Source organism: Magnolia sinica, chromosome 4 (genome assembly GCF_029962835.1).
Source record: "Magnolia sinica isolate HGM2019 chromosome 4, MsV1, whole genome shotgun sequence".
In the NCBI taxonomy this organism is placed as follows: domain Eukaryota; kingdom Viridiplantae; phylum Streptophyta; class Magnoliopsida; order Magnoliales; family Magnoliaceae; genus Magnolia; species Magnolia sinica.
In genome coordinates, this window is record NC_080576.1 from 88,003,223 (window position 1) to 88,147,401 (window position 144,179).

At 40.7% G+C, this 144,179-nt stretch overlaps 2 protein-coding genes across 6 annotated transcripts; one reads left to right on the forward strand and one right to left on the reverse strand.

The window, feature by feature from the left end:
• Positions 1–22,044: 22,044 nt before the first annotated feature.
• Positions 22,045–68,966, reverse strand: LOC131243337 (uncharacterized protein At5g43822-like). Of its 5 annotated transcripts, none has more exons than XM_058242630.1 (7): positions 68,783–68,966; positions 47,926–48,044; positions 40,184–40,363; positions 32,843–32,899; positions 32,550–32,606; positions 22,484–22,548; positions 22,045–22,371 (listed from the first exon to the last, which is right to left on the reverse strand). In XM_058242630.1, exons 1-7 carry the CDS (start codon positions 68,912–68,914, stop codon positions 22,346–22,348), a joined length of 636 nt encoding a protein of 211 aa, XP_058098613.1. In that variant the 5' UTR covers positions 68,915–68,966; the 3' UTR covers positions 22,045–22,345. The 5 variants fall into 5 exon arrangements, with proteins under 5 accessions (XP_058098613.1, XP_058098612.1, XP_058098610.1 ...); XM_058242629.1 differs by having other exon boundaries at positions 22,045–22,376; XM_058242627.1 differs by having other exon boundaries at positions 22,045–22,390.
• Positions 68,967–142,428: 73,462 nt separating this feature from the next.
• LOC131243340 (amino acid transporter AVT3B-like) lies at positions 142,429–143,960 on the forward strand. The gene has a single exon (XM_058242632.1). It carries the CDS (start codon positions 142,550–142,552, stop codon positions 143,813–143,815), a length of 1,266 nt encoding a protein of 421 aa, XP_058098615.1. The 5' UTR covers positions 142,429–142,549; the 3' UTR covers positions 143,816–143,960.
• Positions 143,961–144,179: the final 219 nt, after the last annotated feature.

Genomic DNA, 144,179 nt, shown 5'->3' on the forward strand with positions numbered 1-144,179 from the left:
CTCTAATAGAGACGGTCCTTCACCGTCTCTAATAGAGATGGTCTTTGACAGTCTTTAATAGAGACGGTTTTTGACAGGGTTGTGAGACGGCTAAGGACCGTCTCTAATAGAGACGGTCTTTGACAGTCTCGGATTGCAAGTAAAAGACGGCCAATGACTGTCTCTAATGTAGACGGCCAATGACCTTCTCAAATGCCCACATATAAGATGGTCAAGGACCGTCTCTAATGCAGACGGTCAATGACTGTCTCAGATGACCTATATAAGACGGTCAACGACCGTCTTAAATGATTTGTGGACGTTCAATTTTTTAAGACAATATTAAAGACGGTTAGGGGCCATCTAAAATTTTAGAGACGGTTTACGACCGTCTCTAAAGTGTCCTTAAACCAAGCATTTTTAGAGACGGTCTAGAACCGTCTCTAAATTCGTCCTTTTTTTCTATTTTTCACGTAGTGTCTCATTAATTAGAGATGATATTTCTCATAACTTTTAGCAATTAGCACTAACTAGAAGCGAATTTATAAAGGTTTGAGAACATATTTCAGCTCTAAATGGAGCATATTGAGACTAGGATTTTGTATTTTGAATCCCCAAATACATCTCGTTGATCAGAACCAAAATCTCTCATATGTTCCAACAATTAGAAATAGTTAATAGTGAAAATTTAGGTGAAATTTCAACCCTAGACTCTTCCTGTTGAGACTAGCTTTGAAAATTAATGTAAGTTTAACATATTTTAAACCCAAATCCTTATCTAGAAATGTTAGGTTCGTATATTTTTTTTAGAAAGTGTACTAGGCCATGATAGAACTATCCCTTGTTAAAATAGAAGACTATATGGATATTCCATGATAGATAGCGTCGCTGAATTTAACAAGCACCACATGAAATCATTCGTATCTCTAAATTTGTAATCCATATAAGCTCCTTTTTTATTTAAAAAATTTAATGCATTGCTTACTCTTTATTTCCTTAAGCTCTGTATCATCGTTATCTATTTGGAACGTGAGTACTCGGTTCTCTATTATTTAATCGAGTTTTGTCTTATGGCAAGCTTTCATTGCTTAATGATTCACTAATATAATGTCATTGTATTGGTTTGGCCTACTCAATATCTAGTTTGTCCCGCTCAATTTTCAATTTGTTCCACTCAATTTTCAGTTTGTCCCGCTCAATTTTTGGTTTGGCCCGCTCAATTTCTAGTTTGTCCCATTCAATTTCTAGTTTGTCCGGTTCAATTTTCAGTTTGTTTCGCTCAATTTCCAGTTTGGCCCGCTCAATTTTCAGTTTGTCTCGCTCAATTTCCGATTTGGCCCACTCAATTTTCGGTTTGTCCCGCTCAATTTCTAGTTTGGCCCGCCTCAATTTTCAGTTTGGCCTGCTCAATTTCCAGTTTGTCCCGCTCAATTTCATGTTTGCCCCGCTCAAATGGATTTTCCACCATCAACCCGATGGAATCTTGGAAAATACTAGGTTGGTTGGTCTAGTGTCGATAGTTCCAATCGACCAAACAATTCAGGATACTTTACCAGATCCATTAAAATATATAGTAGAATCTCGATCATTAAAGAATTACCATATAATACATTGCATATTGAAGAATATCATGATTATCCCAAGTTAGAGAATGTTGGAATCATTGGCCATTTTCAACCATTTCACGATCAATTCCCTTCACTTCATGGTCATTTTAACGCATTTCATGGTCAATTCGCTTCACTTCATGGTCATTTCCATGCATTTCATGGTCATTCCCGGCCATTCCGTGTTGATTCACGGTCATTTCCAAGCATTTCATGGTCAATTCCCTTCACTTCACGGTCATTTCCACGCATTTCACAATCAATTCGCTTCACTTCACAATCATTTCCATACATTTCACGGTCAATTCGCTTCACTTCACGGTCATTACCATGCATTTCACGGTCAATTCTGGCAATTCTGTTTCATTTCACGGTCATTTCCATGCATTTCACAGTCATTTCCCTTCACTTCATGGTCATTTCCATGCATTTCACGGTCAATTCCGACGATTCCGTTTCATTTCACGGTCAATTCCCTTCACTTCACAATCATTTCCATGCATTTTTTTTCTAAACAAACAAGCTAAAATATAGGACAACTACTCCATTACAAGTCGTATTTTGTATCAAGTAATTTATTTGAGAGAGGGAAATCCGACATATCTTGTTAGCTTGAGGGGAGGCATTGAAATTTCCTTTGCCTTCAACACAAATGATCTGCACTCAATTATAATTAATTTATAAGGAACTTATATCTTAATTGGGTTTGTGTTGGGTCAGGTAACCTGAGCCCAACCTAAGTTTTATTGGGTTGGTGTTTGTATGACCCAACCCCAAGACCAAACTCAATACATCCTTCCCAAGCCCAACCCAATGTCGGGTCGGTCACAGGTTGGTCGGGTTGAGCCCGCCTAACTTTCAGCCCTAAAATCATATATAGTACGTTAAGTAACTAATTTTGGTTTAGAAGATATTCTTGTTATATGAATAAAGAAAGAAATGAAAAAAAGAGATATTTTTTTTTATATGCTTATATATGCATATTTATATAAATATGTGTTAGAGAAAAATGTAGGTAGAATAAAATTCTCCATGTAAAAAAATTCAAAAAATAAAAAAGGATAGGGATACGATTATAGCTACGGTTATAATCCGTAGCCATAGATCGGGGGTGGAATCGCGGAATCTGCGATTGATCGCCAACCGGGACAGCGACTTGCGGTGGAATCGCGGCTCCCGCGATTGATCGCCGAACTACAGTTATCTAAAAAGCAAGGGCTACGGATATAGCTACGGTTATAATCCGTAGCTATAGAAAACCATAGCCATAGGTTCCTGTTTTTTTTTTAAATTTATTTATTTTGCAGTTGTAATCCCCACCGCCTTTTGTGGGTCCCATCATGAGGTCTGTGTTATATCCAAACTGTCCATCTATTTGGCGAGCTCATATCAAGCTTGAGACGTAAAATAAGACAGATCTAACTATCAAGTGGACCACACCGTAAGCAGTGAGGAATTGAACGTCTACCATTGAAACCCTTTTAGGGGTTACAGAAGTTTTGGATCATTATGAAAAAAAAAATTTCTCTTCATCCAGGCCTTTGTAATCTTATGAATAGATTGGATGGAAAATAAATGTTATGGTGGGCCCTACAAATTTTTTAATGGTGAAAATCAGTTTTCCTGCTGCTCTTTGTGGTGTGGTCCAGTTGATCTTTGGATATGATTTTTATTTTTTTGGATAATGCTCCGAAATGATCTCGAAATATGGATGAACGTTGTGGATATAATAAATACATAGCTGTGGGGCCATGTAACTTTGATCTCTTTTGAGCCGTTCGTACCACTCTCGGTTGGAGGAGCGTCAGCGCTCGGCTTCGAAAGGAAGGAAAGGGTATTTTCGTCCTCAAAGTCGCTGCCGCACGTGCTAGTCTAAGTTGGTAACTTAAGTTTGTATTTCTCCATAAAAACCGCTGGGTAAAAGGTTTTGTCTACAGTGGTCATTTTCTCTTAATTTTGTCTAAGAGAAATGATCCAGTGCTCTCTTGAGCATAAAAGTTATAATGCTCCTATTTTTATATGAACAATTATACAATCAATCAACCAATCTGGACTCTACATTAGGTCTATCAGAAATTTCATGGGCTATTGTACGAAAATTAGATCGATTGGATGATCTGATTCATCCAAGCGATGGCCCAAAATTTTCCAGGGAGTGACTTGGTTCGTCGCGTTGATTGTTTGTCCCAATCAGTGAGTCAACTCAACGAGTCTTTCCAAGTCCGGACTGAATCACGATCCTGTAATTTGGCTCGAAAACCGGTTGACTAGAGAAATGGAAAGAGGAGGAAACGAAGGCGAAATATGGCCTACTTGATCCATACCGTCTGTCTTGAAGATCCACCGTGTATGTGCTACAAGGAAAAAAGAAAAAACTTCACTAGAGATCTCCACCATCTATTCAAAGGTGAAGGCATGACCTTTAAAACATAACCATCTGTCCTAGTGCTAGTGGGTGGACCCGACCGATGCTCTAGTGTATCCTTCCACGTGTCCTTTGGAAAATGGCTCCACCGTATTATACAGTTTCTCTGGCTCCACTGTTGCTTTTCAGCGGATGAGATTACCAAATTGTGGGGCCCACATTCTATGCGTATGACATCCAACCCGTCCAACAGATGCATCCCACCATAAATATTAGACGGACAAAAAATCCGGTGGATCAATTCATAATCTGTGACACAAGATATAAAACGATGTACACCGCCCATCTGATATTGGATTAGCCAGATTTTTTATTTGGAGGATTATCAATGGGATTCATGCACTGGACTGATTGTATATCATACACATAACTTTGGGTCCCACTAACCTCAACTACATCACTAAGTGCGCATGTGTAGCTTCATCCTGACCCATCACAAGCCACCACGTGTGCCATCTAAATCAATCCATCCATTGAGTGGGTTCTATTGTTATACCTTCTTCTCATCAGATGGGTGGATGGCCAAGATAAATTAGCAAAGCTTTTCTGGCGTGCAGGTGCACTACCTTATACATCCACGTTGCATTTGCAGAGCTCTCTGTAACATGACTTAGCCAAGGTTCCTGGCACGAGGGATAGTGGATTGGGACGGTCCACCTAGTTACTCTGCTGTGGATGGTCCACTTCAAATACCCAAAATAACCGTAGACTATTCTTTCCCATTTATTTGAAAGACAGTTTATTGCTAGATTTTCATTTCACATTTATTTGAAAGACAGTTTATTGTATTTTATTTTCTTAATAATTATTTCTTCAATAATAAATAAGTTTTTTTTTTTTTTTTCTAAATTCACACACCAATAACAACACAATAGAATAATCTATAAAAATCAGAAATCTAAAATCAAACAATTTAATATATATAAAAAAAAAAAGGAAAAAAAGAGACAGGAGAAAAGAAAAAAATAAAATAGAAGAAAAGAAAAGAAAAGAAAAGAAAAAGTATAGTGCATTCTCGGCGATGATTATTTTCACATGTTGCAGCTCTGGAATTTACATTAACACCCACTATTCCCTTAGAGCCCGTTTGGTTTTTCACTTACAACGGTAAAATGGGTAAGGAGTACTTACTCTAGTCACTGTGTGGCAACATCAATTTTATTTGACTCCAATGATGAACTTAGTATATTGTTTGTTTTACCCACAAATTATATAAAAAATGATAATTTTATAATATGTAAAAAAATAATGATTATAATTTACTTTACCTATTTTCTTTACAAATGTATTTAACTCTCGATTTACAAATTATAATTTTTATTTAAATAAACATCTTTAGAATTAAAGGCTCACTTTAATTGTTAAGGACAGTGATAATGAAGTCTCATTTACTTTGCATTTAATAGAAAATTGGAAAACTGAACAAGCCTTTATTACATGAAGAATGGTGTTCAAATCACAAACATGTTTTAGGAATCATCAACATCAAAGGAAAAATTGTACGTTTCAAATGACATTCAAATGATCAGTTTTTAAAATTGGTTAATACACAGATCAACATTATAAAAAGTACATCAGATCATGCAATTAAAGATGGCATATCATGCAGTTGGAGATAAAAGATGAATCTAGTGCTGGAGGAATCCCTAGTTTATAATCAACAAATTTTCTATTGGATTTGACCTAAAACTATTAAGATGAACACATCTTTAGTACAAACTATGATACATCTTTATTACAAACTATGGATTATCAAACAATCAGGCAACTTTATTTACCAATTAAAACTCCAAGATTGCATGGTAATATCTAAATTAACAAATGTTTCTTTTCTTGTCCTTTGTACACACTTTACAAAGTGGTGAAATATTATAGTATTTATCATTTATTTTTGATATATGCTATTCTTATTAGTTTTAAATCTTATGCCTAGAGAATGCTCCAAGCCTAATTAGTTTTAAATCTTTCTAGCTTTGAAAAAGCCACCGACACTGTAAGATGTAATCCATACAATAACCAAGTAGGCTTCAAATTCAAAATAGAATAGAATTTATAATTAATTATTAACTAGCAGTTAAATTACATAAATATATTAAAAATTAATAAATAAATATCGATAAAAAATGTAAGTTAACTTTTGTGATCATTTTATTATTTACATGATCAACATTTAATGTTAGAATAATTAATTTTTTCTAAACCCATTTTAATTATCGCAATTTATTAATACATATTCCTGCTATAAGAATAGAGTATTTGTAAAAATCTATATAAAAATTTGACTTTGCAAACAACTACATGGTTAATTTGTTGTTATTGCAAATATGCAAATTATGTCAAGGCATGTTTGGTGTTGTTGATTCGTAGGAAGCAATTCTCTATAATAGTCTATTGAGAATTGCTTATGTGAAAAAGTGCATATTTTGTGAACATACATAATAATAACAAAATTTCCCATCATGGTTCCAATGATGAGTGTTAAATCCTTTCATGTGGTGTGGCCCACGTAAGTCTTTGATCTATCTCATTTTTGGAGTCACATCCTAACATGATCTACCTCATTTTGGGAGTCACACCGTAACATGATATGATGAAATAGATGGATGGAGTAGGCATTGCATGGTCATCATGGTGGGTCCCATAGTGCTGGAAGTGGGTGTTATAGGAAAGTTGTGTCCATTCGGCTTCTCTAGAGATGGGATTTTCTTAGCCCACATGCTTATGCAATACAACTCATACATTTCAAATGTCATGTAGGTCCGAAATCTAATCCATGCATTAGAAAGTCACTATTATATTAATGCCCTAGCCCATTAATTCAGTTGATCATTGGTTAGCCTTAGCTCAATAATTAGGTTGATCATTGGTTAGGTAAGTGTGGATATTGGATCACGGGCGAATCATGCTCACGGTTGACTTTTTAGGGCTTTTGCTGATGTGTTTAGGGTGTGGGATATTAGATTTGATTTGTAGTCATCACTAGCCAATTATTCAGATTTCCATAGTGCTAAACCGCCTAAAAATCTTAGGAGAATGAATCAGATGATTCCCTATCCTAAAATGACTCTTGATCTGCGATAAAAAATTCTGAGTAAAAGACCTCGGTTACAAAGAGGGAAGGCGTTAGGCACCCTCTTTGCCCGTACAAGTATACTATCTCTATTTCATAGGACAATGAAATGTCAGGAATTTGGCTGGTTCTTGCGCATTGACCCATTTTAAGAAGCGGTCAAAACCTAGTCAATTCAAGTTTTTTATAGGCAAGATCCAATATACCAGCGTGCCACATAATATACAATTAAACTTATTAGACAAACATGCGGTTTGAAGTGGAAGGAATGATGCACGATGCTTATACAAGCATAAATGAGATTGATCAGAACTGAATGAGTGGGAGGATGTTTGTCATAAGGGTTGACTTGAGTGGCTTGGATCGGAGATTCTGATTGCTTAAGTGGCTAGGGTGTAAAATTGGCTAGATTGATCTAGATTGGATCTCCTCTCCTCCTACTCTTTCATCTCCTTGGTAGATGGGTGGAAGATGAGAGTGGAGGACGTGTATTGAATTTTGTGTATGAATAGGATTTATGGAAGATGAGAGATGGTTTTAGAAAGGGAGAGGGGGCTACTTGTAGTGTTTTGGGCTGATTTTTTTTGTAATTGTTTGGAAAATATAGGATTGAAATGGTTATAAGGGCTTGGATTGTTTGCTACCACATGGGCAAGCCAGATGATGTCATCAACTCACCTACCAGCGTTGCAAAAGGTGGAGCATGTGCACGTGGCAGTCGGTGCTCGATGCTACGTGGATGGGCCCTATTTTTTGTAGGCCCCCCGAGATGGCATCACATCATTGGCTTTGCTTTATTGTGGTCCTAAATACAAATGTGCCTAGGTATGGGCTGACTGGTTTGATTGGGTTGACTAGTTTGAATGAGTTTGACCAGGTTGACTAATCTGATTAACTTATCAACCCTTGGGTGGGGTGTATACAGTATGCTACAGTTTGTAAAACAAATGCATGGTTTAAAATACTATGCTAAAGTTTTTATAACTCATGGCCCCGCTTTTAATATTGTGGCCGATCTTATGGGCAAACTTGGATTAATTTTAGAGAAAGCATGATTGGACCATCCAATGGATGGATTTGATCTCAAACCTACGTGCAATGATGGCACATATTTGTAGATGTATGGCTCGACATTCTCGTGCAATTAACAAACCTTCCAATAAGAGAGATCTTCAAATTTGTAAGTGCTTTTCGCAAGTTTGTAGAAGTTAAAATGTTTGTAAGACAAAAGCGGTTCAAGATTAGTTCTGTAATGCCCTAAAATTCGGGGGTCGACCAGGAGCCCAACTCTCGAGTTCCAACACATCACTTATGCAACATAGAAAATGATGATTAAATGTTGTCTGTATTAGTGCCTTAAACATGAGTGGGATTATACCAAACAACATATCATACTTCAGAGACAGTTAAATTTCGCAAGCGGAAGACTGTGATAATTATATAAAATGTATAAACTGTTGTAAGTCTCCAAAGTGTGAACATGTTACCAGGTTAAATATATATACATGTATACTCCCAAAATGGACAAAATGAATATACATGGGTGCTCCAAAATGTAAAATGACAAGTGTAATGGCATCTAGACAGCATCCCTGCAACCCCGTCGATCAGTACACGGTCTACATAGACCCGCCTGATAGCTGCATATAGGAGAACTCCTCCTCATCATCGTAAAAGACCGGCTCTGCCTCGAAAGCATCGCCATCATCTGCATCTACAACAGGGTCTGGTTGGTGTTTAAAACACCGTCCCAGAACGTGGGAGTGAGTGATCAACTCAGTGGAGCCATAAAGCAAAGGTTAACATGTTATCAATTCAGTCAAGCAATAATGATAAAGCAGTACAACACTCATGTCTTAATCCTTTTGTTAATGCATAGATGATATGCGATAATGATGTATGCCCTCACCTGCACTCCCTCTGCGACATCATCTCACGATTGCGGCATGCAACACTCCCGCTGTGCTCAACTCCAACGCCAAAGGCACATCCAATGCGGTACATGTGCGTGATTAACCAAGTTCTTAATTAAACATATTCATACAGCAGGATTGGGAAGCTAAGACACTTCCCTTTATATCATATACCCAAATATTGATCCATCCAGGGTCGTCAATCCTAGTAGTCACGGTAGTTACTGAGCGACTCTTGGAATATATCAGGATGTCATCAATAAATACGATAACGAATCGGAATAGAAACGGCTGAAACACCCTGTTCATCAAGTCCATGAACACAGCCGGTGCATTCGTAAGGCCAAACGACATAACAAGAAACTCATAGTGTCCAAAACTGGTCCTAAAAGTCATCTTCTGCACGTCCTCATCCCTGACGCTCAACTGGTGGTACCTTGATTGCAAGTCGACCTTCGAAAAATACTATGCCACCTTTAACTGATCGGATAGATCATCTATCCTGGGCAAAGGATATTTGTTCTTTACGTCACCTGATTCAGCCTGCGATAATCAATACACAATCGCAGTGAACCGTCTTTCTTTTTCACAAACAACACAGGTGCTTCCCAAGGAGACACACTGGGTCATATGAAGCCCGCATCCAACAAGTTGTCAATCTGTTTCCTCAATTCCTCCATCTCACATGGAGGCATACGATACGTGGGTAACGAGATGGGTGTCGCACAAGGCACAATATCAATTGTAAAATCAATCTCGCGCTAAGGAGGAATCCAGGGATTGTCCTGAACACGTCCTCAAACTCCTGGACTACTGGCGTATTTCCTAATGTTGGCCCATCAACATGCTCTAGTAAGGTAGCATAACAACCAACACGATAAGGCCAATTGACCTGCACTAAAAAAGTAAAGACCGTGCCCTCAGGTCCATATGTTGTCACTACCCGAGTATCGCAATCAATATCCGCCTTTATCTCGGTGAGCCAATCCATACCGAGGATAACATCGTAGTGTCATAGTGGGGCGACAATCAGGTCAACGTGCACCGTTCTGTTACCCAAATCTATTAAGCAAGCCTCACAAATCTGGGTAACGTCTGAAAAGGTCCCTTTAGCGGTAGTGATTCTCACTCCCTTCGTAGGAGTAGTATCCAATGCCAGTCGCTTGACTGCCGCGTATGAAATAATGGAGATAATGGACCCAGTGTCCACCAATAAGAAAACTGGAGTACTTGGATCTGTGCCCTGACTTCAAAATCCAACGGTGCTACGTCTGCCTCAGGCGCTTCAGCTGCGAGCGCGTGTACCCGAGCCTGCTGTGAACAGTTGGGCTGAGTTACCATAGACCCACGAGTGCAGGATAACCTATCCCCGTCCTGCTCCGCTCGCAGAGACATGCCCACTAGCTCAGCATAGGTAGATATGTTGGCGCAATACATCTTCGAGCGTATCTCGGGTCGCAAGCCCTCAGAAAACCACCTCATCCGCATCAGCTGGTCTGCCAATATCAGGGGAGCATATCTGGAGGGGCATATATATCAGATTCCGAATGAGGGCATAAAAAGTGCGCACAGTGTTTGCACTCGCAAGAGCTTTTCCCTCGAATATGGGAGCCCACCCATTATCTGCGAGAAAGTCGATGACTGGGTACGTCCCAGATAACTTCTCATCGACGTGCGCTTCAAATACGACCTTGCGGTTATGGAACTTACTGAGGCCGATCTTCGGTAGTAGGGATCTCTCCAACGGAATCCGAGGATCGACATCCTGCTTGGACCTCCGATCTCGCCCAACACTAGTACTTGCTTCGGCGTCCGTCCTCCTCGTAGGACGACATGGTCGGCTGGGCCCGACCTCATCTGGGGCCGTTCTTTTCCTCGCCATGAGAGACAAGAGCGTAGAGATGGAGAAGATGGCGGTAACCACCACAAAGAAAGCCATAAAAACAAGATGGGTTGGTGGGTATTAGAGTTTTGAGAAACACAAAGGGGTTTGTGTTCTCAAATGGGAAGGAAGGAGGAAAATGATGAAAAAAAAGGGGGGAAAAGAGGTGTTCTAGAGGTATGGAAGGAGATTTGACAGGAGATTGAAAGAGGTAGTAGGGATTGAAGCACTTGGAATGATAAATGAGAGAGTTGTGATGAAGGAGAAAGAGATTTGAAGCTTGGAAGGTGGGTTGGTGTAATGGATTTGAGCGGAAGAAGGATTTGAGAGGTTTGGGAGAGGATATGGAGTAAGGGGGGGTTAGATTTTTACAAAAACGACCCCAATGAGGGTTGCTAGAGTGCGAGGGGAGGTCCCACACGTGCGTGGGGGCCCACATGATCGGTCGGTTGCGCTGCCTGGCTGGGCGGGGACCCCACCAGGCGTCTGCCTCGTCGGTGGTGGGTCTGCACGGGGGTGGGGTCCACACCCCCGCGGGGTGCTGAAAAATCATGGGACCCACCTCGGATCCCATTTTAAGTAGCGGTATGGCCCCCCCGCATTGGTTCGGTACACATTCGCACTCCCACTTGTGAATATTCACGCTTTGGCGTGTTTTGCACGCAGGATTGACTGAATCGGCATCTAAACTCGTTGATGGACGGACCAAGGAGAGATTTGGATCGTCTTACATGATCCACGAGGTCTACGAAGTGAACTACGAAGGTCAGTTTCGACTGAATCCGACGTCCGACGAAATTGGAAATCTTATAACTGTTTCTACGTTCATATCGTACCCTCCTAAGTTAAAGTAAGTCAGTGGGCGTCATGTGACCATAACCCAGGTCCAGTTTAATCCAAATCATGCTCTGATACCAACTTGTAACGCCTTGAAAATCGGGGGTCGAGCATAGACTCAACTCCCGAGTTCCAACGCATCACTTATGCAACATAGATAATGATGATTAAATGTTGTCCGTATTAGTGCCTTAAACATGAATGAGATTATACCAAAACAGCATATCATACTCCAGGGACAAATTAAATTATGCAAGCGGAAGACTGTGATATGTATATAAACTGTACAAAAGTAATAGCAAGCCCTCAGAGTATGAATGTCACTAGGTTAAATAATTACAAGTTTAGTTCCAAAATGTACAAAATAAGAAAGTGTAAAGTTCTCTATCCCAAAACCTGCAGCCTCGCCAACGCAACTCCAGGTCTACATAGACCCGCCAGAGAGTTGCATATAGGAGAACTCCTCGACATCGTAATAGTCCGGCTCTGCCTCAGAAGCATCGCCATCACTTGCAGCTAAGACAGAGTCTGGTTAGTGTGTACAACACCATCCTAGAACATGAGAGTGAGTGATCAACTCAGTTGAGCTATAAGGTAAAGGTTAATATGTTATCAATTCAATCAAGCAGTAATGAAAAAGCAATACAACAAAGCATACCTAAGTACTTTTGTTAATGCAAAAATGATATGTATTAATGATGCATGCCCTTGCCTGCACTCCCTTTGCGATCTTCCTCTTACAGTCGCGGCATACACCCCTTCCTCTGTGCTCAACACCAACGCCAAAGGCACATGCAATGCAGTGCGTGAACGTGATTACCGAGTTCTTATTAGCCGTTTTCATACAGCAAGATTGGGAAGCTAAGGTACCTCCCTTATATCATTTCTCAAACGATGATCCATTCTAGGGTTGTCAGTCCTAGCTAGTCTCATATGATGTTCCAGTTCTAGGTCACTACAAAGGGCTCGTCACATGATCAGTGTAGGCTTAGTTTATACTCTAGTTGCTACGGAAAGGCTCGTCGCCGCAACGTAGTCTCAGATTATGCTCGAGGTCACTACAAAGGGCTCTTTACCTGATCAGTGTAAGCTGACAACTCGAATACAGTGTCCCATACCACCGTATTCAGCTCATGAGGCAGTGTTGCTCACTGATCACTATAGGGAGGCTTGTCACCCCAGCGTAGGCTGACAGCTCGACCACGGTGTCCCATACCACCATGTCCGGCTCATGAGTCTTAGCAGATCAAGGTACAAAGGTTAAACGGGTTTTCACTGGTGAGTTTGGTACCTTAAATTCAAGCAGTAGAGTCCATACATGGTGAACATACATCAGGTCAATTGGATTACTTAACGAGCCCGATTATTACAAGCGCACATCAAGATGATCAACATGAAGTGCGTAAGCACTCCGTGTGGCCTAACCACTGTCGACAACCGAGGTACGGCTTGGATTCATCGAACACGTCCTGTGTGGCAAAAACAACTTCAGCCACGTGATCAGAACCTGTTACCGATTGCCTGGACTATGTAATAGTTCCAAACACCTTCCAAACAATAGCATTCACAAATAGTAAGCCAAAATAACATGTGACGACTGAAAGCAAATACAGATCTCACCTGAGCATTTCAACAAACACATAGGGTACGTGTTAGCATACATAGACATTTCAACCATAAAGCACGTGGTAGCGATATAGGTTACGTAAAAGAAACTATAGCTATAGTTAAGGGAATTGAGAATCCTATCTCAACACCCTCATTACATGCATTTTAACAAGTATTTTCTCATTGAGGCATTTTATCAGACGCTTAAACTACACATATTACACACATGTAATAACTTAGTTAAAACACATATTATAGTAAACCCTTTCATAAAGGAGATGTCACACATACAACGATCATGCATTTACAATCAATAATCATGGCAAGCACAAATCATAATTCTATATTTATTCAAGCATATCAACAAACGCATGGATTTTACTATATTCAACATATTTCATATATATGTGTAAAGTGTGGGAAACATCGCATCTAAGCATGTGGTAGCATCCAAGTCAGTCATAAATCATTAACTAACATTGAAAGCCTTGAAAACCATAACCTAAACATTTATAGTCTGCACCTTTCACCGGTAGACTCGTAACGAACTCAGTTTAAAAGCTAAGTCTTTGTCTATGGCACCACAACAACTTATAACAGGGAATGGGTTAGCTATTCCACCATTTACACTATTGGAATCCCTAAAAAAAATTAGGGTTAGGTTTTCTTACCTAAGAACGGAATCGGAATCGCCGGAATAGCGACATGAGAAGGGTGGTTAAGCACGTGGAGCGGCGGGATTGAATCCCAGGAACAAACTCCAGCTTTCACTCTCACTTTCTCTCTCTTTCCTTCTCTTTTCTCTCTCTTCTCTCTCTAGGGTTTTGAGAGAGAGAGAGGGGTTTAGGCCCTTATATAGGCCCAAAAGTGATGAGAATGGCCACAGGGCCATGGTATACTTAGGTTATAACCAAATACGGACTGTTCCGATCCAACGGAGCACATCTGGGGGCCCCTTTTTTGCATGCTGTCAAACTTAAGCTTCCTGACATTAGATCTAGGTCAAGCTGAGTTTTTGGTCCAATCGGATTTACAGATCGACCGTGGCGGACTAGTTTCGTATGGTCCGGTCTCGATCGGCCACAAGTGCACGACATGTGTTGAAAATTTATCCTGATCCGAGGGTGTAATTGGGTCGAATTCTGACGGTTTGAATCTTTAGATTTGGCGCAAGTGAAACGACTCAATTCACTTAAGTCCTAGTTCATTTCCTAAAGATATTCGCATTTCTCACACAATTCGCTCCGGGCTCAAGTTGTGCATTTCTGGGTACTATTAGGACTTAATTTTTGAGGTAGTTGTCAAGTCCAATTACGGTCATAACCGCATAGTTTTGTAGTAATCGGACTTTCGACGTGCGATCCAGGTCCGATACGAGTTTCAAGGTGCTCCTAAGAGCAATGGGTTTAGGGATTAATCCTAGATTTCAAGGTAAATGTAGCGTTAACGATTCTACACGTTTTGGGTCATGCGGTTCGTATTTAAAGTGATAAGTACTAATTCTATAGGTAGTCTCGTTTAGCACTTATAATTCCCATCTAATTTCTAAAGGATTTGGTCCTTAGTGATTTCGACTGAGGTGGCACTCGGGTCTCTGTATGGATTTTCCGAGACGTTACGAAAGCCTTGAAAACCATAACCTAAACATTTATAGTCCGCACCTTTTACTGATAAACGAGTATCGAACTCAATTTGTATGCCAAGTCTTTGTCTATGGCACGACGGCCACCTATAGCATAAAATAGGTTAGCTATTTTATCACTTACACTATTTGAAACCCTAAAACAGATTAGGGTTATGTTTTTTTACCTAAGAACGGAATCAGAATCGCCGGAATAACGATATAAAAGTAGTAGTTAAGCACGTGGAGTGGCGGGGTTGAATCCCAAAAACAAACGCCAACTCTCTCTCTCACTTTCTCTCTCTTTCCTTCTCTTTTCTCTCTTCTCTCTCTTAGGGTTTTCCAAATTTGTATAAAATGAGAGAGAGAGGGTTTAAGGGGCTTATATAGGCCCAGAACTGATGGGAATGGCCCCAGGGCCATGGTATACTTGGGTTATAGCCAAATAGTGGCCGTTTCGGTCCAACGAAGCTGTTCTGGAGGCCCCTTTTCTACATGCGGTCGGACTTAAGCTCCCTGACATTGGATCTAAGTCAGGCTAAGTTTTCAGTTCGATCGGATTTGTGGATCGACCGCGGCGGACTAGTTTCAGTTCAACGGTCACCGGTACTCGATCAGGGTCACAAGTGCACTGACATGTGTTGAAAATTTTTCCTGATCCAAGGGTGTATTTGGGTCAGAATCTGATGGTGTAAATCCTTAGATTCAGCCTGCAAGTGAACGACTTAATTCACTTAAATTTCAGTTCATTTCCTAAAGATATTCACGTTTCTCACACACTTCGCTCTGGGCTCATGTTATGCGTTTTTAGATACCTTTAGGACTTGGTTTCTGAGATAGTTGTCAAGTCTAGCAAGGCGGTCATAACCGTATAGATTTGGAAAAATCGGACTTTCGACACGCGGTCCAGGTCTGATACAGAGTTTCGATGTGCTCTCAAGAGCACTGGGTTTTGAGATGGATCCTAAGTTTTTAGGCAATGTAGCGTTAATGATTCTACAAGTTTTGGGTCTTGCAGTTCGTACTTAAAGTGGTTCAAGCTAATTTCACAGCTAATCTAGTTTAGCACTTAGTTAATTTCGTCTAATTTCTAAAGGATTTGGTCCTGAGTGATTTCTGCCTGAGGTGATACTCGAGTCTTTGTACGGATTTTTCTGAGGCTGGTATTGTGGAGCAAAGAGAAAATTTGCAAAAAAAAAAAATTTAAATTGATTACTTAAGTGCTTAGCTAAACACACTTAAAGCTGATTTTATAATAATAAGACTTTTTTACCAATGCCAAATAGTATCTTACATTTCACAATTTCTGTTGATAACAGTTAAGTGATAACAAAAATGTCTACGCTTAATTATAAAATAATGAAAGTGACTAGTACAAACAAATATAAATAATGACAAAACTCATTATCAAATATTGCATGAATAATCATCACAAATAATTCTTTGAAACCTTGAAATATATAAAAACCTTTTATATCTTCTATTATTTTTCTTATTCTATCTTTCATTACAAGGCATTTGAATTTGGTAATTGTGCAATACCAAATATAAAAATTATAATTTCATTGTGAATGCAGATTTTGAAATTTGAAAGGTTGAGCTACATCTTACCTCCACCATTGGATACATATAAATGTCACCTATCACTTACATTGGCTAATCAATTTTCTCTCACCTCTACCATTGAATACATAGAAATGCCACCTGTCACCTAACTTGTCCAACTATATAATCACCTTAATTTGAAATAAAGGTCTTCTGATAAAGCATAGCTTTAGTAGCCTTTGATTATTACTTTTTATTATAGTGTTATTTATATAAGATAACACATGAATGAAGATATATCTTCCGAAGATTCTTTTGTGAAAGATTCCTTGTACAGTTACATATTATGAATTTCAGGAATTCTTGATCGTGTGTTATTGACTCATATATGCAAGCATATTGTCAAATAATATAAATCCATGTTTTTGTCTCTTATTTTTCTGTGTTTTCGTTTAGCTCTTTTCTTTTGTGTTTATTTTACTTGCATCAGTTTTGCATGAGCATTTTTCTGTGACATGGCGTTCCTGTTTTTTTTATTTTTTTCAAATTAAATGAAGAAAAAAGTCATGAATAAGAGAAGAAAGATGACTTTAAAGAGATGGATATACATTATTTCAAGGGAAAATAGTAGTTTTCTTTTTTGGAAGGAGGTGAGAGGTACAAGTTTAGGATGTGGGTTATTTTTGTCATTTTGAAGTGGCATGTTTATCATTTTGAAAAAAAAATACCTCTAAACTTAACTGTCATCAGAAAATTAACAAAAAAGTATTTGTAATAACCGGTCAATACTTTGAAGCTGGTATAGAAAAATACCCTATTTTAATTTTTTTTCTATACTATTTTTACATTATCGAATATTAATGAATTAACAAACCAAATAATTTTTTTGTAGGAAATGTATATTTAAGGTGTTAACTGACTTTAAATCTGTTTCCTCCAATATATCATTTATCTCCGATAATTGTTTTAATCTTGAAATATAAGATAAATACATGTCAGTAAAAATATGATTAAATGATCAATCATTATGATTAAGATTGTTTTTAAAAAACACTAAGACAAAATTTCAAAATTGCATGATGACACTTTAAAATATTATTCCAAGCTGGCAATTCATGTGAGCACCCCCTCTATAAGTTGTGCAATGTCTTCACTGTATCATTTAACATGTTTATTGGTGATTTTAGGTGTGGCTGGCAATAATAAATATATGTACGAAATGAAAAATATTTACATGCATAGTTGATCATATACCTAATGTGTAGAGCTTGTATCTACAAATACAACAAGAACACCCGGAATTCATGCCTAATATTTAATAGGAAAATAGAGAACGATGCGGAGGATTGGTTGTTACTAAGATCCACTGGTACTCAGGTCACTGGATCTAATTTGAATGTGTCTAGGTCTAGTTTTTATTTAGCCCCAATTTGAAAAACTTAGGTCAGGTTGAAGTCCACTCTTTTTTACCTAATTTAGAAAATTGGGTTCGAATTTGGGTGGTCTCCCTATGAACTTCAATAATATTATTCCTTATTTATATTATACATAATGCCAACAACTCTTGCACATTTTTTCCCTGCAGATAGTTTTCTTGGACAAAAACCTTTGAATATTCAACTGATATAAGATGACATTTTAAATAAAGGTAAAAGTATTTTGGAAATGAAGTCGTTATAGGTGGAACAGTTCAAATTTCAACAAAAAAAAAACACTACAAGGGCTTATACATTACTGGCAGCTCTCTTTGTGGTTTGTTAATTATTTGATAGGGCTCCATTTAAATGGGGGATGCCCCAAAAAAATAAAATAAAAAATAAAAAACACTCTCTAATTGAATATCTTGAACCTTTGATTTATATAGAGGCTTGGGTGACTGTTCGTGTTCAAATAAACAGTAATATGTTGGGCTGTGTTCTAGCAAACCTTTCAAATCTCTCCATCTTTCTCTCTCCCTCTCTCCACATGCGTTGCAAGTCAGCTAATGTTATTATAGATAACTTTGCTAAGTCCACACACATATACAAGTCAGCAAATGCATAAGCTACTTTAAATGCTAGCATGGCACTCAACTGCACTATCAGAGCCATCATTCTCGGAATTATTGAGGAATTTTGCAGTAAAAATTTCTATTATTTTCACTAATCACCTTGAGAAATAAGAGCTAAATTGCTCGATGAAGCAAAATAAGGAAAATGAATCAGTTGCAGTAATAATGGTACTAAGCTATAATATTATATAATCTTCATGCTAATTTGGCACACGTGTGCCTGATCAAATCTGTCCATCAGGTGCAAATACTCTTTAGATCTTCTATACTTATAATCAGCCCAATTCAAACTAAGGTGGGCCCCACCATATGAAACAAATGAACAACTAGAAAGAAACTGTTACAACGATAGATTCACTCTATACATTGTGGCCCACCTAAGGAGTGAAGCTTACTGATTTGAGGTCTTGGTATCGATCCCTAGTGGGGGTGGCTAAGATGGAGTGTGTGTACTGACATGGGTGTGTACTAACAAGCTAACCCAATAAAAAACGATAGATTCACTCTATACATTGTGGCCCACCTAAGGAGTGAAGGTTACTGATTTGAGGAAGAAGACCTAAGCATTACTTCCAACCAAAAAAAAAAAAAAACCTCAGATCACACACGTTTTCCATATTGGCATGTGTGGATGAGTCAAGCTCCACAATGGAATTAGCAAACCTCTATAAGAATCCAGATCCCAAGTTTCTGATGTTTCATTTATTTGTTTTGCTCTCTTTTAAAAAGCTCAAATTCATGGATTTCTCTTGAACGAGCCAACCATAATTCATGGATTTGGAGCAGAGATTTGTAAAATCCGTGGATTTCCCAAAGCCATACCTCCACCAATCAGACTCTTTATTTAAAAAAGAAAAAAATAAAGAAGAAGAAGAAGAAAAGAAGAAGAAGAAGAAGTGTTTTTTAATAAATGTTGTACCACTGCAATAAGTGCTACCCAAATTCATGGATTTGCCACTTAATTGGCAAACAGTGGAATTTGAAATTTGCCAATTCCAATGAAAATTCATGAATTTGACAAGTTCATCAAGTTACGAAATTCACATTTTCATGTCCATCATCCCAACCAGGTGCTTGAGGAGCTTGTCATGTAAATCCCACTCTATACATCCTTTGAAGCCTGTATTTTATGATGCTGGCTTCACAATACCTGCACTCCCATTCCTACAAATCTCACGCCTTTCTCATTCGGTGTTAGTTGGTGTACCACACATGAGAGGATATGCACGATGCTCTGGCCTGTCTACCATGCAAGTGGGGCCCACCTTTTAAGTGATCCATGCTGTTAGACTAGTGAGCAAGTCATGCACATCACGTTAGCCTGTAAATTCACCACCATCCAACAGTCCTAGTTGTCCTACAAATAGATGGTTAAACATGAAATATGGTCACTGGGCCACTGTACCCCAATCTATGGTGGGGCCCAGATGATCAAGCTCTGGCTACCTCTACTCTAGAGGTGGGGAGCAAACAATGTTCCTTTTTTAAATACTCTACCACCCTAGGATGTGATGCACTGTTCCCATACACAGGACATGGACAGAATTCATCATCTGGCCGTCCATATCTTATAGGAAGCATGTTCCAGAGATGCACTCACTACACAATTCCAAGCACCCCCATTGGAGGACTATTCCCACTGAGTGTAGAAGATTGACCTCTTTTTTTATTTTTTATTTTATCTTTTATCCACTATCCAATGATTGTCCCATTAGTTGATTTTTCAGATATATTGCATCCGTGGTGGCCCCCCAGATGAAGAATCTAGACAATTTCTGGGATATAGTGTATCCATGGTGGGGCTCCCAGATGAAGAATCTAGTCATGCATGTTTGCATGTCAATAACACATCATGGAGTTGCTCCCATTAATTTGTCAAATCCATAGATTTAGAAATCCTATGGATTTGTCAAAAAAAAAAAAAAAAACTAAATAAAATTCCTCCTACAAAAGTTGTTTTTGTTGTATCCACAAAATGATAGTTCTCCCATAGCAAAATGCTCTGCCATTGCAATAAATGCTCTCTAAATCCATAGGTCTCTGGATTTTCCATATCTATATTCTCATTTCCCTTTTGGCTTCCCAATTCACATCAACCCATCCTAGGGCTTGAGACCTGCAAACTCGCACTCCTTCCATGTGGAGTTCTTTTACAATGACACTAAGAATATGGGGAAAGATTGTGTGCACTCAAAGCACACCTCCTATCTCCCACCATCCAATGGTGGTGGACAAGAATCTTAACATGCACTTTAAAATAGCATTCCGAAGAATCATATTTTGAAATGCTTTAAGGCTTATTTGGGAGCTTGTAAATGGAGCTAAATGGGAAAAAGGAATTAAAGGTAAATGAATTTGGAGTAAATGGCTCACTCAATTGTGTTTGGATGGGAGTAAATGAAATGCATATAAAATCCAAATATTCTGTTTGGAGGGGAGTAAATGGGAGGATTTGGAATGTATTGGAATTTTTTAATATATTCACTAGAATATACGTGATATCCCAAATTAGTGTACACATGTGATATTTAATAAAATGAATGTAATAAGCCCATTGAAATATATACTTAGCCAAAAATGAGAAATTTTGAGTCTTAATTGGGCCACAAACGTAAGGATCAAACGTTTTTTAACTGTCTTGGATGATTTGGATCATTCTATTAGTGAGATTTTAGTGATGTAGCCAATAATTGGATTTTTTTTGGAGTATCATCAGCGTGCCACGTGAATGGCGGATGTGCGTAGCTGCATCTTTGTTTACTTGTGTGACTCTCCAAGGGAGCTCAAAAGGGCATTTCCTCCCATTTACTTCCGAATCTTCTCTTATAGAGAGCATTTCGTTTACAACCCATTTACTCTCATTTCATTTCATTTTCATGCATTTACTCCCATCCAAACACACCTCAAATGTCATTTACCTCCATATACTCCCAATTCCCCCCAGTTACCTCCATTACTCCCATCCAAATGGCCCCAATAATTCTGGCCAACTGAGTTCAAATGGTGAGAAACTCTCCATGTCACCCATGCGCAACCATGTGCTCTAAGAAAATTATTGGGATTTCAAAAAATAACAAATCTCGCAAAATAGAATTTGGCTAAAATATCCAAAAGTATATTATGAGCTTCTTGTACTAGGATTATGTCATGTCCAATGTCATGCACTAAGCATAGACAAGTATCAATTTTTTTTTAAAAAAAAAATTCATCATAGTGTATCAATTTTGTTCATATTGTAAACTGAAACATTATACCTTAAGCCACTGTTTGGATATATGTATTCCAAGGGAGAAGAAAACAAAAGGTAATGATTATTTGCATGAACACTAATGAAATATGGATTCCATTTTCAGCGGGGTCTTTTTTCGATAGCAAGTGGAAATCTCGTCTTTGTGAGACTGATCATTTAATTTCTTGTTCCAGAGAATCCGAAGTATGGAAAAGTGCAATGATTGAAATGTGGAATCCTCCCTTTCCTTTGTTATTCAAACACTTCAAACTGTCACATCGATGAAAAACCTTCTCCATTTTCATTGATATCCATGGAACTGGTGATTTCTTGAACTGCTGGGAAGTTTCAGTTATGAGTCCATCCACACACATTTCATAGCAGAATATTAGTTGGGAGACCTAGGGCCCAAGAAGACTAACATTCTACCAGGGCATTGTCACCTTAAAGAAATGGCTGGCCGAAGTAGCTGAAGCTTGAATCCATAGAAGGGTATCATCTATTAAAATACTTCCGAGCTTTTGGCCACAACCCTAAATGCATGCTTTGATCCGATATGGTGGAAGTCAGCAAATTTCTTCAGGAAATATAATGTTGAAAATAAACTGCACTGCAAGAAATATACTATCATGAAATCAGAAGAGACCATTCTTTTTTGCTCAAGGAAGAAAAGGGAAAAAAAGGAAAACGATGACTCTACTAGGTTAGGTTCCCTACCTTCCTCTTTGGGGATGTTAGGTTGATCTGCCAGGAGTTGATGGAGAGCACTCAGATCACTACCACTGCTTTGCAAGACAACACCAATATATTCATGGATTAAAATACTGTTTTTTTTCCCCCTTCGTGTGAGATGAGAAAATCCATGCAAACTTTGAAAGCCACAAGAAAGAGAGATGCCAGATAGTTCTGTAGCAGTCTATCAAGTCCAATGCCGCTCATGAGAGAGAGAGAGAGAGCTACCAAAATCACGAACCCGGTAGTCAAATATTGATTCCTAGTGCCTCAAGGAAAGTCATGAATTTCTTTAACGCATTTAAGAAATCTTGCTCTATTGGCTAGCTAGTTTTTTTTTAATAATTCTAAAAATAAATCATTTTCTATGAAAATTGTATAGTAAATGATAGTGGGGTTAGGAAGAAGAAGTGATCCCATGGTTTAAGAATTACAAAGTTTAGATATAAGGCACATTTCTATTAAAGCACACCCAAAAAAAGGAGGAGAAGAAGAAGAAGATAGAGAAGTCCATCCCACAAACGAAGCTCTGAAGCAGTTTGAATTGCGTTGCGCTCTTCATGTCGGTGCACATGAAATACAATTGTGCTTCTTAGAGCCACCTCTGTTGAGAGAGAGAACAACCTACGACAGAGGGCTCCGATAATAACAGATTTTGGTGTTTCCCAATCAAAGATGTTTGCTAGCCCCCCACACACTTCTAAATATGGACACATGCATGCCGACTTGGCACTTGTGTAGGACATCCAATCTGAAATCAAGTGGGAGCTAGACATCAATTGTTTCCATATGTAGTTGACCTGATCGATGAACCGCTAGAACTTTTGTCTAGATCATCTACAGTTTTACATAGTGTGTCCCATCTGACACACGGGCCCAGATGTCTTACTCATGTGACAAGTTAGCATGCGTCCATGTGTAGATGTGCATGTGAAGTTACCAGACCTCTTCAATGCTGAGGTTATCTAATTAAGAATTAAGATGATATCTGATGATGGACGGTAACCACAAATGGTGAAAGACAGATGCCACTGCAATCAGTTATAAAACTCGAACAAACATATCAATCAAAATGTCAACTGGATTGCTAAAGTAGAGATGATGACAAAATAAATGGGGAAGAATTTAGAGGTAAATAATACTGTAATAGTAATCAGGATAGGTAATGTAAAGAGGAGATCTTGTGGATGGATATTAGTATTATCTCAAAATGTTGGGGTTAATGTTTCAAGAAGATCTAGTCGTAAACTTCAAAAACTTGACTCAACTTGATGTCCAGCTGGATTGGGTCAACTTGAAGACTCGACCAAATCTTTACTTGACTCAACTTGATTTAACAAATAATTAAAGTATTTAGTCTAGTGGAAGATTTTTAAAATTGTTAGGAAGAGATGAAATAAAAGAAACAAAAGAAAACACAACTTTAACGTCTAGTGTACTAGTGGTGGTAGGTCCTAAACTTCTCAGAAGAGGTTGCTTGTTTGAATCCCACCACATACAACATTTTTTATAGCAAAAGCTCCCAGCAGACTCAACTAGTGACTTGGTCGAGCCATGTCAAGTCACCCAAGTTTTCAAACAGACTTGATGAGTCTTGTCGAGTCAAGAGTGAGTCAGGCTCGCCAACATGTTTCTAAGAGACTCGCTTGAAATTGACTGGGATAAATTTGAGACGAGTCACCGAGTTTTATTGTTATGGAAACAGTAGCTGCAGATGTTGCACAGTAGTTTCCGTTGCCCCCTGTTGGTTTCTAGTGGGTGGGGGATACTATCCTGAGAACATATACGGTGTGTATTGGTGGTAAGGATTCCTTTCAAAACTTGCCAACATCAAAGACAGAAAGAGAGGAGACATAAGATAGTTATAATGTTCTCACAGATCCCATCACATGGCTTTTTCTTGATTTGCCTAATCAAAGGATCAATAAACCTATTTGTTTCGATCAGAAACGTGTTGCGGAGATTGGAATAACTATATTCGATAATAACAAAAGAAGTTTGAACAAAGAATACTCATCATCAATTATTTCATTAATTTGGATTCTTATTACATTCCTCACACTGCCCTTGATTCTAAAACAAAGTACAATTATGGGATTTCAAAATAATATAATTGAAAATAGTCCTTCAGCAATTTTGGCAGCATTTCGGCTTGTAGAGTGTCCATCGTAATGACAAGAAGATTATGCGGGTTTGGAATCCTTGCTTCGTGCCAATGCATAAGTCAAAAAATTGAATTAGTAGTTGATAAGCATAATAATGTGAGCATCCATGATGAAACCGCATAAAATGCACAGTGAATTGGCCTTGTCAGTCATTTGTTGCACGGCCCTTTTGTGTGGTTACGCAATAGATTTGTTGTTGCTGACTTCGCTTCATCTTCTTCCTTCCTTCTTCAAATGCTGCAACCCACTTGATACCTAAATTCTGCAATTCTCTGACTCTTAAAGCTCTCGAATATTTTTTCAATGTCCAAATGAGAAGAGTGAGGGGGTCTTTACATGCTTTCGCATGTATAAAGCCCATGTACACATAACAAAACCCTGTTGCGCAGGCGCGCACTACTTCTATGTTGGGCGGTCGCGTAACACATTTGTACTGTGCGAATTTCATACTATTGCAAGCGCACAACCGAGCTCCATTCCACTCCACTTCCTTTCCCCCTATGCCTCTTTCTTCAGTTGCGTGGTCGTGCAACATGTTCCTGTTGTGTGGGTGCGCAATGAACTTTGTGCTCCAACAGATGCCCCCTTGATCCTCCTTAGAATTCTTCTTGGAGAAATGCAAACAGGGGATCGAACCTCTATCCGGGCAAAATAAAAATAAAAACTTTTTTTTTCGTAAACTTCATCCGTTGCGCAATCACGCAACACACTTGTTGCGGGATTGGGTATGCACAACAGCTGGTTGAGTCCCCCGGCCTATATAAACTGGCCACCCTTCATTTCAATTACTTTGCTCTGACTTGGATCCAATTATACACCACACCTTTGCATGATTGCGCAACAGAACCACCTCGCGTGATAGCACAACTTACCGCTTTTGCGCGACCGCACAACAACCTCTTGCTTCAATAGAAATTTGCCTTAGTCCCCGTACTCTGCGAAAATTTCTTCTCACCTTCTTCCTTTTTGAAGGCAAAATGGCAAAGAGTAAGAGGACGCATGGAACTAGACAAGAACTTTCAACTCCTCACCAAACTCCCGAGAGTCAAGGAATGGAATCACCGTGGAATCCTCAGTCTTTGCAGGCAGATGATCGCCCTAGAAAGAGGGTTAAGACGACTATTAGCCACCCCTCCTTATTCAAGGTAGGGCTATACACGAGCAGAGTTAACTCGGTTAGCTCGCTCGACTCGACTTGGATCGAACCCAGCTCGAATCGGACTCGAATCGAACCAATTCGGCGACTCGATTACTTTGGTATTGATGTTGCTCACCAACTATTTGATGAAATGACCTAACCAAGTGTCAGCTGGTGGCAAGGAAGGTATGCTTGTGAAGCAAATACCTCTTTTTCTTGATTTTGATGTTGCCTACGAGTTGTTTGATGAAATACCTGTAAAAACCGTTGATGCCATTTTACAAATAGTGAGAATTTGAGATGCAGTCCATGTGTTCGTGAAAATGCCGTAGAGGCGAACTCGGCTTGAACTGGCTTGAGCTACTGACCGAACCGAGCTGAGCTGGCCAACCAAGCTCGAGGACTGAGCCGAGCCGAGTCGAGTCGGGCTGTGCCAAGCTCGACTCAGTTCGACTTGTGTACACCTCTAATTCAAGGAACCTAGTCTTCAAGTGTTGGACTTTTACAACAGGATGGCACATCTGGCCAGCCCCATCTGCCATGCATAATCATGGGGGAAATAGAAAGACCCCCTCGAAAGGGCTGTGAAGTAGAGTGGGAAGATTGGCTGAAGGCCACTTCGAATCTTCAAACGGATAGCTCCAGGCCGTCCATCAGAGAAACCAGCCCCCCTCCCTCCTTTACAAAGAAGTCGTTAAAGATCAAGGGGCAGCAGCTTGAAGAAAAGATCCAGGAGTTCAACAAGAAGCGCCTTCAAAACACTTGGGACAGTGTGAAGGTGCACCAAGATATGATCAAATTCAACAGCCCTTTCAAGGATGAGATAGTCATCATTCCGATGAACCTCCGTCGCCACCTCTCAATCCTCTACAGTGAACCCACAGACATGATGATACACAATAGGATCCTCTACACAGCCCATTGGGCCATGAGGGAGCCTCAAATCCTGGAGGGTCTTTTGATAGACAGGGGCTCCAGGTAAAGGACCAACAAGATTTCTCCCATGCGGTTCGTACTGCCATGTTATAACCGACACAACCTTTTTCCCACTCATTTCTTCGAAACCACACAACAATGCTTCTATACTCGAGACTCCCTGTGGGGTACAGAGGAGTTCCGAATTCACAATTTCTTGTCCTCGTGCAATTACTATAATGCTTGGGCTAAATCAATAATTAAGAAGCATCCAAACATCTTGATAAAGATCGATCTTCTTAACATGATCGAAGTCACATCCGACTATTTCTGCAGAGGTTTGACTGTATTCAAGGGCTTCCTGAACTACTTGTGCCCTACCACCAACCCCTTCCATCTTCCTATTGGCGAAGTCAGCATCACACTGTGGGACCTTTACATAATGGCTAGTCTTCCCATCATAGGCCGTTTCTTTGTTGAGTGCGTGCCCACAAATGAGGAGTTTGCCCACTTCTCTCCCACAAATCGTTAGCCGAAAGTCTTAGAGACCACCATAGAACTCTTCCGAGAAATGGCGAAGTTTCCAGATATTAAAAAAGTCCTTAACCTCAACTGGCTTGCGCATTTCACAAGAGATCTTCGGTATATTCTTCTTCTTTTTTCACGTGTATCTTCGTATACTTCTTCATTAATTCTCATCAGAACAAAATACAGCAAATGCTATTAGACCCACTCTATTTGAGGTCGTTGGAGCAATGGCAGAGGTCAGAAAATATTCTTGGGCCCTCTAGTTCTATGTTATCTTTATCGCGCTTTCAGCGATGTCGTGACTCACTGCAAGAGTCCTTCAGTCAGAGCATCTTCTACTTATACTCCTTAGCACTACTTCGCATGGTGGCTGGGAGTATATTTTCTATGGACTTACGATAAACCAGAAAAGGCGTACGTCAACTTATATCGTTTCCTTCTCTGGCATTATCAACGGAGAAAGATGATTAAGAAGACTTAGGACTGGGTGGTGGATAAGATTGAGAGGACATAATCCATCATCTTCTTCCAATTCTCATTCTCCAATATCCCTGAGGATAGAGAAGCCATCGACGGCGACTCCCTATCATCGAGTGAACACATCTTTTTCATTTGCATCAAATCCAACAGTCTCCCTTTGAGGAAAAGTAGCGAATTTTGGCGGGAGCCCTACTACCCAGTAGGTTCACGCGTTAGTTCGGCTACGATCAGACCATATCAAAGAATTGTGGAGTTTTCACCCGAGTGATGAGGAATTTTGGCATTGGCCCGTATAACTGGGCACTTATCTGGAAGCAGCTCCTGATCGTGCGCACAGGGTCTCGCTTCATCTTATCGGGGTCGGTCCAAGCTTCTTATTGTTGGATACGATGGTGGGTCCACCAATTCCATCTGGTTCGTCACTGTCATTCAGTAAACTATCTAGTTTGGATAGCTCCACCAAGACTAAAGAACTATAGACTAGAGCAGAGGATTTGTTATATAGTGGAGAAGGATCACGCTCCTACCCCCGGTCAGGTTTGTCTAAAGATTTCTCTGGAGGAACCTATTCGTCAGGTCAAGCTCGCCAACACTTTGGAAGGCCGAATTGCTTATGGAATTCCTCTAGAAGAAATAAGAAGATTAGGAGAGCAGGCTGCCACTACCACAACTCCCAATCCATAAGAGGGTAATGATCCGACTTTACAAGCACAAACAATCGCGCTTTATACCCTCACCAGAGATACTACAATGGGTACCGAGAGCAGGCTTGAGCCCTTGACTGCTTCTCCAATGATGAGGCCTACAAGGCAAAATTTCTCATCCCTGTGACTTGTTCTCAGACACAAGCTCATTCTCCCCCGATAGAACAGAGTAATCAAGGCGTCTCTCCTGCCTCTATAGAAGTGAGAATATACACAAGTGGGGTCGATCCATCCAGCAAAGGCAAACAAGTTAAGATCGAAGAACCGATCGAAGATGAGTCTTCTAAGGAAAGAGGTGATGAAGAATCCACTGTCAGCAACAACTCTACTAGAGAAAGCAACTCTTCAGATTATAACAACATGGAAGAGGAAGGAGAAGTAAACATTGAAGAAGATGATATCGTAGCTAAAGCCACAGCAGTCGCCCGAGAAACCCCACAAGATGTATCTACCCCAATTGGCAAGTCGAACACTCCTGTAGAAAACCACTTGATTATGGGGAATTTAGCTATTCATTGATGGCTAATATCATCATGACTTTCAATGCCAACTACTCCCCGCTGCTTCGCGAGAAGCCTTCTCCTCCACCCATCAATATTCCTCCAATTGACCCCCAAATACTTCCAATGATCATGGAGGTCTCTTCGTCAAGAGAAGCATAACTCTCAGCGCCCGCACAGGTTGCAGCGGCAACATTAATTTCTCCAAATAGGCCTCTATCAACTCCTCGTAGCATGGAGGTTGATCGAGATAGACAATCCTTCCCATGGCTACTGAAGTGGCCAGTATTGATGTGGAACAGATTTTAACCTACGACTCCGCTTATAACCCTGATAATAGTATAGCTTAACATAAAGCTCGTCTAGTTGCTAGAGGGTTTATACAGACATATGGTGAGAATTATTCTATGACTTTTGTTCATTTTACTAAGATGAATTTAATACGAGTAATAATTTCTCTTGCTACTAATTTGAATAGCTTGTTGCGTCAATCAGATGTTAAGAATGTTTTTTTTTGAATGGTGATTTAACTAAGGATATTTATTTGCTTCCTCCTTTTGGCTTGCTAGAAAGCCAAAGGAAATGTTTGTCGTCTTAAGAAGGCTATATATGGCTTGAAGCAGGCTCCTTGAGCCTGATTTGAGAAATTTAATATGGCTTTGATTCATATTGGATTTACTCGTGTTCACTTAGATCACTTTATGTTGTTAAGTGGCATGTACAGGATATTATCGTTGTGGGTGTGTATGTAGATGATATCTATTAGAGTAGATTAGTAATTTTTAGGATCTCCACAGATCTTTATAGATCTCCCATCTCTTCTATATATTCATGTTATTCTCAAAGAAATAAGTTATAGTTTCCATATAGTCTCATATAGTTTAAAAATATCACTGTTACAGGCGATGATACTACTCGATTTCTAAGTTGAAACTCTGAGTAAGGTATTTGATATCAAAGATTTGGACTAAAATTATTTCTTGGTATTGAAGTCTCTCGTTATAAAAGAGCATCATTTTGTCTCAACAAAAATTTCTTTGATTTGTTGATTTCAACTAGTAATCTTGGTGTCAAACCCATTGATTCAATATTAGATATTAATAAGAAGATTCAAGCTAATGATAGGGAACTTCTTGATCATTCTTGCAAGTACCAACATTTGGTTTGTCGATTGATATATTTGATTATTACTCGTCCATCCATCTCAAGCAATGAGTTTGGTAAGTCAATTCACACATGCTCCTCATTCCAATCATCTCAAGGCAACTCATTGCATCTTACACTACAAGGTTGTTTGACAACACAAATTTGGGTGTATTCGAGTGCATTCGGATTCCAAAAGTTGTTTGGCAATGTGGATTCAAGAGTAAATAAAATCGAAGGTAAATGAAATACATAACTTTGGTGTGTTTTGAAATCTCACAATCTTGCTGTAATTTCAATGTAATCGGAGTGAAATGCCTTCTCTTCTTCTTTTTTTTTTTGCTCCTATTTAAAGGCAAGAGAGTCGCACGTATAATAAAGGTGTCGTTAAGCTGCTAATTCATTCTACATGTGGCACACTGATGATACGTCAAAACAATCTAATTATCGATTGCATCACTAAAATCACATCAATAGAATGATCTGAATTGTCCAAACATTGGCCATGTAAATCAACACTTAAAAACGTTGGTGAGTCGCTCGTGTGTGATCCTTATGCTTGTGGCCCACCCAAGGCTTAGAATTTCATTATTTTTTGCCAAAGTATATATTTCTTATGGGCATGTTACAATCATTTTATCAAATATCACATATGTACGCTAATTTGAGATATGAAAGTTGTCTTGTAATCAAAGTCAAGTTCATATAAATATACTAAAGAATTTAGATACATTCTCGTTTTTAGATTCCAATGGATTCCTATTAGAAGCTGCCAAACATAACTGAGGACTCGGAATCCCCGTTATTTGTGATTTGGATTCCAATGCATTCCAAATACAAGCTCCCAAACAAGCCCTATATTAATTCTTCTCTAGAATGTGGCATCTCATTTTGTTGTCACTATAGTCCTGACATTGAAGGCTATTCTTATCTTGATTGGGCAGGTTTACTAGATCAACGTTCTACAACATTGTACTGTACTTTTTCGGAGGTTAATCTAGTTATCTGGAAGTAAAAACTAGACAGTTTTTTAGCAATCCAATGCTTAGCTCGAGTACCATGCTATGGCAAATATCGCATGTGAAATTTTTAGTTGAAGGGTTTTGTTGCTGAGTTAGGATTTCTAGTGAAGACCCTAGTTCCCATGTATTGTAACAATTAGGCTATGATTCATATAACTTCTTATCTTGTTTTTCATGAGTGAACAAAACATATTAAGGCTGTTGTCATTTTATTCATGAGAAGATTGTTGTTGCCAGTATATCTACACCCTTTATTCCATTTACTGCATAGCTTGCTAGTATCTTCACTAAGGCTCTTACAGTTGAACTTAGACGACGTATTCTTGGTAGGCTGGGCATGATTAATATCTATGACTCAACTTGAGGAGTGTAGACATATATTTGTGTAGACGGATGGACTGTGACTCAGTGGATCATGCAATGTGACCCTCTAGACAGTAGACCATGGACCATGACTCTCTTATTTCTCTTACTTTTTTACTTTCTTTTATTATTTTCCTTTTCTACCCTTTGTGCTAAGGGCACTTTATATAATTTGGCAATTCACTTAATATAAGATAAAAAGGGTTGGGTGTCTAACCTTAAGTGCCTTCCTCTTCCCAAGTGGTTTGCTCTCTCTGACATAGGGAAAGGAAGACAAGGTTAGGGTTGGACGTCCAACCCTTTTGCTTTTATATTAACATGATTATCAAATCACATAAAGTGCCCTTGGCTTAAAGAGTAAAAAAGGAAAATAAAAGAATAAGAGCCTTACGGTCCCAGAAAAATATGTCTACAGTTTCTAATAAGCCTTAACATGGATTGCCTTGGATATAAAAAAGAAATCAGAGAAACAGATGTCCCGCTGTCATTTGTATTGTTGAAGAAAGGCATGCATTTCTAAAAATGAGTATTGCATGGAAAATCATTGGGAATGGCAATGCTTAAACTTTAGAAATAATCATCTTCTGGAGTAAATGGAGCTAAACAGTTGTAGGGTAGTTTTCAGCTAAAGACGAAAGAGATACTTTAATACTCTACCAGCGTGTGATGGATGATATGCGAATCCAAATAATCCAAACTAAATGGTCCAATCATGAGCTCCAGTTTGGATGTGTCATGAACAAAAATTAGTCTTCCTTGGTTATCAAAATATTAGATTTCCAGACACTTATTGGACAGTTAGAAACGAAAAAATGCAATGGCCTTATTTCAAAAAACAAGTGCCCATGAATCAGGGTTAGGATTGTCCAACGAACATAATTTTTGTATTGATACTTAACAACAGTGGGTCCACAATTTAGCCAGTTTATTTGGGTTATATTCCCCAATTTCATTTCTAAGTACCAGCATATCAAGCATCATATGCAGCCGGAGTATCAACTAACTCCCCAAGATGAAACACCATTGTCCAAGATATCAAGCTTTCAAGAGACTAGCTGGAAGTACCCCAGCTCCATACAGATAATCTACTGACCTGGAATGCAGTGTCTGAGGACTCAAAGCTGAAATTGTCGATGACTTTAGCATGTACCTGGATAAAATAAAAATCGAGTCAGCCTCTTAGGTTGACTTCTCCACCTAAAATAAACTGATATGATGGTTTACTTTAAGATTTTAAGAAAGTCCAGTCAGATAGCGAAAGGAAACATCATAAATGAAATGCATTCATAGCCATCACAGTGACCTTGTCTAAGCTACTAGGGTTTGCCAATCATTCCTATCCAAGGTCCGATCCTCTGTAAGTCTACAAGCCTTAATATCCCTTACCACTTCAGTCCAAGCCCTCTTTGGTCTTCCCTTAGCTGCCTTTTAGGTCCTTCAACCCTAATCAAATTTCCACTCCTAGTCAAGGCCTTTTACGGTTTTCATAGAACATGGGTGAAACAGGGGCGGCTCTAAGGGGTAGGCAGGTGAGGCAATCGTCTAAGGCGCCCTAATTATGAAGGCCCCATATTATAGCAAAATTAAAATTTCTTAATTATGAAGGTCCAATATTATAGCAAAATTAAAATTAAGAAGAAGAAAAAAAGCCTAAAATTTTTTAAATAAAACTTATTGAAAGGCCTACAAAATAGGAACATCTAAAAATTAGTTTACAAATTTGAAATTGAAAATAAAAAACAAATCCTAGAAACTAGCACTATCAATAATAACAGTCTAACTCTATCGTCTCTTTTCAAAATAATAGCATCATTCCCAATAAATTCTTCTCCTAAAACCTAGGACCACAACTACCTACTTTATTGCTAATTAAGTTCTCAAAAAATTAAATTCTAACGTCATTTTTCTAAATTAAATTCTAACTTCATTTTTCTAACGGTATAGTGGCACACCAATGTCTAATTAAAAGAATTTGTAAAAACAGAAATTAATACTCCAATTGAAATACTCAATCTAATAAAAGAACTAGATTGTTTTCCAAATTGTTTTATTGCATATAGATTACTACTTACCATACCTGTTACAGTTGCATCTGCAGAAAGAAGTTTTTCAAAACTAAAGATTATAAAAAATTATTTACGAACAATTATGTCTCAAGATAGATTAAACGGTTTAGCAATTTTATCTATCGAAACTGATTTATTGGGTAAACTTGAATACAAAACTTTAATTAGTAATTTTGCATCTAAAAAGGCAAGAAGCAAATTTATGGTTTAATTTTGAATTTATTAAATTTTTTTATTCTTTAAACTAAAAAGCCTCATTTTTATGACTTGCCTAAGGCCCCCAAAAATGTTGAGCCGCCCTTGGGGTGAACGACCTCATTGGTTCTTCAGCATTCCATCTCCTGTTGGGAAGTAAATACTATTATAATGAATAAAGAAACAAAGAAAAAAAGAAAAAAGGCAACTGAGATGGACTAATCACCTGTAACCAATTTCATTTTATGCATCAGACTGCTCTTGAAGCGTCATATAGTACCACAGGAAAATGTCTGAAGAAAAAGGTTGTAGATCAAGTTAGGCCATCGAACACCACGGAATGGCACTATCAGCTCAACCTACAGCTGGGTTATAGGTTGACCATTTCTCAGTTGAATATAAACAAAAGGTTTGCTAGCCCCACATAGACCCTCTCTATATGCACCTTTGCATGCAGTTGCATGTGTGGTGCATCTGAAAGGTGCTAAGGTGGGATGATCACTCAGATGACTTGGTGCAAAAATATGCCAGTCCATTCATCAAGTGCACCTTCCCAGTATGAAACCGATGGCAGTATATAAAACCTTATCAACAACAGTGTTTTAAATAGCGAATAGTGTGTAGCAAAGCGTTCACCCCTCGGAAGCATGAGGCTTAAGCTACATAGCGTGTAGCATGAGATACACACTACTTCAAGATTTTTAATTAAGGTTGTGCTTGGTTGCACCAAATATCATGAAATTTATGACATTTTGCACCAAATTTGTCTGATTAATAATGGAATTTAATGACATTTGGTGCAACAGAACACGACTTAAAATAACATGAAAAATAGGCAAAGATAAAGGGGCCTCTTTGGTAAAACTTATTTTCTGCACTTATCACTGAAATATGCTATTTTCAGTGATTTTCACTCATTCAAAACATTTGGCTAATCCAAGAAATTAAGTGCTTAATTTGGATTTTCACTAAAAAAAATTTAAGCTTTCCTCTCTTGACTTGAGACTTAACACGGCATGCAGTAAGGGATATTGTTCAATATCTTTGGTCACTTTTGACCAAAATATCCTCCAAAACTTTTATAAATGACAACTTTATCCTTTTGTGACTTTTATGAAAGCTTTGAAAGGACTCGAATTGTGGAACACTTGGCAAAGTTATTGTGGGCCCCATCATAATGTATGTGTTATATCCACACTGTCCATCCATTTTTCCAGATCATCTTAGGGCATGGGCCCAAAAATGAGGCAAATCCAAATTTCAAGCGGACCACACCACAAAAAGCAATGTGACAATGACATCCACCGTCAAAACCTTCCCAGGGGCTACCATGATTTTTATTTGCCATCCAACCTATTAATAAGGTCACACAGACCTGGATGAAGGGAAAGCACACATATCAATTTGATCCAAAACTTTGTGGCCCCCAAGAAGTTTTCAATGGTAGGCATTCAATCCCCACTATTTTGTATGGTGTGGTCCACTTGAACTTTGGATCTACCTCATTTTTGGGCTCACGCCCTAAAATGATATGACCAAATGGATGGATAGTGTGGATGAAACACATACATCACGGTGGGGTAGACACAACTTTGTCACATCAACACGATACCTAGGTGTTGTGTTCTGTATGTGCACTTTGAAAGGGAGTAGGTGTTACCCAGTAACACGTTAGTGTGTGTTACCCTGACCATGCGGCTCACTTTGATGTATGTGTTATATATCCACGTCGTCCATCAATTTTTTCTAGCTCATTCTAGGGTGTGGTCCCAAAAATGAAGTAGATCCAAATCTACAGTGGACCACATAGTAGGGATTGAATGCCACCATTAAAAACTTCTTGAGGGCCACAAAAGTTTTGGATCAAGCTGGTTTTTGCGTTTTCCCTTCATCTAGGTCTATGTGACCTTATCAACAGGTTGATGGCAAATAAACATTACGGTGGGCCTTAGGAACTGTTTATTAGTGGTGATCATTTGTTTCTTGTGGTATGGTCCACTTGAGATTTGGATCTGCTTCATTTTTTGGACCATGCCCTAAAATGAGTTGGGAAAACAGATGGGCGCATGGAGATACAACATATACATCATGGTGGGCCCCAAGGTCAAGGTAGCACCCACTATGGTGTTACCCCCACTCCACCAAAACTAGGGCTCAAATCCGTGGTGACCCCTCCAGAAGGTGCTGGAAAAGCTCTCTGGCCGACTATGATGTATGTGTTTTATCCACATCGTTAATCCATTTTCCATATCATTTTAGGGCATGAGCCCAAAAATGAGGCAGATTCAACTCTCAAATGGACCACGCCACAAGAAATAATGGTCATTGAACGCCCGCGATTAAAAACTTCTTGGGTCACACAGGTTTTGGATCAAGTTGGTATCTATGTTTTCTCTTCATTAAGACCGCATGAACTATTCAACAAGTTAGATGGAAAATAAACATTAAAGTGGGCCCTACGAAGTTTTTAATGATGAGTGTTTAATCACCATTGCTTCTTGTGGTCTGGTCCACCTGAGATTTGGATGTACTCATCTTTGGGATCATACACAAATATGATCTGGCAAAATGGACAAATGGCTTATATAAAACACAAACAACATGGTGGTGTCCACAGAGCACCGACCAATGCTTCGGATCACCCACTTAGTGTGCTTGTCCCCTAATGACACCAATCGAAGGGGTATGGTTATTCTATTAAGAAGAATATGGAGCATGGTCCATGGTGTGGCCCATCTAACCACTGCACTTTGATCACAGAATTAAAGGCTACACCTGTATTATCACCTATTTGCTTCATTACACAATCAATTCATGTCACTGCACCTGGCAAACATGAAAGATCCAGACTGTTCATCTACCCGGCTTTATTTGGTGGGGAAAGTATTAAATTTTTATTGTATTGGCATAGGTGTGCCAAATTTAAAGGCATGGCAATAACAGGTTTCGTCTCACATTCTACAAAAGATAGAAATTGGGACAATATGGGCAAATATGACAAATTTCCAATTTTCAGACATTTGTAATTTGTGTTTTCCAAACAAGTTTTTGTGGAAAAAAAAAAAAAGGGGTGCTTATTTTCAGATATTAGGACTTTTTTCATACAATACCAAATAGATTTTTCAGTACTTTTTTTTTTTTGAAGAGTTGTGGAACTTTATAAAAGGCCCACTAGCAACGGTTAGTGGGAAAAGAATACAGCAAAGGCAAAAGCCCAATTTAAAATATATATATAAAAAAAGGGGGGAAAAACAAAAGGAGAGAGAGGGCTGCTAGCAGTCAAAGCTTACGAGAATAGAGGCCCATTTAGCAAGCGAAACCTTCACTAAAGAGATCGCAGCCTCAACTGGCCACGATACGTTGTCAAAGCAGCGCCGATTCCTCTCGATCCAAATTCCCCACCAAATATTTGGGAGAACCATATGCCAAAGGTATCCTTTCTTGAAAGTTAGACCTCCTCTGTGCCACGCCCACAAAAGGTCATTCACATTGCTAGACATATAATGCAGGGGCATTTTCACACCGGGCTCGAGTGGAGTAGCCCGTGGGATGCAGGGAGACACTCGGGGTGGGTGACCCATGTGATTCGAGGCCCACGAGGGAGATCTCGTGTTCGAGACTCCTCATCGGGGGTGATTAATGCGCATTTCACACCAGGCTCGAGTGGGGTAGCTCGTGGGACGTGAGGACACGCTCGGGGTAGGCGGCCCATGTGATTTGGGGCCCACGAAGGGGGTTCGGCCGAGGTCGTAACCCATGCGATGTGGGGCCTGGGCTATGAGATAAAGGGATTAATTCGCCATACTCTAACAGTTCGAGCTTTTAGAGCAAGTAGTTAATTGTCCTGCATCAAATTGGAATCAAAGCGGGAGGTCTTGTGTTCAATACTCCTCACCAGGGGTGATTAATGCGGGGGCATTTTCACATCGGGCTTGAGTGGAGTAGCCCGTGAGATGCAGGGACACACTCGGGGTGGGTGACCCATGTGATTCAGGGCCCACGGGGGAGATCTCGTGTTCGAGACTCCTCATCGGGGGTGATTAATGCGCATTTCACACCGGGCTCGAGTGGGGTAGCCTGTGGGACGCGAGGACACGCTCAGGGTGGGCGGCCCATGTGATTTGGGGCCCACGAAGGGGGTTCGGCCGAGGTCCTAACCCATGCAACGTGGGGCCTGGCCTATGAAATAAAGGGATTAATTCGCCATACTCTAACAGTTCGAGCTTTTAGAGCAAGTGGTTAATTGTCCTGCATTAGTATAGCCCAAAACGAGCTAAAGGAGGCCAAAAAGTGGAACCACACTTTGGACGTGAAAAAGCAAAAGAAAAACCAATGATTTATTGTCTCTGCCTCTTGCTCACAGAGGTAGCATCTGTTAAGGATAACCATAGAGCGCTTTTGTAAGTCATCGATCGTCAGGACTATCTTTTTGCCTACTAGCGTAGAGAAGACCACAACTTCGAGAAGAATATCATAATGCCAGAAATGGAAGGCGAATTTATGCCCACCTCTCGAGGTGGAGAAGCAAATCTTCTTGAAGAAGGATGCGACTAAAAACTTCCCTGAACTATGGCATTTCCAAACTATTTCATCTTTACCACCTAGTGGAGACACAAAGTGAAGCCTCTCCAACATGGACAAGAGCTCTTCATATTCCAAATCAGCCAAGTCTCTTCTACAAGGGGGAGACCAACATATGTTTCCACCTGAATCCGAGAAGCATTCCACGACCTTAACATCCACTGAAGGCAATAGTCGAGCTAGGTTAAGGTAGCTTTGAGAGAGGGGGAAGTCGTCGCACTAACAATCCCCCCAAAATTTGACCCCAGAACCGTCGCTTTTAGAGAATGAGATTCCCTTTTTGAACTCCACCAATAAAGCCATAAGCCTTGTAAATTGAGGACTCAGCTTCCCAACCTCTCGAGGTGATCCCGTACTTGGAAGCAATGATTTCCCTCCAAAGAGTGTCTTCCTCTGTGGTGAATCTCCATAACCACATCGCAAGCAAAGCGCGATTCATATTGAATAGATCCTGCAAACCAGCTCCACCTTCCTCAATGGGTTTACAAACATCATCCAAATTCAAAAGATGGAATTTGAAACCAAAAGATGGAATTTGAAACCTTCATGGAAGCCTTTCCAATAGAAATCTCTTCTAAGCTTCTCCAATTTGATTCTAACCAAGCGTGGGCATTTAAATAAGGACATGAAGTAAAGCGGAATATTGGAAAAAGTTGCTTTAATAAGAGTTAACCTCCCTCCCCACAAAAGGTAACGACTCTTGCAAGAGGCCAATTTTCTTTCTATCCTATCCACCGGCACCACCTTATCCCAAAGGTAAACTGGAGGCTTACCAATGCATAAAGGGAGCCCCAAGTAAGAAGAAGGAAAAGATCCCACCTTGCATCCTATAATCGAAGCCAACAAGGAGACTTCACTATGAGACAAATGGATGCCCAAGACCTCACTATTTTCCATGCTCACTTTCACCCCAAAAACCGCCTCAAAACAGATTATGATCTTGCGCAAATTGTCTAACATGAAAGGATCGGCTTCACAAAAAATGATGGTGTCATCCGCATATTGAAGGTGAGACAAAGGTTTCCCCGACTTTCGACACTTGAAACCCACGAATGAGATTTTTCAGTACTTAAGTACTACAATTCAGCACTTCAAGTTTTCAACACTCAAATTAAGAAAGAGCAACCTGATTGATTTAATAATATTGCTTATATTATTTTTCTAAAATCATTGAAAAGATCTATCAATATTTATTAAAAAAATGAAAAATGTAACAAATCAATGAAGACATTAATTGATTTTAATGTACAAGTAACTTATAGTATAAGCTACATAGAGTATACCATAGGCTATGCAGCATGTAGCGTAGGATACACGTGACTTATGCTATTCTCATGAGCTATGTGGAGTTAAGGCACCACGCTACATAGTGTAAGCTACATGCTACATGGTGAAGCTATTTAAAACACTACAGTCCGTATTCAACATTCCAATGCAGTCCGCTTGATGCATGGATGTCCTAGTTTCGATCCATGTCATCATCTTCAATAGACCTTAAGAAAGGACCGAATGTCCTCCACACGTGCCAAGCTATCAAACAGATCTCATGCACTTATATTAACAAGTAAATGCATTTGGGAAAACAGCTCCTTGGGAATAAAATAGACTGCCCAACAATTTCATCATGCATATTCCTATTATAATTTATCTCCAAACGAACCAAGCAAGAAGCAATACTATTTTCTTCAAAAAGTTGCATGCATATACGGTAAACAATGTCTAAACTAATGGAGATAACTGACCTTGTGACATAGAATTTACCCAGAACATCAAAAATTATAAGCACAAAAGAACTACAAGCATATATCTGGAGAAAATTCTTGGTGAAAGAAAAGATCTATCAGTTGAGAAAGGAACTCGAATGTATTCTCTAAATTATCCATACTCTGCAAGGTGCATGTCATAAAGAGATCTAAGCCCATCCACGCAATCAGCAAGACTTGGCCGTATCCCCACTCGCAATTGCATCTGATGCACAGTTGGCTGCATGGATCCCCCTTTCAATAGTTGCTTGCCATCTCGCACAGTCTTCTCAAGGGATATGACAATGCCATGAAACTCTTTCCTGAATTTTCAAACAGCAGAGAGGATATTCTCATAATGAACTAAACCAAGCAGAAAAGTTTCAAAATATATCTAATATTAAAATTTGCTATATCTGCTTGCATTCTTTAAAAAAAAAAAAAAACTGATTGCTGTGTAATGAAATAAAGTAATGCTGTCAAGCAGGGAATGAACTTTGAGAGTGAGAGGACATTAGATGAAGGCCAAGGAAATGCTATATTTGCACTCTTCATGTTCTCCATTTTTTATTTTTTATTTTTTTTCGAAATTTTCCTTCAATCAGTTGTCAATTGAGACTAATTTCGAAGTATTTAGGGGTATTTGATGAAATGATCATCACATACACTCTAATTTCGAAATTTGAGTGTGGGTGGTCCGATCTGGGGAAAATTGGGGAACTTTCGAAATTTTCTTAATTTCTCCCAAATTACTTGCAATTTTGCACTCCAAACATGAAATCAAGCATGTATGAGGGTTGATCTACTGATCTGTTAAGTCCTTGTCAATTTTCAGAAAATAAAAATCATTTTTTTAATTAAAAATTTATTTATTTATTTATTTATTTATTTTTGAAATTTCTCGTCAACCAGCTGTCAATTGGGGAAAACTGATTGCTGTGTAATGAAATAAAGTAATGCTGTCAAGCAGGGAATGAACTTTGAGATTGAGAGGACATTAGATGAAGGCCAAGGAAATGCTATATTTGCACTCTTCATGTTCTCCATTTTATTTTATTTTTATTTTTCGAAATTTTCCTTCAATCAGTTGTCAATTGAGACTAATTTCGAAGTATTTAGGGGTATTTGATGAAATGATCATCACATACACTCTAATTTCGAAATTTGAGTGTAGGTGGTCCGATTTGGGGAAAATTGGGGAAATTTCGAAATTTTCTTAATTTCTCCCAAATTACTTGCAATTTTGCACTCCAAACATGAAATCAAGCATGTATGAGGGTTGATCTATTGATCTGTTAAGTCCTTGTCAATTTTCAGAAAATAAAAATCATTTTTTTAATTAAAAATTAATTAATTAATTTATTTATTTATTTTTGAAATTTCTTGTCAACCAGCTGTCAATTGAGATTAATTTCGAAGTATTTAGGAGCGTTTGATGAAATGATCATCACATACACTGTAAATGTTATGCATTCAATTTGAATATGGTTGCCTTAGTTCAGTCAGACAAAGCATAGCTTAGGACCCTATAGAAAGGCAACCTATCATATGCACCTCTTTTTTGAGATGTTATGATTTAAAAGTGTGTATTAAGGTCTTTTTTTTATCAATCCCTGAAGTTTCATTGAAAAATTTAGCCATTTTTCCCAATGTTTCCCCATGTTTCCCAAAAAGTGCGATAAATTACCTGGTACAAATGATATATCCTGTGCGATAACTGATACATATCTGTATTCCAAGGATGCGATACGTAACGCGATACCGATATTTTGAACATTGACGCCAGCCACTCTACCAGCAGTCAATGGAACAGAAACAAGAGCCAAACAGATTATTTGTCTTAATCTCTATTATTTGATAGATGGGATAGGCCATCCCTTCGAGGCTTCCTTTTTTTCTTTTTCCTTTTTCCATTTGATTGGTAAGAGAATTTTATTAGAAGCAAAGGCCAAAGGCAAATAAGAGTGCAAAAGAAAGCACTGCTAAAGCATTACAAGAGAAACCCAGACCAATCCCCGAAGAAATCGTCTCTCTTGAGACCTAAACACCTAAGAGCTAAAGAGACACCAAACTCTATCACATGGAAGACCATTCAACTTTTATTGTAAAGGTTTTGTTGTTATTTTCTTTCCAAATGGGCCATAGATCTGCTAAGAATTGGAAAGCAGTCAAACCAAAGATTTTGCATCAAGCAACACGTCTCTGTCAATAAACAAGGCAACAGTTATTGCAAACTACATATTTATTTATACACAAGTGACGTATTGGACTAGGGTCAACCCAAGTCTAATCTGCTTTCTTAAATGGGCCATTTTTCTTATCAGAACCCTACCCGAAACCCGATACACTCAGCTTTTAAGCAGTTTTGGGTTAGTTGGCTGATGGTTATGCTCATGATGTAGCCTTCACCATTTTAATATCCATTTCCAAAAGTAGAGTTCTTTTAAAGAACAGTTTAAGTTGGTCTTTCTGTCGAGCATGATTGATTTAAAAAAGTAATCAATTAATACAAACACGTTATGAGTCTACTTACAAGATTTGTCTAATTTATGATAGGGATTGATGTCTATTCGATTATTGACTCCATTACAAGGATATGCACCCAAATATGCCTTGTTGAGAGCTTTTATTAATCTGCGAACAAAGTACATTCCAGGTAGTGGTCTGGCATGGGCCTTTAATTACATTCCCTGAAAAAAAAAAAAAAAAAACCCTTGATTAAAAGGTTAAAACTAGAGAAAACTAACTTATTACATGGTACAGAATAGCTTATGCAAATTATGCACAAAGTCTTAATCCATGGTCTTTCATCTTCAGAGTGTCCAAATCATTGATCAAGTTGAGGTACTAGCATAGTGATAGCCATTTGAGTATACACGTCTCGTATAGCCAGTTAGGTGTCGGGATATTAGCTAATGATGCATATCATGTATCTTGAGAGGCATTAGCTTCAGATGGCCATGTAGCCTTATGGCATACACAAGTGTGATCATTCCAGCATCACATAGGGTCTCATATGCTAGAGATGATGAAAAGAATGTATGAAACTGCATGTCAGTGCCTATCACCTGGAAATAGGGTCCTTAGCTCTTGGTGCCTAGGTGTATGTGCCTGGAACAGATGCTAAAATAGGTCTAGGCCTCCATGCAGACTCCTATCGCTTGGGAAGTCTAGCTGTTGGTGGTTAGGCTTCCCCTGGGAGGTTTGAACCTGGCACAAAGCCTTCCCAATGGGAATGGGAGTGTTCAAACTAGTGAGGCTCAACCTCAATTGGGAGATGAATGTTGATATCAAAAATCTCGAGAGGTAAAACAAGTCGAATCGTTTAAGTGTCCTGCAAATGATGCGGTAAGGAGTATTTATAGTCCCTAGGGGTTTTGATTTTGCCCCAAAAGTTTCTTACGCAGTTACAGACACGTGTCAGCCTCCCATTGGATGAGAGGAGCTCACTTCCGTGTAGGGGTGTACACAGAACTGAGTTAGCTCGGTTAGCTCGCTCGACTCAACTCGAAAAAGCACAATTCGACTCAGTTTGAAACTGAGTTTGAGCCGAGTCAAGTTGATTTTTTGAGCTCGAAATTCGAGCTTGCCCAAGCTCGACTCGACTCGGATCGAACCCAACTCAAATCGAACCAGTTTAGTGACTCGGTTATTTTGATATTGATGTTGCTTAGCAAGCGTTTGATGAAATGACACAACAAAGTGTCCGCTAGTGGCGAGGAAGGTATGGATATGAAATAAATACCCTTGTATCTTGATTTTTATGTTGCCTGCTGAGTGTTTAATGAAATACCTGTAAACCTATGTTGTTGCTTTACATTCCGTGAGAAATTGAAGGTGCACTCCATGTGCTTGAGAAAATGCCGCAGAGGCTCGAACTCGGCTCGAACTGGCCCAAGCTGCTAACTGAACCGAGCTGGCCGGTCGGGCTCGAGGATCGAGCCGAGCCAAGTTCGAGCTGGGGTCAGCTAGTGGTCGAGCCGAGTCGTGCCAAGCTCGACTCGATTCGACTCGTGTACACCCCTACTTCCGTGGAATATTGGGTATCATGCAGATGAACACTCATGATAAAAGAAGATAAGTGCCTGGTGCTTTGGCATTAGCGCCTGAACATTGGCAGACAGGCGTAGAGAGCTTTGTGCTTGGCGCAGGCATAGAGGGTGATTTTAAGCATACAACATTAAAGCTTATCTAGATAGGCACTAAAGACTTTGCTAGATTAGTTGAGGTTCGTTTTTGGTGAGTAACAAACTCCATGTCGACAGAGTCATAGGAAGAATGTTTAAACGCAAATTGGGTGGAGATTTTGACTTAGGTTTGTTTTATGCCTATAATTTGGTTTTACAAAGGATAGATTTCATGGGATCATTCTTATTTGTCATTCTTTTCATCCTATTTACTAATGGTAGAAGAAAAGAAAAGAAGAAAGAAGACAGGACAATTAGCTATATGGTTGAGAATTGAGATCCTCTCTACAGCAATCAAGGTATTTAAAAACGGTTATGTGGGGGAACTGTTATGCGTTACAAGGGCCGTGACGATGGAAAAAATGGCCCGTGATGATGCATTACAAGGGCGATACAGGTATTTATAAAAATAATAAATAATAAAAAGAAAGAAAGAAAGAAAAAGAAAAAATATGGTTGTCGCAACCAGTGTTCACATTCTCGACGAAATGTCGATAATATCAGCGTCCGCTAGACTAGCGACACCGAAACCTCAATTTTTCGTCTCTCTAAATTATCAGCGAAATATCAGCAATAATTTTGGATTCTCTCCTACAATATCAATTGCAGCCACCAACCACGTAACCTATCACGGAAAAGTTGTAGCCAACTACCTCTTTTCCGATAAATAGGTAAAAATCAGAAAAAAAAATTGAAAAAAAAAAAAAAAAAAAACTTTGATTTCGATAATACCTGGTTGATGGTTGATTGAAACTCGGAAGAAGAGAATCTCATGGGCATCAATCGACAACTCCTGTCTTCGATAGAGGTTAAAAATAAAAATAAAAAACTGAAATTTTCCCTTTTCTTCTTTCGATTGGAAGATTGATGTCGCAAATACATGATTTCGACGAAAAATCAGGGATTTTGAGAGATTTCTTTCTGATTTTTGTTGTATATAGGGTTTTGAAACCCTTAATCGAAAATACCCCTTCCTTCGGCCAAAACCCCTCTTAGCAAACAAAAGCGACCCCCCTTTTTATAAGCTTCGGAATTCTAGAAGCGAACTGCATAGTACGCTTTATCGTACTGAGTAAACTCTCTGGGCCCACCGTTAATGTATGTGATTTATCCACGGCTTCCATTCGTTTTTCCAACTCATTTTAGGGGTTAATCCCAAACTTAAAGCATATCCACAGGTCCAGTCGACCACACCACAAGAAACAGTGAGAATAATGATTTTCACCGTTGAAACTTTCATAGGGCCCACAGTGATGCTTATTTGTCAACAAACCTTTTCATAAATATACAAAAGCATGGATGAAGGGATAAAACAATTATCATCTCGATTCAAAATTTCTGTGGCCCCCAAGAAGTTTTTAATGGTATGCGTTCAATACACACGGTTTCTTGTGGTGTGGTCCACTTACGATTTGGATCTAGTTCATTTTTTGGATCATACACTAAAATGAGTGGTCATATATGATGGACGGTTTGGATGTAAGGCACATACTCCACAGTGGGTCCCATAGCTAGGGATCCACCGACCTTGGTAGATTTAGGGATCCACCACAATCGTGCCCTGAACGGAAGCGGATTACCTACTGAGTAAACTCTATGGGGCCCACCATGATTTATGTATTTGATCCACTCTGTCCATCCATTTTATTAGATAATTTTAGGGTGCAAACCCAAAAATGAAGCATATCCAAAGCTTAGGTGGACCACACCACAGGAAACTGTTTGAATTGAATGTTTACCATTGAAAATTTCTTGGGGGCCACAAAAGTTTTGCATCAACCTGATATTTATGTTTTCTCTTCATCCACGTCCATGTGATCGAATGAATAGGTTGGATGACAAATAAACATCACAGTGGGCCCTATGAAGGTTTCAAGAGTGGAAATAATTATTCCCACTATTTCATGTGGTGTGGTCCACTTGAGCCTTAGATATGTTTTCTTTAATTTTGGGCTCAAGTCCTACAATGAGATGGAAAACGGATGGATGCCATGGATAAACTACATACATTCACGGTGGGCCCAAAAGAGTTTATGCAATATGATAAAAGCATATTACGTAACTCAGTGCGCAATCCAATTTCCGCCCGGATGTGGATGGGAGCGGATTGGTTGTTACCCGAGTAATAGCTTAGTGGGTGTTACTCTAACCGTGTGGGGGCGACCTTGATGTATTTTCTGTGTACCCATGTCGTCCATCTATTTTTACATCTCATTTTAGGAGGCGATCCCAAATCATAAGAAGATCCAAATCTTAGGTGAACTATACCAATGGAAAAGGTGATGAATAACTATTAAAACCTTTCTGTAGGCCACAATATTTTTGGATCACTCTGATCTTTCTACTTTCTCGTCATCCAGATCTTCTTGACTTTATCAAGAAGTTGGATTGCAAATAAACATTACAAAAACTTTATGATGGGCCTTTTGGAATTTTTAATGGTGAGGCACTCAATCACCAATTCACCACTGTTTCCTGTGGTGTGGTCCACTTGAGATTTAGATATGCATAGTTTTTGGTACCCGGTCCTAAAATGGAATGTAGAAACGGTTGAATGGCATGGATATTCAACAAATTATCTAGGTGGGCCCCATAGTAAGGGTAACACCCACTAAGCTGTTAACCACATAACACCTAATCCATTCCCGACGTGGACGGCCTATAGACACTACGTAGCCAGCGGCTACTAGACGGTGCTCTTTGGGCACCACTATCATGTTTGAATTTTATCTATGCCGTTCATGCATTTTTCCATATCATTTTAGGATAATTTAGAGTGGGCTACAAGCCCACAACACTCAATACTCATGTGGACAACACTTGAATTTAGAGTTTTAAGATAATTTTACACCTTTATTTGGCCTAATTAGGTGTTTTATTTCATATAATTCAATGATATATATTGAAAATGTGACAGCCCACCTGACAGATGGGGTAGATCTAATGTATGTTTGTCCCAACTCCCAAGGATCAACATTCTACATTACCGTTAAGAAAAATACATTTAATTTTTGAATTCATTTACTTTTACATGTATTAATTATTATATGCTAGCTGCATTTATATTATATAAACTCATTTTGGTTATTATTGGAGTGATTTCTTACGGCAATGCATGCTTTTTGGGTCCCATTAAATGAAAACTTATTATTTAATGCTTTCGTTTTTTTGCAATTTTTTAATTCCTGAATATGTAAAAGCATATTTAGGCATGTCCTGAAGTTTCATTGAAAAATTCCACCGTTATCCCCATGTTATACCATTTTTCTCCGCATTTCTGTTTATCGGTGATAAAGATATTATATCTTTATCTCCGGCTAGCAAAACTTGTAGCGATACTGACAACTTGAACACTGGTCGCAACCATTACAGCCCATATCCCAACAGTAACAGCAGTGGCTTTCACAGCCACCGTTATCGTTATTGAATACCTTGACGGTAATAGCATGTTGTAAAAGTGCATCAACAAGCCTATTATTGCTTCAATCTTAACATCGTAGCATATATAAATTGCAATCACATCCATGATATGAGATAAGTTAGCAAGCAAGTTAATTTGCATTGTAATATCAATCATAAGTCATAACACGATATGCCCACCTAATTTATCACTAAAGAGATATTCGAACAGTTAAGAAGAAAATGGCACAAGAAATTTCTTCAGCAGAACTATGAAGCATGAGACATGATAAGCTCACAAAGTCTCTCTAATGGAATGAAAAATGATTTCTAAGGTCTCCATCTGTTTCCCCAACAAAACCTCTCTCATGCCGTGGACACATGTTAGTTCCCCATAACTTCTTGAGTCGTCAAGCACCTGGTGATGAAAAATATAAAAAGAATGAATACATTGAAGAATGTACAATTACACTTTTTTTCAAAAATTAAGGGGAAGTAGGGAACTTCTCATTTTGCAAGTGAAGCAGATGGCAACCAGTCCCAAAAAAGCAAGCAGAACTTCAATACCAAAAAAAAAAAAATTCCACTGATTGTAGAAAGTCAAGACCATCACTTAACAAAAAGAAAACTAAAAGGAAAGAATAACGGAGAGAGGGGGAAAAGAAAAAAGAAAAAGAAAGACAAACATTGAGAAAACAGTTTCAAGCAATACAATAAAAAAAAAATGGCACAAATCTCCTCTCCGTGATCCAGGATTTACCTTGGGACAACTACCGCCAGCAAGGAAACTTGCAAACCTTCAAAAATTGCTCATAATTTACCATGTTCTGAACCAAGCATTTATAATTAGAATCTTCAACTTTGCAAATTGCCAAACTTCATACTTCTCAGAAAATGTAATTTTGATGACCATGCTGCATAACTTGTGATCCCCATTCCCCACCCGTCAAAGTCGGGAGCACCTTAGTGGGTGTCACCCTAAACCTAACCATGTAGAGCCCACCTAGATGTATTTGTTGTATATTCATGCCATCCATCTGTTTTTCCATCTCATTTTAGGACGCAATCCAAAAACTTAAGAAGATCAAAATCTCACGTGGACCATAACACTAGAAACAGTGATGAATGACCATTAAAAACTTTTTGTGGGCCACAAAAGTTTTGAATTAAGCTGATCTTCGTAGTTTCCCTTCAACCAAATCTTCTCGACAGTATCAACAGGTTGGATTGCAAATAAACATTACAAAAACCTTACGATGGGCCCTTTGGAATCTTTTATGGTGAGGCACTCAATCACCACTGTTTCCTGTGGTGTGGTCCACCTGAGATTTGGATCTGCATCACTTTTGAGACCTGTCCTACAATGGGCTGGAGAAATGGATGGACAGCATGGATATACAGCAAATCATCAAGGTAGGCCCATGGTAAGGGTAACACCCACCAATCCGCTCCCCTCAAAGTCACCATCCCAGGTCCCGTGCAACAAACTAGTATATTTATCAAACTAAAATACTGAACCAATTTGTCTGTGTGATCTTGTGTAACAAATGTACTTTTGGGCATTCAAATTTCATAAAACATGCAACAGTCACAAGAAATTACTCTCAACTGCCTTTTTGAAAAATACAATAGTCCATAGGTAACTCATTGATTATAATCAATCTTTGTAATAGATTATCAGATAGCACTTAATCCTAATCAACTATGTAATAGTTTATTACATTGCGACTGTGGGAGTTTTATGCTCTCAATATCAGTCCCAACCATGAATAGAGGGTTGCGTCAGGTTGGCAGCTGGTGTCAAACTTATGTTATAACTTCCATCATGAATTCGAAGAATATGATGATGTTCACAGATCACGTCTTTCTATTTAATGTGTAAAGATCCCAAAATTATTTATGGTATTCATATCTGTAGACACCCCACCCAAGATGAGATAAACTACTTCGTATGACTTGGGTCGGACTTCGAAATAGACACTTGGTTGACTCAAGAGGACACTTAAAACTCTAATCCAGTCAGCCGCGGCGCCCTCTCATAACCTCCAAAATCAAGCCAAGCCTAATGGAAAATAAAAGATAATGGTGTCAGCAGGAATCATATTCTTGTCGGCCACCATCCAACAATCAGAGCTTGACACGTGGAACCTTAGGTTGTTGTGTAGCAAATGCACCTTGAAAGGAGAGCTTTGTACATCAGTGAGAATTTGATTCCCACCGGCACCCAAAGTCAAGCACACTGAGCACACAACAGCCGAGGGAGGCCTTGGGATTCGAGATAGGCCACGTAGGTAGCAGGAGAGAATCAGATTCCCGCCAACTTTCCATATATAAGCGGGTCATGCCCAAGAGAGAGAGAGAGAGAGAGGCAAAGGCAAAGAGAAGCCTAGAGACAGAAATAAGCCAAAAAGAGAGAAGAGAGGAAAAAATGAAGGAAAAGAAAAGAAGGAGAGGAAGTAGCTATTTAAATCGAATTATTTTCGTTCCTATCATTTATCACTTGGCATAATTCACCAAACATCATGTGCACACAAACCTCAATAAAATGGACTTGCATAATATAAAAATTGTTATTTACTTGAGGTTGCTGAGGCATTGTTGTTAAATATTTTCTGAGTAATGTAGTTTTTGCTGCATGTTTTCTCATAAATTGGATGCCTTCATCATTCTTAGGTGGCAAATCTCATTTTCTTTTATAGACCCCTAATGTCAACCGTTTTCAATTCTTCCTAAAGTTTTTGGGTGTATATGCTTTGTACATCAATTTGACCATGTTTCTAATAAATTTGAACCCAAGGTTATAGTTATAAAGTGTCTTTTTTTTATATCCTCTTACACTCAGAGGAGTTACAAGTGTTAAAATCCAATCACTCATAAGACAATATGTATCAACTAATGTCACCTTTTTTTCTTTTTTTTTTTCTAATTACTCCATATTTTTTTGAGGGAAAAAGATCATTGGAACTTGATGGTTCCATCACTCTTCCGATGGTGCACGACTTCATCCATAAAGCAAGTTCCTGCGCAACACTCAAATCCACAACTGATGCGGGTCTCCTCCAAATGTTCCAAGAGAGGTGATCAAGTGCACCAACGTGTCCTTTATCAATCCTATCACCCCATCTAAAGATCTTCTGGAGTTTTCACCAGTATTGTCTAGTGAAGATTATCTGTCCATTGCTCTCCATAAGGGTATATGCTCTCGTACCCAACATCTTATCTCTCATATTGTTTCCTTTGATGGCTTATCTCATTCTTTTCGATAGTTTGCTTTGTCTTTGGCCTCTGTGTTTGTTCCTCACTCATTCTAGGAGGCTCTTAATAGTGATAGGTGGAAGCATGCTATCGAAGAAGAGATGATTGCACTTAATTAAAATCAAACTTGGACTTTAGCTAAACGACCCATAGGAAAACGTGTGGTAGAGCGTAGATGGGTATATACCGTCAAGTACAATCCAAATGGCTTGATAGAGCATTAAAAGGCTCAACTAGTTGCGAAGGGATATACTCAAGACTCTATGGGTTGACTACTTTGAGATCTCACCTGTGGCCAAGATTCATTTTGTACATGTGGTGATCTCTATTGTTGTAAATTTAGAATAGCCGTCATATCAACTTGATGTGAAGAACACCTTTTTTTCATGGGGATCTGCATGAATAGGTGTATATGGAGCAACCGCCTGGCTTTGTTGCTCAGAGTCAGATAAGGTCTGTCATATAAAGAAATTACTCTATGAATTAAAACCTTCTCCACATGCTTGATTTGACAAATCCAGTAAGGTGGTGATGCAGGACAATTAACCACTTGCTCTAAAAGCTCGAACTGTTAGAGTATGGCGAATTGATCCCTTTATCTCATAGCCCATGCCCCACATCTCATGGGTTAGGACCTCGGCCGAACCCCCCTCGTAGACCCCAAATCACATGGGTCACCCACCCCGAGTGTGTCCCTTCATCCCACGGGCTACCCCACTCGAGCCCGGTGTAAAATGCGCATTAATCACCCTCGATAAGGAGTCTCGAACACGAGACCTCCCCTGTGGGTCCCGAATCACATGGGTCACCCACCTCGAGTGTGTCCCCGCATCCCACGGGCTACCCCACTCTAGCCCGGCGTGAAAATGCCCCTGCATTAATTACTCTCGGTGAGGAGTCTCGAGCATGAGACCTCCCGCTTTGATACCAATTTGATGCAGGACAATTAACCACTTGCTTTAAAAGCTCGAACTGTTAGAGTATGACGAATTAATCCCTTTATCTCATAGCCCAGCCCACACGTCTCATGAGTTAGGACCTCGGGCGAACCCCCCTCGTGGGCCCTTAATCACATGGGCTGCCCACCCCGAGTGTGTCCCCGCATTCCACGGGTTATCCCACTCGAGCCCGGTGTGAAATGCGCATTAATCACCCCCGGTGAGGAGTCTCGAACACGAGACCTCCCCCGTGGGCCCCAAATCACATGGGTCACCCACCCCGAGTGTGTCCCCGCATCCCACGGGCTACCCCACTCGAGCCCGGTGTGAAAATGCTCCTGCATTAGGTGGTGCTTCGGTTTGGGATGAAACGTAGTTAGGCAAATCACTCAGTTTTTGTTCAACATAGCAAGATTGATACTATCATGTTGCTTGTATATGTGGATGATATCATTGTTATTGGCAGTGTTCGAAATATCGGTATCGCGTTACATATCACACCCTTGGGATATGGATACATATCAGTTATCGCATGAGATATATCGGTTGTATCGTGTAATGTATCATTGTTGTTGGAAACATGGGGAAACATTGGGAAATTGGTTGAATTTTTCAATGAAACTTCAGTGATTGGTAAAAAAATACATCAATACACACTTATAAATTAAAACATTACAAAAAACAAGTGCACATAATAAGTTTTCTTTGTATGGGGTCCTAATTTATGCGGTGTCTAACTGAATTGATGCAAGTATATTCAAAGTCTATTCATATAATTTATAAATGTAAGAAGACATGTAAAATACAAGCAATACATTCAAAAGCAAAGAATCACTAGATCAGATTATATAGATGTTTGATTTTATGTTAGGACACAAAAATTGCAACCAATTTGCAAGAAATTGGAAAAAAAAAAAAAATCAATTTTCCACAACTTAGCCTATCTCCTCCAAATCTCAAAATCGAAACTCCCAATCCATGATTTTCCATGCAAAACATGAAACATCATGGATTTGTAATAATTTGACACTAACTTAACATGATTTACAGAAGAATAAAAAAAGGATCGAAAACCGAAAATGCTCACCAGATTGAACGTGTGGGATATATCCCACTACTTGTGCGTTTTGTATTGCATAGGTGAGATACAATATATATCATAGGATATATCGGTATTGTCGATACTTAAAACACTGGTTATTGGAAGTGATAGTACAAGTATTTCTAAGTTAAAGAAGTTCTTGCAGCAACACTTCTACACAAATGATTTAAGTTGCCTTCAATACTTTCTAGGTATTGAGGTAGCAAGGTCAAATGCGAGAATTAACTTGTCGTAGTAGAAGTATGTAATGAATTTATTAGAAGAGATAGTCTGTTGGGGGCTAAACCAATTGGAACTCCCATGGATACTAATTAAAAGTTGAATATAAGTGGAGGGGAACTATTTGATGATCCAGGGAAATAGCATTGGCTAGTTAGCAAATTGATCTATTTGACGATTACACGACCAGGCATCACTTATCCAGTCATTTATGTAGGCTCCATGTATGTCTCATATGGAGGCCATGCTTTGCATACCTAGATACTTAAAGAGAGCTCCTGGTCATGAAATTCTCGACAAGAAAAATTGGCATCTTAGAGTAAAAAGATTTTCTGATGCAGACTAGGCTGGCTCTCATTCTAATAGGTGGTCTACCATAGGTTGTTGTACGTTTATAAAGGGAAATCTGATTACATGGAAAAGCAAGAAGCAATGTGTTGTCACTCAGTCAAGTGTAAAAGCAGAGTATAGGGCTAGGCCCATGTAACATGGAAACTTATGTGGTTAAAGGGTACATGGTGGATATTCCTATGAGATTGCATTGTGATAATCAAGCAGCATCTCACATCGCCAACAAGCCAGTTTGTTACAAAAGAACCAAGCACATTGAAGTTGACTGTCACTTTATTAGGGAAAAGGTTGTTAACAAGGAAATATGCATGTCGTTTGTTAGGTCCCAAGATCAAGTAGCAAACATGTTCACGAAGGCTTTAAGTTGGACTCATCTGGATAAATTCTTTGTCAAGTTGGGCATTCTTTTATATATATGTCCCAGCTTGAGGGGGGAGTGTTGATGCATTATAACCACACATGTAAGACACCCTGGCCACACGTGCGGTCTACCAATCACTCATGTGGTTCACAAATAGATTTGGTTTTATGTTGAGCTTGGTCATATATTAGGGTTAAAGTCTTTAGGCACATGTCATTGTTTTATGTTATCTTTAAGCAAGGGGATATAATTGTAACTTCTATATGATTAGTGATTGATTTCACTCCTAGCTGCACTGATGCTCATAATATCTTGGATTCTTCTCTGGGCTTTAATGGGGACATCATGCACACGCCCCCTCTACGCACATATTCGAGGAGGAGGCGGGCCCCACTTTCGATTTGTATCGACGACGACGTCTTTGGAGGGCCTCATAATTAGGGGGCTGCGTTATGGACATTGGAGTGGAGCCGATCATCACATAGATTCTATCATCAGATCTCATGATCGTGGCCCACTACTTCAATGATTTAAGGTTTTGAGTTTTTTCTATTTTTGTTATTAGAAACATCATCATGAACGGCTTTGATTGCTTAGGTTAGTTATTTTATTTACTTTAGCTTTGGTATTAAAGCACGCACATGGCGTAAGGGTAATTTTGTCTTTTGGGGGTTTAAGGTTTTCTTATAAATAAAGCAATCCTATGTAGGTATTCTCAATGATAGTTTATGAATAAAAATTCCTGCGTTTCTCTCTCTCTCTCTCTCTCTCTCTCTCTCTCTCTCTCTCTCTCTCTGGGTTGAAGAATCGAATTGGGTGCGAAGCCCTCCCTTCCTCGAAAGGCTAACCGAGGTGCGAAGCCACATTCGCTCTAAATCATCTCCATCTTCTCACGCACCACATCCATCACCCTCTACACCCCTTGCACCTTCAGATTCACCCATTCTCGCATCCAAGTTTTCTCCTACAGCAGTGCACAAATAGATTTTCAGATTCTGGCCCATCTGAGAGGCTGAAACTTCGGCGGAGCACTACGCACAAACCTTACGTCGGATCATCATGAAATTTGGTATGGAAGCAGCCCACCCCTGGCCGATCCCAGCCTAGGAAGCGGTTTTCGACTTTGTGGGTCCCACACACGTGCGGGCAACCTGTCACGCACGTGCGTCCAGGCCCTACGGCTGTCCAACGTGCGCAGACCATCCCAAGTTTCCTTTTCTCCTTAATTTCCTTCCTTTTTGCCTAAACAAACCTCCTAACCCAAATCCCTAACCCTAAAGAGTCCCAAATCTCAATTATTCCTAATTTTCATACCCTAGATTTTCTTCCAAATTGAAACTTAGTGAATCTCTTGAGTTGGGAACAATCCTTTGCAAGAATGGATAATTCTTACACTCCTTTAGGCTTGTTTGGCTTATAATTTTATTAGATCCAGCCCTAAAGTTGTGTAGGCTTGGACCCCCATAGATTCCTCTTTCTGAATGTTTGATAGTATGTAGAATGTGGAATTTTGTGACAGTTTAATATTGGTATAATCACAAGCCTGATCTCTTGCACTCCATATTTAATTTCATATCCTGCATCAAATTTGGTATCAGAGCCCAAGGTTGTCATAGGGGAATACAATGCATGATTAGGGGTTAGTTCATTTTTTTTATACACCACACCCATTCATTTAGGGCTGTTTAGAGGTCCATAATTCATGATATAGGCTGCTGAAATTTCTGTTATCAGAAAGTTAGCAATTCACATTGCTGAATTTTCTGTTATCCATTTATTTTGACAACCATATTGCTGGATTTTTGTAGAGTTGCGTAATTTCGTTCATATAGCATCCTATAGGTTCATCTAATGTCATTAGAGTGCATATAGTGGAGTCTAGGCGCATATAGTTGCATCTTAGGACCCCTTAAGTTGTGTAGTGCATGCCCACACGTACTGGACGCAGCTTTGGTCCGCACCCCATCATGAATACCAAGCAACTTACCGAGTCTCTCAAGAGAATAACCCAAAAGTTGACCCCATGGATGCAAGCATCAAAGCATCTTCGCAACAGGTTAATGATCGTTTGGACCAATTAGATGCACACGTCCATCAAGTTGAAACCTCCACCCGAGCAAACACTACCATTGGTGAAGATACCCAATCTCAGGCAAGTGGTTAGGAGGATAGACAAGGAAATGGTCGTGGACGCGCACCCGTGCATCCACCCCGCGAGGGGCATCGTGATCATTATGACCCAGATGCACAACTCCTCAAGGGAGTTAGGGTAGAGGCCCCTACGTTTAATGGCCACTTGGACCCTAAAGCTTTTTTAGATTGGTTGGCAGATATGGACCACTATTTTGAGTGGTACGACATGTCGGATGCTTGCCGAGTCCGATGTACTAAGATGAAGCTTGTAGGCCAAGCAAAGAGGTTTTGGACTAGCGTGGAACGAAAGAAAGAAAGGTTGAAGGAACTCCCAATAGTCCATTGGGAAGAAATGAAAGAAATTCTAAAAGAGAAGTACCTCCCTTTCTCTTATCACTTGAAGCTAGTTGAAGATTGGCAATCTCTTCAACAGGGTTCCATGAGTGTGGCTGAATACATTGAGAAGTTCGAAGAGTACTTGACCTGGTATGAGGTTGAAGAGGATCCCGTACTCACTCTTGCTCGATTTAAGACGGGCCTCCATTCTGACATTAGGAGAGAGTTGCTCGCCAAAGACATAGATACTCTTAAACCAAGGTATCCCAAATCAGTTATGTAACAGTAACGGCGGTTACCGTTACACGATACGGGGCTGAAACGGAGAGGTGCAGAAAACGAAACTGAAATGGCCGTTACAAGGTATAACGCCCGTTACGAGCCCGTAATAGTTGTTATAGGCAGTAACTCTAAAAGAAAAAAAGAAAAAAAAAAAAAAAAAAGTAACCTTATTCTCGCTTCCTCTTCTTCTTCTTCTTCTTCTTCTTCTCCGAGACGCTGCTGCAACTCATCGTGGCGCTGCTACAACTCCTCCTGCTTCTTCTTCTTCTTCTTCTTTCCCCTCTGGTGCAACTCCCTCTCCACCCTCTCTTTTTCCCTCTCATTTTCCCCTTCTCTCTCTTTTTCCCTTTCTTTCCCTCTCATTTAAAAAAAAAAATCCCTCTCATTTCTCTCTCCCTCTCTCGCAGTCTCGAAAAAAATGAATGGGGGGCGTGGCTGTAAAACAACCACGCACCTTATTTTATCTGGTAGTCTGTGCGCATGCCGCTTAGTGCACTTGCACTATTTTAGTGCATGCGGCCCACCTTGATTTATGTGTTGTATTATATATCCATGCCACCCATTAGTTTTTCCTGATCATTTCAAGGCATTGTCCCTAAAAGGAAGCAGATCCAAATCTCAAGTGGACCGCACAGTAGAATTGAATGTCCACCGTGCACTTACATTGTTTTTGTGCATGTGGCCCACCTTGATTTATGTGTTATATTATATATCCATGCCACCCATCAGTTTTTCTTGATCATTTCAATGCATGGTCCCTAAAATGAAGCAGATCCGGATCTCAAGTGAACCGCACAGTAGGATTGAATGCCCATTGTTAAAAACTTATTATGGCCCCCTGTAATGTTTATTTACCATTGAAACTGTTGATAAGGTTGCATGGACCTGGATCAAGGAAAACACAAGTTACAACTTAAAAAATAATATTAACAAATAATAATAATAATAATAATAATATAAGTTTTAATTGTGGGAATTCAATCCCTATTGTGTGATCCACCAAAGATTTGGATTTGCCTCATTTTTTGGACCATGCCCTAAAATGAGTTGGCAAAAAGGATGGACAGCATGGATATACAACAAATGCATCAAGGTGGGTCCTATGTTCAGGGCATCATTCACTAGTGGTCCACCTAAGATTTAAATCTACCTGATTTTTTGGATCATGCTTTAAAATGAGTTGGAAAAATACATTGACGGCACGAATATACAAATACATCAAGGTGGACCCCAATTTCAAGGCCTCACCCACTAGTGGTCCACCTTAGATCGGGATCTACCTCATTTTTGGACCATGCCTTAAAGTGATTTGATAAAACAGATGGATGTCATTGATATACAATACATACATCATGTTGGGCCCTATGTACATGGCCATAAAAATTGTCCATGAGGCATACATTAACTCAAAATTAATAAATTAAATTATAGCACTATTGTTGCCAAGTCACAATTCCAAAATTAAATTGTTTAAATGATTTTCACCGTTAATTTGCAAACACCTGTTTTTTTGAAATATGATCATTTGATATTTTTCATTCTTCATTGTTCAATAAATATCCACCAATCCATTAGTGAGATAAGTGCCAATAGATTGCATGAATTTAACGTTGATTTGGGGTATCGAATGGTCCACTAAATCAGCTCTAAATTGACAGCATTATTTACTTGAATATAATTTCAAATTTTTTCTTAAGATTTATTGTAAAGAATTATATTAATTTGTTAGATATATGAATTACATAATTGGACATAAAAGTCCCTAGATTGTATGTTGAAATAAAACGTACACAAGTCACAAGATATGTAATATACCAATACCTACAAATATGAGATATTTTAGTATTAGATTCATTCTAATTAATTTATATTGATATTATAGTTAGATAATTAAATATAAAAGATCTATAGCCAATACTAGGTTGTCAAGTTCATAAATTCATCAGGTAGACCGATACAACTTCTCACCAAAGAGTGGACCGTTACAACACCATAAACATGTTCCAAATTATAAATGAATGCATATTTGGAATATTCCGGATTTAATCCATATTTTTTCAGAATTTTCTGGCAAAAAAATTTAAAAAAATTGCACCGTTATGGGACCCATATCGGCCGTTATGCCCCTGTATCGGCCGATACGGGCCATATTCGTATCGGTAACGGTGGGCACCATTACGCCCATCGATACCAATACTGATACCGAACACCTTGTCTTAAACAGATGTATCAAGTAGTGTTGGAGGTCGAGCAATACCTCAAGGCATCTGTGAGAAGGCGGTTTGAGTCCCATGATTCTGGCATTAAAGCCAACCCTTCTGGGGTTAAGCTTAGCACTGGATATCAATACAAGCCTTCTAGAAGTTCTCAGTCTAGGCCCAATGATAATAAGGGTAAAGGAGTTGTTGGGTCTAGCTCGCGTAGAGGCGATGCAACTAGGTGTTTTAAATGTCAGGGGTTTGGTCACTTTACCCACCAGTGTGGCACGAAAAAGGGCACCAAGGTATTCCTTATTGATGGGCAAGTAGAAGTAGTGCCCCCAGAAAGTGACGATGAGGAGGAAGATACGAGCCAGCAGAGATCCCTAGTAATGAGGAAGAGGGAGCGCAAGAGACTGCGACACTTGCAGTTGTTCATTGCGCCTTTGCACAAGCAAAGAATACCGACGATTGGCACCACAACATGATCTTCTATACCTACACAAAATGTGGTGATAAGAGTTGCAAGATGATCGTGGATAGTGGTAGTTGTGCCAATGTGGCATCAACTGTCACTATGAGCCATTTGGGCTTGAAGCTTGAAGCCCATCCTCAACCCTATAGAGTGTCTTGGGTTGATGAGACTTCCATTCCAGTCTCGCACCGTTGTCTTGTTCCTATTCAGTTTGGATCATACAAAGACACTCTGATGTGATGTTGTTCTCATGAATGTTGGCCACATCATTTTGGATAGGCCCTGGCTCTATGACAAGGATGTCACCATATTTGGTAGTTCGAATGTGTGTACATTCTGGTTTGAGGGCAAGAAAGTCAAGCTAAATCCTCTCTCAACCAAGAACACAACTGGAAAGGAGTCCACCGCAAAGAGTGGTGCGAGCGGCTCAAACGAAGTGAAGGAATCGAAGTCCAAGTCTAAGCCTCTCCATATTCTAAATGTCAAAGACTTTGAGCGAGAGAATAAGTCGGATTCGATGGTGTACGCCCTTGTGGCAAGAGAGTGCACCAGATACTAGTGTAGAGTTACCCACTGAAGCCATACCGGTAGTGGATGAGTTTCGTGATATCATTCCTGATGATCTACCGGATGAGCTTCCCCCTATTAAGGATATCCAGCACGCCATTGATTTAGTCCCTGGGGCGACTCTACCAAACCTCCCTCATTATAGAATGAACCCAAAGGAGCATGCAGAGTTTAAGAGGCAAATTGATGAGCTCCTAAAAAAAGGTTTCATTCGAGAGAGCATGAGTCCGTGTGCCGTGCCCGCCCTTCTTACACCTAAGAAGGATGGCACATGGAGGATGTGTTGATAGTAGGGTCATAAACAAAATCACAATCAAGTATTGGTTTCCCATACCGCGTCTTAATGACATGTTGGATATGATGGCCAACGCTACTATATTCTCGAAAATTGACCTCAATAGTGGTTACCACCAAATCCGTATACGCCCTGGCGACGAGTGGAAGACGGCCTTCAAGACGAAGAATGGACTATGCGAGTGGCTAGTCATGCCTTTTGGGTTGACTAATGCCCCGAGTACCTTCATGCGTGTGATGACCCAAGTGTCGAAGCCCTTTATGGGGAAGTTCTTGGTCGTCTACTTTGATGATATCCTGATTTATAGCATGACCAAGGAACAAAGGATCCTTAGAACCGAAAAATTATACACCAACTTAAAGAAGTGTGTGTTTATGTCTAGCAGTGTTATCTTCTTAAGTTTTGTTGTGTCAGCTGAGGGTGTGTTGGCGGATCCCGAGAAAGTCAAGGCCAGTATCAATTTGGCCTGAACCCCGCAATATTCACGAGGTGCGCAGCTTTCACGACTTGGCCACCTTTTATAAGCGATTCATTCGAGGCTTCAGTTCCATTATGGCTCCCATCATGGATTACATAAAAAAAAAAAGGAGAGTTTCAATGAACGAAGGCAGCCTTGAAGGCCTTCAATGAGATAAAAGCTAAGATGATCGAGGCTCCAGTCACGCGACTTCCGGATTTTTCGAAAGTTTTTGAGGTCGCATGCAACATGTCAGGAGTTGGTATAGGAGGAGTACTTAGTCAAGAAGGGCACCCTGTCGCCTTTTTCAGTGAGAAACTAAATGAGGCGAAGCAAAAATACTCCACCTATGACAAAGAATTCTATGCGGTAGTGTAGTTGTTGCGCCATTGGCATCATTATCTATTGCCGTAAAAAATCGTTTTATTCTCATATCACGAGGCCTTGAGATATCTGAACTCTCAGAAGAAATTAAACCCTAGGCACGCCAAGTGGGTCCAGTTCATTCAAGACTAGATTACACTTTTGTGCTTAAGCACAAGGCCGGTATAGAGAATAAGCCTGCAGACGCGTTGAGTCGTCGAGTCGCGTTACTCAATTCCACGAGTGTCGAAGTCACGGGGCTCGAGCGTATCAAAGAGGATTATTCTGAGTGCCCAGATTTTGAAGTTGTGTACGCATCGTTGTTAAAGAGTCTGTCAAGAGCTAGCAGTGAGTATTTGATATTGGATGGATATTTGTCTAAGAATGACCGTTTGGGCATACCTCGCACCTCCCTTTGCGATTTTCTTATCTGGGAGTTACATTCAGGAGGAGTCGCAGGTTATTTTGGTCGAGACAAGACCATTACCCTAGTGGAGGATAGATTCTATTGGCCAAGCCTTAAGCGAGACATGATCAAAATTATAGGGCAGTGTCGTACTTGTCAACTAGCAAAGCAAAAAAAGCAGAATACAGGGCTATACATATCTTTGCCAATTCCATTCGCCCCTTGGCAGGACATCAGTATGGACTTCGTGCTTGGGCTCCCCATGACCATTCGAAAACACGATTCTATATTTGTTGTCGTGGACCATTTTTCTAAAATGACCCCCCACTTTATCCCTTGTTTGAAGACTTTTGACGCATCGCATGTCGCCAAATTGTTCTTCAGTGAGGTTGTCAAACTTCATGGGTTACCCAAAACCATAGTGTCTACCCGTGATGTGTGATTCATGAGTTATTTTTGAAAGACACTATGGCATATGATGAGTACTAGGCTCTAATTTTCTTCTCCCTACCACCCTCAGACTGATGGTCGAACTGAGGTGGTCAGTAGGAGTCTGAGAAATTTGCTCAGGTGTTTAGTGGGGGAGCACACCAGGACATGGGACACTGCACTACCTATCGTCGAGTTTACATTTAATAGTTCTATCAATATATCCACAGGTTTGAGTCCTTTTGAAGTCGTTACTGGTTATAAACCTAGAAAGCCTATTGATCTTGTCCCATAGGCCATCAGAGTCTGCAGAGTCCTTTACACATCATATTCATTCATTGCATCAAGAAATCAGGCGAAAGATCAATACTAGGAATGAACAATACAAATTTTCTGCAGACCAAAATAAACGATTCAAGGAATTCAATGTAGGGGACTCTGTAATGATCTGCATCAGGCTAGAGCGGTATCCTTAGGGAGCCGTTCAGAAATTACACGCGCGTAGCGTTGAACCATTCAAAATTATAAAACGAAACGATCCCAATGCTTATGTGGTAGATCTTCCACCTTCCATCGGAATTAGTTCCACATTCAATGTGAAGGATCTAGTTGTATTTTAGGGGACCACTGATACATTGTCCAGCTTTTCACCTAACCACCCCGATTCCCCAGACCTTTCCCTTGACCCATGGCACCTTCCCGACCCATCTTCCCAACCCCTACCTCTTACACCTACCCTACCCACATCCAGAGAGGAGATAAAGGATATTCTAGACCATCGGATAGTATTGACGTTAAACAGCGGTTTTTAAAAGTTCATTGTCAAGTGGAAGTCACGCCCAACTTCAGACAGTACGTGGCTCACTGAGAAGGAGCTTCGGAGACAATCCAGACATCTTGGAGCTGTTCAAGAGCTTTGTTTCACCAGTGACGAAACCTTTGCAGTCGGGGAGAGTTGATGGGGACATCATGCAGACACCCCCTCTACGCACGTATTCGAGGAGGTGGGCCCTACTTTCGATTTGGATCGACGACGACATCTTTGGAGGGCCTCATAATTAGGGGGTTGCGTTATAGAGCATTGAAGTGGACTCAATCATTACATAGATTCTACCATCAGATCTCATGATCATGGCCCACTACTTTAGATGATCTGGGATTTTGAGTTTTGACTATTTTTGTTATTAGAAACATCTTGAACGGCTTTGATTGCTTAGGTTAGTTATTTTATTTGCATTATCTTTGGTATTAATGCACGCACATGGCGTTAAGGGTAATTTTGTCTTTTAGGGTTTAAGGTTTTCTTATAAATAAAGCAGTCTCATGTAGGCATTCTCAATGATAGTTTATGAACAAAAATTGCGGCGTTTCTCTCTCGCGTTTCTCTCTCTCTCTCTCTCTCTCTCTCTCTCTCTCTCTCTCTCTCTCTCTCTCTTTGGTTTGAAGAATCAAATTGGGTGCGAAGCCCTCCCTTCCTCGAAGGGCTAACTACCGTGGTGCGAAGCCACATCCGCTCCAAATCATCTCCATCTTCTCAAGCACCACATCCATCACACTCTACACCCCTTCCACCTTCAGATTCACCCATTCTAGCATCCAAGTTTTCTCCTACAGCAGTGCACAAACAGATTTTCAGATTTTGGCCCATCTGAGGGGCTAAAACTTCGGCGGACCACTACGCACAAACCTTGCGTCGGATCGTCATGAAATTTGGTGTGGAAGCAGCCTATCCTTGGCCGATCCGAGCCTAAAAGGCGATTTTCGACTTTGTGGGTGCCACACACATGCGGATGACCTGTCGCGGACGTGTCCAGGCCCTGCGGCTGTTCAACGTGCACAAACCATCCCAGGTTTCCTTTTCTCCTTTATTTCCTTCCTTTTTGCCTAAACAAACCTCCTAACCCAAATCCCTAACCCTAAAGAGTCCCAAATCTCAATTATTCCCAAGTTTCAAACCCTAGATTTTCCCCCAAATTGAAACTTAGTGAATCTCTTGAGTTGGGAACAATCCTTTGCAAGAATGGATGATTCTTACACTCCTTTGGGCTTGTTTGGCTTATAATTTCATTAGATCCAACCCTAAAGTTGTGTAGGCTTGGACCCCCATAGATTCCCCTTTTTTAATGTTTGATAGTATTTAGGATGTGGAATTTGTGACGTTTTAATATTGGTATAATCACAAGCTTGATCTCTTACACTCCATATTTAATTTCATATCCTACATCAAGCTCTCTTCTCTTAGAGGAGCTTTTCCTTGAGTGAATTGTTGCTCAAGAGGCTCTGCAGAACTGCTTTAGAATTTATCGGAGACCCGTCAGCTTCCTTAGATGATAATTCCCCTACATCTTTCTTGTCATCAACGAAAAGCCAATGATTCATTGCTCTTGTAGTCGGGGCTAAAAGCATACCTTTAATCCCCCCTTCTGTTGAGTGATCATCTACCCAGGATTTCAGCAATCATTATGTATAGGTAGGGGGATTCCTCTGCGACTTTTGAAAGAGAAGTGGGAGCGTGTGGAGTGGTTGAAGCACTCTCTCCTCCTTTTTCTTGTTTCCTCTCGTCTTTCTTCTTCTCTTCGTCTCTTTTCTTCATGATTAACTATAATCTCAATGAATTTATGACATCAAATCCTTCAAAATTCACCAAAATAATAATTAGATACGAACGACTATGTAAAACTTCAATAAACCATACCAACGTCATTATGAAACTAAAACGTCACCAACCCACCCCAACCAAAATAATCAGTCATTTTACAAATCAATATTCAATACAACCCAATATAATCAATAAAAATGGCATCGTCATCATCATCTAAGCCTTATCCCCCAATTCATTGGGGTCAGCTACATGAATCATGTTCCACTATTTCAAGCTATCGAGGACCATTTCCTCAGAAAAACTAGAGGTTATCACGTCTTTTCTTACTACCTCTACCCACGTCCTTTTGGGGTTATTCTTGGTCTACGTTACACGCGGCCAAGCCACCAAGTCTACTTTCCCTCGTCTTATTACCTGTAAGTATTACTCTAAGGTTCTGTTGAATGCATTCATTTCTATTTCTATCCTTCCTCGTCTTGCCACTCATCCATCTCAATATCCTCATTTCAACTACACAACCTATGAACATATTGTTCCTTAATTGCCCAACATTTGTCCCATAAAGCATGGTTGGTCTTATAGCTTTCTTATAAAATTTCCTCTTCAATTTGATCGGTAAGCAGAGATTACATAAAGCTCCAATGGCACATCTCTCCTTCATCCATCACACTCTAATTCTATGAGCAACATCCTTCTCAATCTCTCGGTTCTCATGAATTATCGACCCAAGATATCAAAATGGTCATTTTTTGGTACTTCTTGGTTAACAAATCTTAACTAATTCCTTGCTTCCACACCTATTATTACTAAAATTGTGTTCCATATACTCTGTTTGTTCAACTAATTCAAAAACCTTTATATTTCAAAGAACCCCTAAATAGTTCTAGCTTTTTGCTTACCCCCTCCCTCATCTCATCAATCACAACAATGTCATCTACAAACAACATACAACATGGGACCTCTTCCTCTAAATGCCCCCACTAAGTTATCCATAAATAAAAAAATTAAAAAATTAAAAATAAGTAAATAAGATACAAGCCCAATGTCAGCCCCTAGTTAAAGCCTATAGTAATCAGAAACTTACTTGTCCATCCACTAGTGGTGCTCAGATTTGTAATAGCTCTGTCATGCATATCCCTCATCATGTCAATATATCCTCGTGAAACTCATTTATTTCCCAACGCCCACAAGATTAACTCTAGGGACCCCATTGTACGGTTTCTCTATAGTCAAGATTATGTGGAGATCCTTCCTCTTCCTATATTTCTCCATCAGCTATCAAGTGCCTGTTTGGTATTGCTTCTAGAAAGTGTAGAATGGATTCTCAAAAAGCAATTCTCTAAAATTGTCTATTGAAAATTTGCTAATGCAAAATTGGTACTCAGTAGGCATGTTTGGTAAACATAGTTTTAAAAAAAGGCCGATCCAATGATCACATGGCCACCCTGTGAATTTGGAGGTTTTTAGAGGGTTGTCCATTGTTTGCTTGCGTGGGGCCCACCATGTTGAGCATATGACATCCAACCTGTGCATTGCATCAACCCTGCATTGATGATGGGATGAACCAAAAAATCAGGTCTATACAATATTAGGTGGACCACACTATGTGAAAAATGGGCATCCATCTACAAGCCTCTGAATTCACAGTGTGGTCCACATGAGCTTTGGATAAAGTTGATTTTTGGAGTTTCCCATCATCCTAGTGAGTAGCACATGATGAATGAGTTGGATGGAATATACCTAGCATAGTGGGCCCACACAAAAACCTATAGTTGGCATCCCTTCCACATTGTTCCCTGTAGTGAGGCTAACCTAAACAGTGGAATGGGCTGATTTTTGGCCCCAAGGCCCGACATTAGCTGGTCCACATGATGGATGGGGTCGATGCATGCCACATAAAGTGCATGAGTATGAAGCATCATATGCTAGTCAGGTATCAAATACGGCCTTTTAGCCAATCAAATTGGAGGAGAAGGAATCTGCATGAGATGTTCTTGTATGCACATGTAGCATGTGTTAGAGATCCAGCGGACAACATATGCATCAAAGAATTGGGCCATTCATCAAGTAGGGCACACCTCAAACATGGCAAGGACCAAAAATAATGTCAGTTCAATTATCAAGTAGATCAAATTTGTATAAGAAAAAGGGGCCATTGAAAAATTTCCAGCAGCCAGATTTCCCATACATGTGTAGCAGTATACTGGCCTGAATTTTGATACATACCATGTTCAAAGTTCGCTCTACTTAATAAATGGGTCAAATCTCTAACACGTGTGCTATGGACATATACATCTAACACTTGTTCCAACGATCTCAAGTGGTGTCCGCCTGTTAGCACATTAGCGCTTTCAGAGAAACATTTCCTAACCCATTTTGGAAAAACACCTATATAAAAAACTCCGTTTCAGAAAATAGGGCCATTTTTGTAATCAATTCTTAAGAAGCATTAATTAGGCATGCTAACCAAACATATCTAGCCCACTAGAAACGATTTTGATATCAAAAATTCCCATAAGAACTTAAAATAACAATGCCAAACAAGCCCTAAGTAGGAAAATAGACTCAATGTTTAACCTTCCTAGCATAAATCCAAACTGATTTCCTGATACATTCATATCATGCCTTAATCTTCACTGATTCATTCTCTCCTAATCTTCACTGATTCATTCTCTCCTAGAGTTTCATGGCATGACTCAGAAGTTTAATACCAGGTTAGTGCAGCTCTATGCCTCCCTTATTCTTATAAATGCAAAGTATGAATTTCCTAAACTAACAAAAAGCATTAACAAGAAACCTCAATAAGCATGGCATGCATGATGCCTTCCAAAGTCCAAACCATGGGCTCCATTTTAGAACAGTGTAGAATCCACATGATCAAACCATCCTCACTATCCGATTTCACTAGTTGCATTTGGATTGTTCACATTTTCATTTCGCCGTCTATAGGAAACCACCATTTGGATGGTGAGGGTCATCCAATCAGCATGTTTTTATGATCTCCATCCACAATTGAGCTCATGATTTGGATGGTCTGGATTAACGAATAATCTATATGTACACAACATATACTATTTGAATGTGTTGCCCATGCTCCCTTACAAGGTTGTGGACTCACACAATATTCTAACGCATTAAAATCTACTGTCTCATCAATTTGCCAAAGAGTAACTTATATACTTCAGTAGAGTGCGATGCTTAATAGGCAGGCACAAAAAATTGTACAAGTTCAATACAAAAAACATAAATTAAACCATCTAAATTGTGATCCTCAAATTGGATGAATCAGAAATCAAAATCACATCCAATTGGTTATCTAACAAGCCAATTCCTGGACATTTAACAGAAGGTTGAAATGAAAATTGGCAAATTGCCCCTAATTCAGCAAACAAGTGTCCCTGAATTAGAGGTTAAAGATTGTTCAACCAATCTGATTTTGGGATTAAGACCCATCTTAAGTAGGTCCTGTAATTTGGACGGTTTAATTCATGGTATTCAAAAAAGGTTATGGTAATGGTGAGACAGTTATGCGATACAGGGCTGTACTGCCTGCTCTGGAAAATATGGCCTGTAACGGCCCATATCATCCTTCAAACAAAATTTACTGTTACAACTTAAAGGCTGTAATTGCCGTACGGCCAGTATCATAGCAGCTATAAAGTAGCCGTTATGAACACCAATATTACTGCTATTGAATACCGTGGTTTAATTTGAGTTAATGAATGGCATGAGTACTATTTATGAGTGGCTACATATCAACCACCACATTCACGGTTTTTCGACTCAGTAACTCGGATCAGCTCGTACTGTCTGAGTTTAGTTGACTCAAACGACTTGGGAGTCTATTCTGAATGCTGACTTGTGGTGCCCAACCACATCAGGCTCAACCAAGTTTGAGTCAACTCCAACAAGTCGCAACCGACTAGAACAAGTCGTCAATCATCAAACTCCCCTTGCCAAAAAAATTGGTAATTTCATGACAATTACTCGAGAAAAAGTTTGTGTACACATATCATGCACCCCTGAGGGTCAATGTACGCCAATCACCTACCATCCATGGACGGTAAGCAGGAACACCAACACAACAATTCCAAATTTTGAGATCCCATTTCGAAATGCGTGCTAAGATTCCCAATCACCATCCACAGGCGGTGAGAGAACAGCATAACCGTTCCATTCCATAACCTGAATTGGGATCGTTCGGCCAAAATCCTATGCTTAAGCAGAAAAAAATATAAAAATTAGGCATTTGAGAAGAGAGAAAAAGACAATTCAATTGCTTCGAGAAAAAGGGGAAACAAAAAGGAAGAGAGAAATATAGTAAAATGCAGCGAATTGCGGGAAGTAGAGATAAGAGGGGGAATAGAAAGAGGAAGAGAGGAGAAACCGGCAATCTTTGGATGATGGAAGAAGCGTTTCTGAATTGGGAGAGGAATCGAGATTGAAGTTCGTCCCATCGACTCATTTCTTCTCTAACTCTTCTGTACTTTTGCTGGTATTTCTTCACCAGCATTTCCATGCTCAAAGGGGAGAGAGAGAGAGAGAGAGAGTTAGTTGCAACGGCTTTTTGAAGGGGCTGTTGAGGACGCCTGATGAGTTGCAACGGCTTTTTGAAAGGGCTGTTGAGGACGCTTGAGGGGGTTTAGGGTTTTAAGTATACGAAGTCGTAGAGATATGAGCCCGATACAGTGAGAAAGGGTGAAGAAATTGGCTCGAATGCATCCGATCGTATCGCATGTCTGAATATAGGTAGTCTTCCAATAATCCAAACCGTTGATACGATTAGTGTCCCTATTATGGTTGATGGAAACCAAATAAAATCTCTCAATTTGGATTAACCGTTTGAAGTGTGGCTCTTTTGCTTTGAAAATGGACGGTCCATTCTGCATAACCGAGGACAAAAACATTCAATTGAGAGAGTTTTCGGGCATCCCATCAAGAGAATGCTTATCATATGAACTGTTTGTGTTGTTAAAAAGAATTCAATTGGAACGTAGACCTTACTTATTCGAACAAACATAAAAAGTCAGTGTGAGCCTTAAATTCATTGGCATGATCACAGCTGTAGATCATAATGACCATGTGGCCTGGTGGACAAAATGATTAACCCTTAAATTCATTGACATGATCTCAGCTGTAGATCATGACGACCACGTGGCTTGGTGGACAAAATGATGTGACTTAGCCAATGTATGGTATTACTTCAAACATATATGGATATATAGGTAAGGAGATGAATGATTTCTCAATTAGTTCCTGGAATAGGAGATTTAAACATAATTATCGATAACTTAGAAGAGGTGTGACCCATGGATCTCAGGACCCCAAGAAATACGTGTGTGAGAATCCTAGATTTCTCACAAACATCACCGTGGGCCCCACATAGGTTTCCAGTGCAGGAACTTCCTGCGAAAGGCTCTCCCAGTAAATCCGCGTCCGGATCTTGAGCTGATCGGGTTGAGCTCTGCAGGCCGGGCCCATTCGAAAAATTGATTTTGCTAGCCCGAGCCCGGCCCATTGACAGCCTTACACCTAGACATGAGCATGATTTTTTCGGATATCTAAGCGGGGCCAATCATAGGGTGGCCCATACGTGTAGAATCAAGTAGGTTGTTGGTGAGCCGTCCATTTTCATCTCAACAGCAAGCTGCCACCTGTTTCATCCTTTCTTTGTAAGAGCTGGTGGTCACCTACAGGCAATGTACCATAACTTGTCGTACGGTACCTTCTTTCCTCCCACATCCTTGTTTAAGACATCACTACCACGAAAATGACAGGCTTCGTTGTGAAAATCAGCTATGACAAAAATCAGGATAAGCCGCTCATCAAGTGGACCACACTGTTGGAAGAAATGGACAACCATCAGTCTACCTCCATATGCAGGTGTGACCCATAGAGTGATCAGATCAGCCTGATTTCAGGAAATAACGATCTTCACGGTGGACCCTATCGTTTTGATGGTATTGATTTACTGAAAAAGTGGCATGTTGGCAGGAGAGATGTGATGGTACAACAAGTTAGGTCTTATACGTGTGGCATCAACTAAAAGTCAAATTGCCTAATTTTAACACGTCCATCATGTGCATCACCTGGTGAACCTGATGAATGGAGCGGATCTCTCACACGAGTGACACTTTGTCACCTCAATGAGGTGCGCTCATGTCGGGCTGTTCCCCTGCGGAAGCCTTTCTCAAGAGGTTCCTCGGATGCTAGGTGGGGCCCATAATAATGTTTGTGATAAATCTACTCCGTTCATCCCTTTTTCGAGCTCATTTTAGGGTTAATGCCTAAAGTTAGCAAGATACAAAACTCAAACGAGCGACACGAGAGCGAAAATTGGGGAAAGATTTTCCCACCGTTGAAACCTTCCTGGGCTCTACCTTGATATTTATATACCATCCAAACCGTTTATAAGGTCATTCCTACTGAGATGAAGTGAAATAAAAATATATATTTTGTCTGGTACAAAAATTTTGTGGCCACACAAATGTTTCAACGGTGGACACTGAATCTCCACTGTTTCCTCTTGTGTGGCCCACTTGAGTTTTGGATCCATCTCATTTAGTCACATATCTTCAAATGAGCTCGAAAAACGGATGAACGGGTTGGATTACTCAAAACAAACATCACTGTGAGCCCCACGTAGCATCCCAGCGCAGGAACTTCCCGCCAAACCGCGTCCCGTCCACATGGAAGCGCATTTAATGAAATGGATGGATCAGATTCGTAGTCTACGTCGCCCATAGCAGCTTGCGGTGCACCGCCACCTGATGAACGGCGCAGGTTGTCCAGATACACGTGCTGGCAAGGGATGTTGTCTTTTGTTTCTGATATTTTATGTGTCTCAGTTGAGTCATTTCAGCCCACCACACGAGGCATGTAGCTTTCATTCACCGAAAATGCACGAGTTAAATGCATCTTCCTGGTAGGCTGCAAGGAGGGAGATTGTGAATCGAGTCACACACGACGACACGAGATACACGTACAAGATCCGAGCCAATCATGTCATGTTTAGACACTCATCAGATGGGCCACACTCGTGCAAGGAAAATTAGCGGTTTGTATAGACAAATCCAGGGCGTGGAAGTAAAAGAGTTATAATTATTTGAGTTTATCAAATGAATTTTTATTGGAGTTTTTTTTTTTTTTTTTTAACTTACTCTTAAGATTTTAAAATTGAATTTAATGGTAGATAAAAATAGAATAAGGGAGAGATATTTCAAAATCTCAAAAATAAAAGTATAACGAAAGAAAGAATTTTGTCCATCTAGTTTGCATTTGGACGATTTAAATAATTGATTATGACATAGCCACTTTCATTTTGGATGTAGGTTGCGTCCTACCCTGCCTCTCTCTGGTTGGAATGGACCCATCTGTTTGGATGCCCACTGCGGTGTATCTGTTTATCCACACCGTCTATCCTTTTCTTATATTATTTTTAATATATGAGCCAAATGGACCACATCAAATAAGTAAACTTGAGTTATATTAAATGCAAGAGTCATATGCGGTGTGATAGTTTGGATGTTAAATGTGCTTCCATTTTACACTGATACCAAAAATGATATGAGAAAAGGATTGGATGACATAGATAAACCAATATATCACAATGGGCCCCACATAGTATTATGCTCCCTGGATAGTTAAGCCAACCAATTAATATAGACCGTCAATGTTGTACTTGGTGCAAAGATCCTAAAATCACGTTGACTTTCGAACCTAAAGGGCTCGCTGGCCCATTAGGGCCATAATTCAAAATATCTATGTTCACACACATTCACTTATTCAATAAGTGCTTCTTGTTATAGCCCAGGCAGTACATAATTTAAAACATTAACAGTTCATATTATCATCCAAGGGAAGTCCAACATTAATGGTTCATATCATCACTACTAAAGTGGCTATTGGAATGTGCTCCATGGGCCCACCATATTATATGTGGTTTATCCACTCCATCCATCTATTTTTATGGATTATTTTAAAGCATGAGTCTAAAAATGAGCTGATCCAAATTTCAAATGGACCACATCAAAAGAAAATAGTAGTGATTGAACTACCACCATTAAAATCTTCATAGGGCCTTTATAATGTTTATCTGTCATCCAACTTGTTGATTAGGTCACACAGCTAAAGGGAAAACACACATATCAGCTACATGCAAAACATTTTTTGTCCCCAATAAGTTTTTAATGGTGGGCATTCAATCACCATTATTTCATGTGGGCATTGTTTCCTGTTTTTGGGCTTATGCCTTTAAAATAATATAGAAAATTGGATGGACGGCATGGATGAAATACATACATTATGGTGGGGCCCACAGAGCATCTACTGGCTACTAACATAGTCAGTTAGCAATCCTCTCCCGTTAGTCGCATGTACCCTAGAGTTGTACACGAGTCGAGTTAGCTCGGTGAACTCGCTCAACTCGGAAAAGCTCGCCCCGCTAGCTTGAAATTGGATTCAAATAGAGTCGAGATGGTTTTTAAAGTTCGAAAAAATTTCAAGCCGAATTCGTACCTACCCGAACTTGACTTAACTCGACTCGGATCGAACCTCAACTCAAATAAACTTAGATTGAATCAACTCGGTGACTCAGTTATTTTGATATTAATGTTACTTGCCGAGTGTTTGATAAAATGACTCAATGAAGTGTGACTGCCTCATATTTTGATTTTGATGTTGCTCGCAGAGTGTTCAATGACATACTTGATGTTGATGCAAAAATCTGGTTAGCCCTCCCTGGCTCGCGAACCTACACAAAGAACGAACAAAGGAGACTCTGGCTTGTGTTGGGGGCCCTCCGATGCCTAAGTTAAGAATTTAGGTCCAGTTGAGTGTCGAGGGTTTAGGGTTAGAGATTGTACATACATCTCCCCTCTGGGGATCTTATTTATAGGTAGGAAGAGGTAGTGGCATAGGGTGCAATCATTCCAGCTTTAGTGGATACAAAATCCTAGTACGATTCTGAGTTTACGTGCGGCGAGGATCCTTCTAGATCTTCGGTGGGGAGAACCGTGTTGAAAATTGTCTTAGTGATCTTCGACATGGATCGCAGATGAACAACAACGCCAGTTAAGTCGGGCTCGGCCTATCGTTGGAGTCGAGCTCTTCTTAGTTGGGCTTTAGTCCAATGAGGTCAGACTCAGTATATTCATTGAGGTTGGGTTTCAACATATTTGTTGAGGTTGAGCTTGGCATATTTGCTGAGGTCGAGCTCAGTAGCTAAGCTCGACCCGATGTTGAGAGATGGGGTTTTCTTCTTGGTTGGTCGAGAGGTGAGAGTGCTTAGGCCGTTGGGTCGCACCTATTATTGTTAGAACACTTGACCTGACCTGTTGACGGTAAGTTGGCATATTTTCCCCATAACACCTATAAAATATTGTTAATGTTTGCATTTTGTGAGAAATTGAAAATGTATTTACATGTTTGAGAAAACATTTTTTGTCCCCAATAAGTTTTTAATGGTGGGCATTCAATCACCATTATTTTATGTGGGCATTGTTTCCTGTTTTTGGGCTTATGCCTTTAAAATAATATAGAAAATTGGATGGACGGCATGGATGAAATACATACATTATGGTGGGGCCCATAGAGCACCTACTGGCTACTGACAGAGTCAGTTGGCAATCCTCTCCCATTAGTCGTTAGTCGCATGTACCCTAAAGTTGTACACGAGTCGAGTTAGCTCAGTCAACTCGCTCGACTCGAGTCGACTCAGAAAAGCTCGCCCCTCCTTAGCTTGAAATTGGATTCAAATAGAGTTGAGATGGTTTTTAAAGCTTGAAAAAATTTCGAGCCGAATTCGAACCTACCCAAACTTGACTTAACTCGACTCGAATCGAACCTCAACTCGAATAAACTTAGATTGAATCAGCTCGGTGACTCGGTTATTTTGATATTAATGTTACTTGCTGAGTGTGTGATAAAACGACTCAATGAAGTGTGATTGCCTCATATTTTGATTTTGATGTTGCTCGCAGAGTGTTCAATGACATACCTATTGTTGATGCAGAAATCTGGTTAACCCTCTTTGACTCGTGAACCTGCACAAAGAACAAACAAAGGAGATTCTAGCTCATGCCGAGGGCCCTCCGATGCCTAAGTTAGGAATCTGGGTCGGTTGAGTCTCGAGGGTTTAGGGCTAGAGATTGTGTGTACATCTCCCTTATGGGGATCTTCTTATTTATACACATAAAACCTAAATCTAACCGATCCATTGCTAACTAATCAAGACAAGCATAACTAAATTAAAGATCTAACTGAAGCCGAGTTAGATAAAACCCGGATCTTAGCTAATAGACCAAATCAACCCCGTTGCTCTTTTAGCCTAAAACCAACGGTTCAGAGTAATCATGACCAAATCTCTACTTTCACTAGTTATAAATGGGTCACACTATGAACATAGTTAATCCAAACCTTAATCATTGCCCACGAAAAATCTCACTACCAAATTCATTCCAGAAACGCCCTGATTTTTCGAACAAGCTCTAGACCACTCGTTGGTGGGCCATTAGTTCCAAAATTATAGAGTAATATTCTTCTTACTGGGCTTGACGTCCATCGCGGGAGTCAGACCTAGGTAGTGTCCAGAACTGCGTAACTTGAGCCAAAGAATGAGTGCATGAGAAGTGCAAATACCCTAAAGGAAGAAGCTAAAACTTAAGTGAATTGGGTCGTCCACTCTTATGCAAAGTTGAGGATTTTGGACTGTCGGTTTGGGACCAAACTTCACACGTGGAGTAAGAATATTTTCCTGCTCATATCCGTATAGCCACTGCCCCAATCGACCATCGGTGACCGTTGAACAGACTTCTCATCATATTTGTTGATCGGCCCATCCAAATGGCGGGCCAATCATATCCATACATAGATCATCATTAGGGCTACTATCCTACGGTGTATATTAACTTGTACACCCCATAGTGGGCCCTATAGGCTAGAAAAATTCTCTCATAGGGTTAGTATAGTAAAAACCCAACACTTGGAGCCATTGGCATCAAATCTGGCATTATAAAAGGGCTTCATTTGGGGCACCCCTCTTCCCATACGATTTTTCATCTTCAAAGGGGAGAAAGAGAGAAAGAGGGAGAGAGTAAAGAGAGGAGAGAGAGAACAAGGAGAGAAAGAGAGAGTGAAGGAGAGCAAGGGTGGACCATAGATCGAGGTGGGCCTAAGGGAACTCAATCTTGCAACTCCCTATCCCTTCTCCAAAGGAAAATCCTACACTACAATCACAAGAATCGTTCCATTGATCGTCTAGGTAAGATCCCTCATCCTTTTTTCTTAAAATGCTTGTGTTGAGAAGGGATTGATATGGATTTCTAATATGCAAATGTGTGCTTTAGGAATTCCAGCCGATCGACCCCAAATCCACCCTCCTAGGTCATTTCCAAGATCTCAACAATCCATAGGTGCGGACTATTATCATTAGGTGGTCTAGCACCAACTATACAATGAGCTTAATGATTTTGATTGCTTGAATAGTGTATTTAGAAATTCTAGAGAAAACCTAGGAATTGTATGTTTGGTTTGAAATTGCATGAAATGGTATGTTTGTTTAGTTCTCACATGATGTTATTTTTACCTCTCACACGATTTGCTACAGTGGTTGAATATATGTCCATGTCTTCTCATATGATGTGCCCTATAACATATACGATTCATTGATTCTTGTGCATTTTGGTTCTAAGGGATGTAGGAAGTGCTTAACTTCCTCACCAACCCACACCACACACACACACCTTGTTTGTGATATTGTTAGCTTTGCTTGCTAGGAGAAATTGGAATTGTATGCTGAGAAAAATGAGAACATGATGTTGTTTATGCTAGTTGATACATTGATAGTTGGCATGTTATGGATCACCATCCAAACCTTTGGGTTGGTCAGGCATATGAGGAAGTGAAGGTGGTCCCACTGGTAGGACTATCCTGAGGCTAAACCCATGGATTTGGGCGAGGGCATGCGGGCGATAGTGGTTAGACTACATGGGTTACTTATACCCGATGTCGTTTGTCACGTGCTTACCTGACTTGTGTGGTTTAACCTATTTACTGACCAACCTCGATTGCTAACTCTGTTTGCTCACATATGTATAGAACCTGGAACACCCTACAACCGTTGTATCCCATCGATAATAAAATTGAAACTGGTTCACCGCCTTGTGAGCCGGGCATGGTGGAATGGGATATTGTATCCGAGCTGTCGGTCTACGCTGGGGTGTCGCGCCTCCCCATAGTGACCGTGAGCGATCCCTTTCGCTCGGCACTCCCCATGCGCTTGAAGTTGGGAATGGGAAACCCGACAGGATCAAGGACCGCGGGGTCTCAACCTCACACGTTGGGGGGCCTTAGCCTTGCCACCAACTCAGGGCATTGTACGTGGGGTATCAGATTCTCCAACCTACGGGATGAATGGACTTAACTAAGAACTCGGCTAACATGACCACATTGCATCACACTAGTTAGGGTGATGACTCGGAAGTCGAGGTCGCTCTGAGGGAGTGTTGGTCATACGCGATCGTTAGATGGAGTCGCTCGAGGGAGAGTTGTGGTGAGGGCATGCATCATATCATCTGTCATGTATGCGCATTAATAAGATTAATTAGGTGTTTATGATTGATTATTTTTCATTAAATTCATATTATAACTGATGCTTATTACAACTTAAGACTAATAGCACCCACTGAGTTGATCACTCACTCCCACTCTGAGACAGTGTTTTAAAACACCAACCGACTCTTCCATAGGTGCAGGTGACGCCGAGTACGAGTAGCCTTGTGGTGCGAGCTTGGAAGAGGAGGACGAGCTGTCCTACTTCCAGTTGATGGGCGACTCTCCATCGGCTTGATAGGCAGGATTTGGATCGCTATGTAGTGGGCTCAGCTCTATTCTCTTTGGGCATATCATTCTTTTTGTGATTTTTTGTTGGGTAACGCCTTATGCGACCCTTTTGCATTCTTTTGGACGTGTATATATATTTAGCCTATTTCATTTCAGTAGATTGGTTGTGGTTGTGTTTCATGCCTCAAGAAATTCCATACCGTGCATTTAAGCCTGATTAATCATAAAATAATAAAATTGATTATAAGTGATACCCGGGAACTTGGGAGTCGAGTGTATGCATGGCCCCCAATTTTCAGGGCATTACAAGATGGTATCAAAGCAATAGTTTGGAATCAATTGGGCCATGGGTCATGAACTCACTAACGCATCTGCTGACTAGAGAAGAAACTTAACAGGGACTTAGAACGCTAGGAACCATCCCAGACCCTGAATCAATTATTGTAATCGTAGGGTAGGACTTCCAAGGAGTTAGGAATGGGTGGCGAGAGAGAGAATAATAACGTTAGAGAAGAAGATCCGAGAGTCTTACAGTGCCACGACCCATTCCCGGGCAAGAAATTGGAAACTTGACAGCAAGATTTGATTCGATTAACTAGGAAATTTAGCTCGTTTAGTCCACCAAATTCCTAGGGCCCGTTGTGCCAACTGAAATAGGTGGGATTAGGGTGAATGAATTTTAGAGTAACGATAAATGCTGGTAAGGTATTGTCCCTGGGATGAGTGCATCCCATGTTCTATAATGCCCCGTTGGAACGTATTCAATTAAGAGTAAATCTCGGGTCTTCCATCCCAATTATGCTTAGAAATTCGTCATCCTAGGATTTGAAAATCCCACATTACACCTTCCAACGCAAGGCTCATTTAGCAAAGCCTGGGAAGTAAATTTAAGTCTCATCCCACACTCATTCCAGACATGTCATTCCTAATCTTGAGCTGGAATTGTCATTATAATCTCATTTAATATCGCTTAATGCCACTAACCAAACAGGCCTAAGTCTAAATTCCCTCTCTCCCATCTATCTTGTTAAAATCTTCACCTACCTTCACTCTGTTCTTTAAGTTTTCCCAGTACATTGATAGGAACGAGCTGGGAATTGAGTGATCAAACGATCGGAGCCATCGTCCTAGTCCAAATGACCTAATATTGGACCAAATTTGATAGTTCCGACCCATTCGGGGATGAAGACAGAGGTGAGCGAAAATTTACCGAAATTAGTAAAACTGTAGAAAAATCAGATTTTGACTGCTAACCGGGGGGAATCTTACAAAACCACTTGGCTCATTGCATAAATCGGCTTCTCCTACCCCAAATTCATATATGACATGTCGAATAACTCCCCGTCGACCTTCCAGTGAGCCGCAGGCTCCCTGCCGCCCGTCCGCGTTGCCCCCGCCGGAATTTTTTACGAATTTAGGTCCACTTCAAAAATTCATATCTCCTTCGTTACAACTCTGATTTAGGTGATTCAAAAGTTAAATTGAAGCTTAATGAGTTTAGTTTTATATAAAAATAATAATAAATAAAATAAAAATTATAATATAGTTAAAATTAAGATGTTTTACCAACTGTTCAGAAATTATTAATTTCGGACAGCTATTTCTCCTAGAATTTTAATAATTTATCTACAACTCCAAATGATATGAAATTTGGTAGGATGACTTAAAACTTGATGGTAAATTATCATAAAAATTTTAAAAATAATTCAGTTACTAAAAGTATAAGAAACATTACAAGATGGGTCTCCTCCTCCCTTTCAATGTACACACGAGTGGGGCCCATTTCCCTTGCTATTTAGGACTATCTAGAGTCCATAAAACCTATCTCTACTACTCTCATTACCCTCCACCATCTCTTCTAAACCCTAGAGAAAACTCTCCCTCTCCCAATCTCAAAACCCAATCCCCAACCCCACCATCTTCTTCTTCACTCTAACCCATCTCAATCCTCATTCTCTCAAGCCCTTTCCAAACTTTTCTCAATCTCATTTCTTCAACTCATTCCTAATCACTTCTCAACTTTCATCCCTCAAATCCATTTCCTTAAACTCATCTCCAAATTTATCTCACTCAACATCTCCAAACCTATCTTTTCTTCTTCTCCAAACCCATCATCAAAAACTCATTACTACAATTATTTCTTCTTCTTTTATTTCGTCCAAAGGCAACCATTAAACTAGAATATGATCATCTAAAACTCAAATGGCCTATCACATGGAATAGTTGAAAAGGAGCATCCACTGTTAGTTATATACGGGGCCTACCATGGTCTTTATCTGCCACCCAATCCATTCATCTAATGTGCTTCATCACAGATAAGTGATGTCGCTCTAAATGAAAATAAACAAACTGTGATTCCATATACACATCCCCATCTAAATATTGTGTTGTCCACAATTAAAGATACTTTGTAGTCATGGACATTCAATGCTAGATTTTAGTACCAATGTTGGGTGTGGAAGTGGCTAGGAAACAGATCAGTCATGAAGACAGATAGTTGACTGGTGAAGACTCTGCTAAAATAGAAGCTATGTGGAAGTGGCTAGGAAACAGATCAGTCATGAAGACAGATGGTTGACTGGTGAAGACTCTGCTAAAATAGGAGCTGATAAGCAAGTTCCAGGACAGGCTATGGGTGTTGGAAACAGTTCTAGAAGCAGAAACTAAACAACAAGCTGAATCTATTAATGGGTTTTGTAGCAAATGCAAAATAGGTTATAATGGATTGAATTTAAATAGGTCTGCAGTAGAAACCAAATGTGCAGTGAAAGATAAAAATGTTTATTTCTAATAATACTAGGAATCATCCTATGATTAGACTAATTTTTATATATGTTTTTCTATTTTAAGTAGTTTTCAACGCAATCGAATTAGGACCCTTGAGTAGGATTGGGTTTCATGGTTTAAGGCTCCGAAAGTTCGTATTAAAGGCAGACTATGGTATAATATATCAAGTTTTCCTATTCTGTTAAAGATTTAAGGTTCGTACCACATTGAGAAGATGACATTCTTCGTCTTTCCTTTTCTGCATCCTTCTTAGCGTTATTAGCACTTCAAACCTCTGAAATACCTTAGAACTTTCGATTCATCGTTCCCTCTCGAAGTTTAGGAAACTTAAGTGCGGTCTGCTCCTAACCCACTAGACATGAGATCGAAATGGTGATATACATATAAGATTTTATATTATTAGAAACCTTCTTCGGATAATCATTTGACCATAAGCACTGTGGGAGATTTAAATCACTAAGTTAGACAAGAATTAAAATGAGAACTCTCTCGGACCAAGACTCAAAGGACAACCTTATAAATAGGATATTTAAACTTTCCAATAATGGTCGTTCCCTAAACATTTATATTGATTGGACTACGGAATTACGAAAGTATACACCTGTGAAGCATTCGCGGCTTGACTCAATTCTCAATCCTGGGCGACTACCAATGGACTCACTGCTTTGGCCGAGCAGAAGACTAGGATCCACCAGGACGAAGAAGGGATACAATGAGCCTTCTACCCTAGTCAGGTAGATGATCGACGTATCGGGTTCAAGCCCACTACAACCGTCTCTCCGTATTGGTCTAACATTGAAAACAAATATTTTTACTCTAGATAGAGGAAAACCGTCACCATGAATCTAAATATTTAAAAATAAATAGATAAATAAATAAATTTTAGTAAACCATCAGGGTGAAAAAGTTTTAAGAGGGGTAGACTAAAATGAGCCAGCCTAGCATAGATAGTATACACCCTACCACGCATATAAACTTGAAATCAACAAACCTAGGCAAATGAAATAATGAAACCTTTACTTACTAACCTTAGGCAATTTCGGGGATGAAATTGTTTTTAAGGGAGGTAGATTGTAACATCCTGGATTTTTCACTATTTTGGATTTCTAAAAATCCTTGAAATTTTCTTCTATAATTAGCTTATAATATCACTTGCTGACCATTAGCACTCAATGTTAGTTGTACACGGCTGGTACCAGTAAAGAACTGCATAAGTCCGATTAATCAACCGTAGGAAGCCAACGAATCCACCTGGATCTTGACTAATAGACCAAATCAACCCCGTTACTCCTTTAGCCTAAAACCGACGGTTCAGAGTAATCATGACCAAATCTCCACTTTCACTAGTTATAAATGGGCCACACTATGAACATAGTTAATCCAAACCCTAATCATTGCCCACGAGAAATCTCACTACCAAATTCATTCCAGAAATGCCCCGATTCTCCGAACAAGCTCTAGACCGCTCGTTGGTGGGCCACTAGTTCCAAAACTATAGAATAATGTCCGTCTTACTAGGCTTGACGTTCATCGCGGGAATCGGACCTGGGTAATGCCCAAAACCGCTCAACTTGAGCCAAAGGACGAGTGCATGAGAAGAGCAAATACCCCAAAGAAAGGAACTAGAACTTAAGTAAATTGGGTCATCTACTCTTATGTAAAGTTGAGAATTTTGGATCGTCGGTTTATGACCAAACTTTACATGTGGAGTGAGGATATTTTTCTTCTCATATCTGTATAGCTGCGGCCCCGATCGACTATCGGTGACTGTTGAACAAACTTATAATCATTTTTGTCGATTGACGCATCCAAATGGCGGGCCGATCATGTCCATACATTGATCATCGTTAGGGTTAACTATCCTACGGTGTATATCCACATGTACACCCCCTAGTGGGCCTTAAAGCTTAGAAAAACTCTCCCATAGGGCTAGTATAGTAAAAACGCAACACTTGGGGCCATTTGCACCAAATCTGGCATTATAAAAGGGCCTCATTTGGGGCACCCCTCTTCCCATACGATTTTCCATCTTCAAAGGGGAGAAAGAGAGAAAGAGGGAGAGAGTAAAGAGAGAAGAGAGAGAGCAAGGAGAGAAAGAGAGAGTGAAGGAGAGCAAGGGTGGACCATAGATCGAGGTAGGCCCAAGGGGAACTTAATCTTGCAACTCCCTATCCCCTTTCTAAAGGAAAACCCTACACCGCAACCACAGGAATCGTTCCGTTTATCGTCTAGGTAAGATCCCTTATCCTTTTTTCTTAAAACCCTTGTGTTGAGAAGAGATTGACATGGATTTCTAACATGCAAATGTGTGCTTTAGGGATTCCAGCCGATCGACCCCAAATCCACCCTCCTAAGTCGTTTCCAAGATCTCAACGATCTATAGGTGCGGACTATTATCCTTAGGTGGTCTAGCACCAACTATACTATGAGCCTAATGATTTTGATTACTTGAATAATGTATTTGAAATTCTAGAGAAAACCTAAAAATTGTATGTTTAGTTTGAAATTACACGGAATGGTATGTTTATTTAGTTCTCACATGATGTTGTTCTTGCCTCTCACATGATTTACTACAATGGTTGAATATATGTCCATGTCTTACTTGATTCATCATATGATGTGCCCTATAACATGTATGATTCATTGATTCTTGTGCATTTTGGTTTTAAGGGATGTAGGAAATGCTTAACTTCCTCATTAACTCACACCACACGCACACACCTTGTTCATGATATTGTTAGCTTTGCTTGTTAGGAGAAATTGGAATTGTATATTGAGAAATATGAGGACATGGTATTGTTTATGTTAGTTGATACATTGATAGTTGACATGTTATGGATCACCATCCAAACCTTTGGGTTGGTCAGGAATATGAGGAAGGTGAAGGTGGTCCTGCTGGTAAGACTATCTTGAGGCTAAACCCTTGGACTTGGGCGAGGGCGTGTGAGCGACAATAGTTAGGATACATGGGTCGCTTGTATCCGATGTCGTCTGTCACGTGCTTGCCTAACTCGTGTAGTCTAACCTATTTACTGACCAACCTTATTTGTTAACCCTGTTTGCTCACATATGTATGAAACTTGGACACCTTACAACCGTTGTAGCCCATCGATAATCAAATTGAAAACTGGTCCACTGCCTCGTGAGCCGAGCATGGTGGAATGGGATGCTGTGTCCGAGCTATCAGCTTACGCTGGGGTGCCGCGCCTCCCCGTAGTGACCGCGACCGATCCCTTTCTCTCGGCACTCCCCATGTGCTTGAAGTCGAGGATGAGGAACCCAACGAGATAAAGGACCCTGGGGCCTCGGCCTCACATATTGGGGGGTCTTGGCTTTTTAACTAGTTCAGGGCATTTAATATGTGGGGTGTAGTAGAATCTCTAACCTGCTGGGTGAATGGACTTAACTAAGAACTCGGCTAACACCATCGCATTACATCGCACTAGCTAGGGTAGCGACTCGACAATCGAGGTCGCTCTGAGAGTGTCGTTCATATGCGATCATTAGATGAAGTTGCTCGAGGGAGTGTTGTGGCAAGGGCATGCATCATATCATCCATCATGCATATGCATTAATAAGAGTAGTTAGTTGTTTATGAATGAATGTTTTTCATTAAATTCATGTTATAATTGATGCTTGTTACAACTTAAGACTAATAGCACCCACTGAGTTGATCACTCCCTCCTACTCTGAGACGGTGTTTTAAAATACCAACCAGACTCCACTGTAGCTGTAGGTGACGAGGAGCCTATCGACGCGAGCTTAGATGAGGAGTACGAGGAGCCTGTCGACGCGAGCTTAGACGAGGATGACGAGCTATCCTACAGATTCGGATCGCTGAACGCCCTGAAAATCGGGGTCGTGCATACGCTCGACTCCCGAGTTCCGAGGTCACTTATAATCGGTTTTCATTAATATGCGATTAATCCGGTTTAAATGCGCGACATGGAATTACTTGAAACATGAAGCACGATCACAACTAGTCTGAATGAAATGAAAATAGATCATTTATACTTATATATACATGCCTAAAAGAATACAAATGGGCGCACAAGGTGACGCCCAACAAATTCACAAAAGAATAATATGTCAAAAAGAATAAAGCTGAGCCCTCTGCGCGGCGATCCAGCTTGCCAACTACAGGTCCGATGAGGACCCGTTCATCAGCTGGAAGAAGAGAACCGGTCCTCCTCCTCAAGGCTCGCATCGCCAGGCTCCACGAAGTCTGTATCACCTTCATCTATGAACGGGTCTGGTTGGTGTTTTAAAACACCGTCCCAGAGTGGGAGTGAGTGATCAACTCAGTGGGTGTTATTAACCTTAAGTTGCAACAAGCATCAATTATAATAAGAATTTAATGAAAAGCAATCAATCATAAACATCTATCTAATCTTGTTAATGTGCATGGATGCAGGATGATATGATGTATGCCCTCACCACAACGCTCCCTCGTGCGACACTCCCTCAGTGCGACCTCGACTGCCGAGTTGCCAACCTAGCTAATGCCATGCAATGATGATGTTAACCAGGTTCTTAGTTAAATCCATTCATCCAACAAATTTGAGAATCGATACACCCCACGTATCAAATGCCCTAAACTAGTTGCGAGGCCAAGACCCCCAATGTGTGAGGCCGAGACCCGCGATCCTTGACCCGTCGGGTTTTCCCCATCCCGACTTCAAGCACATGGGGGTGCTTGAATGTGGGGTCGCTCACGATCACTACGGGAGGTGCGTCACCCCAACGTAGGCAGACGGCTCGGACATAGTGTCCCATTCCACCATGCCCGCTCACGAGATCGTGGATCAATATTCCATCCGTATCAATAGGCTACAATGGTGGTAGGGTGTTCCATTTTCCATATATATGTGAGCAAACAAGGTTAACAACCAGGTGGGTCAGCCAGTGAACTAAACCGCACGAGCCGAGGCAAGTATGTGGCGGAACGACATCGGGTACAAACGACTCATGTGGCCTAACTACTGCCGCCCACACGTACTCGCCCAAACCCATGAGTTTAGCCTTAAGGTGGTCCTACCAACGGAACCACCTTCGCTCTCCTCATGTTCCTGACCAACCCAAGGGTAGGAATAGTGACTCATAGCATGCCAACTACCAATGTAACATCAAGCATATTCAACACCATGTTCTCATGTTGCTCAACATACAATTCAAATTTCTCTAACAAGCAACTATTAATATCATGAATAAAGTGTAGGTGTGTGGTGTGGGTTAGTGAGGAAGTTAACACTTCCTCCATGTTGAGAAATCATATGTACAAGAGCAATAAATCATACACAAGATGAAGCAACACATATGAGAAGAAGAAATCAACCATACATGAGCATGTAATCATCCATACACTAGATTATGAGAGAGGCAAGATTAACATCAAAGAGAAATAAACATACAATTCATACAATTCCAACAATATGTCATTCCTAGGTTTTTCTAGATTCTTCCATACAACACACCAAGCAAACAAAATCATTAAACTCCAACTATAATTGGTGTTAGGCCACCTAAGGATAATAGTCCGCACCTTAAGAGGAGATTTCCATTCTTTGAGATCTTAGGGTTTGGGGATTTGGGTAAAACCACCATTTCCTAAATCAAAATCAAGAAGACAACATTAATGCCTATAAATCTACACTAAGTTGCTCTATTGAAGGGAAATATACCATTCTTACCTCCTCTTCTTGGCATGGGTGGGTTTGGTGGAGGTTTCCTTGGAGAATGGGTAGAGAGTTTGCAAGTTTGAGCTTCCTTGGGCCCCACCTCCTACCACATACTCTTTTCCTTTCTTCTTCCTCTCTCTTTCTCCTCCTTTCTCCTCTTCCTCTTCTCCCTTTCTCTCTTTTCTCTCTTCTCTCTTTCCTTTCTCTAGGGCAAATTCGTATGGGGAGAGGGGTGCCCCAAATGAGGCCTTTATATAGTGTCAGATTTGGTGCAAATGGCCTCAAGTGCTAGGTTTTTACTATACTAGACCTATGAGAGGGTCTTTCTAAGCTCTAGGGCCCACTATGGGGTGTACAAGTCAATATACACCGTAGGATAGCTAGCCCTAATGATGATCTACGTATGGATATGATCGGCCCGCCATTTGGATGCGCCGATCGACAGATATGATAAGAAGTCTGTTCAACGGTCACCGATAGTCGATCAGGGCCGCGGCTATACGGATATGAGCAGGGAAATATCCTTACTCCATGGGTAAAGTTTGGTCGCAAACCGACGGTCCGAAATCCTCAACTTTGCATAAGAGTGGATGACTCAATTCACTTAAGTTCCAACTCCTTCCTTTAGGGTATTTGCACTTCTCATGCACTCGTCCTTCGGCTCAAGTTGACCGGTTCTGGACCGTACCCAGGTCCGATTCCCGCGATGGACGTCAAGCCCAATGAGACGGACATTATTCTATAGTTTTGGAACTAGTGGTCCACCAACGAGCGGTCTAGAGCTTGTTTAGATAACTCAGGAAGTTTTGGTGGTCCTATGGCCATGAAACTTATAGGATAGGTGCTCCATGGCCCGATGAAGGGCCATGCAAAATTTGGGGATGATCAGATATGGGGTTTGGTCGCACGGGTCTGATTCGCGATCAACGGTCACCGTGCCACGATCGGGTCCTAGAGTTTGTGGATGGGCGTAGAAAAATACATTAGACCCTCATCGTAAATTATGAAGAAATCTTATGGCTGAAGTGTCTTACATTTCAATTTTATTTACACGTGCCAGATTCCAATTTTGGCATTGGTGGGGCGCATTTGGCAAGTGCCAGATTCCACTTCTGGGTGTCCACTGGGTCCGTAGTCCGCGATGGTCCCCGAACCCAGTCTATGCTCTCCTAAATTTTTATAATTTTCTGACCTTCCCGTGTCGCGGTATAGCCCACACGGGCTGTCACCAAGTGTAAATGGTCATTTGGCTGGACGGCCCACACTTGGCCCAATCACAACCCGACCGGTCTACTCTAATGGGTCAATCCTAACTTAATTTAGTTGTGGCATCAAACCATGAGTAGTATAAACAAACGGTCCTGTGGCAAATCCTACGTGGACGCCCCAGGACACTGTTCTGGTTGGGCGGGACGTTACATGATTAACCGGACTTATGCGGTTCTTCACTGGTACACCCTGTATAAACTGACATTGAGTGCTAATGGTCATTAAGTAATATTTAGGTTAATTAAATAAAATAAAAATAAAAATAAAAATTGATGGATTTTTGGAAATCCAAAACAGTGAAAATCAAGGATGTTACAGGACCTTCGAGTCGAGCCTCAGCTCATTATTCATTTTGGACATATTTTTATGATTTTGTTAGGCAACGCCTTGTGCGACCCTTTTGCATTCTTTTAAACCTGTATATATGTATATCTCTTTCATTACAGTAGACTAGTTGTGGTTGTGATCATGCTCCAAGTAATTCCAAGTTGCGCAACTAAATTTGATTAACCGCAAAACCATAAAATTTATGATAAGTGACACTCGGGAACTCGGGAGTCGTCCGATGCCAAAGTCAGGAATCTGAGTCTAGTTGGGTGTAGAAGTGTTAGGGCTAGAGATTGTGCGTACCTCTCCCCTCTGGAGATTTTCTTATTTATATGTGGGAAGAGGCGGTGGCGTAGATGGTAATCGTCCCTGCTTTGGTGGGGACAAAATCCTAGTAAGATTCTGAGTTTATGCGCAGTGGGGATCCTTTTAGATTTTTGGTGAGGAGAATCGTGTTGGAGATGGTCTCCATGATCTTCGACGCAGATCGCCGACGAACAACAACACTGGTTAGGTCAAGCTCGACATGATGGTGAGAGGCTGAGCTCTTCTTGGTTGGGCTCTGGTCCGATGAGGTTGGGCTCTGGTCTCAGTATATTCGTTGAGGTCAAGTTTCAGCATACTTGCTGAGGTTGAGCTTGGCATTTTTGCTGAGAGCTCAACCAAGAGGTGAGAGTGAGAGTGCTCGGGTCGTTAGGTCGCACCTATTGCTGTTAGAACACTTGACCTGACTTGTTGACAGTAAGTCGGTAGATTTTCCCCATAACACCTGTAAAGTATTGTTAATGTTTGCATTTTGTGAGAAATTGAAAATGTACTAAACGTGTTTGAGAAAACATGGAACATACTCGAACTTGGCTCGAACTGGCGCGAGCTACTGATCGAACCGAGCTGAGCTAACCATATAGGCTTGAGGACCGAGCCAAGCCAAGTTCGTGCTAGGGCTAGCCACAGGTCGAGTCGGGCTGAGCTGTGTAGCTCGACTCGATTCGACTCATGTAGAGCGAATTGACTACCTATCAAAACTGTTGTTGGTTTCCACCTATCCCAAACATCCATTGCCAACATGTGTATGATTTTTCGAGCAAGTCACGTTGAAATAAAGGCCTACGATCCACACGTAGGGGTGTACATTAAGTCAAACCGAGTCGAGCTAGCCTCAATTCAACTTGGCTCGGCCACTAGTTAACCTCGGCTCGAACTTGGCTTGGCTTGGTCCTCAAGCCTAACTAGCCAGCTCAGCTCGATTCACTCAGCAGCTCGGACTAGTTTGAACCGAGTTCAAGCCAACATCGAGCTGAGTTCGCCTATGCAGCATTTCCACAAACACCTGGATTGCACCTTCAAAATCCTACTGTATGGGAAATAGTAGCAATGGTTTTCAAGGTATTTTATCAAATACCTTCTAAGCAACATAAAAACCAAATATATATATATATATATATTTCATGCACATACATTCCTTGCCATCAGCCACGCCACCTGCCACACTTCATTAAGTCATTTTATCAAATACTTGGTGAGCCAGATGGCTCATTTGCCCTTATCGACAGCCCATGTGGGCTACACCTTGGCACAGGAAAGTCAGAAAATTCTAAAAATAAAGGGGACCCTCAATCTCACTGGGCTTGTGGACCATCGCGGACCACGGACTCAGTGGACACCCAGAAGTGAGATCTAGCACTAACTAAATGCACCCCACTAATGCCAGGACCGAAATCTGGCGCTTACAAATGAAACCGAGATACCAGACTATCCAACAGTCGAATCTCTTCCATATTTACGGGGGAGGTCTAATGAATTTTCCTACACCCGTCTACCAACTCTAGGACCCGATCGTGGAACGGTGACTGTTGATTGCAAATCGGGCCCGCACGACTAAACTTCAGATCCAATCGTCCCTAAATTTTGCGTGGCCCTTCATCGGGCCATAGAGCAACTATCCTATGAATTTCATAACCAAAGAGCTACCAGAACTGATCCAATCACCGGAATGGACCCCACAGGGCCATTTGAAGATCGGAACCGTTTACTCAAACCCCATAACCGTTCGTCCGTTTGTTCTCAAATTTTATATGGCCCCTAATCAAGTCATAGGGCACGTACACCGAATTTGGTGGCCAAAGGAGTGTTAGGGCCACTCCAACTTCAAAAGTGAGTCCTAGTAGGCTATTTTGGGAATTTGAGGAAACTTAAGGCCAAAGGGCCCAAGTCTAGGGAATAAACCCTAACTCTCATAACTCTCTCTCAATTCCTACAACCACTAAGAGAGAAGGAGAGTGAAGAAGAGTAAAGGGGAGAAAGAGAGAAGGAGGTAGAGCAAGGTAGACCCTAGATCGAGGTGGGGGCTAAGGAAGCCGATCTTGCATCTCCCTATCCTTTTTCTAAAGGAAAAACCCAACACTACAACCCCAAGGAGAATCCGTTGATCGTCTAGGTAAGATCCTTCATCCCTTTTTGCTTGAAACCCTTGTGTAGAGGAGAGACTTACATGGGATTCTAACGTACAAATGTATGCTTTAGGGATTCCGGCAATTCGATCCCAAAAATCCTCGCTCCTAGGTTGTTCCCAAGCCTTCAACAAATCTGAAAGTGCAGACTATTACTCTTAGATGGCCTAACACCAATTATAGTACGAGTTTAATGATTTTATTTGTTTGAAATTGGCAAATGAAATAATGGAGTCTTTACTTACTACCCTTAGGCAATTTCGGGGACGAAATTATTTTTAAGGGGGGTAGATTGTAACATCCTTGATTTTCACTGTTTTAGATTTCCAAAAACCCATCAATTTTTATTTTCTTTATTTTATTTAATTAACCTAAATATTACTTAATGACCATTAGCACTCAATGTCGGTGTATACAGGGGTGGTACCAGAAAAACACCAGTCCATTTAATCACCGTAGGAAGCCAATGAATCCGCCCGATCACTTGAACATCGGTGTAGTGTAATGTCTCGCCCAACTAGAACAATGTCCTGAGGCGTCCACGTAGGATTTGTCACATGACCGTTCGTTTAAGCCACTCGTAGTGATGTATCAAAAATAAATTAGACCAAGATTAGCCCAATTGAATAGATCGGATGGGTCCTAATAGAACCGGTGAGGCCTCCAAGCCGGATGACCGTTAACACCTGGCGGCTGTGCGGGCTATACCGCGACACGGAAGGTCGAAAAATTATAAAAATTTAAGGGAGCATAAATCTCACCGGGCTTGGGGACCATAGCGGACCACGGACCTAGTAGACACCCAGAAGTGGGATCTGACTTGCCAGATGCGCCCTACCAATGCCAAAATTGGAATCGCACGTATAAATAAAAACTGAGATGTGAGACATTTCAGTCGATTTCTTCATAATTTACGATGAGGGTCTAATGTATTTTTCTACGCCCACCCATAAAACTGGGTCACGATCGTGGCACGGTGACCGTTGATCGCGAATCGGACCCGTGCGACCAAACCCCATATCCGATCGTCCCCAAATTTTACATGGCCCTTCATTGGGCCATGGAGCACCTATCCTATTAGTTTCATGGCTAGAGGGCCACCAGAACTGCCCTAATTCTCCAAACAAGCTCTACACCGCTCGTTGGTGGGCCACTAGTTCCAAAACTATAGAATAATGTCCATCTTACTGGGCTTGACACCCATCGCAGGAATCAGACCTGGGTACTGCCCAGAACCGGTCAACTTGAGCCAAAGGACGAGTGCATGAGAAGTGCAAATACCCTAAAGGAAGGAGTTGGAACTTAAGTGAATTGAGTCGTCCACTCTTATGCAAAGTTGAGGATTTCGGACCGTCGGTTTGCGACCAAACTTTACCCATGGAGTAAGGATATTTCCCTACTCATATCCGTATAGCCGCGGCCCTGATCGACTATCGGTGACCGTTGAACAGACTTCTTATCATATCTGTCGATCGGCGCATCCAAATGGCGGGCCGATCATATCCATACGTAGATCATCATTAGGGCTAGCTATCCTACGGTGTATATTGACTTGTACACCCCATAGTGGGCCCTAGAGCTTAGAAAGACCCTCACATAGGTCTAGTATAGTAAAAACCCAACACTTGGGGCTATTTGCACCAAATCTGGCATTATAAAAGGGCCTCATTTGGGGCACCTCTCTCCCCATACGAATTTGCCCTAGAGAAGGAAGGAGAGAAGAGAGAAAAGGGAGAAGAGAAAGAGGAGAAAGGAGGAGAAAGAGAGAGGAAGAAGAAAGGAAATGAGTATGTGGTAGGAGGTGGGGCCCAAGGAAGCTCAACCTTGCAACTCTCTACCCATTCTCCAAGGAAACCTCCACCAAACCCACCCATGCCAAGAAGCGGAGGTAAGAATGGTATATTTTCCTTCAATAGAGCAACTTAGTGTAGATTTCTAGGCATTAATGTTGTCTTTCTTGATTTTGATTTAGGAAATGGTGGTTTTACCCAAATCCCCAAACCCTAAGATCTCAAAGAATGGAAATCTCCTCTTAAGGTGCGGACTATTATCCTTAGGTGGCCTAGCACCAATTATAGTTGGAGTTTAATGATTTTGTTTGCTTGGTATGTTGTATGGAAGAATCTAGAGGAACCTAGGAATGGTATGTTGTTGGATTGTATGGAATGACATGTTTAGTTCTCCTTGATGTTAAATCTTGCCTCTCATGATCTAGTGTATGGATGATTACATGCTCACGTTTGTTTGATTTCCTTTTCTCTCATATGTGTTGCTTCTTAGTGTGTTGATTTATTGTTCTTGTGTAATTGATCCCTTGAGGTGTAGGAAGTGCTTAACTTCCTCACCAACCCACACCACACACATACACTTTATTCATGATATTAATAGTTTGCTTGCTAGAGAAATTTGAATTGTATGTTGAGCAACATGAGAACATGGTGTTGAATATGTTTGATGTTACATTGGTAGTTGGCATGCTATGAGTCACTATTCCTACCCTTGGGTTGGTCAGGAACATAAGGAGAGCGAAGGTGGTTCCGTTGGTAGGACCACCTTGAGGCTAAACTCATGGGTTTAGGCGAGTACGTGTAGGCGGCAGTAGTTAGGCTACATGGGTCGCTTGTACCCGATGCCGTTCTCCCATGTACTTGCCTGGGCTCGTGCGGTTTAGTCCATTGGCTGACCCACCTGATTTGTTAACCTTATTTGCTCACATATGTATGGAAATTGGAATACCCTACCACCGTTGTAGTCCATCAATAACGAATTGAATATTGATCCACTGTCTCGTGAGCCGGCCATGGTGGAATGGGACATTGTGTCCGAGCTGTTGGCCTACGCTGGGGTGACGCGCCTCCCCGTAGTGACCGCGAGCGACCTCACATTCAGCACCCCCCATGTGCTTGAAGTCGGGGATGGGGGAAACCTGACGGGGTCAAGGATCGCGGGGTCTCGGCCTCACACATTGGGGGGCCTTGGTCTCGCAACTAGTTTAGGTCATTTGATATGGGGGGTGTATCAGATTCCCAAATCTGCTGGATGAATAGACTTAACTAAGAACTCGGTTAACATTATCATTGTACGGCATTAGCTAGGTTGGCGACTCGGCAGTCGAGGTCGCACTGAGGGAGTGTTGTCATAAGCGATCGTTAGATGGAGTCGCTTGAGGGAGTGTTGTGGCGAGGGCATACATCATATCATCCTGCATGCATGCGCATTAACAAGACTAGATAAATGTTTGTGATTGGCTGCTTTTCATTAAATTCTTATTATAATTGATGCTTGTTACAACTTAAAACTAATAGCACCCACTGAGTTGATCACTCACTCCTACTCTGGGACGGTGTTTTAAAACACCAACCAGACCCGTTCATAGATGCAGGTGATACAGATTTCGTGGAGCCTAGTAATGCGAGCATCGAGGAGGAGGAGGAGTTCTCTTACTTTCAGTTGATGAGTGGGACCCGTCGTTGGATTGCCGAGTAGCGGCTCAGATTTATTCCTTTGGTCATGTCATTCTTTTTGTAAATTTGTTGGGTGTCACCTTGTGCGCTTGTTTGTATTCTTTTGGGCATGTATATATAAGTATAATTGATTTTCTTTTATTTCAGTAGACTTGTGTGGTTGTGCTTCATGTTCTAGGAAGTTCCAGAAAAGAATCTAGAGGAAACCTAGGAATGACATGTCGTTGGAATTGTATGGATTTGTATGCTTGGTGCTTATTTGATGATTGATATTGTCTCTCACATGATTTGGTATATGGATGATTTCATGCTCATGTTTGGTTGATTTCCCTCATATGTGTTTGCTTCCTAGTGTGTAGGATCCATTGCTCATGTGTATTTGATCCCTTGAGCCGTAGGAAGTGCTTAACTTCCTCCCCAATCCACACTACTCACTTGCACCTTATTCATGATATTGTAGCTTGCTCGATAGGAGTATTTGAATCATATGTTGCGATATATGTGGACATGATACTGTTATGCTTGTTGATAACCTTGATGTTGGTATATAATGATCCGTTCTCAAATCCTTAGGTTGGTTAGGAACTATGAGGAGAGACGGTAGCCTCATTGGTAGGGCTACCCTAAGGCTAAACTCGTGGATTTGGGCGAGTGCGCATGGGTGGCAGTAGTTCGACTACATGGGCCTCCTGCGCTCGATGTCGTCCGTAGCGCACTCGCCTGACTCGTGCGATCTAGCCTACTCACTGGCCAATTGTGATTATTAACCATGTTTGCTCACACTTGTATGGAACCTGGGACACCCTACAACCGTTGTAGCTCATCAATAACCCACTTAAAATTGGTCTACAGTCTCGTGAGCCGGGCATGGTGGAATGGGACACCGTGTCTGAGCTGTCGACCTACGCTAGGGTACCGCGCCTCCCCGTTGTGACCGCGAGCGATCCCTTTCTCTTGGCACTCCTCATGTGCTTGAAGTCGGGGATGAGGAACCAAACGAGATCACGAACCACGGGGCTTCGGCCTCACGTATTTGGGAGTCTTGGCCTCGCATCCAGTTTAGGATATTAATACGTGGGGTGTACCAGATTCCCAAATCTGCTGGATGAATGGACTTAACTAATAACTCGGCTAATACAGTTGCATTGTATCGCACTAGTTAATGTGGTGACTCGGTAGTCGAGGTTGCACTGAGGGAGTGTTGTCATTTGCGATCGTTAGATAGTGTCGCTCGAGGGAGCGTTGTGGTGAGGGCATGCATCATATCATCCCGCATACATGCGCACTAATAAGATTAATTAGACGTTTATACTTGACTGCTTTTCATTGAGGTCATATTATCATTGATGATGTGATAACTTAAGATTAATTGCACCCTCTTACTTGATCACTCACTCCCACTGGGATGGTGTTTTAAAACACCAACCGCATTACTTTGATATTAGGTGACTCAGGGCTGGAGGAGCTTGGCGAAGCGAGCCCCAGCGAGGAGGACGAGTTATCTTATTTCCAGCTGATGGGCGGCTCTCCCTCGGCTTGATGGGCAGGATTGGGATGGCTGGGCAGTGGGCTCAGCCTTAGTCTTTTTGGGCGATGGTGAAAACTCTGTGATCTTTCATTTTGGATGACTTTTAAGCCACTCGAATTTAGTTTCTCGATTTTCTCGAAACTCTGACCTGTAAATTCATTAATTTTGTTCCCCTAAAGTCCATCCCTTTCCTTGGTTACTTCAGAGCGTCAAATTCATACTTTTAGTCCCTTTTTTCAGTCCATGCTCGTAAATACAACTTGCATCACAAACACGATTAAAATAAGGCATTAAACAGTATCATGTTCATAAAGGTAGGTAATAACTACAGTTTAATATGCAATATTCGACCCTCAACATCGAGCTAGGGCCAGCTTGAACTCATTTTTTAACTCAAAAAATCAGCTCGATGCGGCTCGAACTCAGCTTAAAAAATCGAGCTTCTTCGAGCCGAGCGAGCTAACCGAGCTACCTCCGTTCGTGTACACCACACGGCAGAGATGCCACACACGTATGGCAAGATGGCACAGTGCTTACAAATGGAAGAATTACATATCCATCAAGACCGTCATTTCAATTTCGTCTAATGTGGATGATAGATGGCTGAAAACAAACTTAGATTACACAATCCTAGCCATATGATCATTGTCATTCAGAGATATGGTTTAAAAAAAATGGCTAACCATTAAACATTCATGATAGAAATTGAAGAGACGTTAAAGCTAGGAATATTGTCTATCCTCGCTGGCTCTTCTAGAACGTTCTTAGAATAAGCTTATTCTACAGCGTAGGGGTGTGAGGCCCACCTTGATGTGTATACGGCATCCAATCCGTCCACGATGTTCGCCATCACATTTTCTCCATGTATCCCAAAAATCAGGCCCATTCAAAAATTAGATGAGCCATATCATGTAAATCATTCCTAAAACTTATAAAATCACGTAGTATGGGCCATGTGGCCCACCATAGTTTTGGAATCGCCTAATTTTTTGGGAATCCATTCATCCTGGTTGTGCCCTTATTCTGAATGAACGAGATAGTGTACACAAAACATAGTGGGCCCACACAATCTGGAAAGTTTTAACGGTGACTGTTCCTACATTCTGTGATGCCGGGCCCCGCATTCTATCAAAATCCATATAGTATTTTCCTCCATTAAAACGTGGCAAGTGATAAGTGACATGTTGGACAGATTCATTTATTTGGGACACATGGCACACGTGGATGACGTCTGGACTATTCAACTGGTGATTGCGCACCCAAACAAAATACAGAGAATGGAGATCCTAACCGTCGGTTCAGATGAGAGAGAGAATATGAGAATTATGGATGGTTAAAAATGTCTGACCAATGGTCCACATTTGGTTAGTTATATCTAAGTCCTTTGATTGGGTGATTAGGAGTCATGGACTGTCCGATTAGTTCAATGGGGCCCACCAGAATAACCGTCTCGATCCTGCACGTGCAACTAGATGTGTGCCATGTGCACAGGAATCTCGTGCCGTGGATTGCCTACTCACGCTGCCAGTAGCATGGTGGCTACTGGTCGGTCCTCTCTGGACCCTACCATGATGTATTTGTTTTATCCACACCGTCCATCTATTTTTAGATATCATTTTAGAGCATGATCCCAAAAATGAAGCAGACCCAATTTTGAAGTTCACCACACCACAGGAAAACGGTGATGATTGAATGCTCACCGTTAAAAACTTTCCACGGCCCACTATAATGTTTATTCTCCATCCAACCTGTTGATTGGGTTACGAAGGCATGGATGAAGGGAAAACGCAAATATTAGCTCTAGATGGAATAAGCTTATTCTAGAACGTTCTAAGAACATTCGTGATATATGGCCCTACAGTATTCGGGTTCTCCCCGGAAAATGGTTGCGTGTTTTGACCGAAGAGGAGAGTGGCTGCTAATTGTCTCTGCCGCCATTTGGAAGCTGTGCGGGGCCAACTGATATTCCCCTAAGAAATCCACCCTGTCCATCAGTTTATCAAGCTCACAGCAGAGCATGGTCACAGAATCAGGTGGACCGCACGGCAGGAAACAGTGAGAAAGAAAACGTGCACCGTTAAAGCCTTTCTAGAGCCAGCCATTATTTTTATATTCCATCTAAACCGTTCATAAGGTTATAAACACTGGGATAAACTGTATCCACAAAAAATCAACATGATCTGATCCAAGTATTTTGTGGTCCCCACAAAGTTTTCAATGGTAGTCGTTCAATACACGCTGTTTTGTGTGGCGTGGTCCACTTGAGTTTTGTATTTTGTCTTATTTTGGGCATCATGTTTTACTCTGAGCTTTAGAAACGGATGAAGGGAGTGGATTTATCACATGCATCTCTATGGGCACCCCATCCTGTGGGCCGGAGGGGAACAATCAATTCGTGTCATTGGCTGGTGTATCACACACGCTATATAGCTTATGTATTGACGTCAACAAGTTCTGTGGGTCCAATTATGAGGTATGTGTTATATCCAAACCGTCCACCCATTTTCCTAGCTCTTCTTAATTCTTGAGAAAAAAAATAAGACAGATCTAATGATGAAGTGGACCACACTGCAAAAATCAGTGGTGGATTGAACGTATACCATTGAAACCCTTTTGGATCAATATAAAATTTGTTTTTACTCTTCATCCAGGTCTTTGTGACCTTATGAACAGATTGGATGGAAAATAAACGTTACGGTGGGCTTTATGAAATTTTTAACGGTGAAAATCATTATCTCTGCTGCTATTTGTGGTGTGGTCCATTTGAACTTTGGATATGATTCAATTTTTGTATAGTATTCTAAAATGATCTTGAAAGTTGGATGAACGGTGTGGATATAATAAATACATTATTGTGGGGCCACGTAACTTTGATCTACGTTGAGTCGTTCGTCTAACTCGGAGCTCGAGGAGCGTCAGCGCTGGTCTTCGCACGACAATATAGCTGGTGTGTGGGACAGCAGCCAATCCGCTTCCGTGTCCTAGACAGCGGGTTTTGACCAAAGAGGTACGGAGAGTTTTATACTACTGGAATTCAAAAGGGACACGTGTACAATTTGATTTTGCCAGTGATGGTGACTGTTAGAGTGGTGGGCCACATCATGGAACTCATCAGAGAAATAAACAGCTACCTAACAATTTTTATCACGTGCATTCATTGAATGGTTAAGATTATGACATGATTTCCCCCCAGATCCTCATAGAATAAGCAGACTCCACGGAAGCGGTGGGCGGCCGACTTGACTGTGCCCGTGGCTATTAACCGTGCATTTTGTGAGCCTCATTAAGAAAGTTGGACGCTCAATCAGGGCTATCAAAATTGATGGGGCCAGTGAAGAATTTGGAAGTTTTTGGTTGGTTATTCCTTGTTTTCTTGATTACGGCCATTTTATATATATATATATATATATAATCTAACTTGTCCCACGCCCTTTTTTAATAATGTGACATCCCTCGTGAAATCATTTGATAGACTTGGGCACCAGATGACTCAACTGACCTGACTAGACTTTTCAACCACTGAATGGATGAGTCCGTCCGATGGGAGTTAGCTTCACCCAATCCAAAGCTAAATCTCTTCTGGAATTCATATATATATATATATATATATATATATATATATATATATATATATATATATATATATATATATATAATTTCTAAGTATATTTAACCCATATGCCGCACCCGACCCTAACCGGATCCCAAACTCTCTCCGTCTCTCATCCTCCTCCTCTTCCAAATCTGGCAACCACTCACCACCATCACCACCCTCCCCCTCCTCTCTATCTCTCCTCTCCACTCTCTCTGTCCCTCCTCTTCCAAACTCAATAGCCACCCACCACCATCACCACCCTCCTCCTCCTCTTTCTCCTCTCCACTCCCTCCCTCCCTCCCTCGATCTGAATTGGCACCAACTCGAACTGACTAAGTACTCTTGACCGAATCAGACTCTATTTGGATTAGTACAGGCCAGACCCGGACTTAAATCGGTTTAGGTATGCTGGACTCAGTACCGAATCCAGTAAAGTTCGGGTCAGGCCTATTTCAAAACCGGATCGAGTCGGATTAGCCCTAACTCGGTCCGACTCAACTCAATGCCTCGCTCTATCATTCGATGGGCCACACCATACAAAACAACTTACAAGCATCCAACAAGGTGATGGCCCACATGATGGTTAGATAAAGCTTGATTTTTGTTGTGTCCAGTTTTCATCTTGCAGCAAACTACAAGACAGGTTGGAAATCATACAAAAGCCCTTCGTAGACTGATTGTTTGCCTCTAATTGTAGAGGTTCATAAGTAATATCTTGTGAATACAGGGTTGATCCCAAAGGGAGATGAATTGTGAGAATGAGAAAATCAAATGCAAAATGAAATAAATAATGAAAACTAAACAAATGAAATGATTTTGAAGGTTTCGAATGTATAGAATTCAATTAATTTGAAAACAACACTCATGCTTAAAAGTTTCACGCATAGGTTAATGTTCCAAAATTATGATGACTTGGATAACACAACTAGGATCCAAGCACTATGGTCGACCTAATCGGAAAATAAAACAATTTAAATATTTTAAATAAATTATATAAAAGATTAGAAAATCATGAATTTGCACAATTGATATCTATTCCCAATCACGAGTGATTTTAAGCATTCAATATCCATGAGATAATGAATCAAATAAATGTAGCAGGTTGAGAACCTCTCTCATATAGGAAATCTAATTGATCCAGGGTAAACCTATTGTAAATCTTATATGATGGAAACATACGTATCTCACATTAGGATAAAAAACTAAACCCAAACAATAGATAACATGCATACGTCATTCTTCTCATCATTAAAATAATCAATCATCAAAACTTAAAGAATTATTAAATATATGTGCTTCCCTTCTACCTTAGGCTAGAGAGAACTTAAAAAAACATAATTAGAATGGAGAAATAAAGCAATAAGAAAGAAATAAATGTAGATAAAAAAGATCTTAAAATTTTTTTTTTTATAAAACTTTAATAAAATTGAAAACCTTTTAAAAACCCTAAATCTTGTTTTTGAATGCTTTGAATGATGTTTAGGAATGCTTTGGGAAACTCTATTTATAAGTGGGGAACTCTAACTTTCGTACAAAGTTGAAAAACTCTAGACATAACCTCAAATTTATACAGTTTTTTAAAATAGACTTCACACTGCGCAGTTTGTTAAAATAAACTTTATGTTGTGCAATTTTTTTAAAATAGAATTCAGAGTTTCAGAATACATTTTTTCAGGACAATTTTAAGACTTTCACTTCAAATCTTTGATTCTATTCATTTCCTACTTAGTTTTCTTGAATCTTTAGCATGTGAATTCTTCAAAATTGGTCTCCTAAGATCCATCCCTTGCCTTAATGATTTTTGAGCATCAAATATATGCTTTTAACACCCCTTTTTTAATCAAAGCTCTTAAATTCACCTTCCAAACACATACCTGAGTAAACTAATTCATATTCATAAAACTGAGATATAAATGAAAGAAATTATGTAATATTTGAGTCTCAACATAGACTCCACATACGATCTATGTAGAATAACTTTGGCAAGTGAACACTGAGATGCCGCAAAATTCAAGCTTATAAAATCATTATGTGAGCGGCCCTCAAAACAAAACAACGGACAGCCATCCAAAGATGTCCGATGTCCAAAATCAAGTGGTGGCCCACGTAATGGTTGGATGTGCCTAATTTTTTGTGCCTCCAAATCTCATGCTGTGGCAACCCTGATGGATGGGTTGAATATCATACAAACACACTCTAGTAGACCGGCAATCCTCCATCTTCGTACACAGTGAGTTGCATGATATGTGGCTGTATCTTTACAAATCTAGACCGTTGGTCTCTTATGCCCCACCCGGAATGAGGCATAATATAGATTCTCCCGAATTGGAAGATCCACAACCGCTATTAAGACCCTTTTCACTTGAACATGGACCGTTGTTGCAGGCCACAGATGAAAACCTTAACATGGTCCAATCTTCTTGATTTTTTTCACGTGTACCGTGCACCAGCACTGTATATTTGCATTGACGTTAGCAAATTATGTGGGTCCCATCATGAGGTATGTGATATATTGTAACATCCTGAATTTTCACTGTTTTGGATTTTCAAAAATCCATTAATTTTTATTTTTTTAAAATTTTATTTAATTAACCTAAATATTACTTAATAACCATTAGCACTCAATGTCAGTGTATTGAGGGGTGGCACCAGTAAAGAGTCGCACCAGTCTGATTAATCAGCTGTAGAAAGCCAATGAATCCGCCCGATCACTTGAACATCAGGTGTAGTGTAACGTCCCGCCCAACCAGAACAATGTCCTGGGGCGTCCACATAGGATTTGCCATAGGACCGTTCGTTTAAGCCACTCATAGTGAGGTATCACAAATAAATTAGACTAAGATTAGCCCAATTGGATAGGTCATACGAGTCTTAATAGAAACTGGTGCGGGCCTCGAAGTCAGATGGCCGTTAACACCTAGCGACAGCCCGTGCAGGCTATACCGCGATACGGGAATGTCAGAAAATTATAAAAATTTAGGGGAGCATAGATCTCACTGGGCTTGGGGACCATCGCGGACCACGGACCCAGTGGACACCTAGAAGTGGAATCTGGCACTTGCCAGATGCGTCCCACCAATGCCAGAATTGGAATATGACAAGGGTAAATAAAACTGAGATTTCAGGCATTTCAACCGTCGGATTTCTTCCAAATTTATGGTAAAGGTCTAATATATTTTTCTACGCCCGTCCACAAAAATCTGGGTCCCGATCGTGGCACGGTGACCGTTAATCGCGAATCAGACCCGTGCGACCAAACCCCATGTCTGATCATCCCTAAATTTTGCATGGCCCTTCATCGGGACATGGAGCACTTATCCTATAAGTTTCATGGCCAAAGGGCCACCAGAACTGCCCCGATTCTCCAAACAATCTCTAAACTGCTCGTTGGTGAACCACTAGTTCCACAACTATAGAATAATGTCCATCTTACTGGACTTGATCTCTATGGCAAGAGTCGGACTAGGGTACTGTCCAGAACCGCTCAACTTGAGCTGAAGGACGAGTGCATGAGAAGTGTAAATACCCTAAAGGAAGGAGTTGGAACTTAAGTGAATTAAGTCGTCCACTCTTATGCAAAGTTGAGGATTTCGGACCGTCGATTTACGACCAAACTTCACACATATAGTGAGGATATTTCCCTTCTCATATCCGTATAGCCGCGGCCCCGATCGATCATCGGCGACCGTTGAACAAACTTCTCATCATATCTGTCGATCGGCGCATCCAAATGGCAGGCCGATCATATCCATACGTATATCATCATTAGGGCTAACTATCCTACGGTGTATATTGACTTGTACAACCCATAGTGGCCCCTAGAGCTTAGAAAGACCCTCTCATAGGTCTAGTATAGTAAAAACCTAGCACTTGGGGCCATTTGCACCAAATCTGGCATTATAAAAGGGCCTCATTTGGGGCACCCCTCTCCCAATACGAATTTGCCCTAGAGAAGGAATGAGAGAAGAGAGAAAAGGGAGAAGAGAAAGAGGAGAAAGGAGGAGAAAGAGTGAGGAAGAAGAAAAGAAATGAGTATGTGGTAGGAGGTGGGGCCCAAGGAAGTTCAACCTTGCAACTCTCTACCCATTCTCCAAGGAAACCTCCACCAAACCCACCCATGCCAAGAAGCGGAGGTAAGAATGGTATATTTTCCTTCAATAGAGCAACTTATTGTAGATTTCTAGGCGTTAATGTTGTCTTTCTTGATTTTGATTTAGGAAATGGTAGTTTTACCCAAATCCCCAAACCCTAAGATCTCAAAGAATGGAAATCTCCCCTTAAGGTATGGACTATTATCCTTAGGTGGCCTAGCATTAATTATAGTTGGAGTTTAATGATTTTGTTTGCTTGGTATGTTGTATGGAAGAATCTAGAGGAACCTAGGGATGACATGTTGTTGGAATTGTATGAATTGCATGTTTATTTCTCTTTGATGTTAATCTTGTCTCTCTCTTGATCTAGTGTATGGATGATTACATGCTCATATTTGGTTGATTTCTTTTTCTCATATGTATTGCTTCATATTGTGTATGAATCATTTGGTCTTATGTATTTGATCCCTTGAGGTGTAGGAAGTGCTTAACTTCCTCACCAACTCACACCACACACATACACCTTATTCATGATATTAATAGTTTGCTTGCTAGAGAAATTTGAATTGTATGTTGAGCAACATGAGAACATGGTGTTGAATATGTTTGATGTTACATTGGTAGTTGGCATGCTATGAGTCACTATTCCTACCCTTGGGTTGGTCAGGAACATGAGGAGAGCGAAGGTGGTTCCGTTGGTAGGACCACCTTGAGGCTAAACCCATGGGTTTGGACGAGTACGTGTGGGCGACAGTAGTTAGGTTACATGGGTCGCTTGTACCCGATGTCGTTCCGCCACATACTTGCCTGGGCTCGTGCGGTTTAATCCACTAGATGACTCACCTAGTTTGTTAACCTTATTTGCTCATATATGTATGGAAACTGAAACACCCCATCATCGTTATAGCCCATCGATACCGGATGGAATATTGATCCACAGTCTCGTGAGCCGAGTATGGTGGAATGGGACACTATGTCCGAGCTGTCGGCCTATGCTGGGGTGATGCGCCTCCCCGTAGTGACCGCGAGCGACCCCACATTCAGCACCCCTTATGTGCTTAAAGTCGGGGATGGGGAAAACTCGACGGGGTCAAGGATCGCGGGGTCTCGGCCTCACACATTGGGGGGTCTTGGCCTCGCAATTAGTTCAGGGCATTTGATACGTGGGGTGTATCAAATTCTCAAATCTGCTGGATGAATGGACTGAACTAAGAATCTGGTTAACATCATCATTGTATGACATTATCTAAGTTGGCGACTCGGCAGTTGAGGTCGCACTGAGGGAGTGTTGTCATACGCGATCGTTAGATGGAGTCGCTCGAGAGAGCGTTATGGCGAGGGCATACATCATATCATCCTGCATGCATGCGCATTAACAAAACTAGATAGATATTTATGATTGATTGCTTTTCATTAAATTCTTATTATAATTGATGCTTGTTCAACTTATGGCTAATAGCACCCACTAAGTTGATCACTCACTCTCACTCTGGGACAGTGTTTTAAAACACCAACCAGACCCGTTCATAAATGCAGGTGATGCAGATTTTGTAGAGCCTGGTGATGCGAGCCTCGAGGAGAATGACGAGTTCTCTTACTTTCAGCTGATGCATGATATGTGGCTGTATCTTTACAAATCTAGACCGTTGGTCTCTTATGCCCCACCCGGAATGAGGCATAATATAGATTCTCCCGAATTGGAAGATCCACAACCGCTATTAAGACCCTTTTCACTTGAACATGGACCGTTGTTGCAGGCCACAGATGAAAACCTTAACATGGTCCAATCTTCTTGATTTTTTTCACGTGTAGTCTAAAGAGAGACACGTCAGATTGGTATGTAGGTTATCAAGCTCTTCCCTATTTGTCAGAACAGAAAGCTGGTGTACGCGGGCGCGGGTTCGGTGAATCTCCGGATCCACCAGTGGTGGGTGGGATCCTGACTGTGCGGCGCACCGTGATGTATAGGAATACATCAACGCCGTCCATCCGTATTGAAAACTCATTTTAGGGAATGATCTAAAAAAATGAAGCAGATACAAATCTCATGTAGACCATAGTACAGGAAACAGTGGTAATTGACCATTAAAAACTTCCTGTGAGCCACCAAAGATTTGGATCAAAGATGAAATTTGTTTGGTCTTTTCATCTAAGTCTTTAATACCTTATGAACAGGTTGGATGTCAAATAAACATTCCAGTGAATCCTTGATGTTTTTAATGGTGGGATTCAATCACGACTGGTTCCTATAGGTGTGGTACAAATAATATTTGGATCAGCTTCATTTTTAGGATAATACAATAAAATGAGCTTTAAATTTGATTGGACGGTGTGGATTTAAGGAAAATAAGCCACTGCGATCCCCACAGTCAGGAATCCCACCCACCTCGGTGGATCCGGAGATCCACCGAAGCTGCGCCCGGTGTACGCTGGCACAGAGATGCAAACAAGAGAACAATTTCAATAGGGGACGGCTTCTTTGGATCCCTGATATTGGTGCCCACCTTGATGTATGCGTTTGTCTTATATCCACGCCGCCCATCAGTTTAACAAGCTCTTTAAGGGAATTGACCCAAAAAATATAGCATATCCAAAGCTTAGTGGACCACACCACAGGAAACAGTGGTGATTGAACACCCAACATTAAAAACTTCTTGGAGGCCACCAGAATGTTTATTTGATATACAACCTGGTGACAAGGTTACACATACCTAGACGAAAGGGAAAACACAAATATCAACTTGATCCAAAACTTGTGGCAAAAAAAAGTTTGTAATGGTCAATCACCACTGTTTCTTCAGTGTGGTCGATATGAGAATTGGATCTGCTGCATTTTTATGCTCAATCCTCCCAAATATATGGAAAAAATAAATGGACGGCGTGGATATAAAATGCATACATCAAAGTGGACCCTATAAAAAGGGATACACGAAAGCGGCTTTATTATTATTATTACTTTTAACGGTGCTAGGACGGTAGTATAGCCAAACGGCTCAAAAATCGATGCGCTTAAATAAAAGCCCTAATTAACCTTCAGTGCCATTGTAGGACGCTGATTTCCGCCTTTCCCAGGGAAGTTCCTGCGCAAGTACGCTGGGTGGGGGCCACCGAGATGTTTGTGAGAAATCCACCCCGTTCATCCGTTTTGCGAGGTTATTTTAGAACATTAGACCAAAAATAATACGTATCAAACAATCATTTGGGCAATACGAGAGGAAACAGTGAGAATTTAGTGAACACCGTTGAAGCGTTCTCATGGCCGTGAAAGTTACGTATCAGGCTATATATACGGTGTTTTCACTTCATCCCATTGGAAATGACATTTTAAAGGGTTTCGATCGCATATACACATCAAGAGGAAGCGGATTGCGTACTGAGTAACTCAGTACCCTTAGGGCCTGTTTGGCCGGGTGTATTAGATGGTATTAGATGGAATTGTATTCCTAATACCATCTAATATATGTGTTGACATGTTTGGAAGAACTACCGAAAAGGATGATGAAAATCATTTCGAGTTTGGCGCCCAAACCGTGTACTATGTAGGTGGGATTTCGCCATCCCTCTCCATAATTCTATCCCACGCTAGGGTGGGGTTCCACTCGTGGGTCTCAACATGATGCATATGTTTCATCCAAGCTGTCCATCCAATCCTCCATCCAATTTTAGCCTTTGAACCCAACAATAAAGTCAATCCTTATATAAGTTGGGCCACACCGTGAGGTGAAAGGGGACAGAAAATCTCCAGCGCCAATGACGCTTTACGTTACATGCACCGAGTTTGGGAATGGGTTCCTACTCGTGGGACCCATCAGAAAGTATATGTTAAATCCACGCCATCCACCTCTTTACTTAGGTCATTTAACCCCTGAACCAAAAAAACCAAGCTGATCCAACTATCAGTTGGACCACACTATAAGTGACGGTGGTTTGGAAAACTCCCTCACATCACGGCAGGCATGGGTGGGGTTTCCCCACTCGTGGCCCATGATCTATCCAAATCCACGCCGTCCACCGGTTTCTCATGATTATTTCAGCCATGGGCCAAAAAATGAGGCAGATCCGAGTTTCGAATGGGCCACATGGAGGGAAATAAACTTTTGTGGCCCTTAAAATTTTTTAAGGGTGGGTGTCAGTCTCTCCACTATTCTGTGGTGTGGTCCGCTCAAGATTTAAATCAGACTCATTCTTTGGCTCATGTCCTAAATTGACCTCTCGAAATGGATGGTATGTGTAAATACAAAACATACATCATGATCAGACCCACCAAACTTGGCGACGTCAATTATGTGCGAGTCTCGCAACTCGACTTCTCCGTAGCTTATCCGCAACACTCTCGTACGGCCATACACTAAATTTTCGATGGAGCATCACCAAATTCCATCGGTTATCCAACAACATCTCATGATATCCTTACATTCACAAATCCACCGAAAATCCATGACAATCATTGACCAGTGATATAATGAGCTTATAAGTAATTCCATCCCGTCTAGTACCACCTAATACACTCGGCCAAACACACTACCAGCGTATTGAGTAAACTGTGTGGGGTCCACTGTTATTTATTTATTTTATTCACTCGGTTAATCCATGTTAACAGTTAATTTTAGGGCTAGATCCCAAAAATTAAGTAAATTAAAATTTCAAGTGGACCACACTACAAGAAACAGTTTGATTGAACCTCTACCATTGAAAATTTTTTGGAGGCCAAAGAAGTTTTGGATCAAGCTGATGTTTGTGTTTTCTCTTCATCCATGTCTTTGTGATCTTATGAACAGATGACAAATAAAAATTAATTTCGACCCTAGGAAGGTTTCAACGGTGGAAATCATTATTCTACATTGTTTCCTATGTGATTGTCCACTTGAGCTTTGGATTCACTAAAACTTTAGTATCAAGCTCTAAAATTATCAGTAAAAATGGATGGACAGTGTGTATCAGGCTATATTTACAGTGTTTTCACTTCATCCCATTGGAAATGACATTTTAAAGGGTTTTGATAGCATATACACATCAAGACGAAGCCCAAAAGGTTACAACGGTATGAATTTCTTTTCTCAAATTTTCCTTGTGATCTATATGAGTTTTTTATCCACCTAATTCTTCACCCCGCTTCCTAAAATGAGCTCGAAAAAGGATGGAACTTGCCCATGCCGAGATGACCCCGCCGTTCGTCGCATTAAAGTGGGAAGCGGATGGCGTACTGAGTAACTCTACTGGGCCACCATGGTGTTTGTGAGAAATCCACCCCATCCACATGCTTTGCCAAATCATTTTATTGCATGAGCCCAAAAATGAGGTAGATCCAAAGCTCGAGTGGACCACACTACAGGAAACAGTTTAATTGAACCTCTACCATTGAAAATTTTTTGGAAGCCAAAAAAGTTTTCGTTCAAGCTGATGTTTGTGTTCTCTCTTCATTCATGTCTTTGTGATCTTATGAACAGGTTGGATGACAAATAAAAATTACTTTGGACCTTGGGAAGGTTTCAACAGTGGAAATCGTTATTCCACACTATTCCCTGTGTAATGGTCCACTTGACATTTGGATTTACATCAATTTTGGGATCAACCCCTAAAATTAGCGTTAAAAATGGATGGACGGTGTGGATAAACCACATACATACACAGCAGGCCCAATTGAGTTTACTCGATACGATAAAAGCGTACTCCGTAACTCAGTACGCAATCCGATTTCATTAAAGTGGGAGGGTAGCGGATTGCGTTTACCGAGTAAACTCTACAGGGCCACCATGGTGTTTGTGAGAAACCACCCCAACCACATGCTTTGCCAAATCATTTTATTGCATGAGCCCAGAAATCAGGGAGATCCATAACTCAAGTAGGCCGCACAACATAAAATGATGAATATTGCATGCCACGGTTGAAATATTCATGGGGTTGTATAAGCTTTGGATTAGGCTAAACCAATTTATCCCAATGGCAATGACCTTATGAACATTTAGGCCATTTTTGAACAGTTTGGATTGCATATAAAAAATATAGTTGAGATGCCCCAAAATTCAAGCTTATAAAATCATTACGTGAGCGGCCCTCAAAACAAAACAACGGACACCCATCCAAAGATGTCCGATGTCCAAAATCAAGGGTTGGATGTGCCTGATTTTTTGTGCCTCCAAATCTCATGCTGCGGCAACCCTGATAGATGGGTTGAATGTCATACAAACACACTTTAATAGACTTGCAGTCCTCCGTCTCCGTACACAGTGAGTTGCATGATATGTGGCTGTATCTTTACAAATCTAGACCGTTGGTCTCTCATGCCCCACCCGAAATGAGGCATAACACAGATTCTCCCGGATTGGAAGATCCACGACCGCTATTAAGGCCCTTTTCACTTGAACATGGACCGTTGTTGCAAGCCACGGAGGAAAACCTTAACATGGTCCAATCTTCTTGATTTTTTCACGTGTAGTCCAAGGAGAAACACGTCAGATTGGTATGTAGGTTTTCAAGCTCTTCCCTATCTGTCAGAACAGAAAGCCGGTGTACGCGGGCGCGGGTTCGGTGAATCCCCGGATCCACCAATGGTGGGTGAGATCCTGACTGTGGGGCCCACCGTGATGTATATGAATACATCAACGCCGTCCATCCGTATTGAAAGCTCATTTTAGGGAATGAACTAAAAAATGAAGTAGATACAAATCTCATGTGGACCATAGTACGGGAAACAGTGGTAATTGACCATTAAAAACTTCTTGTGAGCCACCAAAGATTTGGATCAAAGATGAAATTTATTTCGTCTCTTCATCTAAGTCTTTATGACCTTATGAACAGGTTGGATGTCAAATAAACATTCCAGTGAATCCTTTAATGGTGGGATTCAATCACGACCGGTTCCTATAGGTGTGGTCCATATAATATTTGGAGCAGCTTCATTTTTAGCATAATACAATAAAATGAGTTTCAAATTTGATTGGACGGTGTGGATTTAAGTAAAATAAGTCACTGCGATACCCACAGTCAGGAATCTCACCCACCTCGGTGGATCCGGAGATCCACCGAAGCTGCGCCCGGTGTACGCTGACACAGAGATGCAGACCAGAGAACAACTTGAATAGGACACGGCTTCTTTGGATCCCTGATAGTGGTGCCCACCTTGATGTATGCGTCTTATATCCACGCCGTCCATCAGTTTAACAAGCTCTTTAAGGGCATTGACCCAAAAAATATAGCATATCCAAAGCTTAGGGGGACCACACCACAAGAAACAGTGGTGATTGAACACCCAACATTAAAAACTTCTTGGAGGCCACCAGAATGTTTATTTGACATACAATCTGGTGATAAGGTTACACAGGCCTAGACGAAAGGGAAAACACAAATATCAACTTGATCCAAAACTTGTGGCAAGAAAAGTTTTTAATGGTCAATCACAACTGTTTCTTCAGTGTGGTCCATATGAGATTTGGATCTGCTGCATTTTTACGCCCAATCCTCCCAAATATATGGAAAAAATGAGTGGACGGCGTGGATATAAAATGCATACATCACAGTGGACCCTACAAAAAGGGATACAGGAAAGCGGTTTTATTATTATTATTATTATTATTATTATTATTATTTTTAACGGTACGTGCTAGTTTAGCCAAACGGCTCAAAAACCGATACGCTTAAATGAATGCCCTAATTAACGGGCGCGGATTGGATACTGACAAAGTCAGTAGCCAAATTGCTACTGAAGTTTCGTCACCCAGCCCTGTCGACCTTACTAATGATGCATGTGCTGTATCCATACCGTCCAACCATCTGTAGAGATAGTTTTACAAAGAGAATTAGATAGATCTACATTTCAAGTGGATCAACCACAGAAAACTGTGGGAGCAGTCACACCCACCGTTGAAACATTTATAGGGCCCGCTGTAATCTATTTTTGAGATCCAACCTATTCATAAGTTAACATAGAGATGGATGACGTGAAAACAAAAATATCAGCTTGATTGGAAACTATCTTGCCCCCTAAGAAGTTTTGAATGGTGGATGTCACTGTCCTCACTATTTTCTATGATGGGGTCCGCTTCAACTTTAGATCTATCTCATTCTCTTTTTATGTCATAAAAAAGTCTCTAAAAATGGTTGGACGGTATGGATACAACACATGCATCATGATGGGGTCCACAGAGCTTGGTGACGTAACTTCAGTAGCGATTTGGCTACTGACCTTGTCAGTATCCAATCCACGCGACGCTGATTTCCGCCTTTCCCAAGGAAGTTCCTGCGCAAATATGCTGGGTGGGGCCACCGAGATGTTTATGAGAAATCCACCCTGTTCATCCGTTTTGCGAGATTATTTTAGAACATTAGACCAAAAATAATATGTATCAAACAATCAATTGGGCCACACGAGAGGAAACAGTGGGAATTCAGTGAACACCGTTGAAGCATTCTCATGGCCGTGAACGTTATGTATCAGGCTATATTTACAGTGTTTTCACTTCATCCCATTGGAAATGACATTTTAAAGGGTTTTGATAGCATATACACATCAAGATGGAGCCCAAAAGGTTTCAACGGTATGAATTTCTTTTCTCAAATTTTCCTCTCATGTGATCCATCCGAGTTTTTTATCCACCTAATTCTTCATCCCGCTTCCTAAATGAGCTCGAAAAAGGATGGAACTTGCCCATATGATGCAGAGATCACCGCGCCGTTCGTGGCATTAAAGTAGGAGGGAAGCGGATTGCGTGTACCGAATAAACTCTACTGGGCCACCATGGTGTTTGTGAGAAATCCACCCCATCCACATGCTTTGCCAAATCATTTTATTGCATGAGCCCAAAAATGAGGTAGATCCAAAGCTCGAGTAGGCCACACAACATAAAACAATGAATATTGTATGCCATGGTTGAAATATTCATGGGGCTGTATAAGCTTTGGATTAAGCTAAACCAATTGATCCCAATGGTAATGACCTTATGAACATTTGGGCCATTTTTGAACACTTTGGATTGCATATAAATAATATGGTTGAGCCTAAAAAGGTTTGAACGGTAGGCAACCTCTTTCTATTGTTTCCCATCATATGGCTGTAACACCCCAGGTTTTCGGGGGCCATGTAAGAACTCGGCTCCCAAATCCCCAGGTGTCATGGGTGCCTTAATGGGCTTCATATTTTAATTATATTTGGATGATCTCATAGGTAATGAATGGATTTAGCAAGGCATGAAGCAGAAGTACGTCATAAGCAGTATCAATTGCTACTAATTATAAAAATATCTAGACAATGAATCCAAAGTCATCTAAATAGGGAACTAGTCCCACCCATACACGACCAAAAGCGACTAGGGCCCTGGTCCATACCCTGCGTTGGCCCGAGCTCAACTAAACGGATTCGTCGAAAGTCTGGAAACAAAGAAGCTCCTCTTCCCTATCCTTGCTCACCTCGCTCGGCTCATCGAGCTCCGCCTCACCTGCATCTAGAAAAGGGTCTGGTTGGTGTTTTAAAACACCGTCCCAGAGTGGGAGTGAGTGATCAACTCAGTAGGTGCTATTACTCTTAAGTTATCACAAGCATCAATTATAATATGATCTTAATGAAAAGCAGTCAATCATAAACATTTAACTAATCTTATTAACGTGCATGCATGCAGGATGATATGATGCATGCCCTCGCCACAACTCTCCCTCGAGCGACTCCATCTAACGATCACATATGACAACACTCCTTCAGTGCGACCTCGACTGCCGAGTCGCCACCCTAACTAGTGTGATGCAATGCGATCGTATTAGCAAAGTTATTAATTAGGTCCATTCATCCAGCAGGTTGAGGAATCTGGTACACCCCACATATCAATGTCCTAAACTGGTTAGGAGGCCAAGACCCCCCAATGCGTGAGGCCGAGACCCCGCGGTCCGTGATCCCGTCAGGTTCCTCATCCCTGACTTCAAGCACATGAGAAGTGCGGAGAGAAAGGGATCGCTCGCGGTCACTATGGGGGGGCGTGGTACCCCAGCGTAGGCCGACAGCTCGGACACAGTATCCCATTTCACCATGCCCGGCTCACGAGGCTGTGGACCAATTTCAAGTGGGTTATTGATGGGCTATAACGGTTGTAGGGTGTTCCAGGTTCCATGCATGTGTGAGCAGACAGGGTTAACAAACAAGGTTGGTTAGGCAGTAAGATAGACCGCACGAGTCAAGCGAGCATGAGACGAGTGACATCGGGCACAGGGGACCTATGTAGTCGAACTACAGCCACCCGAACACACCCGTCCAAACCCACGGATCTAGCCCTAGCATAGTCCTACCGATGGGACTACCGTCTATCCTCATGTTCCTGACCAACCTAAGAGTGTGAGGGTGGTCCATAACCTGCCAACTATCCAGGTTATCAACAACATGTTCTCATGCATCTCAACCATACAAAACAAATACTTCTACCAAGCAAGCAAACATTATCAATAAACAAGGTGTGTGTGAGTGTGTGGGTTTGCGAGGAAGTTAAGCACTTCCTCCATCTTAAGAATTCATGAGTACAAGGGTAATAAATCATACACACAATGAAGCATCACATATGAGGGAAAAGAATCTAGCAAACATGAGCATACTAATATCCATAATATCATGTGAGAGGTAAGAACAACACCAAATTTGAGAGCTAAGCATGCACATCCATACTATTCCAATGAATATATAGTTCCTAGGGTTCTCTCTAGAATTTCAAATACCACATCCAAGCAATCAAAATCATTAAGCTCGTACTAAAATTGGTGCTAGGCCACCTAAGAACAATAGTTCGCACCTATGGATCGTTGGAGACTTGGAAAACGACCTAGGAATGAGACTTTTGGGGTCGGACGGCCGGATTCCATAATCCACGGAAGCGGTTCTTGCGGTTGTGGTGGAGGGTTTTCTTGGAGAAGAGGTGGAGAGTTGCAAGGTTGAGCTTCCTTGGGCCCCACTATCAACAACACCCTCCTTCACTCTCTTCTTCCTCTCTCTTTCTCCTCCTTTCTCTTCTCCTTTTTCTCTCTTCTCTCTTTCCTTCTCTAGGGCAAAATCGTATGGGGAGAGAGGGTGCCCAAATGAGGCCCTTTTATAATGCCAGATTTGATGAAAATGACCCAAAGTGTTGGGTTTTTACTATACTAGACCTATAGGAGGGTCTTTTCAAGATCTAGGGCCCACTATAGGGTGTACATATTGATATACACCATAGGATAGTTAGCTCTAATGATGATCTCGTATGAACATGATCGGCCCGCCATTTGGATGCGCCGATTGACAGATACGATTAGAAGTCTGTTCAACGGTCACCGATGGTCAATCGGGGCCACGACTATACGGATATGAGTAGGAAATATCCTTACTCCACGTGTAAAGTTTGGTCGCAAACCGACGGTCCGAAATCGTCAACTTTGCGTAAGAGTGGATGACTCAATTCACTTAAGTTCCAGCTCCTTTCTTTAGGGTATTTACGCTTCTCATGCACTTATCCTTCGGTTCAAGTTGAGCGGTTCTAGACACTACCCAGGTCCGACTCCCGCAATGGACGTCGAGCCCAGTAAGACGAACATTACTCTATAATTTTGGAACTAATGACCCACCAACGAGCGGTCTAAAGCTTGTTCGAAAAATCGGGACGTTTTTGGAATGAATTAGGTATTGAGATTTCTTGTGGGCAATGATCAGGGTTTGGATTAACTATATTTATGGGGTGACCTATTTATAACTAGTGGAAGTAGATATTTGGTCATGATCACTCTAAACCGTCGGTTTTAGGCTAAAAGAGTAATGGGGTTTCTTTGATTTATTAGCCAAGATTCGGACCTTGTCTGACTCGGCTTCGGTTAGATCTTTAATTTAGTTATGATTGTCTTAATTTATTAGCGATGGGTCGGTTAGATTTGGGGCCCCTGTGAGTGAATCATGGGTTTAAACTTGATGTTCAGGTGATTGGGCGGATTCGTTGGCTTCATACGGTTGATTAAATGGACTTGTGCGGTTCTTTACTGGTTCCACCCGTGTTTAAAATATCATTGAGTGCTAATGGTCCTTAAGTGATATTATAAGTTAATTAATAAAAAAACTTTTCAAGGATTTTTTTGAAATCCAAAACAGTGAAAATCCAGGATGTTACAATGGCCCACTTGAGTTTTAGATCTATTGGTTGTCTCATGCCTTAACATGATGTAACAAACCAAATTAACACGGTAGATTTCTCATAAACATTATGGTGGGCCTAACATAGCTTCTTATACTAGTAACTTCTTGCAAGAGGCATTCGCTCGAAATCTACACCCATGTGATGGAGCCTTTTGCTTGTAATGAGCTTCAAATTGTTACAATTAGGGGTGCACACGGTTCAGTTTGATTTCAAGGTGAAACCAGAACTGAACCGATCCCAATGGTTCCATGAAAACTAGAACTGGAACCAAACCGTTTGCACGCTATAACCGAATTGGAACCGGAATGTAAAAAACATGTTCGGTTCTGCGGTTCTGGGCTTTTTATAATCTAGCTCAATTGCATGGTTTTTTATTTTATTTTATTTTATTTTTTATTTTTAATTTTAAATCCACCCCAATGGCATGGTTTTTTTTTTATAATCCAGCCCAATCGCATAGTTTGTTTTTATAATCCAGTTGAAGCTCATCTACTAAAAATTTTCACAAAGAGTAATCTTATCATGTTTGTTTTTATGACCCTTTCATGTTCCCAAAATGATTTTTCTACCAATGTCTATTCGTGTTGTGATCCATTTGATGAATGGTTAAGTTTTTTATATTTTTTATTTTTTTTAAAATTTAAATATTTATTGATTAAGGGGTTCGGTTCCAAGTTTGATTCTACAGTCCAGTTCTACAAAACCCCAAACTAAGAACCGAACCGAACTAACCGGTTCTTTGATATTCGAAACCGAAACCGAAACCAGAACCAGTGCACTTCAGAACCAAACTAAATTGTGCGGTCTGGTCGGTTCCAGTCCGATTTACCGGTTTTATGGATTTCGTGTGCACCCCTGGTCGCAATATGTTACACCAGAATTGGGTGACCAAAATTGTTCCTTTAATGTTCGATGTCCTATGCTATTAAAGCGAATTATGTGGCCAAAATTGTCCCTTTAATATTTGATGTCCGACACTATTAAAACTATTAACGTTATATATTATAAAACCTTTTGCTTGTAATGAGCTTCAAATTGTCAAAAAATGTTGCATTTGCATTGAAAATGCATTACAATAAATTCACCTAGCTTTGGTATGTAGAAAAAATAAAGAAAGAAAAGATTCACCTAATGATGTGATGTTATCATTAAGACATTCAATTTTAGAAAATTCAGGGTATTACAATAAATTTACTTAGCTTTATATGTAAGGGTTTTCTACATAAGTACACCCAAGGTTTCGTGAAAGTACAAAAATAGTATCTTTTTATATCTTTATTTTTCTATACTTCTAATAAATTCTTAAATTTTCTTTAGACAAAAATGCATTGCATTGAGCCTTGTGTCAATAAAGGATCGAGTATCTTTTTATCTACACTTGAACCTTCTTTTATGACTATTTTCTGAATAACCCTTCTTTTACCACTACACTCTAACCATATTTTGTGCTTTTTTTACTATTCTTTGACAATCTTTTGTGCTTTCAGACTATTCTCTCCACTGGAAACTACCACCTTTGAAAAATGGGTTCTAACCTTGTTTGGAGAGAAAATGAGATGAAAAAATATTATAAATTTTTTTTTTCCTAAGCTTGTTTGAGAAGAAGAAGATGGGGGGTTTTTTTTTTCTTTAAAAATTATTCGTAAGTTGGACTTATGGGCCCAATTTTGAAAGGTCCAACAATGTCCAAATTTGGCCGGGCATCCCAAATAGACCGGAAATAGCAATCCCAGGATATAGCAATCCCATAGATCTTGCACCAATCCACTGACGCAACTATCATTACCTAGAAATCTGTGCAATCCACTCTAATACCATCCAATCTGCCTGGCCAAACAGGCCCTAATGGTGGGCGTTCAATCACCACAGGCGCTAATGGTGGGCGTTCCATGCGAGGTTGGCCTATATCTGAAATGCCCAAAATGGCCAATATGGGTGGTTGACTCTGTTTGGCACGCCCGGCCAATCCCAGGATTTAACTTCCAATCCCTTCCAACAACATCCAATCCCTTCCAATCCGACCGGCCAATTGGGCCCTTAGATTTCAGAAACAGGGAGAGGGGAATGCGGATTGAAGGATTGAAAGTTTTGAGAAAGAGATAAAGAGGGAGAAAGAAATAAACTAACCGTGCTCCGTCTTCTTCTCCTTCTCCTTCTTCTTCTCCTTCTTACAGCAAAATGGGTTTTTGAAAATAGAGAGGAGAATGTGGCCTTGAGACAGGGAGAGACGGTGAGGGAGATCGGGAGATCGAGAGAGGGCAAAGGAAAGAGAGAGAGATTGAGTGCGAGAGAGAGATAGAGAGATGGGTTCGTCGGGCGAGCGGGAGAAAATGGCGGACGGACGTTTTGGGTTTTGAAGGGATTTTGAGGTTTTGGAGGGGCGCGTGACGGACGGCTCCTGGATGTTTTATGTTTTTAGGACCGTGGGGCCCACTGTGATGTATTTCATATATCCACTCCGTCCATTAATTTTAAATTATTATTATAAGTGTTGATAAAAAAAATGAATTAGATCGAATCTATAAGGAGACCACACAATATATTAACAGTATAAATTTAATTTCTATTATTTCTTATGGTGTGGTCCACTTAGAGATTTAAACTACATAATTTTTGGGCTCATACACTAAAATTATATATCAGAATTTTTGGACGGCTTAGATCAAACTCATATATTCAAGTGGACCTCATGGATCCCCTAGAGCACCATTTATATTTAATATATATTTAATATATTTTAGGTGGGGAGTAGCTTTAGCGACAAAAAACTTAGGCTATAGCTATGGCTTAAATCCGTAGCTATATTACTACGGATTAAATCCGTAGCTAAAAGCTTCCACTCTCCATAGCCTTTGCTCGATTTTTTGGTAGTGAAATGAAATTATTTTAGTCTCATTTAAAAGCTCATCAAATTATATTTCCAACGAGCCTAAAATCGCATCAATTCACCCTGTAATGAGAGACGATGGAGTTAGACTATTTTTGTGGGATTGTGAAATGCTAAAAATGAATGCGAACACCAACATGAACATTGGGCCAATTAAAAAAATTAAATCCAAAGGTGTCTAAATAAGATAACCATAGTCTCACTTGAAAGCTCGCCCAATTATCTTTCCAACAAGCCAATATCGCCACAGTTCAGCCTGCAATGAGGGATTTATCATCATTTTTGTGGGATCACTCAATACTGAAAATATGTCCAAATGATTTGCTAATGTCATTATGGATTTTAGGCCCACTTTTGAAAGGTCAAATGATATCCAAATGAGATGTTTGATGACCTTTTAAAAGTGGGCCCAAAGTCCAAATGCACGTTCACAAATTATTTCGTGTTGTTTCTAGAATTGTGCGATCCCACAAAAATGGTCATAATTCCCACATTATAAGTGTAGACAACTTGCTATTTAACAACAACTATATGTGGGATATTGATTCCCCTTGGCGTGTGATCAGAGCATTTAAATGAATAAAAATATGCAAAGAAGACGACTGGCGGACCAAATTGAGCTACACATCAGATTTCTCAAAACCTACTCTCGAGTAGCTGGTTTTGATCTCACGGCCACTGGGTGGCCAATTTTAACAGCCAAGAACTGCCACTTCGGTGACAGGTGTGGTCTTTTGATACATTATCCCAATCACAACCTCATCGCCTTACTTGTGTGGTTCAATTTTACCAAGCCAAAATTTTTCCCAAAACCAACAGCATTGGATGTTTGGTTCGACAAAGCCGAACCTACAAACGCACCCCTACATGTCTCTCTCTAAAACGTCTATATAAGGAAACCTCACAATCCGAATAAGGAGAGAGCTCAGAGAGAAAAAAAGAAAAAAAAAATGAGTGAGACAGAGGCCACAAGTTCTCTTTAGAAGGAGAGATTCCGCAAAAATCTCTACAACTTCCCCTTCTGTGCCAACCTTCAAGCTCCACCTTCACTCCTCTCTCTTCCATCAAAAGCCAATCTAGCCGAGGATTAATCCTTGTTCCATCTGCATATTCCCTATACGTCCAAAGTCCTTACACATGCTTCGTCTTGTTTTAGTTTTTGTATGCTTTAACTAGTAGGCTTTGTCTTGACACCATTTAATTGTGCTCTACAATCACCCTTATTGGGGATCTTCTGTATTAAAAAATAATAATTTAAAAGGACAATTTAAAGTTTAACGTTATGTTCTTTTCTGCCTTTTTCTGTTTATTTTCTATTTGATTCATATTTTTGCACTGCTTAACTTCTTTTTTCTATTCATTTAGGCCATTATAAGCCAATACAATATTTTCATTTTTTGTAGTTCATTGGAAGTTCCTTGAACCTCCTTTTGAAACATACAGCCTGGTAAAGTGGAGACCATGCTATGCATGGGTGAAAAAAGGGTGCCTAACCCCTTCCTTTTCCATCACTGAGGTGCTTAACCAGAATTCATATTGTAAATTAAACGAGGAGTCACTCCAGTTAGGAATTCTTTGGATTTCCTACTCTTTGGCGATTCCATGAATTTTAGCCAACCGTATATCTGGAGCCCTTTTTTCACTGATGACAACTCCAGTGCTCAGATGAGCAATTTTATAAACTTTAGGAAGGTATTGCACAAATAAGGAAAACAAAGTAAGTCGAGTGGACCTTTTTTATACTCTCAAGCTTCCACATCAAAAGAAATGAGTAGGGTGCATATGATGTGAGAGTGACATTCATGACATTATGACTTCCCTTCTCAACCCCTCTTCACTAGCTAGCCCTAGGCGTCTGCTCTATGACTTTCCGTAAGTCCGAATCCTATTTTATTTATGACCTGTGGTAGCTTAGCTCATGCATTTTCATACTGGGTCCTCCACTAACTTTTAGCTCTATGACTTGCCGGAGTCTCGGATCCTATCTTATCTAGGCCATTAGTAGTCTAGATCATCATGCATGACATATTGAACATTCATTGGATGTATGCTCTACGACTTATTGGATTCCCAAATCTGTGACATCAAAAATCCGTATCTCTCTAGCCCTATATCTATTATTCAATCAAATATAAATATGCTTGGCATGTGTTACTTCAACCGGTCTGATAGGGACGCATGAACGCCCTTGACCCTTGCATTTTCTTCTTTCCAGTGTTAACAATAGGTTAAATCAAGGTGATATTGATCTCATTGAAAAAATATTTGGATGAGCTTCAAAATGGAATCAAAATCATTTCATTTAAATATAGTTTGACTTTTCAAAATTAAGCCCAATTTTAAAAAATTAAATGGTGTCCAAATAAGATAATTCTAGTCATACTTGAAAGCTTGTTGAATTATCTTTCCAACGAGTTTAAGATTATCACGATCCGACCTGCAATAAAGAATTTATCACTATTTTCATAGGATCGCGTGACACTGGAAATGGGATTGAATGATTTGCGAATGTTATCATGGATTTTAGAGCAACTTTTGAAAAGTCAAATGTTGTCCAAATGAGATAATTCAATTACCTTTTAAAAGTGGACCCAAAGTCCACGTTAGCATTCGTAAATCATTCCATCTCTTTTCCAACAGCATGTGTTATAAGTTAATCAGGGTAATCTTGGGCTCGTAGGAAAGATAATTTAATGAGCTTCAAAATGGGATCAGAATCGTCTCATTTAAAACCATTTGACCTTTCAAAACTAGGCGCAAAGTCTATGCTAGTAAACATTTTGCCATTAATGTTGAATTTGGACTAAGTTTTGAAATGTCGAATTCCGTCTAAATGAGATGATTCCAATCCTATTTGAAATGTCATCAAATTATCTTTCTAATGAGTAAATATTTTTCAAGACTTAATCCAAATTCAAGGGCGAACACAAAGTGTTCATCAACATCGACTTTGTGCCTAGTTTTGAAAGACCAAATAATGTCCAAATGAGATGATTCCAATCCTATTTCAAGGCTCATTGAATTATCTTTATAATGAGCCTAAGATGACCTCGGTTAAACCTATAATGAAGGTTTTTTGACCATTTAAGCAAAAAAAATTTGAAATATTTTTTATCTCATTTTTAACCACATCTTTTGAAGAAAGAAGAATACTCTATTTTTTAAAAGTAGTATTTTTAATACTTTTTTCATCTTATTTCTGCTCATTTTTTTTTTCTTCAAACAAGCTCATTTCAACATAACAGGTAAAAATAAGTAGAACCTATTTTTCCGATGTGAGAGTTTCTATTGGAAAAAAGAGCCAAAAAACATAAAAAATCATAAGACTGTAATGTTTGAAGAAAAATTAGCTAGAAAGTAATGATAAAAGAAGGCCTAAGGATAGAAAAGGCATAAGTTAAAAAATGTGTTTCATGTGTAAAAAAATAAGTTTTTAAAATTTAGTGTTATTTGAGAGCTCTCACAGAACCTTTGGTGTACTTAAGAATTTAAAAAATAAAAATAAAAAAATAAAAAAACACTCATAATCAACTATTAAGGTTATTTTGGTTTTTCAATTTCTGGAAAGCGAACAAGGTATCATTATCATTTCCAAAATTAGTTTATAAGTAAATTATGCTCATAAATGAATAATTAAATATACTAGTAAAGGAAGTAGATAAAGTAAATTATAATCATTACATTTTTACGGTGATTTTCATGCAAATCAACATTGCAGTTTAGAAAGTAAACAATCATTTTCCAATATCTATACTCGGATTTATTGTTATAATTGGAAAACCAGCCTACATAGTCTTATCTGATTATAACATGCTGGGACAAAACCACATCAAAATAATAATATCTTGACTCTTTGGGCCCTCTCATAGTAATGATGCCTCTCAGTACAAAATAAGAATATGACTCTTGGGCCTCTCTCATATTGATGATGCCTCTGGGTACACTTGTGCTATGGAAGTGGATTGCTTCCTACTTCACGTCCTCATCTTTCATCCGTAGTCATTTTAGGATATAAGACAAAAAATGAGGCAGATCCAAGTTTCAAGTGGATCACACAGTGGGGATTGAATGCCCACCTTTAAAAATATCCTGGAGGCTATAAAAGTTTTGGATCAACCTGAAATTTGTGTTTGCCTTTCTTCTTGTTTATTTATTTATGGGGTTAGCTTGTTAGCACACACCCAATGTCAATACACACTTAGGGGTGTTTGTTTTCTTATTTATGACTGAAAATAAAAGTAAATAAATAATCAGTATTTTCCATAAGAAATACACTCTAGCCGCCCATACACATAAAGCTTTAATTTGACTTGACACTACTATCAAGAAAAAATTTCAAAAATTTGCAGGGCCCACCATGATATATGTGTCTGATCCCAGTCATCCATTCATTGTAATAGGTCATTTTAAGGTATAAACTGAAAATCGAGGCAAATCCAAAGTGCAAGTGTACCACAACACAAGAAACACGGGGATTAAACATTGAAAACATCTTGTGGACCATAGGAGTTTTGTATCCAGCTGATTTTTGTAATTTTTGTAATTTTCCTTTATTCATGTCTGTGTGATCATATGAACAGGTTGGATCACAGATACAAATCAGTGTGGGACCCATGGATGGCTTCACATTTCAATGATGGATGTCAATATTGTGGTGTGGTCCAATTGAGCTTATAATTTATCTATTTTTTTGACACAAGCACTAAAGTGGTTTGATAAAATTGATAGACGGCGTGGAACGATCACATACATCATGGTGAGATTCAAAAATTTCACTCAGTTATTCTTATACTTTTTTTTTTCAAAAGGTAAATGAAAAAAATCGAAGCATAATTAACCTTTATATTTCATCCCTTCTAAACAATAGAAATAGGTTATAATTACCTATTTACCACCATTTACAATGGTAAATAAGAAAACAAACAGGCTTTAGTGTTAGTCACCCCACTAAGGAATGGATACCAAAGACCTATCTTCACTCATTCTAGCACTTGAGCTATGAATCAAGGTGTAACCTTATTATATGGTAAGATAGCAAATAAATATTACAGTCAGCCTCACAAAGATTTTAATAGTGGGCATCATTAACACTGCTGTTCTCAGTCGTGTGGTACGACTAAGCCTCTTATTTATCACATTTTTGGCCCCGTACTTTAAAATGATCAAGAAAAATGAATGAACGGCATAAAACTCATACATTAAGGTGGGACCTATAAAAGCCCTTGTCTCGACTGATTTCCATCCACGTGTAGCAGGACACAATTTCATTTCTCGTGTCATTGCTTTCAACAACGTGTGACAAGTGTAGCCCAAATAATGAAAGTTCTCAATGTTTTGTGTATATTGATTAAATGACAGTGTCGTGACATTTTCAAATTTTCAATAGCTTTCTTTAGATACTCTTTTTTAACGAAAATTGACAAATCTACTATGCAAGCTGGTGGACCACATCACATGACATGATGGAAATGGGCTATTAAAAACTTTTCATAGACCTCAAAAGTTTCGGATAAGTTAGCATTTGTGTTTTACTTTTATAAATGTCTATATAACCTTATTACAAGTTTAGATTTAAATAAACATTGGGGTGTATCTTCAGAAGCTTTTGATGGTAATTGTAGAATGGCCACTCTTTCCCACTTCATTTTTTAAAAAATCATGTCCTAAAATAAGCTGGAAAAGAAAAAAAAATGATGAATGGAGTGGATAGACAACATATATATTAAGTAGTCCCCACGGCAAGGGAAACACCCACCATGATCTGCCCCCGTAATAGTGCACATCGGCTGTGAAAGTCTTCAGATCAGTCGTTAAGGACGCAGATTGCGTACTGAGTAACTCAGCACACTAAGCATACTAAACTGCGTGGGGTCTGCATGATTTACATATTTTATCCACTTCGTCCATAAAATTCCTTGAGGCCCACAGAAGTTTTGGATCAATCTGTTGCTTGTGTTTTCCTTTCATCCATGTATGTGTGATCTAAAATTGGCTACTCACAGGCTGGTGTTCGGTGCTCTGTGGGCCCCACCATGATGTATGTATTTTATCCATTTTTACCTATCATTTTTGGGCTTAATCCAAAAATTGAGAGGGATATATATCTCAGGTCGACCACACCACAGGAAAACAATAGTGATTTGATATCCACCATTAAAATCCTCCTAATGATCACCGTACTGTTTATTTGACATCTAATCTGTTGATTAGGTCATGCAGACTCAGATGAAGGGAAAAAACAAAGATCAACTTAATCCAAAACTTTCATGGACCGACCCCAAAAAGTTTTTAATGGTCGACGTTCATTCAACACGGTTTCTTATAATGTGGTCGAGATATCTCATTTTTAGCCTCATACAATAAATTGATCTTCAAAAATAGTGGATGGCATGGATGAAACACCTACATCATGGTGGGGCCCACAGAGCACCGATCATCAGCCATTGGCCGGTGGCAGGGGGAGTAGCCAATACGTTTCCCTGAAATTGGACCACTGCTCGAAAGGATACATGTGATGCAAGCATCCTAATGTGTGCCTACCGTATTTGGAGTCCAAGGAGGCGAGGACTACTGAAGTGGATCCGTAGTCCGCTAGCGTGGCCATGCGGTTAATTAGGATTACGTTAGTAGAGAAGTAGGACTGTCCTTGGCTTATCTATGGTCACTGATCCGCGTGGCCCACCTGGAAGACTATGATATCACCTCAGTAGTCCGCGGACTACCTTCTCTTTATTTAGTCAATTCATGTGGTCAGATTAGATAAGGCCATGAAAGCGATAGATCTTGTGACTGATCTCGACTCTCGCTTTCCCATCTTAGTTTCGTAGTCTGCGGGACAACACAAAATCGTCATCCATGACTCCATGCGACCTCATACCATGGCCCATCATCTGACGTTTTGCACGCCATAGGGGGCCCACAAGATCATCCAATTGATGGGAATGCCGTGGGACGTGCCATAGAGAGAGGATGAACGGTTCCGATCACGACCAGGGATGGCACGTGGGCGAACGATAACACATCTCCTCGTCAATGTTCCCATCGCATACAAAGCGGGTGTGTGGATGTCAAAACACGCACACGTGTGACAGATTCAGAGCACTTGATTCAGCTCCTTTTATCACTCGCGTAACGTGAACGTGGGATTTCGTGGTGCATGTCAAAACATGGAACACATGTGACAGATCCAGAACGCTCATTAGTTTGGAACGTTCACGAAACTTCCAGTGCCCAAAAATCAGGCCAATCCATTCACCGAGAATCCCACATTTGCAGGTTGAATATGGACCCTTGGTCCATTTCTTTCAACCGCCCGTTTTCACGTTGACTATGGACACAGGACACGGATTTCCTGAGAGGCCTGAATCGGACGCGGATTTCCTGCAAAAGCCTCTGGCAGGAAGTTCCTGCGCTGGGATGCCAGGTGGAGCCACCGTGATGTTTGTTAGAAATCCGCCCCGTCCATCCGTTTTGAGATGTCATCTTAGGACATGAGACGGAAAATGAGGTGTGTACAAAACTCAAGTGGGCCATACGAGAGGGAAAACTGGCGAATGAGTTTCTTACCGTTGAAACCTTCCTGGCCTCTATCTTGATGTTTATATGCCATCCAAACCGTTCATTAGGTTATTCCCACTAGTATGAAGTGAAAAAGCCAAAACTTTTCCTGATACGTAACTTTTGTGGCCATAAAATTGTTTCAACGGTACCCCACTGTTTCCTCTCGTGCACCCCAATCGAGTTCTTGATACTCCTCGTTTTCGTTCGTATCTCCTAAAATGACCTCTAAAAACGGATGGGCGGAGTGGATTTCTAATAAACATCACGGTGGGCTCGTGACAGCTGGAAAGTGTGGTGGAAAGTTGTACTCTTGCGTGAATTCGTGGGCGGACGAGAGCGTGAATTTCGCTGACGTGGATGAGATCCATCCCGTCTATCAGGTAGGCCACCCTGTTCTTTGACCGATGTCCAAAAATCGGGCCGATTCAAGACTCATATGAGCTACGCCATCGGAAACCGTTCAGATTCTGGAAGTCCCGCCATTAAGATCGTCCAAGTTGTTTGTGGGGTCCACCGTGATGTTTTCATGCCATCTAATCCACTCGTATTACGCGTCAGACTAGAATGAATGGACTCACCGAAAATAAATACATTCTAAGACTTAAGTACACCACACCATGTGAATTTTGTAGTTTTAGAAATGATTTTACATTATTGCCTATGGTGTGACCCACCTAAGTATTTTATTGTATTGATTATTAGGATCCATGGTTAAAATATGGCGACGCACCTGATGGACGGGTGGATCTGATGCATACAATCCAACCCATAGCAACTGCAATGAGGGCCAAGACCTACACACGTGTTTTAATCCGAACAATTTGGACCCGCGTTTCTTTAATCCAGACCATTGTTACCCATATTTTGAGTTGAAGGGTCGTGATTCAACGAGGAGCGCCTCTTTGAGAGGGCCGAACACGTGTAAGAGATCCAGACCGTTCATCCTAGAATACGTGAAATTCGGATACTTGGACTCCCCTTCCTGTCCCTCGGATCTCTGGTGGGACCCGAATCCTCTGTAAGAGAAGTGTTTTCAACAATCGAGCTATGTGGGCCCACCGTGATGAGTTCGTAACATCTAATCCGTCCATCGATTGAAACACTTTATATTAGTTCCTAAGCCCAAAAATCAAAGTGATTGGGCCACGCTGGAGGGAACAGTCAACATGCCATCATAGAAACCAGCCTGGGATGACTGTATTGTTTATATAGCATCCAATCCCTTAATCATGTGGGCCCCACCAAGATGAAGAGATATTCCAAAGATCATCCTGATCCAAAGCTCAGTTGGGACACACCGAGTAAATTTAGGTCTTGGCCATGATTTTAAGTTGTTACTGTGTTGTCGCCTACCTGTGTTTTCCATCTAGCAGACTTTTGTTATGCACGGAGAGCATGAAATTCTACAACTGATGGATAGAGTGATGCCACAAAAGCTCATGGCGGGCCCACAGAGCCGAAGTCTTCCAGGCAGTCCTTACAGGTGTTGTGGAGTATTTCGATCCTTTCTCGTAGAAACTTGGTCTGCATACATGTTTTTTTTTTTTTTTGGGCTAGCATGTTAGTACACACCTTGCCTAATGAATGGCTTGGATCTCCAGCACCTGTCCCCGAATCTTTAAAACGAATGGGGATTGGGTTCTAATCAAGAGGATCTAACTAGAGACGGACGGCCCTGTCAGGGTGTCTGTGGTAACCAACGTGATGTATGTGTTTTAAGTGATGAGCTCATAAATGAGACACATGCAGTGTTCAAGTGAACCACACCACATAAAACAGTGGTGATTGAATGCTTGTAGCTGAAAGCTTTTTTGGTCACGTTAGTTTTGGATAAAGCTGATATTTATGTTTTCCTTTTATCCAAGTCTATATCATCTTATGAAGAGGTTGGAATTCAAATAAACATCATAGTGGGCCTTTTAAAAGTTTCAACAGGCTTTAGATTTATCTCTCTTTAGGCTCATGTTTTAAAATAATTTTCAAAATGGATGGAAGACTTGGATATAACGCATATATTACGTTAAGCTTTGCAGAACCCTAGCCAACCATTCGTCTCCAGCTAGGTCCCAGTGGGATGGTACCAAAATACATTTTCAATCGTGCCTCTTCACACGAGTGTCACCAAATATCAAGATTAAGGGACGCGAGTTTTCTATGATCCTATCATTGGTTGTTTTGAACCTGATACATACATTTTCTAGAAAATTAGCTTAGCATTTTCTCAAAAAATAGTTAAATTTTGTTTAGTTAATGCATAGATTTTTCTAGATAAAAATTCTTTACTAACAAAGGGTAAAAACCAAGTATATTCTTCATAAAAATGAAAATAAAAATATAAGTTAAGAAATATAGAAAATAGCAAATAATTACTCTTTAAAATCATATGAAATTATAATAATATTTGTATATATAACATACACTTCATCTGTTAATTTGATCAGTTCAGGGTAGGATGTGAATCCAAAAATGAGGCAAATCTAAATCTCAAGTCCAACACAACACAAGAAAATGATGGAGATAGACATGACCATCATTAAAATTATACCTAAGCCAAACGCAGTTTGAACATCATCCGATCCATCATCAATGTGATTCCCACTAAGATGAAGGGAAAACACACACACACACACACACACACACACACACACACACACACACACATATATATATATATATATATATATATATATATATATAAAGTGTAACCCAAAACCATGGGCCTAAGAGAGTTTTGATGGTAGGCATTCTCCTCATTATTTCCCGTGGTGTGGCTCATTGAATTTTATATCCACTTCATTTTTGGGCTCTCATTTATTGTGATGATTGTGTGCCATCCAATCCCTACATATGGTGAGTGCTGACTCAACCAAGATGATGAGAAAATACAAATATCATGGACTCAAAACTTCATGAATGCCAAGAAATTTCCAATCACAGTCATTCAACTCTTATGAATTTTTTTGTGGCCCATTGAGTTTTGTATCACCTCATTTTTTGGCTTACATTCACCGTAATGTTTCTTACCATCTAATTCCTTCATAAGTTGATGTAACGCCCTGGAAATGGGGGGTCGTGCATACACTCAACTCCCGAGTTCCCGGGGTCACTGATAACCAGTTTTGTTAATATACGCTTAAATCAAGTTTAAATGCGCAGCTTGGAATTTTCTAGAATATGAAGCACAACCACACAAGTTTACTGAAAAGGAAGAGATCTAGTATATATACAGGTCCAAAACATAAATGGGTCGCATAAGGCATTGCCTAACCAAAAAAACCGCAAAAGAATAATATGTCCAAAAGAATAAAGCTGAGCCCACTGCTCAGCGATCCAAATCCCGCTTATCAAGCTGATGGAGAACCGCCCACCAGCTGGAAGTAAGACAACTCCTCCTCCTCGTCTAAGTTCGTGCCGCTAGGCTCCTCATACTCCTTGTCACCTGCAACTACGGGAGAGTCTGGTTGGTATTTTAAAACACCGTCCCAGAGTGGGACTGAGTGATCAACTCAGTAGGTACTATTAGTCTTAAGTCGTAACAAATATCAATTACATTATGAATTTAATGAAAGACAATCACTCAGGAACACCTAACTAATCTTGTTAATGCATATGCATGATAGATGATATGATGCATGCCCTTGCCTCAACACTCCCTCGAGCGACTCCGTCTAACGATCTCGTATGACCAACACTCCCTTAGAGCGACCTCGACTGCCAAGTCGCCAACTTAGCTAGTGCGATGCGATGATAATGTTAGCCAAGTTCTTAATTAATTTCATTCATCCAGCAGGTTAGGAAAACTGATACACCCCACGTATCAATGCCCTGAACTGGTTGCGAGGCCAAGGCCCCCAATGTGTGAGGCCGAGACCCCACGATCCTTAATCCTATCGGGTTCCCTATCCCCGACTTCAAGCACATGGGGAGTGGCGAGAGAAAGGGATCACTCACGGTTACTACGGGGAGGTGCGTCACCCCAGCGTAGACCGATAACTCGGACACAGTGTCCCATTCCACCATGCCCGGCTCACGAGACGGTGGATCAATTTCAATTTTGTTATCGGTGGGCTACAACGGTTGTAGGGTGTTCCAGGTTCCATACATATGTAAGCAAACAAGGTTGGTCAGCCAGTAGACTAGACCGCACGAGTCTAGGCAAGTACGTGGCGGAACGGCATCCGGTGCAAGCGACCCATGTAGCCTAACCACTGTCGCTCACACTTACTAGCCCAAATCCATGGGTTTAGCCTCGAGACGGTCCTACCAATGGGGCCGCCTTCGCTCTCCTCGTATTCCTGACTAACCTAAGGGTGGGGTGGTGACTCTTAACATGCCAACTATTAATGAATCATCTAGCATATACAACATCATGTTCTTATACTTCTCAACATACATTTCAAATTCTCCTAGCAAACGAAGCTATCAATATCATGAACAAGGTGTGTGTGTTGTGTGGGTTGGTGAGGAAGTTAAGCACTTCCTACATCCCTTAGAACCAAAATGCACAAGAATCAAAGAATCTTACATGCTATAAGACACATCGTATGAGAAATCAAGTAAGACAAAAACATGTAATCATCCATGGTAGCCGAATCATGTGAGAAGCACGAACAATATCACATGAGAACTAAACAAGCAAACAATCTCATACAATCCTCAAGCAAACATTCAAATCCTAGGGTTCCTCTAGATTCTCCAAATATAGCATCCAAGTAATCAAAATCATTAGACTCGTAATAGAATTGGTGCTAGGCCACCTAAGGATAATAGTTCGCACCTATAGATCGTTGAAGACTTGGAAAATGACTTAGGAATGAGGAATTTGGGGTCGATCGGCCGGAATCCCTAAAGCAACCACTTGCATGTTAGAACTCCAAGCCAATCCCTTCTCAATACACGGGTTTTAAGAAAATGGATGAGGGATCTTACCTTGATGATCAATGGAACGATTCTTGTGGTTGTGGTGTAGGGATTTCCTTGGAGAAGGGGTGGAGAGTTGCAAGGTTGAGCTTCCTTAGGCCCCACTATCAACAACACCCTCCTTCACTCTCTTCTTCCTCTCTCTTTCTCCTCCTTTTCTTCTCCCTTTTCTCTCTTTTCTCTTTTCTAGGGCAAAATCGTATGGGGAGAGGGGGTGCCCAAATGATGCCCTTTTATAATGCTAGATTTGGTGGAAATGGCTCCAAGTGTTGGGTTTTTACTATATTAGACCTATGGAAGGGTCTTTCTAAGCTCTAGGGCTCACTATGGGGTGTACATATTAATATACACTGCAGGATAAGATAGTTAGCCCTAATGATGATCTACGTATGAACATGATCGGCCCGCCATTTGGATACGCCGATCGACAGATATGATTAGAAGTTTATTCAATGGTCACCGATGGTCGATCGGGGCCACGGCTATACGGATATGAGCAGGGAAATATCCTTACTCCACATGTGAAGTTTGGTCGCAAACTGACGGTCCGAAATCCTCAACTTTGCATAAGAGTGGATGACTCAATTCACTTAAGTTCAAGCTCCTTTCTTTAGGGTATTTGCGCTTCTCATGCACTCGTCCTTCGGCTCAAGTTGAGCGGTGCTGGACACTACCCAGGTCCGACTCCCGCGATGGACGTCGAGCCCAGTAAGATAAACATTACTCTATAATTTTGGAACTAATGGATCACCAACGAGCGATCTAGAACTTGTTCGAAAAATCGGGGCGTTTTTGGAATGAATTAGGTATTGAGATTTCTCGTGGACAATGATCTGGGTTTGGATTAACTATATTTATAGGGTGACCTATTTATAACTAGTGGAAGTGGAGATTTGGTCATGATTACTCTAAACCGTCGGTTTTAGGCTAAAAGAGTAATGGGGTTCATTTGGTCTATTAGCTAAGATCTGGGCCTTGTCGGACTCGGATTCGGTTGGATCTTTAATTTAGTTATGATTGTCTTGATTTATTAGCGATGGGTCGGTTAGATTTGGGCCCTCTGTGAGTGAATCATGGGGCTAAACTTGATGTTCAGGTGATCGGACGGATTCGCTGGCTTCCTAGGGTTGTTTAAACGGACTTGTGCGGTTCTTTACTGGTTCCACTCGAGTTTAAACTATAATTGAGTGCTAATGGTCATTAAGTGATATTATAAGTTAATTAATAATAAAAAATTTTTAAGGATTTTTGAAAATCTAAAACAGTGAAAATCCAGGATGTTACAATCTACCCCCTCAAAAACAATTTCGTCCCCGAAATTGCTCAAGGGTAATAAGCAAAAATTTTATTATTTCATTTACTTAAGTTTTATTGATTTCAAGTTTATATGCCTGGTAGGGTGCATACTATCTATACTAGTTTAGCTCATTTTTGTCTACTCCCCTTAAAACTTTTTATTTCACCTTGATGGTTTACTACAATTTATTTAATTATCTATTTATTATTTTTTTTAAAAAAAAGATTTTGATTCATGATGACGATTTTCCTCTATTTAGAGTAAAAATATTTATTTTCAATGTTAGACCAATACGGAGAGACGGTTGTAGTGGGCTTGAACCCGATACGTCGATCATCTACCTGACCAGGGTAGAAGGCTCATCGTATCCCTTCTTCGTCCTGGTGGATCCTGGTCTTCTGCTTAGTCAAATCAGTGAGTCCATTGGTAGTCGCCCAGGATTGATAATGGGTCAAGCTGCGAATGCTTCGCAAGTGTATACTTTTGTAATTCCGTAGTCCGATAAATCTAAATGTTTAGCCATCATTAGAAAGTTTAAATCTCTTATTTATAAGGTTGTCCTTTGGGTCTTGGTCTACGAGACTCCTCATTTTAATTTATATCCAAATTGGGGTTTACTAAATCTCTCGATATGCCTATGGTCAAAGATCATCCTAACAAGTTTCTAAAGGCACAAAATTTTATATGAATTACCGTTTCAATCCTATGGCTAGTGGGTTAATCGCATACTACACTTTGGTTTTATAAATTTTAAGAATGAACGAATAGTAGAGGTTCTAAGGTATTCGGGAGGTTTGGAGATGTTGAGTGGGATAAATCTGGAGATGAGTTTAAGAAAATGGATTTGAGGGATGAAAGTTGAGAAGTGATTAGGAATGAGTTGAAGAAATGATATTGAGAAAAGTTTGGAAAGGGTTTGAGAGAATGAGGATTGAGATGGGTTAGAGTGAAAAAGAAGATGGTGGGTTTGGGGATTAGGTTTTGAAATTGGGAGTGGAAGAATTTTCTCTAAGGTTTAGAAGAGATGGTGGAGGGTAATGGGAGTAGTAGAGATAGGTTTTATGGACTCTAGATAGTCTTAAGTAGCAAGGGAAATGGGCCCCACTCGTGTGTACATTGAAAGGGAGGAGGGGACCTATCTTGTAACGTTTCTTATACTTTTAGTAACTGAATTATTTTAAAAATTTTTACGATGATTTACCATCAAGTTTTAAGTCATCCCACCAAATTTCATATCATTTGGAATTGTAAATAAATTATAAAAATTCTAAAAGTAACCACCATCTAAAACTAATGATTTTTGAATAGTTATCAATTCACTCTAAATATAACTATATTATAATTTTTATTTTATTTTTATATGAAACTAGACTTATTAAGCTTAAATCTATCTTTTGAATCACCTAAATCGGAGTTGTAACGAAGGAGATATAAATTTTTAAAGTCGACTCAAATTTACAGGAATTTTCAGTGCCAGCGGCGCCGGTCGGGCGTTACAGTGCTGGGGCCGGGCGCTGTGGCGCTGGGCCTCTGGACAGGTGGACGTTGGCGGCACCGGGCCCTTGGAGGGTCGCCTTGGGACAGTCATATCTCGCAAACTAGGGTGAGTTATTCGACGTACCATATCACAGCGCCCGGCCTCTGGACAGGTGGACGTTGGCGGCACCGGGCCCTTGGAGGGTCGCCTTGGGACAGTCATATCTCGCAAACCAGGGTGAGTTATTCGACGTACCATATATGAATTTGGGGTAGGAGAAACTGATCTACGCAATGAACCTATCTATTTCATGAAATTCCTCCTGGTTAGAGGCCAAAAATTTAATTTTCCTACATTTTCACTAATTCTGATAAATTTTTGTTTGCCCCTAATTCGTTATCCCCGAATAGGTTGAAACTACTAAGTTCGGTCCGATATTAACTCATTGGTTCTAGGACGATGATTTCGACCATCTAATTGTTTGATTTCGGCTCGTTCCTAACAATGTATTGAGGAAATTAACGAACAGAGTGATGACAGGTGAAGATTTTAAGGAGATAGGTTGAAAATAGGAATTTAGACTTAGGCCTGTTTGGCTAGTGGCATTAAGCTGTACTAAATGAGATTTTAATGCTAATCCCAACTCAAGATTGAGAATGACATGTCTAGAATAACTGTGGGATGAGATATAAAATTAATTTCATAGGCTTTGCAAAATGAACCTTGTGTTGGAAGGTGTCATATGGGATTTCCAAATGCTATGATGATGAATTTCCAAGTGTAATTTGAAAGAAAATCTCGAGATTTACCTTTAATTGAATACATTCTAAACAGGGTATTGTAAAACATGGGATACACTATCCAAGGACAATACCTTACACATGTATCTATGGTTACTCTTAACATTTCATTCACCCTAATCTCACCTATTTTAGTTGGTCCAACAGTCCTTTAGGGATTAGGTGGACTGGAATAGCTAAATTTCCTAGTTAGTCGAATTGAGTCTTGCCGTTAAATTCCCAAATTCTTGTCCGGGAAGGGGCCGAGGCGCCGTAGGACTCTCGGATCCCCTTCTCTAGCGTTACTACTCTCTCTCGCTACCAAACCCTAATACATTGGAAATCTCACCTTATGTCTAAGACTGGCGGTTCAAGGACTGGGATGGTTCTTAGCATTTCGTGTTTTCTATTGCGTTTCTTCTCAAGTCAGCGGACGCGTTAGTGAGTTCATGACCCATGACCCAATTGATTTCAAACTATTGCTCTGATACCATCTTGTAACACTCTGAAAATCAGGGGTCGTGCATACACTTGACTCCCGAGTTCCTAGGGTCACTTATAAATCAGTTTCGTTAATATACGCTTAAATCAAGTTTAAATGCACAGCCTGAAATTTTCTGGAATATGAAGCACAACCACACAAGTCTACTGAAAAGGAAGAGATCTAGTATATATACATGTCCAAAACATAAATGGGTCGCACAAGACGTTGCCCAACCAAAAAAACCGCAAAAGAATAATATGTCCAAAAGAATAAAGTGGAGCCCACTGCTCAGCGATCCAAATCCTGCTTATTAGGCTGATGGAGAACCGCTCATCAGCTGGAAGTAAGACATCTCCTCCTCCTCATCTAAACTCGTGCCGCTAGGCTCCTCATACTCCTCATCACCTGCAACTACGGGAGAGTCTGGTTGGTGTTTTAAAACATCGTCCCAGAGTGGGAGTGAGTGATCAACTCAGTGGGTGTTATTAGTCTTAAGTCGTAACAAACATCAAATATATTATGAATTTAATGAAAGGCAATGTAACATCCTGGATTTTCACTGTTTTGGATTTCTAAAAATCCATCAAATTTTTTTAAATTTAATTAACCTAAATATTACTTAATAACCATTAGCACTCAATGTTAGTGTATATAGGGGTGGTACCAGCAAAGAACCACACCAGTCCAATTAATCAGCTGTAGGAAGCCAATGAATCCGCCCGATCACTTGAACATCAGGTGTAGTGTAACGTCCTACCCAACTAGAATATTGTCCTAGGGCGTCCACGTAGGATTTGCCATAGGACTGTTCATTTAAGCCACTCGTAGTGAAGTATCACAAATAAATTAGACCAAGATTAGCCCAATTGAATAGACCAGATGGGTCCTGATAGAACCTGGTGCGGGCCTCCAAGCCAAATGGTCGTTTACACCTACCGACAGCCCGTACGGGCTATACCGCGACACGGGAAGGTCAAAATTATAAAAATTTAGGGGAGCATAGATCTTACTGGGCTTGGGGACCATCACGGACCACAGACCCAGTGGACACCCAAAAGTGAAATCTGGCACTTGCCAGATGCGCCCCACCATTGCCAGAATTGGAATCTGACACGGGTAAATAAAACTGAGATTTCAGGCATTTCAGCCGTCGGATTTCTTCCAAATTTACGGTAAAGGTCTAATGTATTTTTCTACGCCCGCCCACAAAATCTAGATCCCGATCGTGGCACGGTGACCGTTGATCGCGAATCAGACCTATGCGACTAAACCCCATATCCGATCATTCCCAAATTTTGCATGGCCCTTCATCGGGACATGGAGCACCTATCCTATAAGTTTCATGGCCAAAGGGCCACCTGAACTGCCCTGATTCTCCAACCAAGCTTTAGACCGCTTGTTGGTGGACCACTAGTTCCAAAACTATAGAATAATGTCCATCTTACTGGGCTTGACGCCCATCGCGGGAGTCGGACCGGGGTACTGTCTAGAACCGGTCAACTTGAGCCGAAGGACGAGTGCATGAGAAGTGCAAATACCCTAAAGGAAGGAGTTGGAACTTAAGTGAATTGAGTCGTCCACTCTTATGCAAAGTTGAGGATTTCAGATCGTCCGTTTGCGACCAAACTTTACCCGTGGAGTAAGGATATTTCCCTGCTCATATCCGTATAACCGCGGCCCCGATCGACCACCGGTGACCATTGAACAAACTTCTAATCATATCCGTCGATCGGCGCATCCAAATGGCAGGCCGATCATATCCATGCGTAGATCATCATTAGGGCCAACTATCCAACGGTGGGTGCCGACTCCTACGCCCCGTAGTGGCCCCCAAATGGTAGAAACACACTCCCTTAGGGCTAGTATAGTGAAAACCCATCCCTTAGGGCCATTTACACCAAACCTGAGACTATATAAAGGCCTTATTTGGGGCACCCCCTCCCTCATACGAATTTGTCCTAAGGAACAAAGGGAGAAAGGAGAGAAAAAGGAGAAGGAAGAGAGGAAGAAGAGAGTGAAGGTGAGAGTGAAGGTGGACCGTAGGCAAGGTGGGACCCAAGGGAGTTCAATCTTGCACCTCCCTACCTCTTCTTCAAGGAAGAACCCTCCACCACAACCACACATTCGCTCCGTTGATCGTCTAGGTAAAAGCCCTCATCCCTTTTCTTGAAAACCTTGAGTTGAGGAAGGATTTGCTCGAAACTCTAACATGCGAATGGTTGCTTTAGGGATTCCGGCCATCTGACCCCAAAAGCCCTCATTCCTAAGTCGTTTTTCAAGCCTCCAACGATCCATAGGTGCGGACTATTATACTTAGGTGGCCTAGCACCAATTATAGTGGGACTTTAATGATTTTGTTTGCTTGGTATGTTGTATGGAAGAATCTAAAGGAACCTAGGGATGACATATTGTTGGAATTATATGAATTGCATGTTTATTTCTCTTTGATGTTAATCTTACCTCTCTCATGATCTAGTGTATGGATGATTACATGCTCATGTTTGGTTGATTTCTTCTTCTCATATGTGTTGCTTCATCTTGTGTATGATTCTTTTGCTCTTATGCATTTGATCCCTTGAGGTGTAGGAAGTGCTTAACTTCCTCACCACCCACACCACACACATACACCTTATCCATGATATTAATAGTTTGCTTGCTAGAGAAATTTGAATTGTATGTTGGGCAACATGAGAATATGGTGTTGAATATGTTTGATGTTACATTGGTAGTTGGCATGCTATGAATCACTATTCCTACCCTTGGGTTGGTTAGGAACATGAGGAGAGCGAAGGTGGTTTCGTTGGTAGGACCACCTTGAGGCTAAACTCATGGGTTTGGACAAGTACGTGTGGGCGGCAGTAGTTAGGCTATATGGGTCGCTTGTACCCGATGTCTTTCCGCCACATACTTGCCTGGGCTCATGCGGTTTAGTCCACTGGCTGACTCACCTAGTTTGTTAACCTTGGTTGCTCACATATATATGGAAACTGGAACACCCTACCACCGTTGTAGCCCATCGATACCGAATGGAATATTGATCCATAGTCTCGTGAGCCGGGTATGGTGGAATGGGACATTGTGTCCGAGCTGTCGGCCTACGCTGGGATGACACGCCTCCCCGTAATGACTGCGAACGATCCCACATTCAGCACCCCCCATGTGCTTGAAGTCGGGAATGGGAGAAAACCCGACGGGGTCAAGGATCGCGGGGTCTCGGCCTCACACATTGGGGGGCCTTGGCCTCGCAACTAGTTCAAGACATTTGATATGTGGGGTGTATCAGATTCCCAAATCTGCTGGATGAATGGACTTAACTAAGAACCCGGTTAACATCGTCATTATACGACATTAGCTAGGTTGGTGACTCGGCAGTCGAGGTCGCACTGAGGGAGTGTTGACATATGTGATCGTTACACGGAGTCACTCAAGGGAGAGTTGTGGCGAGGGCATACATTATATCATCCACTATGCATGTTCATTAATAAGATTAGTTAGGTGTTTGTGAATGATTGTTTTTCATTAAATTCTTATTATAACTGATGCTTGTTGCAACTTAAGACTAATAACACCCACTGAGTTGATCACTCACTCCCACTCTGGGACGGTGTTTTAAAACACCAACCAGACCCTTCCATAGCTGCAGGTGACGAGGAGTTCGAGGAGCTTGTTGACGTGAGCATAGGCGAGGAGGACGAGCTATCTTATTTCTAGTTGATGAGTGGCTCGCCCTAGTTTTGCGAGCGGACTTGGATTGCTAAGTAGGGGACTTAGTGAATCATTCTTTTGGACATACTTTGTTTGTACTCTTGTTGGGCAACGCCTTGTGCGACCCACAGTTATAAATTTTCTTTTGGACTTGTAAACATTTAACCTTTCCCATTACAGTTGACTAGTTGTGAATTATGATTCATGTTTCAAGTAATTCCAGGCTGCGCAATTAAACCTGATTAAACGCAAACTAATAAAAATTGGATATAAGTGATGTCCTGGAACTCGGGAGTCGAGCCTATGCACGACCCCCGATTTTCAGGGCGTTACAGGCAATCATTCAGGAACACCTAACTAATCTTGTTAATGCATATGCATGATAAATGATATGATGCATGCCCTTCCCTTAACACTCCCTTCGAGCGACTCCGTCTAACGATCGCGTATGACCAACACTCCCTCAGAGCGACCTCGACTGCCAAGTCGCCAAGCTAGTGCGATGCGATGATAATGTTAACCAAGTTCTTAATTAATTCCATTCATCCAGCAGGTTAGGGAAACTGATATACCCCATGTATCAATGCCCTGAACTGGTTGTGAGGACAAGGCCCCCCAATGTGTGAGGTTGAGACCTCATGATCCTTGATCCCGTCGGGTTCCCCATCCCCGACTTCAAGCACATGGGGAGTGCTAAGAGAAAGGGATTACTCGCGGTCACTATGGGGAGGCGCATCACCCCAATGTAGGCCGACAGCTCAGACACAGTGTCCCATTCTACCATGCCCGGCTCATGAGACGGTAGATCGATTTCACTCTCTTCTTCCTCTCTCTTTCTCCTCCTTCTCTTCTCCCTTTTCTCTCTTCTCTCTCTTCTAGGGTGAAATCGTATGGGGAGAGAGGGTGCCTAAATGAGGCTCTTTTATAGTGCCAGATTTGGTGAAAATGGCCCCAAGTGTTGGGTTTTTACTATACTAGACCTATGGGAGGGTCTTTCTAAGCTTTAGGGCCCACTATGGGGTGTACATATTAATATACACCGTAGGATAGTTAGCCCTAATGATGATTTACGTATGAACATGATCGGCCCGCCATTTGGATGCGCCGATCGACAGATATGATTAGAAGTCAGTTCAATGGTCACCGATGGTCGATCGGGGCCACGACTATACGGATATGAGCAAGGAAATATCCTTACTCCATGTGTGAAGTTTGGTCACAAACCGACGGCCCGAAATCCTCAACTTTGCATAAGAGTGGATGACTCAATTCACTTAAGTTTCAGCTCATTTCTTTAGGGTATTTGCGCTTCTCATGCACTCGTCCTTCAGCTCAAGTTGAGCGGTGTTGGACACTACCCAGGTCCGACTCCCGCGATAGACGTCGAGCCCAGTAAGCCGAACATTACTCTATAATTTTGAAACTAATGGCTCACCAACGAGCGGTCTAGAGCTTGTTCGGAAAATCGGGACATTTCTGGAATGAATTAGGTATTGAGATTTCTCGTGGGCAATGATCGGGGTTTGGATTAACTATATTTATAGGGTGACATATTTATAATTAGTGGAAGTGGAGATTTGGTCATGATTATTCTAAACCATTGGTTTTAGGCTAAAAGAGTAATGAGGTTCATTTGGTCTATTAGCCAAGATCCGGGCCTTGTTTGACTCGGCTTCGGTTGGATATTTAATTTAGTTATGATTGTCTTGATTTATTAGCGATGGGTCGGTTAGATTTGGGCCCTCCGTAAGTGAATCATGGGGCTAAACTTGATGTTCAGGTGATCGAGCGGATTCGTTGGCTTCCTACTGTTGAATAAATGGACTTGTGCGGTTCTTTACTGGTTCCACCCGATTTTAAACTATCATTGAGTGTTAATGGTCATTAAGTGATATTATAAGTTAATTAATAATAAAAAAATTTAATAATTTTTGGAAATCCAAAACAGTGAAAATCCAGGATGTTACGGTTGATTTGACCTAGAGGAGGAAAGACAAATATTAACCTAATCTAGTACTTCCTTGCCCAAAAAAAAAGTTTTCAATCTTAGGTGACCATTCTCTAATGTTTCTTGGATGATGATTGCCATACAGTGTCGTTAAAGACTCCCTACCATCTGCATGTGTGAGGCGTGATATCATATAAGAAAAGGTAAAATGATCATTTCATGCATGTAAATATTTACTTTTCACTGCACACTTGACAAGCATGTGATGATTTTCATTTGTCGCGTTGAGTTTGGGATTTGCCATTTCTCTTGTCCAAGAAGGTTTTAATATCAGATGACCATTCTCTAATGTTTTTGGGATGATGAATGCCATGCAGTGTTATTAAAGACTCCCCACATGCATGTGTGAGGTGTGGGATCCTGCAACCAAAGATAAAATGATAATTTCATGTATGAAAATATTTACTTTTCACCGCACACTTGACCAACATGTGGTGATTTTTCAATTCTCACGTCGAGTTTTGGATCCACTAATACTTACTCAAGAAAGTTTTAATATGAGGTGAACATTGTCTAATGATTCTGAGATGATGATTGGCATGTCGTGTATGTGTGAGGCATGGGATCCCATGGGAAAATGTAAAATGGGATGGACGCAGTGGGAAGTTCTTGGGGTGAGAAGGTAGGTTGGGCTAATGGTAATGTTTGTGAGAGATATATTATGTCCATCCATTTCACTAAATTATCTTTAGAAACTGAATATGAAAATAAGATAAATCCAAAACTCAAGTAAGCTATATAACAGGAAATAATGAAAATTGAAGGTCCACTATTGAAACTTTCACGGAGTCATGAAAGTTTTAGATTAAGCTTGCTTATTTTTGAGTGTTTTTAGTTCATCTTAGTAGGAATCACCTTATGTATGATATGGATTGTATATAAACATCAAATTGGATCTAAGGAGATTTCAATGATAAACATTTCGGCGCCTACTTTTTCATATTGTGGCTGACTGGGTTTTAGTTCTGCTCCATTTTTTTTTATTTTAGCTCATGTTAGACAAAATAGATAGGAATTGGAATCATATGCTTGCAACAAACACGAAATTCCTGTTTTCCTGCATTATGATTGGTTCACATAAGTTCTTGGCACTACGGCATTAGATATGGTGTGTGATGATGTTGTCCAATCAAATTGTGGCAAATGAAGGATCTGAATATAATAAATTGATGAGGTGAAATTTTCACAAATGTCATGGAAGGGCCTTTCTTTTAATAGTAGGAGCTCTGTCCGAAGCGTAGGACCTCTATTTGGTGTGCTCAACAGAACTACAACAAAGCTTTAGCTGGGTTACAGGAAACTCCCTCCGTTAATCATCTATTTACGGGGTCTTTCGACGCACACACTGGTCCAGACTGGAAGTGGATTCCTTTAACTGCCGCACACCATCTCGGTAGTGTGTTGACATGGCAGATTTTTATATGCTCACCATAATTTATGTGTTATATCCATGACTTTCATCAATTTTGCAAGATTATTTTAAGACATGATCTAAAAAATAAAATAAATTGAAGCTGTAAATAGAACACACTACAAGCAGCACTCGAGATCGAACTTCTACTACTAAAAACTTCTTAAGAGTCATGTAAGATCTAGATTAAGCTGATATTTGTTCTTTCCTTTTATTGAAGTCTGCCTGAGCCTACGGATCTTTATGATGGGCTTTAGGAAAGTTTCAACTATGAGCGTCATTGGCCCCACTTACATTCTATGGTGTTTCACTTGAGTTTTGGATCTGATTATTTTATTGACTCATGACCTAAAATGATCTCTAAAAATGATAGGCAAAATATATATATATATATATATATATAACACATACATCATGGTAGGGCCCATAAAACTTTGCACAAGGGTTGTACATGAATCGAGTTAGCTTGGTTAGCTCGCTTGACTCGACTTGAAAAGGCTCAATTTGACTTGCTTCAAAACTGAGTTCGAGCCGAGTCAAGCTAATTTTTTGAGCTTGAAAAAATTTCGAACTGAGTTTGAGCTTGCCCGAGCTTGACTTGACTCGACTTGAAAAGGCTCAATTTGACTTGCTTCAAAACTGAGTTCGAGCCGAGTCAAGCTAATTTTTTGAGCTTGAAAAAATTTCGAACTGAGTTTGAGCTTGCCCGAGCTTGACTTGACTCGGATCGAACCTGACTCGAATCGAACTCAGATCGAACCAGTTCGGTAACTTGGTTACTTTGATATTGATGGTACTCACCAATTGTTTAATGAAATGACTCAACAAAGTGTCAACTAGTGGCAAGGAAGATATGTTTCATTAAATAAATACTATTTTTTCTTTATTTTAATGTTTCCTGCAAGGTGTTTGATGAAATACCTGTAAAGCCATTGTTAGTGTTTTATCCACCGAGATTTTGAAGGTTTAGTCCATATGTTTGTGAAAATGTTGCACAGGCTTGACTTGAAATTGGCTTGATTTTGGCTCAAACTTGGTTTAAACTAGTCCGAACTGCTGACCGAACCGGGCCAAGCTGGCCAGTCAAGCTCAAGGACAGAGCCCAGCCGAGCTCAAGTTGAGGACAGCTAGTGGCCGAGCCGAGTCGAGCTGGGCCAAGCTCGACTTGGTTCGACTCGTGCACACCTCTACACTTTGCACGTCATCACACCACCGAGGTCGGTGGTGCGTGTCACACCACGCAATCCGCTTCCGTCTACCTTGTACATGAACGCGTGAGCCCGACTCGACTAAATAAAAATTCCTCGTTCGTTGGTGGCCTTTATAATCCCTCGGACTCTTCAACCCATCCCATTTCTCTCTCCCTCTCTCCCTCTCTCTCTCCTTTGGCAACTCTATCTCTACCCTGCAAATATCTCTCGCGCTCGATCTCTAACCTTCCGTATCTCTCAGGACCCAAAACCAGAAGGATGGGTTTTGAGAAAGAAGCCAGCTGCTCCTCCCACGCCCTACCAGAGGTGGACCCCACCACCCTCCCCTTCATTCCCAAGCCCCAAATCCTCTCCTCCGTCCCCAAGACCTTCGCCAACGTCTTCATCGCCATCGTCGGTGCCGGCGTCCTCGGCCTCCCATACACCTTCAAAAAGACTGGCTGGGTGCTCGGCATCCTCATGATCGCCATCGTCGCCTTCTTCACCTACCACTGCATGATGCTCCTCGTCCACACCCGCCGCCGTCTCGAGCACTCCGACGACGTCTCCTTCTCCAAAATCTCCTCTTTTGGCGATCTCGGCTTCGCTGTCTGCGGCCACACCGGCAGGTTCTCCGTTGACATCATGATCGTCCTCAGCCAGGCTGGTTTCTGCGTCAGCTACGCCATCTTCGTCGCCAACACGCTCGCCAACCTCTTCAATTTGCCCCCAATTCTTGGATTCTCACCGAAAACCGTCTTCATCTGGGGGATCTTCCCATTCCAATTGGGCCTGAATTCCATCCCGACACTAACCCACCTCGCCCCTCTCAGCATCTTCGCCGATGTTGTCGACATCGGGGCGATGGGTGTCGTCATGGTTGAGGATATTGCCGTCTTCCTCAGGGACAGGCCGCAATTGCAGGCGTTTGGGGGACTCTCTGTCATCTTCTACGGACTCGGTGTGGCGGTCTATGCATTTGAAGGGATTGGGATGGTGCTGCCACTGGAGTCTGAGACGGCTGACAAGGCGAAATTCGGTAAGATCTTGGCCGTTTCCATGGCTTTCATTGCTTTGATGTATGGCTCTTTTGGGGCACTTGGGTACTTAGCATTTGGCGCAGAAACCAATGACATCATCACCACCAACTTCGGTAGTGGTCTGGTTAGTACTCTGGTCCAATTGGGGTTGTCCATAAACCTGTTTTTCACATTCCCTTTGATGATGAATCCAGTCCATGAGGTGTTTGAGAGAAGGTTCTGGGGTGGGAGGTTTTGCCTCTGGCTGAGGTGGATTGTGGTTTTGGGAGTGTGTTTGGTTGCGCTTTCGGTTCCCAATTTCGCCGATTTCCTGTCATTGGTGGGGAGCAGTGTTTGTATTGTGTTGGGGTTTGTTCTGCCTTCTTTGTTCCATCTGATTGTTTTCAAGGAGGAGTTGGGTTGGAGAGGGGTGAGTTTGGATGTGGCAATTGTGATTTTGGGGGCGGCTTTTGCAGTTTCTGGAACCGTGTCTTCCCTAATGGAGATATTCTCTGTTAAGGTATGATTGGTGGTTGTTTGGATGGGTTGTAATGGGATTTGATTATGACAATTGTAAAGAGATGGGCTGTTTGGGTGATGGATGTGATTTTGCCTTACATCCAGTAATTGTATTTTTTGGAAGTAAAATAAGACTGTATTTTATAGTTGAAGATTGAGTAATTGATTGTTGTTTATCTTTTAATAATTAAATTCTTCTTTTTTATGCTTGTGTTTGGATAGATTTAAAGGATGGAATATAATGAAACTAAGGAAATTTATCATGCCATTGTTCGAAAAGCAAGAATTTGAACTCGTCTCAATTGACCCCTTAGTCAAAATTAGGAACGTCGACCAGTGGACCCAGCTTAGTTGTATATGAATTTAAAATT

Excerpts from the sequence above, each read along its gene's own strand:
- LOC131243337 (XM_058242627.1), bottom strand. The coding sequence starts at position 68,914 with ATGGAAATGCTGGTGAAGAAATACCAGCAAAAGTACAGAAGAGTTAGA. Across the intron at positions 40,364-47,925 it reads CATTCCATTAGAGAGACTTT|GAAAGAGTTTCATGGCATTG; the intron begins GTGAGCTTATCA and ends TTGAAAATTCAG. Across the intron at positions 32,900-40,183 it reads TATGACATGCACCTTGCAGA|GGTTGAAGGACCTAAAAGGC; the intron begins GTATGGATAATT and ends AAATTTGATTAG.
- LOC131243340 (XM_058242632.1), top strand. The coding sequence starts at position 142,550 with ATGGGTTTTGAGAAAGAAGCCAGCTGCTCCTCCCACGCCCTACCAGAG.